The following is a 103,253-nucleotide window of genomic DNA, read 5'->3' as shown; positions in this document are numbered from 1 at the left end:
AATATGAACAGAGCTTAGGGAAAAGAAAGAACATTCTTTTGGGCCAGAGGGGATAATCTATATTTTGAAGATGAAGAAATGAACAGGTTTTTCTCTTAGACTTGAATAATTAAAATTTTCCCTCTAATATGTTAGGCCACTATCATAGACCTTGAAAGTTATCACGATTTATATTAATATATTGCACAAAATGAGAAATAATTTGAACAAGTAGGAGGGGGGAAAAAAAAGTCTTTTTAATCTCAGCCTCTGACTTCAAGTTAGAGTACATATTAATTCCAATTTTGACATTGTGTACGACCTAATACAGTTAAACAAAGAGCTATTTTTTCAGTCCACCTTTCCTCCTTTACAAAAGCTTCATGCTTCAGTGGTTCCAAGTCACTCAAAAACATAACCAAGTTAACGTGAAAAGGGAGTCCAACAAGAACAGGCTCATATCTTGGAGCAGTGTTTTATACTGTGATTAAATTTGCATTCCCCCTAAATTGTGTTTTGTTTGAACTCTCTGGCTTGAGATCCTGTTTGCTCCTGTTTTCTTGATGTCAACTTCTTCAGTGCGGAAGAAGATCCCTCCTAACTGCAGCTGCATTTGTAAATGTTTCATCAAAGGCCCTGAATGTCTGGTAACCAGCAGACCTGTTGGGTGCTACAAATGTGATCTGGGTCTATCTCAGGGGAAGAACAGCATGACCATATTTATTGCTGATGCTATTCTGGGGGCCCTATGACGTTCTTCTCCCCTCTGGCTGAGCAATGCTCACCCGTTCATCTTTCAACACTCACTCCAAGCATGACAGGATGAAATAAAACAAAATTTGCTGGTAGCAAACTTACTTGCATATTGAAGACTTATATTTTAATAGCTTCATTATACACACACATGCATATTTCAATAATATTGTTAAATATTTTGTGCTCTAAGTAGGTTAGACACTTAGGTTAAAATTAAAAAAAAAGAAACACAAATCCTAGTTGTTATAAGATAAAGAAAAGTGGTATTATATAAAATAATTCAGATTAGCGTAAAGGCAGAAGCTATGTGTTGCCACAAATTAGAACTTGGTGGGAACTACAAATTATTGTCATATGACATAAAGCTAGTCAACTGTCACCAGGACCCACTCAAGTATTTTACCAAGGTCTGCTGCAGAGGCACAACACGATAGCTCAAGCTGTGCACAGTGCCTCAAAATGTGGACAATATCTCCCCAAAACCGTGAAAACAGCAAAAAAAAATGCATTCCTGGAAGCAGTCATGCATGTAGGATCACCTCTTCCAACCTGAGGCATGCAGGTTTTACATACACAAAGCCCGTTTGTAACCAGTAGAAAGAGCAAGACACTTCCCATGATTGATCAAACCCAGCCTAGCATAAAATCTACACTACATTTTGTAATAGGTAAAAAAAAAAAAAAAAAAAAAAAAAAAAGGACATACAGAACTTCAAATCAAAATGATACACACACTTTTCACACTTGAAATGTTATCATTATGTCAATGTTAATATATTTAAACAAAAAAGAAAAATAAAAATAAAATCCAGAAACATGCCAGAAAGGATAACAAGATTTTTCTTCTCTTAGGTCTATCCAAACACATTTTCAGCACTGAAACTGTAAAAATCACAAATTTACATAGTGCTTAATTCATTCACTTTCTGGAGACTGAAATTTTCTGTAGGAAGTACCTGATGCCAAGTATTTTCAAAAATACCTAAAATTTTCAAAATATTTCACTAGCCTCAATTCTCCAAATATGCTAACCAACCAGCTGTTAAAAAAAAATCAGCTCTCATTAAAAGTTTCATTAGTTAGTCAAAAAACTGCAGTCTCAATCTTACACAGAAACAAAACCATGTTCCTCTATAAATGAAAAAAAAAAAAAAAAAAAAAAAACACCACAGCCCCTCTGCTTCTAACTTTGGAATGCCTTACTTCAGAACCCCGGTCCTCCAGCTCTGTTACATTTTTGGTTTTCATGGCAGACCCTCATATAAGCAAAACAACATGGTTAAACATGTGTAAATTAAAAAATAAATAAATAAATTTGCAATGATGTCATGGGAAGCAAGTGAATTTCAAAATTAATTTTAGTGCTCAAGTCAACTGAAATAACTGATAGACGGGCCTCTCAGTTGATCATTTGTTTTATCTAAATTTCACCCAGCTTAATGGACACAGACAAATTTGAGAATAAACTACAACATCAATTAAGGCGATCTCTACCATGGACTCTATAATAAAGCTGGTCATACACACACCTACAAGTGAAAGATTTAATTATAAATACATGCCTAACTTAATACAGCTGATTATTCTGTAAATCAAATACATATTTATTATGCATTCAGACTACTTCAAAACATAATAGAACATCATATAATTGCCTCTGAAACATACCGTATTAATAGAAAAATATGTATTCCATGATCAGAGCAAACATCATCAGAGAAAGGACATTTTTCTATTCTGTATGAAACTTAAGATTAAATTTCTCCATTACATGCTGAATACACGTCATTGTTGGGTTACGAAATTTCAAATAATGGTTTCTGTTTCATACAGGAAATCTTCTGCAGCAAGATCATAAACTTTAACATAAAAGGATTTTCTTTCCTGTGACTACTGTAGTTATTAAAGGTTGATGCTTTGATACAGAACATTAGGAAACATGTTTTAGACAAAAAAAAAAAAGTTAATGTAATACAAAATTAAGGTTCAAAACCCTCCCAATCATGCAGTGCATCTTTGGAGAAAGAGTAATGCAAACGGCAATTTGCCCAATGTCCAATTAATGCTTGCAAGAAGCAGATATACGTAACCTATTCGTAAGCAGAGCTGCAAATATGAATTCCTGGGACTTCACCAAAAGAAGAGGCTGATTAGGCTGATTATGATACAGTAGCCACTGCAATATTTTTTGCATGTAAAATTAAACTTCAAATCATGTTTAAGCGTCTAACTTGCATGTTAGCTGTGATGAAAACATTTTTTTCCCCAGGATGAACGTTCCTGGATAAGCAAAAGAAACATATAAGTAAAGTACATGTATAAACTCAGGCATAACCCACATCTGTTTCTCTTTCACTGTTTTATCAAAAATCAGCTAGATTAAGCTATATTATCCTCACCAAAATTTGAGCAGAGTGAGGGAGTGGCTTTCTATTAAAAGTCCTTGCAGTGTGGCTGCTCAGCCATGCGGAACCCTAGGAATGCTCAAGAAAGATTCTTTTATTGAGAACTTTGTTAACAGAAACATAAAAGGGACTACATAGTGCATAAAATATCCTTATTATATAGATCAATCAAAGATCTTTTGCCTTGCTGGCAGCATTTACATTTTGTTCTCCAATATCTTCTCAAAAAAAAAAAGTTTTACCTGTAACTTTTTTTCAGAATGGCAATGATTTTCAATCCATTTCACAGTTGGATTCACTCAAAAGAAAAGGAACACAATTTTACATAGAATTAATCAGCTATCAAATGCATAAGAAGCACAAACACATGTTCATTGGTCAAATGTAACAGCTGATTTCTTCTGCTCCAGCCTGGCATAAACTAGGCTGCATGGCCAGGGCCATAAATCTTCATTTTAACAGTGTTTTAAAGCTAACTTTACATTGTAAAATTAGAGAGATTAGATAATATATTAGATCATATCTAATTGCTATTTTAACATTAAAATCTTACATTTAACAAAAGAAAGATAGAAAAACACATTTTAATTTTAATAATAATAATAATAATAATAATAATAATAATAATAATAATAAAAGAAATTCAAGGACACAACCCATGTTAAGACAGAACTGGGAATGAATGCAGACACACAGCCTCATCTGACCGGTCACTAACTGGGTTACCAGATAGAACCAAGGCATACAAAGTCCAGGGAGCAGACAGAGAACTGCAATCCCTGCACAACTGGGGACAGATGCTTTCTTGAGATGCACTTACCTCTGCACACACGATCAGGAAAGTGTAGGTTCCCTCAACCACGGAGTCACATTGCAGGGACAGAAACTACAGAGCAGGGACTGTCTACCTAATGAAGTTTTGATTTTTTTTTTTTTTGAACCAAAACCTCAGTGAAGGTCTGTAATCACTAGTTATGAAAGTGCTGATTGATGAAGGGGGATTTTTAAGATGGAATGAATAGGTGGCCTAAAAACATGGCAAATGGCCTGGATCTTTGTGAAAACCGAAGAGGCTCTCAATAGAGGTATTCAGGAGAATGACAGCAGTGTGAGTACTGAGCAAGGCTGCCCAACTTCTTTTTTCCCACAGTACTAGAGCAACATGTACGAAAATGATCTGACTCATTTTATGTTCAATTTATGTGAAATTATCAGGGGAATTGAGACATTCCTACAATTTAAAACAAAACAAAACGCATGTCCAGGTAGAGGGATGCTTTGCATATCCCTAAGAAAAAACGAAACAACCCCAGTTCTTATCTGACATGAGAGCTAATACAAATGCTCCAAACAAAAGGAAAAGCTTCAGTCAAGCCTTGGACCTCCTCAGGCACCCAGAAAATCTGTAGGACACAATGCTGTAGGACTCAAAAGCTTTGGGTGCTGCTGCTAATTCTTTAAAGCACAGAACAGTGTGAACATAGGGGACTTCAACAACTGAGGACTCACTGGAAAGGTGCTGCAGCACAATTACAGTAAAATGTTTTGGGGAAAGCTTTTTTACCCACCAGATGAATGAATGCATTAAATCTGGCATCTATCTTCCTTTTAAACATTGGGGTAAACCGACTGAAAAGGCAGCACTAGCGGGCAAATTGGGTGAACAATCACAGAACAAATAATATTTGTAATTCCTAGGAAAAAGAGAATAGAATTAAAAACAAGAGGTAAACTGTAAAACTGCTAGCTCTTCTGTATGCTTTCAATTGCATTAGGGCAACTGTTCGTATAGATGCTCTGCAAACAGTATAATAAAACAATTCAGCTTTAAGAACAAAATAAAAACAAATCTTTTTGCTGGATTATTTTTAAGCTGGATTGGTTCCCTGATCCACATCACAGCTCACTGAAGAAACACTTATGCTGGCATACACAAGCTGAAGGGCTCGGGGGCATGAAAATATATCAAGCCAGTGTCAGCCAAGACTGTTGTGTTAAAATCACAAACTTAGATCTGCTCTGTTCTGGATTTTATTTTTATTATGAACTCCAAAAAAGGGAATCTGTTTTCATAAAGGAATAATGTGAAGGGCATAAACACACATAGTTTATCCCAATGCGAAGGGAAAATAAGATGAGTATCATGAGACAAACTTGACTAAATCGAGAGCTCTTCAATGATCCTGAAACACTAGAAGGAAGTATACGCAAGTAGAAACTAGGTCAAATTACTAAAGGAAGAATATTAGAGAATAGTGCAAGTATGTAGGGACAAAATCAGAAAGGCCAACTCGCGGAAGGAGGTATGGCAAGTAAGGGAGAGTCTAGGAGAAAGAGGAGGCTGACACTGATCTGTAGGACAGAAAGCTTTCAGGTGCAACACTGAGATGAACGAAAGCATTAAGTGTGTTTTCATTTCAGCCTTCGCTAAAAGAGGTGTTATGCATTAACTTCAGCAAAGCTCCCGATGATCATTCAAGGTGATCTGGGCAAAACTGTGGCAGGAGAGTATCAGTTGTTTGCAGTCACTAAGTGGCAGTTACTAATTATTGAGTCCTAGGCCTGTGGGATGTATCGAATGCTAAATCTGTACCAAATCCTTTAACATTCAGTACTTTGATCTTGGAAGAGCTCACTTACTGCATGTGCAAACGTGCCAACTGCTAGAAACCAGGGAAGGACTGCAACATGGGATCAGCATTCAAAATGAACTTAACCTGGAGAAGTAATCCAAAGGAAAAAAGTGTGCAAGTGAATATGTACTGAGTGAAACAACTTCACTAACACAAAATGGGAAGCAACAGATTAAACAATATTCTGTGGGAAAGGATTAGGACAACAGAAAATCACAAACTGAAAACAAGTCTGCACACCATCATCTCCTGGGGGAGGAAGGAATCACCACACTGATTATTAATCCTAGCATCAGTGTAAAGGAATAGGGTCATTTGAGAGTCACACAGAATTATGCTACTTAGTACAAGACAATGTTAGCTAAAATAATGCATTTTGTTTTCAAAATCAGACTTTAAAAATATATACTATAATTGGAGAAAGTCCAAAGAAAAGCAACAATGACAGAGGTATACGAGGAAAAAAAAAATATATATATATATAGACTGCCTAGTCTAAAGAAAATGGCAAAAGCAAGACATGATGAGCAGTCTTCAAACACTCATGCATTTACTGCAAAAAGCAAAGCAATAAACTGTCTCTATCTTCCCCGAGGAAGCAATAGACTTGAACTGCAGCAGTTGCAGGATTCAGATTACCATTTAGAAAAAAACTTGGCTAGTGACAAAACTGATTTTGCAGATCCTTTCCACCTACCTCATTTTCAGGGTAGTAATTTAGGGTAATCATTATGATGTTACACTTTTTATCAAATCAAGCATATACACACACACACGTATATATGAAGGTTTGTGTATTTTTTTTAAAGTGTGGATAAAGGTACAACAATGCACTCTTATTTTTATTCTGTAGACATAAGAAAAAAAAAACAATGTTGACAAGACACAGAAGCAATATTTCACAATTTTTCCATACATTCCTAAGTACTGATAATCATAACACGTGCATACCATATTTATAAGACGACCTAATATCTTCATACATTTAAAAAATCCTTGCAATACACTGTTTTTTTATTTTATGGAGTTCTATCACTGTTAAAGTTACTTCAGAAACAAAGATGATCAACATAAATGCTGCATATTATTTTTTATAAAACAACTCATTTTTATTTCAAATCTACTTCAGTTGTTTAGAACAATGCCGAAAATAGAAGTCTGGGTACAGAACATACTCATCTTGTTTTCAAGTTAGAAAAGGATTGGTATTTTTGTTTTTAGAAGCTTTATCAGCACTTTTGCAAATAAAATAATAACTTTGTATTCACTGAGTAAGCACAGTATCTAAGGAATTAAATATACTATCTTACTGGCTAGGTCCCACCTCACAAGGTAGAACTGACAGTGATGCAGCTAGGAGAGTGGTTTTGTAACACACCCTTTCTCAAGCAGTACAGTAATTCCTCACTTTTTTTTTTGGAAAAAAGAAAAAAACAACACTGTAGAATTACCATGGCAGTATTCACAGTAACTTATTTGAATTTACAGTTTAGTAAGAAAAAGTGGTATGTTCCAGTCCTACAAGTAAAACAACATAATCTCTGTTAAAGTCATGCAGAACTTTATTTATAAATGTTAATTTCAACTCCAGACATTAAAAAAAAATAGACATAAATGTTGTGGCTGTTCATATGGAACCAGGAAAGACCTACTTGCCTTTGAAATTCCTACATTGCAACTTTGGTACTACCTTTACTTATTCCTGCCTCCCACACGACGGTCCTGTGTGAACGCACCCAGTGCAATGTGTGTAGCTCATGCAGCTCATCAGTTAAGCATCCTGCCTCTCTTCTGCAAAGCACTTTATAACATTCTTCAGAGCTTTGCTTTATTTGAGCACAGATATCTTACAGATGTTTAATTTAAAGCTCATGTGCAGTCCCACTGAAGTAAATGGGATTACTGAAGTACTTAAAGTAATTCCCTGCTGAATCAGGCTTTTAAGGGTAAGAATAAATATGCCTAATTTTTATTCATGCATCAGATAGCTATCAGACTAATAGTTTAAGCTCTGCAGTTTTGTATCTAGTTAATATTAAATCACTAGAGTTTAATATCTTCACCTGCTGCATCTACTATTCCTGCATCAAGGACAATTTTAAATACAGCCCTGCAGGAGTTTTTGCACACACGTGGTGTCATCAAGCACTGATGTTGTTTTGCATACATACATGTCAACAGAGTTAACGCTGTGAGGACTTAGCAACAGAACTACACGAGGTAAACTTTTTCTGTTTGGCCAATACACTACAAAAATCTTCATAAATGACAAATAAACTGTACCATGACCTTGTATTTTCTGAACATTACATATATCAAAGGCTTCAGAAAAGAACTCTTGCAAGGCAGATAAAAAATAGAAGTACTTTTTTTGTTTTTTTTTGGACACAAGAAGTAAACTCATTCATCTACCTAAAACTGCTTACTTCTTGCAGACTATGGAGTTTCAGAACTGTTTTCAACTTGATACTGGGTGGAAGCATCCAAGGAAACAAAAGAGGTGGATCTAAGGTACGTAATACATACATGCTACACATTGCATAGTATCATTACCTACACCCTAGCCAGAAGCAAAGCAAAAATGACATGAACTGAAGTTGATGAAAAGTTGGGGGGGGGGGGGGAAGAAAAAAAACCCTAAAGTTGATGCAAAGTCCATCAGAAAATAAACCAACAAATCTTACAATGTTATGAACAATGAGACACTCAGACTTCTTACGTCATCAAGACCTTGTTGAGTGATGCTAAAAGTTCCATGCAAAGCAATTTTGTCCTCAAAACTATCAAAATGTATCCCCTGTTGAAAATATAATAAGTGAAGGCTGACAGTAACAAATGCATCTTGTCATCAAACAACTCCAAGATGATTTCATTTAAATGAAAACACCTGGAAACATAAACCAAGAGCAAAATTACCATTCATTTTAACATCATCTGCAGATCACTTAGAGACCCACTGATGCATTTGTGGTAACAGAAAAACATATCATTCTTAAAATCATATCATCCTTAAAATTTTCATTGGTTACCGCTGCCCATTCAATCTTGATGGTTCCTATGATCTGATCCTAAACCTATATAATTTAAATCAAGGAAGGAAACCAAAGCACTAATGGACTTATTACATTAGTGCAATTGTCCAGCATCTTCTTAGTATACGGATGTAACAAGGTGGCCGCGAGGAATGACAGGTATGGGATAAAGAAGCAGACAACAAACCAACAGCTTTAGGGATAAACAATTTATCTCTAAGTAGTAGTACAGTAACAAATGTAGATTAGCAGTGCAATTATCCAGCTCATTGCAACGACAAATCCAGTTATTCAGTAGTACAATTATTCAGGTTGAAAGGACAGAAATCCAGTAATTCACCAGTTCTGAGCTAAATGTTAATACCTGGGCATGCAAAGCCTTGCACAAGCATGTTATCAGCCAGGCCAGCAGGAAGCAGGGCACAACTTCTTCTGCAGGGGAATGGCTCAGACTTGCCAATGGTTGGGGGAATGCCACGATCCCTTTCCAGTCTGTCCTCTTTTATTGCTGAATTGGGGAAGTACTACCTGGGCTTGTGAACAAGTCATCACATCCCTCTCTGCGCCAATTCTGTCTTTGGTGTGCATAGGGCCCAGGAATATACTAAAAGGCAAATATAAACCATTTGGGGCTTCTGAGATTCTACACTAACACAACAGGGCTTTATCTTGTGCCAGAGGAAAGAAAATAGGAAAGAGATTGATACAGGCAGAGAGAAAGTAGTAAAGTCCTTGGAGCACAGGTGCCATGACCACTACTGTTTCCCTTTTTTTTTTTTTCTTCACTAAGAAATGCATGATAGGGCATAAAACCTGGAGCTCAACAGCTAGGGGACATTGAATTGCATCTTCTTCAGCACTACCACCTCCTGTAGCCTTCCCGGACTTTTCCTCCAGCCTCAGTAACAGCTTTCTACCTTGCAGCAACTCCCTTTGCAGTAAAGGTCTAAGCCCTCAACCCCAGCTAGCTACATAGCCTTGCCCAATGCCACAGAAAGGACTGCCCAGTGTCTGTGCTACAGGTATGACGGTCTTGTCTGATTTTCCACATACTGAAACTATGGAACAAAAAACCCAAGGCACAAAGGGGCATCAAATCTTCCCTGTTCTCATAGACAAGGCACATTTTTTTGGTCTGGTCTTTCTCTCTGTGTGTGTATACGTTCAAATGCATGCACGGAGTCTTCTCCCCACGCATTTGTGAGCAGAACAAGAAATCCCGGAGCCCCCTTTTGGAACAGAAACAAGACTTTGTAGCACACACTTCCTCTGATGAGAGAGGAGACAACATGGGACACGGATCGGCTGTAGCGCTCTGCTCACTGCTGGGAAGAGCAGATACTTCAACACGACTGCATGAGCACAGCATAAAAACGTACACAGAACAGTGTGGTGTGGAGCACAAAGCTTGAAAACGTACTCAGGTTAAACGGTATGTTTAAAAAGTGTGATATTTTCATTTCATTTATGTTTAAGTCAAAACCACTTATTATCAGGGATTAATTTCTGAAGTTTATCTTCCAGCTCTTGATGGCTCACGTTCAAATCTTTCATTTGCAGTTCAGTTTCCGCCCTTACCAGTAGCTCCTGTCAACTGCTACTAACACAGCTGTTTTTTTCCCCATGTTTCTAAATCATCTGTGTCCAGGTAGCACCACTCCCTTCGATCTGTAAGTATGATTCATGCTTTCCACAAAATCCCCACCGAAGAGGAACATTTGCTTTCAGATTTTCTCCCAGTCCTGCTGTAAATGCTGAGACTTCAGAAGCGATGCCCTGGGACAACGCCTTTCGATTCCTTCCCCCCTCTTTCCTCTGCTAGCTCCGTGCTTCCTTGTTTCTCCTGTTATTTGCCCTCATGTTTTTATCTGGTTATCAAACACCTGGCAAAGGAGATCTCGGCAGTGTTTAAAGCCACGGAGCGGGAGGCGTAAGGTGAGGTTCCTCGCCGAGTTCCCAGCAGTGCTGTTCTTGAAAAGCCTCGATGAAAGTCGCGGTCCCCGTGTTTCGCACCCCAGATTTCCACAACTTGCGTCCCCCTTAGGGCAGGTGGGGTTTGCATGGGGGCACAGCACAGCGGCCGTCCCCTAGGCCCCCACCGCCACCCCCACGCTACCCTCCCAGCTCACAGCCCGGCAGAGCCCAAGCCTCGGGCGCCACCTGTAAGCCACCTGCGGCGGGGGTGACACCCGGAGGATGTCCGGGGGGGGACACCGGGGGCGGGGAGGGGCGGTCGGGCAGGGAGGAGCGGGGGGCGGGCGCCGCTCGCCGCCGCCGCGGGGCTGCGGCGGGGCTGGGCCGGGCCGGGCCGGGCTGGGCGGCGGAGCGCCGGCAGTCGCGGGGAGCGGGCGGGCAGGGAAGGGCCAGGGCCGGGGACAGGGACAGAGATAGGGACAGGCGGAGGGGAGGCGGAGGGGAGGCGGCGGCGCCGCGCTCGCCCCGCTGCCCTGGATGACGGGCGGCCGGTTCGACTTCGACGATGGCGGCACCTACTGCGGCGGCTGGGAGGACGGCAAAGCCCACGGGCACGGCATCTGCACCGGGCCCAAGGGGCAGGGCGAGTACGCCGGCTCCTGGTCGCACGGCTTCGAGGTGGCGGGCGGCTACACCTGGCCCAGCGGCAACACCTACCTGGGCTACTGGGCGCAGGGCAAGCGGCACGGGCTGGGCGTGGAGACCAAGGGCAGGTGGATGTACCGCGGAGAGTGGTCGCACGGCTTCAAGGGGCGCTACGGAGTGCGGCAGAGCCTCAGCACGCCGGCCCGCTACGAGGGCACCTGGAGCAACGGGCTGCAGGACGGCTACGGCGTCGAGACCTACGGGGACGGAGGTGGGCGCCGGCGGGGGGCGCCCGGGGAGCGGTGGGGGGCGAGGCGGGGGCGCGCTCACGGCGGGGCCCTTCCCTTCCCTTCCCTTCCCTTCCCTCGTCTCCTCCCGTCCCCCCTTAGCGGCCGGGGGGCGCCACAGGTGCCTGCTGCCCCCCCGCGGGCGGCCCCGGCTTATCGCCGTCCCCCAGCCAGCCGGCGGCAGCGCCCGCGACGGGGCTTGGAGGGAGGCAGCCCGCAGGCACCTCGCCTCCGGGCCCCGGGAGCGATAACCGGGCTCCTTCCCCGCCGGGAAGTTGGTGGGAGAGCCCTCGGGCCGCCTCGCGTGGTGCCCCGAACAGGGAGCTGAAATAGCGATGTGGATGCTCAACTTGCATAATATCACCAGAAGTTAGCTCCACCTCCGTGTAATAACGCTCATTTTAATAAAACGAGACACAGTTCAAAACACATCGGTCAGGCGGCGCCGTGAGATTCGGCGGGCCTGTCCCTCACACCCCTCACCACTGGCAAACAGGCTGTGGGATCATAGGTTAAGGTTGGAAAAGACCTCCCAGATCATCTGGTCCAGCCGTCCCCTCCCACCAATATCACCCACAGGTGCACACCTGCAGAGCTGAGCTCCCTGCAGGTGCATTTCATTTGGGGGTGCTCGTGAAGACCCTGCTCATTAGGGTCACTTGGCACTCCAGCTCACCTGAGCGGTTAGGTCTGGTTAATCTCACCCTACCTGTGTCATTTCACATGCTGTGTGAAACGTAAGCCCAGTATTTCTAAACTTGCCTTCTGCTGTAATGCCCCTGGCATCAGTGGAAGCACGTGGAGTTGCTCTTTGACTGGATTTGTTCCATTGTAACACGAAGAGCTGGGATCAGGTTTAGGTTTAGAGGGTTGGGCTGGGTCTTGCTTTGTTTTGTTTTATTTTACGGGAAAGCCGCTTGCTTCAGTGTTGAGCAAACCACGTAGGTAACGTGCAAATAGAACTTACCAAAATTGGGGGTAACTTGTAATTTTTATACAGTTGGACTAAAGGACCAGCCCATGTATCAGATCTCATGAGTGATGCTGTTGATGGCTTATTTGAGGATTTTTGATAAGAGATTTGTGGCAAAACTTTAAGAATAGTATCAGAGAATAGATAGTTTTCTGTTAAGCAGAGAAAGAGACGTTTACATATGGATTCTTCTGTCTTTTCACCCTTTTTGAAATACAAAATGTAACTAATTAGGTAAGATTTCTTTCCTTGATAAAATGAAATATGTCATGTGTTTTGTACCTTGAACTCTTCCAATCCCCTTTCTTGTACATAACTATTTGAAAATTGTTTTCTGATGCAGAAAGTTCTGATACTCACACTCAGCTTAGATATGGTTTGGGGGGTTTAAAAAGCAAAACAAAATCCACCTGGATCAGAATTTTAGTTTCACTTTCACTACATGATATACTTTTAGATTGTTATTAAATTTATTTTGTCTTGTAAGTTGGAAGCTGAAGAATAGCTGAACTTGTAGTGGCTTTTTTATTATTATTATTTCCAGAAAAGTAGGCTGCCATTCCAGTAAATTTTATAGGAGTGAGTTTCTTAAACTAAAGTTTCTTGTATCCTTCTCTTTAGGCTTCTTGTGTTTTGTTTTGTCTTTTAAACTCAACACAATACTGATAATTCTGTGGTAAATTCTGTAAGCTTTTAGACTTAAACCCAACAGGAAATGCTTTGTCTGAAACAGTATATGTGGTGTGCAGTTTACACTGTAACATTTTTATTAACTGAAATATGTTAGCAAGCTCTTAGTCTTTTGAGATATTTCAGTTCACATTAACAGAAGATGTGCAATCCCATTGATTTTAATGGAAGTATTCATGAATGAAGTTAGGCTATACATCGGAGATGTTTGCAGAAGCGTTTTTGTTTTCATGCTCTGGATACAATAGCTATATTTGCACACCAGAAGAATGTCTGAAATACTTTTACAAGGAAAACAGATTTACATATGTCTTTATGTAGTGTGAGCTATTTACAGGAGAAATCCTTTACTATGACCTGAGAATACGAAAAATTGACCTGAGAATACGAAATTGTTACAAAATAACAGTGTTTAGACTATGAAAATTGCCACTTTGCTTTCAAACTCACTAAAATACAGGCCTTTTTGCTTGTGTTTTTTTTTTTTTTTAATAATATGATGTTTTTAAATGCACTGGTGGTATTAGATGTAGTTGAGGGAGAAGGGACCATAAGCATTGATGGCAATCCTCAGTGTTTCTGCACACGCTGCTTTGTGCAATGTCAGTAGTACAGATCATCCCTTGTTTACCTGCTTTAAAATTGTCACTCAGTTGAATCTCTGAGGAAAACACTATGAATTATAAGTCATGATCCTCTGTCCGTTGCATATGCTTACACGGGGCCTTCAAGTGACTCATCAGATTGCTCCCTACAGTGATCGGGACTTCGGTGCCTCCTTCGGACTGCCTAGATTTTGTTGGATCTGTGTGAAGCAACAGGTCCACCTGAGAATTGTTTACAGAGGAATTACAGCCTAATTTGCAGCTTCAGTATGTGTAAATTAGCTAGCAGTTTACGATCCTGACAACAGTAGTGGTAACAGGAGTCTTGTGATACAACGTGCATCATCATTCTGTAGAGATCAGTGACAAACATCTGAAGAAAAGTAGTGCCTATGTTCATTGATTTTTAAGCAGTCGTCTTCCTAGATGCTTACTTATCTAACATTTGAGTCTGTAGAGCAAGTGAAAACCTTGATGTGACACTTAAATCGTTAAACCACTGCAGATGCAAGTAAAGGGTAAGAGTAGGTCAAGTCGTTCCTGGTTCCTTGGCCTTCCAGCTTTTTCATGCGGCGTAGTTTCAGATTTTAGCCACAAATAGGCAATGACATTTACAGCTGTAAGATACAGCTGGGGCATTGGGGAGGGATGGTACAATGTAACTCTAAGGAGACAGGTTATGAAATTCTACCTTACAGCAACTTGCCAACAATACTGAAAAATACACTTGCTGTTAGTTCTCAGGCTCAAAATACTAACACATTTCCAGGGACACCATGGTCAGTAGAAGCTGTGGCTGAATGTTGTGGGTTGTTTTTTTTTTTGGTTCCAAGCCTCTTTTTTTTTTTTTTTTTTTTTTAGAAAATAAAGCTGAACAATGTTATTGTTTTATGGTCAAATACAGTTTAAAATTAGCGTGGTAGTTACATCAATAGTTGAAATTTTTAAAATTGACCCTCTATGGTACTGCTTAAGGCAGTGAATTGTAGTATCAGATGAAACAAGAAGAGACGTGTTCGTTGGTATTATCATTCATATTTGTATGTCTGTGTAGAGATAGATATCACATGTTTGTATCTTCATATATGGGAAGAGGTTTTTTTATTGTCTTATGACAATGCTGTAGCATTTCATTATATGAGAGTATTAATAAACCTTATCTCGATCATTTAAAGCTTTCTAAAATTTCTGCTGTTGATGGAGATGATGCAGCTACTATCTGATATGGTAAATCAAATTACTCAAGTCAGCATTGTACAAGTCTGTTGCATCTGCCTTCTGTAAACTGCCATCCATATCCCATTAAAATATCTTTCCCTTAACATTCAAGTTAAAAAATCAGGGTAAATGTCAGCTTTCTAGCGCTAGTACCAGAAGCTTTTGCCTTAATGGATTTGTAATGATAAAGAAATTGTTGTTACCTGCAAGACTGTACAAAATTCCAACTAAATATCTTTGATACTTTCTCAGGATCAATTCAGTATGAATCTTCGTTTCCTCATTAGCTGTTTTCTTTTTAGAAGAAACTGGCATTGATTTTATTGCACTAGTAGAAAGAAAAATCTGACAAGTAAACAGCAGCATGTCAATTGTCCTCATTTTAATGCCCTTCTGGGCAACAGTAATCGCTTCCACTTCTGTCTGCACAGTAGTGAAAAATCTCGGTTATAAATTAATTAATTATTTTTGAGCTTTCCATGTTTATTAAGACAAAATATTAGTAAGAAAAAGTGCAGCATAGGCAGGCCACTTGTACGTGTATAAAATTCTGTACCAAAAAAGGTTGATTCTACTTCTGAGTCTAACACTCAAATAGCAATGTGGAGAGCCACAATTATGCTGCTGAAATGTAATTCTGGGGTATAATCAAAATTAGAATTAGATTTATTATTTTTAAATGAAATTAAAAAAAAAAAAAGATGCAGAACATGAGTCAGATTGTTAGAAGTAGCAGTGAAGTGTACCTTGCCAGCTTCCAAGCTCCAGCGTGTCATTACAACACTAGGGCTATCCCAGATATAATTAGGGATAAAATGTAGTCATTTATGTTCATAAAATATTAATATATATCTGTGCAATGTCTGTTTAATAAAGAAAAAGGTTACAGTATGGCTGTATTTTTGCAGTATTTACAGAATATGTCATATCAGTGTTTTTGTGCTCATGTTTCTATTTGTTCTTCTCCATATGCTGAGTTTTTTAAAATTATCATGTTTCTAGATTCAGCACCCTTACAAGCAGTGCAGCAGTAGGTATCCAGGATACAGAGAATGAGAAAGAAACTAAGAAAGTTGTTGGTTTGTGTCAGCAGCCATCTGTTAAAACAAAACCCTTCCACTTGGTAGAATTTTCTACCAACACAAAATAGTGATGTTGTCAAACCTATTTAGTATTATATAATAAAGAAATCACACTTGGCAAGTGCAATTGCATGTTAACATTGAAACACAACTCAGCTGAGGAGGTGATACGGTGAAACAGTAATCGATAGATAATTGACATAAACATAACCAAAATACTATGCATACACAAAGGAGATTGAATATCAAAGCAAATTAAGCTTTGAACTACACCTAAAACTTTAGGTATTTCACAGATATGTTCTCAAAAATACATCATGGAATTTGATACTTGATATTTAGTTCTCTGGAGAATCTCTGAAGAATTTAATCCATGCTCCTGTTAAAGCAGGGTAAAATCAGATATTTTACATGCAGATTATTCATACTTCTGTACGAATATTCAGAGTCAAAATAGCTTAAAAAAAAAAAAAGGCAAGTACTGGGTGGGTGAGAGATTTCATTTTTTTGTCCCTTTTAAAGAAATTTAATAGGGATTAGAATGAAATGATTTTAGAAAGCAAGCTGTCTTGTATTTTCTAGGCGTGGGGTGCCACACACCTTTCTTTGCTTTTCAGATACCAGGCACTGGAGTACGTATCTTGTCAAATTGAAAATGTCTTTTGAGAATACAAGAAAAAAAATGGTTTGCAATAGTAATTTGATTATTGGCTCAGATGAAGCTTTACATATACACAAATATACGTGACTTCTCATATCAAATACCATGTTGGTGCTCTTTATAGATATATATTTTTTTAAATACAAAAATAATTATGACTGCTATAAGAATGTAGTTGGATAAGGTGGTGTGTAATATTCTGTTTATTACTACCTCAACTTTCTTACATACTGCAGCACAAATGAAAGGCAAAAAAAAGTGGGAAAGGCTTCGCGTTTCTGATTTGTATCATAATACTGCAGAATGTAAATAGAAAAATAGTATTACTTACTGTATTTTCCTATGTCACATCAGCCTTCCAAATTTTGATGGCTGTCAAATAGCTTGAATATTGTATTCTCTTTCTTTAAATTTGTGTTCAGCTGTTTCTCAAGCAAAGGGCCTACTCCCCAGGGAGCTTTTCAATGGATAAGGTGGCAGTGAAGATAGCGTTCTATTTTCCTGTGACTCTTACTTCAGAAATGACAGCTAGAATAAACTGTAGCTGGTTTTGTACTGCCAATATTTTTGGTAGCTAGAGCACTATGTTTATGATACCGGGTATACCAAGAAGAGTTCATAAAAAGTGTTATATACCAGGTGTTTGTTGTTAGTGTTTTGTAATTTTCCTCCATTCAAATGCATTGAAAAACTTTATAGACAACATTCAGTTGTACAACAAAGCTTTGTAATGGTGATCTTCGGGTGGGTCTTTGTATCAGGACAATTTAGTAGATTGTCAAGTATGTCCTGACAAGGAGAGCTCTGCAGTTGAGTGAAGCGCAGGGTAACAGGATGTTTACCAGTCCCACTTGCTCCTGTGAGCAGCTGGAGGCAAGAGCCCTGGGCATCCTGCTCCCTCCTTGCCACCACCCTTCTTTCCCTACCTTGTTGATCACCATAAAACAATGTTGAGGGAGTCCTGCTTTTGAGATTTCTTTTGACATTTCTTCTGTGGACAGAACCATTTTAAAAAAGCTTATGATGATAGGTATTGTGTTTTAGCTGTCAAAAGAAACTACTGCAGCTTGGAAAGTGAAAGCTTTGGTAAGGGGAAAAATGGTTTATAAGAAAAACAAGTAACAAAAAGTATTTTATATACTGTGTCATGTACTGTCATATTTTTTTCCTTCCATTCCAAGTTTCCAAGAACAGAATTGACAACGTACTGTTGTAGCATATTGAATGTAGACTGGTAGGTCTTCTACAACTTCCTAAAATTAATTTCTGCTTCTTACTTTAAAAGGTACATACCAGGGACAATGGACAGGAGGGATGCGACATGGGTATGGTGTACGTCAGAGCGTACCCTATGGCATGGCAACTGTGATCCGTTCACCTCTCCGAACATCTCTAGCTTCACTTCGAAGTGAGCAGAGCAATGGCACCGTTCTGCATGACATCACTGCAGACAGCCCGGCTGGAACAAGAGGCGGTTTTGTGCTCAATTTTCACAGCGATGTAGAAGCCATGGGCATTAAGAAAAAAGGAGGCTTATTCAGAAGAGGATCCCTTCTTGGTAGTATAAAACTTAGAAAATCTGAATCTAGATCATCAATATCTAGCAAACGGAGCTCCGTCAGGAGTGATGCTGCTATGAGCAGAATTAGTTCTAGTGATGCCAACTCTACAATTAGTTTTGGAGATGGTGACTGTGATTATTGCCCTATGGAAGACCATGTTGATGCCACCACGACAGAAACGTATATGGGTGAATGGAAGAATGACAAGCGCAGTGGTTTTGGTGTTAGTGAGCGTTCAAATGGTATGAAATATGAAGGAGAATGGCTAAATAACAGGAGGCACGGATATGGATGTACCATGTTTCCAGATGGCACCAAAGAAGAGGGAAAATACAAAAATAATGTTTTGGTTCGTGGAATAAGAAAGCAACTTATACCAATACGAAACACAAAAACTAGAGAAAAGGTGGATAGAGCAATAGAGGGTGCACAGCGAGCAGCTGCCATGGCAAGAACCAAAGTGGAAATTGCAACTTCAAGGTATGTTATTACAAAATATATTTGCTCATCACTGAATTTTCAGGAAAAAAAATGTTATAATACGCGAGCTCTTACTGTTGACAAAATGCTCAAAAGTGCAAGGGATTTAAATGTTGTCTTTCAATTTCATATGGGTAACTATTGACTTCAGTTAAACTGTATATATAAAACTCAGAACTTCAACTCATTTGAGTAAAGATTTTCATATATGTTCCATAATATACCATGAAAGTAAATTTCCACAGCTCATACATTCCTGTCTTAAGAGCTGCTACAGTATGTCTTTAAACCTGCATGAAAAATAAAAATGGTGAGGAAATGCAAAGAATTATTTGGGGGATGTGAGGTGGTGATAGAGTATTTTCCCATAAGCATGCTCCAGTTACTCTTATTGTGTTGACAATTTTTGGGGTATCATCTGAGATTCAGAAATTTTTCATTTGACTGGGCATTTTAAAATGCGTGTGAGAGGCTGTGATATGAACAGTGTAAGAATAATGGTTGAGGCTCTTGTGCTTAGAGACTGTTGATTCAGTTGCCAGAACAATATCTGCTAAGAAAGGTTTGTGTAAGGATTCTTTAATTTTGCAATGTAGTTTTCCTGCAGCCTGAATTCATCTGGGTCTTGTGACCACTACTTCACATAGCAGTGGTCTTCTCCCCCTGTCAAGTGTTTGAGATGGAAGGGAGGAATGTAAGGGTATTAGTAGTAGGGGAAAAAAAAAAGTCATTTCCTCTTTGAACTCCTAACCAACAATCAAGCAGAGTTGTCTGAAATGGAATTGTTACAAATTAAATCAGTGTAGACAATTTTAATAGGTTTTACTATAAAGTCTGAGAGCTCTTTAAAAGGCTATTTAATTTTTGATGTCTTCAAACAAGTTTCTGTGGCAGTTTCTCTGTTGTTGGTTTTAGTCTGTTTCCTCGGGCAGGCTTTTCTTGAAATATGCTGTGAACCAAAAAAAGAAACCAGAAATGTGCATGAAAGAAAATCTTCCTGCTATTTTAGAAGGAGGCTGTCACATTACACTTACAGCTGAACAACTGATTCCTGATTTAGTGTGGTCAGTAGTGTATGTTCAGTGACTATCCTTTTTCTGGCAGTCATGAAGAGTACAGAAAGACTGAGAACTACGTACGTGGGAAAGCTGGAATATGTGGATGGCTCATAGCAAAAAGTAGTTGAGACATAAACATGAAGAGTTTAGTGTACTATTAAAGAAGTTTTACAAGCACTGGCCACCTAAGTAACTAGAGGGTAGCATATACTCTATTGCTTCTATAAATATATGTAAGGCATTACATGACAGCGTACCACATTAGTGAAGCAGAGCAATAGCGGCTAACTTTAAGAAGTTCCTGGATCCCATTCATGTTTTGTCAGTATGTAAGCCCTAGTTCTGAAAAATGGGTGATGGAACATGTGAATAGGGTTAGTTACCAATTTGAGGTCTCAGACTTTTTTTTTTTAAATAGCTTTAAGTAACAAGGTACAGTATATACACTTCCGTTTTAAGAAGGGCTATGTCTCTGATGTATTTTGTTTGCTGTTCCTTATTCTCTTAAATTTTGAGTGAAGGGTAGAGTTCAGACTGCTTCTTTTGGAACAGTTTATGAAAATAGTGTTTATTTCTTGAAAAGATGTTCCTGAAATTGGAACAACAGAAGGCATCTGCGGTAGTGCACCTGACTATGGGCTGCTCTTTGGTTTTTCTCTTGAGAATTTCTCAGGCACAGTCCTGTGACTACCAGGTATCAAGATTGCAGACAAAGGTTTCCTTTCTCGTAGCAGCCTTTGCACTAACTGTATTGGCATCGAGTCAAAAGCAAAGTGACCTGACACCTCATCAGGCAACATCAGGCATAAAGATAACATTAACTTCACTTGTGAGTGCATGTGGGACTCATCTAGTAGGGATGATGTGACACTTCCCATCTCACAAGTTTTCAGAATTCCCTTTAGGATCAACCAGTGGGAGCAAGTCCATGGCATTATGTGAATTAGGGGACTGGCATACTGGCAGAGTCAATAGCACTGACTGTCCAAGAGTCGGATAATCTAAAAGAGATGCTGAAAGAGCATTGAGGAAGAAACTTCAAACGGTTGCCAAATTCTAGACTGATCATATTGGTACTGTTTCAGGATGAGAGAGCTTGCTGCTGTTATATGGAAACTTGAGGCCCAGTATTGGTTTGTGACTGTGTTAGTTTAACAGACCAATAAAAATGAAGTACTTTTGTTTTATGGTGAAATTACCTGATTACAGGTGCAGGATATTGCCCCTGGGAACTTACTGCGAACATAACTTCTGCAAAATCTCACTATGCTGAAAGCCTGGTGATGGGAATAGAGCAGTCATACTTACACATATTAATGTGACTACTGATTAGGAAAAGTCTCATAAACTTCAGCTATACCCATTCTCTTAGCTGTCCTTAGAGCTAAAGAAGCAATATATTAATCCCTCAGACAGTAACTTTCCTGCAGTGTCTTGGATGAATGTGAGTATGGTGGTCTTATCTGTTTCCTAATGACCAGTATTATAGGCAAAAAAAATCCAGAAGTGTCTTTTTTTTTTTCCATTTCTCTGTCGTATAATAAAGGTATAAAGGTGGTTTTGCCCATATGACCTGTAAAACCTTTCGTTTCTGACCTCACCAGCAATGCATGTTGCTGTAGACTTCCATTCCGTTACTGTAACGACACACACGCAGTCCAGATTTCTATTCCAAACAGCCAGAAACCCAGACTCTCAGTAGTCAGATACTTTCCTTTTCAATGCAATTTCAAGTTGTGTGCTGTTCCTCCTGTACTGTTCATTCCCTAAATGTTTGCTGAGCCAAATGAAACCAGACTCCATACTCCTCTTCATAGCTCCCTGCTGGTCATGACGGGTTTGGCTGATAGTTTGACCTGTGACAGATGTCCACACAGTCATCAACAAGACCAACCACTGTTTTTCTTTATATTCTTGATGTCCTTTTATGTCTAAAAGTCCTCAATAATCTGTGCAGTCAACCTTTATCTGTCATGATAGTTTGGTTTACAAAGGAAAATCTAAGAGTTGGTTAAACGTAGCTTCTCTGAGCCTGAATTTACAGTGGTACAGAAAACTTTAGTTATCAGGGAATTAGTTACCAGCCTCTTTTACGCAGATCTATATCCAAAACAGGTTATACATTAGCAATGAATAAAAATGCTTCTAAGTTGGTAGCGCATTTTAGGAGTCTTGATTTTGTTATAGTTTTACTAGCTATGATTAAGCCTATGATTAAGGCATAAATACAAAAATCCCAGAGTTTGAAGAATTATAGAAGCCTGTTAGATATTTGTCACTTTCAAGATATTAAAAGGCTTTTCTCTCTCTGTGTGTGTGTGTATGTGTGTAATTATAGGCAGTGATTAGGTCAAATTCATCTTTAATCCATTTGTGCTAAAAGCAGTCAGGTTTACTCTAGCTGTCTTTTGGGGGCTTGTTCTCTAAAAGGAAAAGCTACCTTCCAGAAACTTTTAATGAATTCTTTTCTGTGTTTATTTCAAGCACAAGTGAAATGCTTCAAAAGCTAGAAGATATACGTTGCCTTCTGGAAGATGTTAAAAATCCCCAAAAGTCCACTGAAACGAGAGTCAAACAGAAATTTGTTTCAAGGATACCAAATACGTCTCTGAGTAGGAATTTTGAACTTCTTTTTATGGCTGCGATGTGCCTTATTTAAAGGAGATAGGCCTCTGCAGTTCAATATGAAAGATTGGATTTTCTTTAAGCTTTATTTTTGCTTACTGGAATGATATTAGAGCATTTCTTTCCTGGTATTAGCATCCCTTAAGTTCTCATTAAAAGAGTAAATTTAGTATATTATATTAACTTTGCCTTCATCATTACTTACGATGGTATAAATGATGACATTTTTGGAATTCAGTTTGGGAATTTGATTATAAACTTACCTTCTAATACTCAGTATCGCTGGGTGGTTTTAAATGTGCAAGTCGTGAGTATGTAGTGCTGGAAGCAGAAGGAATCATGTTTGTTTACTTACAACCCTTCGTATACCAGATTCTTTCTAGGAAAGTTAGTATTATGGGTTTAGAACTGAGAGTTGAACCAATTTTTTTCTCCTTTCTGATTTTTACTAGATAATGCTCACCTATAAATTCTCATTTTAGTGTTGGTTCTCTGAGGAAAAAGAGACTTTGCAAGGACACAGAGGGACAAGATGAAATGACAATAAAAGAAATAGTGTGATGATAGTGTGTGGAGGGAAAGAGAGAAAGAAGTCAAAAGAAATAAAATGTTTCCTTCTTGATCTTTTCCTTATACTCCATTGATCTTTCAGCTCATAAAACAAGCAGGCCAATTAATTGTATCTTTTTTATAATTCTGTTTTCCACAGAAACTAAACACTTCTAAAACTCTTTCAAAATTTTGGAATACTTTACTAATTTGTACTGTCACAAGATGCTGTGAGAACTTTTGCCCACGTGAAAAGTTACATTGTCATGGTTTTTCATTGCATAAGCACCTGAGGTTTCAGTCAGGGAGAATGGTGCCTTTGTGTTAGGCACTGTACAAATAAATTACCCTGTGCAGAGACCTTGCAGTCTGGGAAAATGGCAGTGCCCAACAAATGGAAAGAAACTGGCAGGATTGTGAAAGGTCCTGAGATCAAGATAACAGTAAAATTAATATCTTACAGCTGATAATATAGGGCAAAATCTCCTTGTCAGTTAGCTGTCTGTGCTTAGATAGCCATGTCTTGCAAGCATCCTGTAAAGGTTAGCTTTTAAGGGGAGTGCTGAAGGGGGATTAAGCGGTGTCTTCTGCAGCGATTTCTTTTTCAGAGCAGCTCTTTTAGTCAGCTCAATTTTATTTTTAACATGTTTGTGTCCAAGTCTACAGATGCCATGGCTTAGTTACAGCCTTTATTTTCCTGAATAAACCAATGAAATTCTAGATCCAATCCGGTGCCGTGGGCAGCGGCAGCCACCTCCGCTTTGTGGGGCTGCTGCTAAGCAGCCTCAAGATGGTAGAAAGGCCGCAGGAGGACAGTGCAGGAGGGCTGGCTCGCGAGCAGAGACCTGGCACAACGATTTGGGGTTCCATTATGTGTGGGGTCATAGCGGCTTCCTGGAGCCAGTAGCTGGCTTGTGTAATTTTCAGTCTTGAAGATAGCTGAGAGAGCCTGGCCTGGCACTGCACCAGCCAGGCCTGGGCTCTTAGTGTTGGCTTGAAGATGCTGGGCCGTACCAGCTCCAAACTGCGCCTCTCACTGGTCTGCCCTACAGCACAGCACTTGTATAAGAAATCCACAGTTATATTTCTCAGATCCTTAATTCTGAGTAAGTTTCAGTATGCTGTGCTGCATGTGGAGTCGTCAGGAGTAGTTCAGTATATGGTTCCTTCATTGTGTTTGCTGCCTTGCATGACCCGTACTCTCTGCTTGACCTGAACAGATCATGATTTCCAGGGAGAGCTGGAATTAAGTGCATGGGTCCTATAGTTTGTGTCTATGCTAGATGGCAGCTGCCAGTCCTTCCAGCTGGCACTGAACGATGTGCACCGTGCACAGCTTTCTGTTCTGGGTTTAGCTGACTCTACCATAAAGCTTTGTTTACCCAAGAAACTGAACGGGACACTTGCAAGACTAGTCCCTTGCACATCGTTGAGATGCTTTCCTTATTATATCTGAAATACGAACATCGTGTTTAGGCATAGGATCCAAGAAATACCAAATGTATTTATATGACTTCTTGCTTTAGTGCAAAGTTGACTCAGGTTCAAAACAAATTCGATTTTAATCATTTTACTACATAATCTATTTGAAGATAAAATACTGTGGTAAAACTTAAAATAAGTCTTCAGCTACTATGGATAGTAATTTTAATGTTAATTCTGCATCCTTTAGAGGAAACCATATGTTCCTGTGGGAGTTATACCCATAACTTCAGTGGGGCATATTTTCACTCAGATTTCAAAAACAACTCACCGGTAAAAGAATATGGTCTCGGACCATTCCTCTGTTATTTGTTGGAGTATGAATAATACATCTGTTTGAAATAACAAATTGTATAAATATCACTACACAGATTTGCTTTCTTAATATTTAATGCATTAAGATTACATGGCTGAAAATATACAAAATTACTCCTGTACTATCACTCAGCTTGAAATTTAAGAGAGCCTCAGGTATTTAAATTTTTGATCAAAGTACTTATATTAGAATACACCTACTTATAGCTGTAAGTCTGAATAAGGATATTAAAAGAAAAAGTAAAAGGCCTGCTTTGATTCCAGTGTGAAAGCAAACAAGCATTCCTTAATACCTTCAGGAATACTTTTAAAACAGCAATTGAAGTGCAATCACTTCTGGAGTATGGCCAATCTTACTTTGTGTTTGTATTAGACATAGACTTTGTTACCCCAGAGTTGCTTTTCTAACTTGCTTAAAATCTGGAGGTTGATAGTTTAAGATTGAAAGTATTCTCTGCTTTCAAAACATAAACAAACCAACACTCTGTGCACCACTGCTTTTAAAATAAGCATGAAAGGAAGGCTTTTTTTTCTTTTTCTTTTTCTTTTTTTTTTTTTAATATACAAACCTTTTTGAAACGCTTCTTTGTGTAGAGGGTTAAGGATTTTTTTCCCTGGTGTCCAGAATACCTTATTTAGGAGCTGAAAGAATCTTTACAGCGGCAATCCAGCAGATATATGTGAAAACACTGCTTTTTTTGATGATACTGAGACATACTAGTAAAAGATCAATATTTTTCCTGTAAACAAAGAATTAGATGAGCTATTATGCTGACTCTTGCCTTAGTTGTTACATAGCATTTCAGTTTTGATCTGTATTACGACAGTTGTTCAAAAGCTAAGCTGCAAACAGCATCTGTCTCTGCTGACTTGCAGGGGAGTTTCTGTGATGGAAATAAATCTCCATTTAAAAAACAAAATCTGTAGGGTTTGTAGTGGTCAGTCACATGTGAACCAGAGTGTAAAGCCATTAGACTCGTTATTAATTGCTATAAAAATATTCTCATAAACAAAGATATTTCATATTTTTGCTAGTACCACTGCATACATATGGCTAGTAGTACTAGTGTGAGCTTCAGAAGTGTATTTGATGTTTTAATCAAAGACTAAACCAATTAATATAGAAACTTCCCAGCTTCTTCAAAGAAATAAGAAAATGTGCTTTTAACTGTAACGTTGTTGATCGGTCTTTTCAGTGAAGAACTACAGTAGAAAGAGTCATTTAAATGATTTAGTTATTGCTTCCTATGTTGATCTTATAGTATATCTTCCAAATAATAATTGATTAATTTCATGAAAACTGGTGTAATTCATTGAGTGATGCTGTTTGTTTGAATAGTAACTTATCAGTGATACATACTATGATTTCTGTTCTTTTTTCGCTGGCAGTTAATACCTTTTCTGTATTCTACATCTAATAGACATTGGTATATATTTTCATATACTAACTTGCCTTCTTTTTCCTTCCCCGTTGGTACATTGTTACACGTTCTTCATTATTCTGCAGTTCTCTGCTCTCATTGTCAAAGTCCAAGGTGGCAGAGAAAATCTTTGTAGCTAGTATCCAGGAGCAAATTTGTCCTGTATGAGCTTGTCTCCCCTCAAAACCATTTAAACTTCTAACATCTGCAACAAAACATTGATTATTCTTGTTGCCCTCCTTAGATGTTTCTTCAGTTCTATATAGATGTAGTATGCCAAGAGCTCGTTCCTGAGCTCACCACAGTACCCAATGCTTTACAGAATCACAGACTCACTGAGTGGTTTGGGTTGGAAGGGACCTTAAGGATCACCTACTTCCAGCTCCCCTGCCCTGGACAGGGACACCTCCCACTAGACCAGGTTTCTCAAAGCCCCATCCAATCTGGCCTTGAACACCTCCAGGGATCGTGCAGTTATGTATGAGGTTAGACTTGTTCTGCCTTGCACATCACTCTTACATTGAAATTGAACTTCATTTACCGTTTAAGAGTGATTAACAAGCTTTGTGTAGCCCTTTGCAGTTCTCCCCTGTACTTCTGTAACAGTGTTGTTCAGATTCTGTCATTTAGCTTTTCACACCTTTTCCCAGACTTTCTATGAATGTAATGGGTTCTCAGCTCAGGGCCCTATGGATATCCAGTGATCAACCTTCCCATTGAGAAAACAGTTGTTTAATCTGATATTTATTGTATTCTATCGAATACAATATTTATTGTAGTTCTGTTGAACTAATTTTTTATTTACTCAAGTATTTCCCCTTGTTTTCTCCTGTATTCCTCCATTTAGGCTCCAGAGAGTTTCTGGTGAGGAAAGTGTTATATTTTGGTCCTGCTACATTAAAAGCAGAGGTTGATGGGAAGTGATGGTATTACCACATTGTATTTGAAAGCCAGGAATTTTCTTATTAGCATCTGGCTAATATGAAATCAGTTAAATGTGAATTTCCTGTTCTCGTCTTCTAGGAGTTTAAAAAGAAAAGCATGTATTTCTGTTTTCTCTTATCACTCTGAATCTTGTAGGCTGCTATTTAGGCTTTAGTTACCTTCCTACTACAGTATGGCACCCACACTTTACACTCATATCAGTTTATTGGCATGTGTAAGATGAAAGGACATTTTGCTGCTGCTTCTGCTTTACTTTCTGATTTGGGGGTAGATCATTCCAGACATCTTCTCTCTCTGAGTTTTTAGACCATTTCAGAAAAAAAAAAATGTATGTTGGAAAAATATAAATATACAAAGTATATTAAAGCTATGCAACAGGACTTAAAATGCAGATGTGGAAAGAGACAAGACTCAAAGATGTTCACTGCTGAGGTGGTCTCCTGGCTCATGTGGACATGCATGATGGCTGCTTATTGGAAATTATTTGCTTATTGGGAGCTAAGGTTTTATGACTGTCACAGTTAGAAACTTGACTGTCACAAGGAGAGAAATAAAACTAATACATCGTAGTTATGACAAACTCAAATAGCTTCGTAGGAACTGGCTCTGTGTATATTCAATGCAAGTTCACTTTTTACGCTCTCTCACTTACAGGTATTGGTGATGTCAATTGTATAAACATTTTAGGAATATATTGGCACTTATCAGTTCTACAAATATCAACAGAACAGATAAGCTACTGACCTATTCTGATATTCAAAAATGTTTGATTTTTATAGATATGTTGAAGCAATTGGTGATGGTTTCTGTTGAAGAGGCTTTTCCTTTCTTCTCATGGTGGCTATAGGCCTTGTGCAAAAGTGATTCCTGTTGGGCGTGTCTGATGTTTACAGGCATGTAGAGTGTCTTAATGGTGTGGTTTACAATTAAGGTTTGATCGTTTTGTATTCACAATTGATACTGAATTACCAGAAAAATTTATACTGGGTGTCTCACTATTTTAGGCAATATTTATATTGTGCCGTATCAGTGAAGAATCTTTTTTTTTTTTTTCCTAATGCAGAAATTATACCTTTTTCAGAAAAAGGCTTTATTTAAAGACTGAAATGGGACAAAAGAAAATTAGTCTATACACAGAATTCAGATCACTCCACCTGCAGAAAATATAGTCGTATTACTTGGTCACAGCTCACCTCTATAAAAACTATAATGTGCTATGCTCTTGTTATGAAGATACTGAGCATTTTCTTCTCAAAGTCTGTATCTGTGATATGCATAGACATGATGTGTTTCTGATGGACAAACTGCTTAGTGGAGCTTCTGCTAGCCTTTGTTAGCAGGTTTAAAAAAGTAGATAGCATTTAGCTTTTAGCCCTGCTGGGTCTCTGGATAATAATTGCAGGTTGCGATCAGACAAAATGATGGCTCTAGTAAATTCATGAAGGAGCTGGTCCTAAATTTGATGTGATGTTTTCTTCGTATTTTAGTTGATCAGAATAAATGGTTTTTAGCAGTTCACTGTAAGTTCCAGCTTTCAGACATAAGATACTCAATTTCAGTTTGTTTGCTCTTTGAATTTATGATGATTGAAAAGCTATAAAAGTGGTCTTGAGGACTGTGTAATTGTTGAGTTGTGAGTTAATAACTGCTGACAGATACAGTATTTGCATAACAAGATGAACTTTGGCTCTGGACCTGTGGTGAGTGGACAGTACAAAGATGTCTCTTTCAAGAAATTCAGAATATATAGATAGGTAAGCTTTCTGAAATCTCTGACACTTTTTTACACCTCGATTTTCGGTTTCTAGCAAAGATAAGATTAGACTGGAATCCTTTCTGTATGGAGCACTGTTAAATTTTGCACAAATAAAAAAAGAAAAAAAATGTGCTTTGGTGTTTGAGTAGGCATTGTGCAAGTGTTGGTCTGGCAAAACCTGAAAGCTGGCTTCCTCACAGAGGCAGCCCTTCTGTTTATTTGGTATTGCACAACAGATTTAATCAGCTGTTTGTAATAATACAGGCATTTTTGGTCAGCAGTTCAAAGAATATCCTTACTGATGTTCTCAGAGGCCAGTCTCAGAAAAGTCAGCTACAACTGTCCTCGGGAGCCTTGCTTGCTTCTTCAAGGCCTTTAACAATTCAGGGAATTCTGTTCTGCTTTCAATAAATCTCAACATGAAAAAGATACTTTTCTCTGGAAAAGAAAATGAATTTGTCTTGAAAATATCCATCCTGGTACATGAAAATGCATACCCAAGTCAATGTATGACTTCATACTGCTTAATTCAATAGATAGTTCTGGTTTTGCACAGAAATACGCTTTGCCAGAAATAAGGTGGCGGTATCCTCTTGGATTATCTGCTTTTCAACGCTCACTGTTAAACTTTAAACCACTTGATATCATCTGTCTGACCCTGAAGTGGTTTATTGTCTCTTCCTCAATAAAACTAGCATGTTCGAGGTGTTCTGATCTTCTTTCCCTCTGTTCTTTGGCACTAAATTATCTCATTTTGCAAGTGGAAGTTTCAAGGGAGATGGAAATTGAATTTCCTTAGGTGTAAGGCGGCTGAGGAAGCAAGCCTTTTCTAGGCAACTTTGATGTTCCTATCTATTAATAAATTAAACTTTGGAACAGATTAAATATAACCTTTAGCAGTTAAGTCCACTGTATTTTCTTTCAGATAACACTTGAGGAGTGTGGTGACTCAGGCCGGTACTTTCAAGAATATTTACTGTTTAGAAAAAAATAGTTTTGGTGTGCTTTGCCCCTCCTGTTATCATGCTTTGAGATCAAGTATATTTGGTTCCTACCAAGATGACAATAAACTGAAACTTAAGGGAGAATTAATTCTGGAAAGGAAGAGTAAGATTCTGTTAATATCCCCACTATTAAGCATTGTAAGTCTACCTTTTCTTGGTTTTCATAGTGATATTGTTCTGTGGCAGATTTAAAGCGTGATATAAAGCGCTTATTATGTAATATAATAATAATTTCACAGTGTGACGACAGTGTAGTAAAAAGGAACTGAGGGGAAAAAGATGGAACTCTTGGATTTTAGGTGTATTTTTAAAATATCTTTGGATCTTTCTGTAGCTGCTTTACTGACAGTTCTCCAAGAAGTACTCTTTTTTTTGTTTGTTTTCCAGAAATAGAAACTGGTTGAGGATTCCCATGTACGGTGAATTCCAGATGCTGCTCTGAAATTGTCTATAATTTCCTATTTGATTGATTATCTTGAGGTGTTATTGTTTTGATTTACGTTATGAGATTGCTGGTGTGGGGAAGTTTTATGAGAGCTTTTCTTCTTTGTTTTAGCTCTTCTATTCACTTTTTATGTATAAAAGTCACCCATTTCCCAATCACTAAGAATGGATCACTAGGCCTTACTTAGGAATGGATGCTGTTAATAAGAATATCAAACTTTTTTTATTATTATTTTCTATACCAACTAAATTCCTTGTTAATATCCCTGTGTTTTGACCCTGTTATTGCTATCAGTGTAATGCATTTTCTTCTCTTGGAAAGAAATGCATTAGATGGATTAGCAAATACTAAAAATATCTTTGCTTAACCACCAAATTATATAACCATCCGATTTCTGTTGGCTGCTGGTCTCATGCTGTGGTGCATTTTAGAAATCTGTATTTTACATCACACCAGGTGAAAGAAAGTTACTGATTTTCATCAGTTCTTCTTTTAGAGTTTTAAATGTCTTATTTCTTTTTTTTAATGTTATTTTTCATTCAAATAGTTAAAAGTAGAATTTACTGAAGGCTTCTGATACCTACTATCAGTTCAAAATTTGAAAATCCTGCTGCTTTCATATGCTATGTTCCTTCTTATTTTGGTCACGTTAGTGCACAGTGTTTGGTACTTTCTTTTGGATTTGTGGTTTATTTTTGCTTGGGGATATTTTTTAATGGAACAAGAATTTAGATCAGACCTACTGTCGAGGGCCATGGAAATAAGCTGAGTCACTTTCTAGAAAGATCTTTACAAATACAAGAGAAGATTTGGTCAACATGACCAGCTGTAGTGGTCGTGTCTTCTTTCTTCTGCACTTTCTATATCATACGAGTGAAAGGATTTTATGGAGTTAATCTGTTCCAGAGGCCTATATAAGGAGAGAACATGAAGACAATCATTAATTTTCCATAAGAGTAAATATTTTTTTTAATTTCATGATTTTCCTCTAAATTTCCCGTAAAGATCTGAAGTGACTTATCTCTTAGTAATAATCTATTCCAATACTTGACAGCATAAAGTAGTAGATAGGTACTTGCTTATAACTCAAATTTCTTTGCATTGGTGAATAAAGAGAAAGAAGGCTCAATTTAAAAGGGTAGATAATTGACTGATGTTCATCAAAAATGTTTGTAATGAGATAACTTTATAGACTGCTATTTCCTCTTTATTTTTTTTCCTTTGCTGCAAAAAGCTTGTGTTGTCTTACAGTGGAAGTGCTGCCTATGATCACATTGCCTAAGGTAGAGCAGCAAGATTTTGTTCTTTGTGAATGTGACAAGACAAGTCAGCTTGTATCCTAAGGTCAACAAAGTGTCACCTTCGTCTGCAGCTACATCCGTTCCTGCTGTTTGTTTTTCTATTGTGTGGCTCTAATGAAGAAGAAAAAAAACCAAATGCATGAGAAAAGGAAATGATGTCATTAGAGCGATCCCTTTGCATGTTAGGGAAAAGACTACACACAGCCTGCTTCATGAAGGGCATGAGAACATCCTGAAAGGTATTTGGCACCTTTTGTTGAAATATTCTAATAGATCCCATTAACTTTCTCAGCGTTGCTCTGAAACAATGCCTACGGATGGAGGCTGAGCACCAGACCTATTTTTCCTTTATTTGGTGCCAAAAAATTGAGTTACCATACTGTACAACATCACCTTAAAGCTAATATTGTTTATGTGTTGCTTCTGGAGTGGTATGTACACAAAGCATTCAAACTTTCCTCAGCAAGCTTTTTTGTGCTTTCATCCATGATATTCTTCACAAGTGAGTGGGAGAAGCCTGGATTTCTCAAGACCTTCTTAGGAGACCCTTCGTAGAGACCATCTCTGCAGCCATGTGTCCAGTAGAGTAAGAGTAGAGAGCTGAAGTTACTACTATTTGTTTCTGATTGAACAACTTTCTATCGCTTTACTGCTCTCACTCCATTCTCTTTGGAGTATTTGTCCCACTTGTTAATGCTAATCTTTTCAGCTGTATGGTCTCAGGGGCCTGTCCACTGTATCCATTTGAAAGAGCTGAAATGATGGAGCCTTGGAGTCTACTTGTCACCTTGCAAATGCCATATTTATAATAAGGATAATATACATGCTGATAATAACAAGAGCAATGAGAAGATGATTTTCTGCATGTTTTTAGAACCCAGTGGTTTTGTTTAAATCCAAAAATATGGTATTCAAATGCAGTGTTCTGGTAAGTGATTTACCTCTGCAGTGTGATATACCAGGGAAAAAATCACAGGCTTCTAGCCTTCCAGTCTCTAATTTCCTCTCAAAAGGAAATAACTTGTCTGTCCATGGGTGTTGGGAGTGTGTGCAGTTGTTGCTAGCCACTAGAGAGAATGTTATTGAGGCATTATGGGTGTTTCTTCTGCCTCTCTACTGATGCAACATGGCTTAATATTTATACTGAAAAAATATTCACGGATTTTTATAAGTCAATGGAAACCTTAATTGAGAGGTGAACCTAGTGAATTCAGATAGTGAAGTAGTGAGTTCAAGCACCAGCATTTTAAAGTGGAAGACATGTTTCTTCAACAGAAAAAAAAAAAAAAAAAAAAAAAAAAAAAAAACGAGAAGATGGGAATGAATCAAATAATAGTATTTCTAAGTGAAAGCAGGAGAGATTCAATAGGGGGGATCCTTGTCATGCAGAGGAGCGTATTAATATTCTTAATGCAAGAATTTTTTTTTCTTATTAAATTGATGTAAAAAATACAATCAGAATTGAAAATAACTTTGTGGAATTTTAAAATGAAAAGACTCAAATGTTTCCATATAATAATGCAAAATAACTACGTTTTCATAACCCCTCAGGACACTTTAAAATGTACTTGCAGTCTGTTATGCAAAAAATGGTGAGACTGGTAGTAACATAGGCTGTTTCTTTTGCTGCTTTTTATTTTACCTTTCAGTCTGTAGGAGTGTGCTGACTTCACATACATGATCAGCAGCTCGTTGCTGTTACTCAGCCAGTTCTGAGGAGGGGAGCCTACAGCTTGCTGTTCAGTGGGTGCAGGGGAAAGAGTTGGTCAAGAGGTTTCAAAAAATTCACCTTATTTTTAAAATGGTGCTTGTGATGTCTGTGACTCTCCTTAGGAGCAGACACGGCTTTCTAAAGTGTTAATGAAAGAACAGATAAATGGCTTAGAGTCCATTTACACGGTAGGTTTAGAGGATGTAAGCATGAGCTGAGCCTGTCAGGCTTTTAGTTTGCTCTTCACATAATCCATTGGTGCAACTATTAAATGTTGTCCCTGCTGACATCAACAGCAAAACTCACAGTGATTCCACTGACACCAGGTTATCCCTGACAAAACAGTGCTCTTTGTGAGTTGCATGTACAGAGACAGTCCAGTTAACACAAAAAAACTTCAGGTTCTCAGCTTGCTCTTAGGTGCCCACTCTTCACAATTCCCAGCAAGACTAAAATTCGGGGCTTATTTTGTGAATTGCAAAGGAACTAATAGAGCTTTCTGAGGTTTAGTCCTCTCTCTTCCCAAACAATGAAGCTTCTGTAACAAATCAGTATGTCACGTTCTGCCTCCTGTTAGTCCTGCTGAATGCTGTGCTGCTCTGCACGCTGTCCCAAATAATTCTGTGATTTCAGTATGGTGCAGTTCAATACAAGTAAGGGGGACAGAATTTATTGTGGAAAGTCAGCTCAGTTGCTGAAGATAGCCGTATTTCTGGAAATTAGGGGGCTTTGCTTTGAAAAAATTAACTGAGGATATAGTTTAGTTTTTTACTGCTTTTCTAGAGAGTCTGATTTCTGGATTTGCATATTTGAGAAAAATGATTAATAGATTACATCGGTTTGCATTGGAAATAGCTAATTATACAGGTTGCTGCTGCTGCTTTTTGGAATGCAGCCATTTTTCTGTTGCAAAAGTCTTCAGCATACTAGTTAATCAGGAAAAAAAAAAAATCTTAAGCCTGGTTTGTTTTCCTCAGCTTTGCTCATCCAGCAGATGTTTCTAGAAGGTCACCGAGGTCATGGTGCCCAGTTTCCCTGGCTAGGTGCGTGTACCGTGCCAGGTGGCTTATCGTATGTGCAATAGGACGGAGGCTCCTGAGGAAGGGGAGGGTGCTGGAGCCACTCAGACAGCTGGCTCCCAGCTGGGTTTTTTTTCCCAAAGGGTCTTCAGCGGCGGGCCTGGAATGTGCTGTGAAATCCTGGTAGCGGCAGGCAGACAGCCATGTGATAGAGGAGGCAGCAGCAATGGGGAAGATTGTAATCAGGAGTGGGCTGCTGTTACTTCCCAAACAGTTCAGCCCGCAGCAGCCTGCCTGCGCGCTGCTCTTCCTCTGGTGTTTGTCTGGCCAGAAGCTGCTCGTGGCTTAGGATTGTTGGCCTGGCAAGCACCGTATGCACTCAAGCAGGACATCAGTCCCGTGGATCTGGTTCACAGCAGATCGTGGTTACGTGAGTTTACTCTCCAAGCACGCCACAAACTTGAGCGTGACCTTTCAGCGCATTAGTTACGGGGAGGCACCATGTTGGAGATATGTGACCTGACCACAAGGACTCCGGCATGCCTGTGCGCTGCAGAGCAGGGGCATGCAGCGAGCCAGCGAGCTCGGCTCTCTCAGGGGCGGTGAATCTGTCGCGCTTTCACAGCACGGTGGAAAACCAGCCTTGCTTCTCTTGGCTGCGGCCAGCCAGGGCAGCCAGCTCAGGGCCAGGACTGTGCTGATAGGGCTGCCCAGCCTCCTCTTCTGCAGCATGCTAGCTCAGTGTCTCATTGTACGTTAGAGTCTTTAGTATGTGTATGTAGCTTGTGTATGTACTTTTCACATGTACAAAGGCAAGTACTGCCTAATCTAGCCCACTTTAAGGATAAAACCTGATGTGTACTGGTGAACTACAGCAGCGAAGGCCATTTAGGCTCTATTAAAAAGGTAGGCTGGGAACTGAGTGCTTTAGCTAGCATGATTAATAGCATTGTGCAGTACAGAGTGAGTTTTAATAGAATATATTATAGCTCCAAAGGAAGCGAAATTTTTGACATTCAATGGATCCCCTGTATTCAGGAGCTGACCTTTTGGCAGTAGCTGTGAAATAATATACAGCAGAATCTTGTTAATTCATGCTAATGACTTAAGAGACCCGTCACGGATTACTTTATTTTACAAGTTAGCGAGTAAGTGAAACATGATGACAACTTCACAGATGCATGCTTTCATAGCATGTTCTCTGCTAATTTATCTTGCTAATAGCAAGATACTTGTAAATATATTCATAATATACAAGTTAAAGAAGAGCAGTATCATCAATAAAAGCAAAAATGATGTCATTAAGTGACACTTTAATACAGCAGCCTGTTATTAAATATCTTCAAAGAAACAGGACAAATCTTCCAGCTGTGAGAGTGTGAGCTGGTGAAGTAATTCTAGAGGTAACAGCTACTGGTTTTTAGGATTAGTAAAAATGTTCTCTTTTTATATATGGCATACCATAGAATAAATATAACCAAAATTACTTGGGAAAAGCGAGTTATCCTAACTAGCACAGAACTAGTGTGCAGGTATATATGTAGGTTAAAAAAAAAAAAAAAACATATGAAGTTTTAACTTCAGGTTGAATTACTTTAGAGAGCTAAACTGCCGATTTATGCTCAATCTGAAAGTAGTAATTCCCAAGCTATAGGCTCATTTGAAAGCCCTCTCATGCATTCCAGTAAGTTCCTTAGTCTTCAAAATACAGAGTACAAATCTCCTATGTAAACATTTTTTTTATGATCACATTTTCTTGTTCTAAATTGTGTTCCCATTTTAAATACTATTAAGAATGGAGTTGCACTACCGACAATGTGTTTTCAAATAAGACTTTTTTTCAGCACACCTCAGAAAATGACACCGAGCCGTGTAACGTTTGTTATGATCTTACTAGAAGAAGGAGCAGAAGCCTCTCTGGCCTGGAAACGTCACACGTGCTTGTTACTGCACATTGGTGTGTCAGCAGAGAAGTCTGCCTAAATAAGGCAATGCATGAGTAGAGCTTATCAGCATTTGACAGGAATATAGTCCACTAACAGCTGATAGAGAAGCCCATCTTTTCTGTGCTATCACCGGCTCTCTATGCTGCACGCAGATGTATGTTTATCGGCTGCTCTGCTGCTGATTGTGCTCAAAAAGTAGCCCTCTGCTTTTTCTTTTTATTGTCATTTTATCCCAGCAGCCGTGAAAGTGAGCTGAAACCCATAAAGCCAAAAGTGCTAATATTATATTTGTATTTAAATGTGTATATTTATTTGTATGTGGAGTCAGCTTTCAATGAGTAGAGGAGAGGTGTACTTATCCTTCTGTTTCTTCTCCCACCAAATAGTCTAGAGTGGGTGAACATTGTTTGCTAATGTAAATGAAAAATAGGAAACTTCATGCATTTGGGTGCCCTTATGGTTCTACTGTGTACTAAAAGACGATTGTAAAAAAAAAAAATAAAAAAAAATTATCCATGACATTACAAAAGTCCTGACTGATTTTTGTCTTCCTCACTCTGAGGGACTGATCTCAATCAAATGAGCGGCTAAGCTCCCAGTAACCGTTCTGGGAATAATATTACACCTTGCATGTTCACAGGGTGCTTAAAAAAGAAAAAAAAATCCATGGTAAAACTCCCTTAACATAGTTCCAGTATCAGTTTTCCTGTTAAATGGAGTGTGGTTGTCAGATTTTGCTCCTGTGTTGTGAAGAGTTTGGCATTTGAAGATTTTATGAATAAAGTCACTAGGACAATAATTAGTCTTTAAGATCTGATGGTACGTGGCCTACTGTGGAATGTCCCAAAGCAGTCAAACTTAGGACCTGCATGTATTTTTTTGATGGAGGGAATGAAAGTAAATGTCTGTGCATGTGTGGCCTTTTTTTTTCTTTTCATTAGGGATTTCAGAAAAATATCAGACACTACTTTCTTATCATTCCTTATTATGCATTCAAATCAATGATTTGGGAATCCTTGTTATTTTTTTGCAAATCATTAAACTGTGAGGCTATACATGCTGAACTGTTGACAGAAATTTCTGTTACCCAAAGTGATCAAGGCACTTTATGCTGTGTAGGTGTTTAAGACAATAGTGAAAAATGCCTTTCTCTTCCCCATAATGTACTGTTCATTTCTTGTTGCTTCTGACTGTCTTCTCCTACCATCTTCTCAAGTCAGGGAGGGAGGAGGGGATGGATGGATGGATAGATGGATGATGTACCTTCCCCGCCCCCCCCCTTTTTTTAATTAATTGAACTGAGTTTATCTTTTCAAATAACACCTTTTACGTCTTGACCTCGGATGTGTGCTCCACATTGTTTTTTACGCTACCAAAAGTAGTCTTGGTAAATTTAGAGTTAATTGAGTTAATTTTGATTTTACTGTAAATAAAAAGTAGGCATAAACTTCTCAGTATAAAATCAGATCCAGTGTACTTCTGCCTTTTTAAGCGCTGCATTGAGTATGATGAAAAAACATTCTGAAAACAACCAACTTTGGAAAAAGCAAATAGTGCCTGCTGGGCAAATACACTGTGTGCTCTTTCTGCTACCCAATACTCTACTTTGTCAGGTCAGTATCTTGCTTATTTATACCTATGTATCTAATTATTAGTGTCTTCCTGTTTTCAAAACAGCATTGTCGGTGTTCTCCTGCCTCTTGTCTCCCTCCATGAAGGATGCTAGCTGGATTGCTTGTCATCCTTCTGAGAGTGTTCGAAAAGTTCAAAGGTTGCTCTATGGGAACCCCACATTTTGCAAAAGTTGTTTGTTGCACTGTGTGCAAAATGACACAGAGAAAAAAGACTAAAGCTTCTAAATTAGTTTAGGGAAGAGACCTCTGATAACTTAAGGTCAATCATAGTCCCAGGAAAGCAGAACAGATTAAAAATAAGTGTTTTTTGGCTGTGTTTTTTTGTTGATTTTTTTCCTCCCTGTTATTTCTTCCCAATACTTGGAAGGAGGGCTCAGGTTTCTTTCCTTCCAAAATGACTTTCATGTCTGTCAGGACAAAGAAAAGACTAAAATCTTTGTTGGAATGCTTACCTGTTTACATTCCAGATGGGTGTTTGCTGGAGGTGATAATTTCTTGTGTGCCACAGCGGGTTGCAGAAGAATAAAATACACCAATGCCTGGTCAGGGGTGATAATCCTATTTGCCCAGCAGGCACTATTTGCTTTTTCCAAAGTTGGTTGTTTTCAGAATGCTTTTTCATCCTACCCAATGCAGTGCTTAAAAAAACAAACCCTGCAGTTTTAATTCAAATCCATCTTCTTCAGTTCAGTAGCCTGGCTTAACTGTCCTGATGGGAATTCACAATTCAGTAGCATTGCTGTACGCAATATAAGCAAGAGATATACCTTTCTGTCTTCTGGATCCGTCTATGATAAAGGTACCAAAAGAATCAGCAGTGGATTGGGATGCTTGCCAGCAGAGCACATGTGAAGGGCTCACAGCAGACCCACAGCGTGGTGCTGTTTTCCATGTGTGTGAAAGCTCTTGCACATGGCTTCATATGTAGGTCCCCTCCAAAATAAGACCACTTCCCCAAAGGAAATAACACTTTCATGCTGCTGGTTTGACATTTCTGTACCATTTCTCTCCCAAGATATTCAGTTACTTTTCTAGAATGTCTGCAAACCCCCACTACTGAGCTGGATGCAGTCTCATACACCTGCATGATCTGCATGGAAAGTGTGATGTGTCCATGGAGATACAGAAGCTGGGTAGGGTTGCTTTTAAGTGCAGTGACTGGGCAGACAAGCATGGTAAAGCCCGTACAATTCTTTAGTAATTCAGGAATGCTTTCTTTCTAGGAATAGTATTAATAGGTTTTATCTTTTCAATTTCTAAAAATAAATTTTGCAAATATTTTAGTTGCTGCTACTGTGTTAATTATGCAGACTTACAAGTTAACACTTTTTTTACTTTTGCTTTATTTTCAAATCTATTTTTACTGTAGTCTTTATCAATATTTCATCATGTTGTTTTTACACGGCTTTGTAATAAAGGTTGTTTCACAAAGTGAAACAACAAAAATAACCCTCCAGGATTCTGCAAAACATGCTTTGAAGCACCTGAGTATCTTTTCATATATAATGGCAATAGTTTGGAAAGCTTTGTAATATTGTGGAATTCAAACCTTACTCAATTGTACTTGAAATTTAAAGAACCTGTTCAATAGCTGTCTTTTTAATTACTAAACGACACAACATGATTGGATTTTGTAAAAGTTTAGTAATCATTTCTACACTGAAGTTTAAAAGAAGAATCACAGGTTAGGGGCTGTGCTTGGTAACAAACTTGTATGCTGTGTCGACTTCCAGTGCATTTCATGGCAGGTGTGTCTGGCACACATTAAGACTGACAGAGGAAAATCTTAACTTCACACTCTGGTGTGTTATAGAGATGCAGTCACTAGTTCTGTATTGAACAGTAACTGAAAAATAAATGATTCTGTGAAGGAAATTTGGTCATCTGAGATGATCTGCCTGGCCTACTCCTTGCCCCCAATGAGACTACCAGCTTTTCTTTTTAATAACTACTTTGGAATTAAATATAAATGTCTTGACTAAAAAGTCAAAGAAGTACATCTGAAAACATCTAAGAATGATTTAATGTTTTAAAACCCACCAACAGCAACAAAAAACCCCACCACCAACAAAAAAACGCTTCAGTTCCTCTGCTAGGAAGAAGATCAGAATTTGAAAATTATTGACAGTGTGATGCTAGTAATAATAAGAAAAAATGACAGCCATTGATCTTGGGAGGACATTTCTATGCTGAGATGAAGCACTTAACTATGCTATGATGAGCTATGTTTTCAGCATCTCATTAACGTTTTTTTCTGTACTTTTATGCAGCCAATTAGTTCTAAATTCAAAAGTTTTTAATTTTGAATGTGATTTTAACATTAATGTCCTTTAAGTAGGATTTATCTTTCGTATCATGTTAATGAAGAGAAGTCCCACATGTCTAGTAGTTAATTTCTTCAAATTTTTCTTCATCTGGGCCCGTTGTAAATGGACTGTCCCATTAATCCTGCAACTCCGGCAACTCCGGAAGCAGACAGTATGTGACATACAGAGGTGATTTCCTTAAAATAACCCAATTTGAAAGCTTTCATACTGAAATATATTTTAAAATATTTTTATTTATTTCTAAAGCCATAGTTCATATTCTTTTATCTCTTTGCAAAGAACAAATAAAAGAAATCTGACAGAAAATAAATCTCTTTCAATACCGCCTGCTCAGGTACACTATTGTCTCTGATGAAACAGGAGCCTGTGTCATACAATACAGGAACACAATTTTAAACTTCTAAGCTTTTGGCAGATGCAGTTTTCAGGTTGTAAACATAAATTCAGCTTTTAGGCAGCAAATTGCTATGTTGTGTAACCAGGCCTGAAACATGTAAGTGGAACATCACATTGCATATATTGCATACTGTGTCTTACAGTAAATGAGAGGGACAGGTCCTGAGATTTTACATTGAGGATATTAAAAAAAATAAATACATAGGTTGCGCAATAAAGAAGCCGAGGTCTGTTTTCCTTGGGTAAATCTCTTCTAAAGATGAAATTGTTCCACCTTTGTAGTGACCTGTCCTCATATAAACTTCCATACTTTAAAATACTTCCTCTCGTTCTGGTGATGCTGAATTTACCAGAAGAGATTCGGTTGCTTTTGTGATAAAAAGCATAAACTTGTACAAATAATTGGACTCCTTGCAGTAGTTTATGTTGAGGGAAACCTCCTGGTATTTTCCATATGGGCTATGGGAGTACCGAAACTTGGGTAGCTGTTTTAAGCGTATCTGGAAGGGACGTGAAGAACCCATTCCTCCTAAGAGAGCAATAGTTTTCTCTCCTTTGCTATGAAAAGTATGTGAGGTTTGTGAAGGTCATCTATAGTTCGCTAGTGCAGGGGGATACTTTTTCTATCCTATGCTCAAGTTACGATATACTAAGCAAATATTTATTAACAGCCCTTTCAGATGCAGTGCGATGCCAGCAGCTGCGCTCAACACAGACTGGGTGGCTAGGGAGCTTAGTCCTTCTGTCCCTCTCACAGGCAGTACCTTGGTTGTCTCCTTGTGTATGAACATAACGTGTTCCCTCCTTGCTTCCATCCCTAGCATTAAGCCAAAAGTAAAGGCAGGGATGTTTCTGCTGGGTAGCAGCATTAGAATTGCAGGCTATTCCGTGGCTCGTTCTTCCCCAGCATCTTTGAGCAATTTTTCTTTTAGCAGTTAAAGCAAACAGCTGCAGCATGGTCTGGTAATTATGCTCATGGCTGCCAGGCTTTGCTAAGTGTACAACAAATTGTTGCAGTTTTTTTATTTCTTTCTCTGTCCTGGCACTTTACACCAGTCCAACCCATTTCTTCGCTATGCTTAATCCAGTGCATTTTCTACAAAATAATGTTTCTGAGGGTCACACTTCCTTTATGGATCCTTATTTCCTCACCTGTCATGGTTCATTCCAGCCTTGCTGGGTGGTGGCCGGCTACTTTGCATGTTCTCTCAACTGAAGGGATTTGAGACAATCAAGGGAAGCAGGGAGATGCTTGCTTACACTGTCCTAAATTGTCATTCTACATTTCTACCACTGTTTCTGTTAGCTTATTTGTAGACCCTGGTAAGATTTGTGCTGCGGTGTGCACCTGTTCCTCTAAATCTTTCTCCTCTTTTGCATCTTGTCCTATCATGAAAATGCAGGGTGAGAAGGGGTGAGGGAAAGAAGATCTGTCGCAGGAATTTCTCTTTCGGAGTTGTATTTCACTTTCAAGTTTTACCTTTGTCACTGTAAGATCATGTGCCGAAGTCTTGGCGATGCAAAAGCTAGATGTTGTTAAGAATATACTCTGGAGTGGGGGTGACAATTCAGCCAGTCTGCAGCTGGCTCCTGAGTGTCCTTGAACAAGAGAGCTTGGGAACAGGCTGGATGAATTGTCTTGATGACAGCAGCCCACTCCCGACTCCCAAGGGTTCTCGAACACAGCTGAGAGTGGGTAGGGATTTACTGGATGGAAATAACACAGAAGGGAAGCATCAGCGTGACTGGGCGTGGCTCACGGTCCGTGGCTGTGTCTCCAGTGGAGTGCTGGAGTCAGGGGCACCGCTCTGAAGCACCGCTGTAGTAGGTTCCCTGCCTTGCCGCACCGCTTCATTTCGATGCCACTACTCCATGGCAGAGACAGTTAACAGCAGTAGGAAAGCTGGAAGAGCAATTTTATCTGCCTTTCCATCTTCCCGAGCATCGAGCATCAGCAGCATCTTGTTGCCAGGCAGGAAAGAGCCATGTCTGCATATTTAGATGAGGCCCAGCAGTGTTTCTTAAGTCAGGCGCAATGCCTCAGTGTGGCTGTGCTGATTGGGCTGGAAAAAAAAAAAACAGGCTTCGAGCATAACAGATGTGGCTGTGTTTATTCTAGAAGATCTCAACTGTTATGCTGCAGCCATATCTACATCTGGAGCGTTCTGGATATCTGAGCACCACAGCAGATAATTACTTATTTGCATGCAGTTTTCATATGACAGCATGAGCACTGTTGATCCCTTTACCCCTGGGGTGCTTTCGTGCAGCCACACTACTGACACCAATAAGTGCTTTATCTTATCATTCTTTTGTAGTGGTTTTTTGTAGTGTTTTGCTTGGCGTTTGAAGGTGATTACATCCTTTGTATGTGAAAATCCTCTTTATGTTTCTGTGATAGTGCTACTAGCTCTCTTTTTTTCTTTTTTACTTCTTTTTCTTGAGGTACTTTGATCACTGGGACTAGTCTGGCACCTCCTTTTAGGATGATTACATCAAGAAGTCTTCCCATTTTCACCGTTCTTGGGTGCATCATTGCTGACTATTCTGAGCTGCCTCCAGAATAATTAACCAGTTCTGCACAGATTTGCAATCTATTGTGACTGAGTTTTCAATTGTTACTCCTTGTATATCATAGGTAACGTTAAGAGATTTTCTTTTTTTCTGATCATTTTTAGGTATCGCTATCATTGATAACTTTGTCATAAGTATTCTACGCAATTCCTCTGAAATCTCTCTTATGCTGGCAATTTACCTAAAGCTATTCCCTCTGTTGCAGCACCATATTTCAAGCATGGTGTTGGGAATGTATCTTTTGCTTTTAGTTTAGTGACAGGTCCTCTATGTAGTATGTGGTGCAGCGAATATTTGCTGAATAAAGCTTAAATGACCCTATATAGTTAGTAGTGCCCCTGCAATACTGCTTTGAGTAAATCCTGCCTATTTCTGTAGCAGCATTGGGGGTCTTTTTTTGTTGTTTTTCTTTTGTTTGTTTGTTTTCCCCCCAGATTATGGACACTAATATAAAATTGAGTCACAACCCTCTCTTTCTTCCTCTCTTTTTGGACCAGCTAGTTTGTGATGCTGGCAGCAGAGTGGCTAGGATTCAGCCAGAAAGCTGCTGTCTGATTTCCTCTAAAGACCTGTTCAGTTTGGCAGTCGTGCTCCTGGTGTGCATGTAATGCAGGTTCAGACTGGGAGCAGGCACCCACAACTCCAGTTTCACACAGCAGTGTCCTCAATAACCAACAGAGACACAAAAGATGTGTGATACTGCAGATTCTGCCTTTGGCAATGTTTTCTGAATACTGACCCTAAACCACTCATCCATATTTAAATGCATGAATGTAGAGGTTAATTTCAAGAAAAAAAAAAATGTAGGTCCTGAAGCTCATTATTACAGACTCACTTAAGTCCAGGTGAGAGAAAGTATTCTGAACGTGTTTCTTAGCATTCCTGCAGGCAAATTTGAGATTCCTGGTGTTTAAGATGCTGGCCAGCACCTTATTTATACATCAAGTCTTCTCCAATTCAATGTGAGAGGATCTAAGCATTAGGAAGTCTGTTCCTCACATCTAAACACGGCTTTGCTGAGCTTCATGATGCCTTGCTCCTGATCGCTGTTCAGTATAAAATGGCAGCGGCTTAAACTTCCCTCTTTTACCAAGGTGCTCTGAGGACAAAGCGTGCATGCTGTGGGGATGTGGTAGAAGTACCCAGCTAAAATACCGAATGAGGGGATGAGGCCTGCCTGAAAGGCCAAACACCCAAAGCAGCTAATGAAGACTTGTTGTCAGTCATTTTATTCAGTGGCTGCTGAACAGTTCCTCGGTTTGCTTTTTCATCTGAATGTATCTGAACAGCATGGACAGAATTGAAGATTACTGAAGTAAACCTCCAGGTGATGAGTTAAAGAAGTTGAGGTATTCTTGCATGCACAGGTGGGGACAGACACAGAAAAATAAAACAGTTAAAGTGTATTTTAATTATACACGTCCTTTCTATGACACAAGACAGATAACTCCAAAGAAAATTAAGACAGCACACTTAAATCATTTTTTTTTTTATTTAGCCAAAGCAATAATAGATAATGTGGTGATGATACATACGTATGTCATCCTTATTTATTTTAACCACAAGATTTATTTTAGCAAAAGTTGATGATACCATTTGTCTTTTAACATATGATTTCGGTTGTAGCAAACAAGCAGTTTATACTTCTGATTTATTACCGCTTCACTGGGATATTTTATTCCTCAGTGAAACAGACTTTTCCATAACAGCTTCTGCTACCAAGGAGGATTTTTAATTAAAATCATCATCATTTTCTTTTTGGCTGGATTTCTTTTCATTACTAATAGGACTAACATACGAGGACGAATGTAATGCCGTAGTACTAATCAGTGCAATTTTTTACTGCATGTCTTACTGAAAGAACACAAAATATAGGTGAACTTAAGAATTTTGAACTAACACTGTTTACATGTGCAAGTAGCAAAAGATACGCCCTTCCCCCTTCATTGTCAAGTGGTAAATTGTTGCTATGGTGATCCCTCTTTCCATCTCATCAGCTATAACCTGGTTTTCCACATCAATTGAATAGCTGCAAGCAAAGCATGATCTTTATTAATTTTTTTATATCACTTAATATTGTTTTGCTACATAGTTATTGTCTTGGGACTTAACGCAAGCACCAAGATTCAGTAAATGTAAGCAAGAGAGATCTAATTTTGTAGTACATAAATCTGTGCACTCATTAAAATAATCATCGTGTAACTGCCAAGGACTTTAAGTGGATTTCTTAAAGCGAGCTTATTTTAGGTGTGTACCATTGATTTTTTTTCTCATTATTCAAAAGACTGTAAGCTCTTATAGTAAATACGTGAAAAACTTGTCGAGTCCCTGGTTAAGTTTTCAGTTAAGTGATTTGTTGTTTTTTAGTGAAGGCGATGAAAACAGGATAGTTGTAGCAAAATTTTCACAGAATAGCTTTATTTTCTTATAGTGTCACTCTGTATGCATAGTGAGAATGCAGAGAGATGCCTCAGCTGTAGTGAGAGTAAGCCAGGTGACCTGTTGTGGAGTCAGCACAGGGCAAAATACAGGAGTACCTGTTCCTGTACATATACATAACACGTTTGTGTCAGAAATTTCAAGTGCAGAATGAGCGTGTGGGCCATCAAAATAATCCCCCAAAGCCAGAGAGACCCCCTCTCAGCCCCACCACAAGGTTTTCCAGGGAATGGGCCGGATGTTATGACAAGCCCCAGAGCCATAGGTGGGAGGGACGCTACGATTTTTTAAATAAGTTATTTGAGTATAAATCAGTGGTTTTAAAAGATGGTATTTGTCTGTACACACTTGTGGTATTGTTCATTACAGTCTCTTTCCTTTTCACATTAGATTTGAAACATTTCAAAATGCAAACGTACTGTGTCTTACAGTGCTAGATAGCATATGAGCAATTCTTTGTTTCTGATTTTACTCATATTCCAGTGCTTTTTATTGGGGGGAGGGGAGGGACAGGACTTTTTCCCCTAAATTTAATCTGCATTACACATGCCTGTTTTAGATTGTGTGTTACGATCAATAAAGCAGTAAGAGCATATCTGTCTCAAATTAATTGTTTCCTATTTATGACCTGCTTTGTCATCCAGAAGAGGACCTGAGCAAGAGAGGAGTAAGGAGTGTTCTCAAAGGCTGTACTCCAGTATATCAATTCTTGTAAAAGCATCCCAGTTATCATGTACAAAAATGTGAACAATAATCTTGGCTTCTTTGTTCGTAGTCTTTTGGGTTCTATGTGTGGAACGGTATTTTTCATGTCTCAAAATACTGTGCTGCCATAGGCACACTTCCCATTTGATGTTCCTGACCTATATTTGCAATGAGGGATGTTTTTCTAAATAATGTCAAAGATCATCGCTCAGTAGAGCAGTCTCTTAAGGACATGTTGAGAGTTGTACAAGTATAAGCATGTTAGCAAGCTAGGAATTGGATTGATATTTCAAATAAGAAGAAAATCATTGCACAATTTAGGTCTAGAGTAAGGTATTTTGAATCAATGAATTGCTTAGATCTTTTGGAACTACTTCTTGGGCAACTACCAAAGGATTACGCTTTGGCCAATACACAGCTCACTAAATAGCCTGACAGAAAGTAATCCATGAAAATGAGGGATGCCATATTTTCTTCCAGCTGCAGAGGATGAGAAATAATTGCGAAAGCATATTGTAAATATGCCCAAGCCCAAACAGCCATTACAGTGTTCTTGCAGTATCTGCTTATTTTGTCTACCTTTATCAGGTGTGGCATTTTAGTTTGTGTCTTTAGTTTTAAGTCTGCTCATCTTAGTTAAATAAGCCATCTTGTTACTTAATTTGCCATCACCAAATCTGTATGATAGTGCAACCTGAGTCCCTGCAAAAGAATATACCAAACCATGTGCAGCGTGAAGTCCTTGCTTGTATTTCACAATCATGTGAGTAGATCACAGAAAGACTTTGTTGTGTCATGGACTGATCCTTTTTTGTTGGGGGAAGTACAAACAATTCCAGCATTTACAGCAAAAACAGTTTGTGAAAGAGGAGCAGCTGTTTCATGTTTTGTTGTCACATTTTCCTGATTCCAGCATTTCCTACGTAGTAACCAGAAATAATTCCTCACAGGACAGGGGAGAGAGTGACCTGAGGCTCAGTAGCCCCAGTGCCAAAAAGATGGTTGAGTAGTCTTTTACGAAGCTCTTCAGATGCTCCTGCTCAGCATTATTTATTTCAAGGAGATTGATATTAGGCAAGTTAATACAGTTTCAAGTATGTTTTAAGCCTGCAGTACCAGGGATCAGCTGCAGACATGGAACAGGGACTGAGCTGAGTGTGAAATCGAGTGGCTAAGAGTGGGGGAAGAGAAGATGGTTCCTTTCAGCTGTGTTCTTCCTCGGGTTTAAATGTACATGAAACTATAGCCTTCCTCTGTCTGGATTTTTTTGTTCTACATGGTCCCTTAAAGGGACCTAGTTGTTCCTTTGTTGTATGAGTGTAATCGGGAATTTGATGACCTGGAAAAAACGTATTTGGGCAAAATGCCAGCCAGAGAAGAGAGTCCTCTGAATAGTCAGACTGTGCACGTGGGATCCAGTGTTTCTGTCTGTCTTATTTCCCTTTCAAGTAATTGTGGGTTTTTCTTTAATGCTTCTGTTGCATTGTTTCTGAAAACATGTCCGCATTTATACATTTATTTATATTGTTTCTGAAAACATGTCCGCATTTATACATTTATTTATATTGTTTCTGAAAACATGTCTGCGTTTGTACAGTACAAAAATGTTTCAATAAAAGACAAACATAAAATCAAAACAAAACCACATTTGCCACATAAAAGGCCATAAGATAACTGTTCCTCTCTCCACTTGAATGTGTGAAAGCTTGCATAGGTGTCTCTATTTAAGTGTGCTAAGTTCTACTTGTTTTCTGTAGCTAACTTATTTTACCATCCATTAATTCCAATAGCTATTTCTAAATTCTCCTGCTTGTAATAGTAAATAGGCTTTATGGCTGCAATATGTAAAAATAGTAATTCTAGCCTATTCCTTATTGATGCTGAAACAGAAAACAGCTACAATGAAAAACAAGTTCCAAATTTTAAGTTTTTATTTTAAAAAGATTTACAGTTTCAATCATCTCAAGTATGAATGTGCTGGCAAGAAGACTTGGTGTTCTCTCATTGCCCCTCAAATAGGGAAGGACAGAGAAGCTATTGGTGCCTGCCAGAGAATAGCTGTTACTATAGATTGAAACGCATAGCATCAAAAATAATTTAAGCTAGAAATAGTGCTTCAAAATAATAATAATAATAATAATAATAATATCTTCCTCAGAATTCCTCAGGATTCCTCTGGACATAGTGAGGAATTGCAGTTCTATCTTCTACCCTAGGTGTCAAGGATGCAGTGTTTTTTCCAAGTGAATGTAGCTCTGCCCCTGAATTCAGGGACCACCTTTGCTGCTTTTCTCGTCTTCACAGTTCACAATAAAAAAGACAAAAATGACCAATGTCAAAGTTCATATGGATCCTGAGGAATTTTCTAAGCTGTATCATTTATTTTGAGATTTATTGGTAAGACTAGTCTGAAGATGATTTTTTCCTATTTGTAAGTTTTTTCTTCATTTTGGTTCAGTGTCACTAAAGATACTCTCAAATACTTTCAATTCTTCTCTCTTTCCATTGTGTAGCTAGCCCCTTTCACAGCATAATTGCTGCTGAACATATTTTATTTCCTTACTAACCTGCTTGGCTTCTTGCCTTTTAGCATTTCTGTTCTCTGACATAAGCCTGCCACTGTTAAGAGGCAATACCATTGTTCAAGGAACTTGCTTAAACAACATGTGCTTTGTTCCTCTTAAGCACTCTAAAGAAATGTCATCTGAAGGATAACAGAGAGAAAAACTGTCAGACCTTTCATAAATTTTTTCATCCAAGATCAGTGACATTGCTTGCTTGTCCCACAGCCTTTCATCCCAGCAAATACAGAAATCAAATTATAAGAGAAAATTTACTCCATCCAAAAAGCATTATAATAAAGGAAAGAAAAAGGAAGTTGTTTGATTTAAAAAAAATCTGATTTGTAGTAAATAGATCGACAGCACTGATGTAGAGATTGTTTTACTTAGCTGAATTACATTTTAGCGAGGATTTTCTATACGTACAATATTTTGGATTAACTATTCTAAACTCTGTCATGCAATTTCAGGTTAATGGTGCCTTTTCCTAGTGTGGTTCAGAGTGGATTGGATCTTGCTAAGTAGGGGAAATTACTTGGTACAGAAGGAAGTAGGATTCATGGATTTACTCCAAACTAACTGATATGTATAAAGCAAACCTACTTTGGGAATCATTTTCTTTCATACAGGGAGAAAAAAAAAAAAGGCTGAAGAGAATAGATGGATAGCTTTAGTGCTGTTGTTATCACAAAGAGCTGTAGAAAGGTTCAGAGATAAACTGTTGATTTACTGATTTACTTGAAAGGACATTAAGAGCAAGTAGGCATAGCCTACAAAGAAATCAGTTGAGTAATTTTACTTGTGACATTGCCAATACTAAGAGAAAAGAGGTATTGAAGTTTGCGTTGATTATTAGACATTATGCTCTATTAGTTGACCCAAATAGTTGTTTTCTTTTTTTTTTTTTTTTAATAGTTATACTTCAAGGACAGATACCAAACATCTCTTTAAAACATATAAAAAAAAAAAGGATATTTAAGTTTTTGAATTCCTAATTTCACATTCTCAGGGCTTTTAAAGTTAGCATTAGATATAATACATGTACTTTAATGCAGAGATATTGTAGGAGGAAAAGTAATTTGCTGGAGGTGGACTCCTCTTTGCTTAATTATCACATCTCCAACAGGGCTAAATTCAGCTCTGACATACGCTGGCAAAAATCTCATTCACACAGAAGCAACATTCAGCTGCGGCTCTGCAGTAGATCAAGCTCCAGTCTCACCAGATGGCATTTCTTCTTCAGGTGTATGTCACTCCGGGTACGTATATGCTTCAGACAAGTTAGACTATGGGGTTATTTTGTTCAGTTTTAACAGAAGCATCTTTCATGGACCTACTCTATACGTAGCTTGGGCATTTCACACTTCCAAGTAGTATCATAAGGATAGCAAAGAAGGGGTTTCCTTATTCTCTTATTTCTCTTATTGTCAGTAAGATGGAATGTGGTGAGTACTTGCTGTTGGCTCAAAGATTTCCAAAATCTTCCAAAATATCCAAAAATCTGTGTCTGGCCTCATCTCCTGTTCTCTGGTTCAGACGCTCCTGCACAGATTTTTAAACTGTGCTGATAAGAATCTGAGTACTTTAAATTTAGTCCATGTTGCAACTAACGTAATCTTCCCTGCACAGGAACAAAAAAAAAAAGTCAAGGATTCTTCTGCTGGGCAAAACACATGTTCAGCTATTTCATATGCCTGCCTTTATCTGCTGGAATGCACAAGATGTGAGATTCATGACTGAAACTCTTATATTCTGAAGTGGCTCATGGCCTCATCAAACCTTGAAGTAAGCTCCAGCATTTTTGTTTTGAGAAATCAGAGTCTGTTAAGTACACCACTGGGTAGACAAATGCCCAGCTGCTGTAGCAAACTGTCACAGAGTAATACATAGTTGGCAACATACTGATGCTTCTGCACCCTGCTGAGATAAAAATTTCAAAGATGACAGAGCCATTGATACTACCAACATGGACATCAGTAACCATAGTTACTCCAGTATTGGTCTCAATATTGATCTCAGTTATAGATAATGAGATAGAGACACCTAAACTCGTCCATCGCTGGGTTGGAGATAGCCCAAATACAAACTGTCGTACTAAGTGCACTTTAAACTTACGCAACATTGCTGAAGAGGTTTGGTTCTCCAGTCTCTGCTCTCCTCACTGAATTCCACCTGTACTTGGTGCTCTACCCATCACCAGCCTATTTGACATCTTATGAGAGTGTCTTGTGGGTGATACTCTAAACTGACTGACAGCTGGCAAGTCAGCTGTCTTTGTATGAACTACCATCACACTTTTTCCAGGCACTTTTAGATTTTGGTCTGCGCCAATGAGAGATGAGAGTCTTCTTGTTGTCATGGGCTGATGCTTGCCAGTGAGGCATGAGTATGTGGAAGAGTTAGGGCCCATGGCACGTTATTAGTGTGTCTGGAGACTCAAAAGACAGGCACATATGGATGGTTCACAGCTGGGAAGTTGTGTCATGTCTGCTTCCAATTCAGGCAGGATTATCCACATTAATGAGTGACTGCTAAATTCAATGAAAACACTGTGGTGGGCACCAGCCAAAGTAAGACATGACTATTCAGAAAGAGGCAAGACAAAGAGCTTGGATATTTTTACAGGGACTCTGATCTAGCCTTCTAAGGTGCATTAGTTGTACAGAGGGATTCTGTCAAGCTAAAGCACACCTAGTGTCAGAGGCCCCAAGTGACTTGACCTTTCTGTGAGGAAACTGTATACCTCAGCTCTGCTACAGCTTCTTGACTAACTGCCAGGTCTTGCCAACAGGAATCATATTTTCATATAGGGCAGGGTGAAACCTTGCTCTCATGACAACACAAAAGAACTTAATTTTAATGAGACAGAAAGGTCCACTCTTAGGCAAGTAGCTTCTCAGGAAGAAGTGAACACATTGGATATCCTAACCACCTGTGGTCTGGAGTGTGTAGCTGTAGGCTTCAGGGTTTCTAGAGGAAGTGGGACCTTTTTAGAGCTTCAGCATGTAGATGCAGTGATGTATGCTCACCAAAAGAACTGGGACCTCTTACACTGCACAGTGGGAGATGGACACATCTGCTCTCTAACATAGGCTGTACAACTCCCAAAAGAGTGTCCAGTGGCCCAGCATCCCAAATGCAGTCTTCTCTCAGAAGCCAACTGCTTCTAAGATACTGCTGTGAGAGTCACCCTTTCTTTTCTTTGACAGTATTCTTGCCTTGAGACAAACCAACAGATTTAACAAGAAAGCAGAGAATTCTTTGTTAAACCCATTCTAGAAAACACAGCTCTTCAGACTCTATCTCACCCTTTTCCTTCAAAATTAATTGTTAGGACCTAAGCTATCTGTCCGTAAAAATCATTTTATAGTACATTCAGTTTCAATCTTATATGTTAGAGACAACTTTTATTTCCTTTCCTTCTGCAAAGATTTTTTTTCTCTGTAGATCCCTTTTCAAACAAAATTGCTTTTTGTTTCTTGTAAGAGCTACAGACGGAGCTTCTCCTTTCTTGCCGCTGTAAACTCCAAATGCATGTACTCAAGGTAGATAAAAAAAGGCTGTTTCTTTCCTGTCCTAAAGAAATTCATAGAATCATTTAGGTTAGAAAAGACCTGTAAGATCATCAAGTCCAACCGTTAACCTAGCGCTGCCAAGTCTACCACTAAACCATGTCCCTAAACACCGCATCTACGCATCTTTTGAACAGCTCCAGGGATGGAGACTCTATTACTTCCCTGGGCAGCCTGTTCCAATGCTTCACAACTCTTTTGGTGAAGAAATATTTCCTAATATCCAACCTAAACCTCCCCTGGCACAACTTGAGGCCATTTCTTCTTGTCCTGTTGCTTGCTTCTTGGGAGAAGTCAGTGACCCCCACCCTACTACAACCTCCTTTCAGGTAGCTGTAGAGAGCGATAAGGTCTTCCATGAGCCTCCTTTTCTGTAAACAACCACAGTTCCCTCAATTTCTCTTCATAGGACTTTTGTTCCAGACCCTTCACCAGCTTGGCTGCTCTTCTTTGGACACGCTCCAGCACCTTGATGTCCTTGTTGTAGTGAGGGGCCCAAAACCGAGCACAGTATTTGAGGTGCAGCCTCACCGGAGCTGAGTACAGGGGAACAGTCACTTCCCTAGTCCTGCTGGCCATGCTGTTTCTGATACAAGCCAGGATGCTGTTGGCCTTGGCCACTTGAGCACACTGCTGTGTTCACAGTTGTCCATAAGTTATCTCACTTATAGGCTGGTAATATTTGATTTTATCATTTCATGTTTAAAGTGTAAGACTGATTCACGGTTATTCTAGCAGGTCTAAGGAGATAACATATGATATACCTGGAATTACCAATCAAGAATGCTGCATCTTGAACTTCTCTAAAAATGTTGGCACTCTTTATAAAATGTATGGTATGTTTAAGATAAGGAACTCCAGTTTTCACCTAGACAGCTAGGTGATGAGAGAGATCTATAGAGCAGTGATTCACGTTGTGACCTGTTTGATTTCTATCCAGGTGGTGTGGAACTGAACAACCTTGCAGTTTGAATTCTTATTCAGGCCTAGAAAACACAAGAAAAGGTATCATTCTTCTCCACAGTGATCAATCTTTTGACAGACCACATGAAAGGTTGTATTTCTGCCTATATGTATCATGGTGAAAGTACATGAAAATGCTGGACTGAAGAACTCCTTAAAACCATGTTTTTTTCTGCCTGTTCTGTGAAATTCCACCTTGATTGCCTGATAGAAATCTAATTTCCTAGATTTTTCTAGTTTCCTAGTTTCTAGTTGACCTGTCATAAAAGAGGTTATTTTGTATCTTGTATTTTCAGCAACTATTTGACTGTGCAAAACAGTTCTTTTCTACCAGATAGACTAGCCTTTAAAGAAAAAGTATAAATTGCAAGACTTTACAGTTGGACTCCCATGCACAAAAGTACGAACAAGAAACTGCCCAAAGCACAAGTGCAATATTTCAAGTTATGGGAAGTACTGTCCACACAATTCCTTGCAAACTAACCCATTACAGTACAATAGCAGCGTTCATTTCAGGGCTATGCTTCATAGCAAAAGTTTTCTTTATCTCAGCAGGCCTTTCACTACACATCTGTCTCACAGAGAGTGAAAATGTTATTTATTTAATAGGATTCAAGAGTAAGTCTCTATTTGCTATCAACTGACTTCTCCTTTCTAATACAAAATCATATTCCGTATACATCCACTTGCTACCAAAGCATGTTCATAACAGAGCAAGCAAGACGGCTATATAGAGCAGACCCTCACATTTTTTAAATATTGTCAGCTAGGCATAAATAAGGTCAAATTCCACATTTAATAAATATACACTTCATGGATAGATATAACAGAAATTCTGACCATTGTTTGAGTGAGAGATTTGTATTATTGCTGTTAGTTTGCTAATTATGTAAAATAGGATAATCTTTGAATTACCTCATACTGATGATCTTGAATTATCAAATTGTGCAAGGAAGCATGTGTTTACTTTCCCTGCTCTTCCAGTGGCTCCTCAGGAATGTCCTCCGTTCCTCCTTTAAGCCCTCAGCAACATAGGCTTCAGTAGAAGAACTGAGGCAACACTGAGGCCTTCCCTTTTACTAACCTTCATGTTTCCCCATGGGATTCATAAAATAAGGCACATGTTCAGGTGATGGTGGATCTGTACTGACTCTTTAGAAGGTTCGTCTTTATCTTGGTACACAGCCCGACAAGATAATTCATCCAGCCTACAAGCTTGTTCCAGGACACTGCCTTTCCCAGGATTTAAAAGCCCTTTCCCTGTCATGAATGCATGCCCTTGACATGAAGAGGCTCCTTTAATGTCCTCAAGAGAAATAGTAGGCAAAAGTATTCTCCTCTCACTCGGAGTTCAAACCAATGCTGTTGCCACTGGCTGCCAGCTACATGAACTGCTGTAGTAGCACTAGTTACTCCTGTGGTATAACTTACTGAAGACATGGAGAGTACAGAATTTAGTTGGTATGTATGTAGTAATGGCCAACACTTGTGGAAAAGACTCCTATGTATGTAGCACCATCATTCTGTGCAGCACAGCAAATCCAGCGCTACTAGCAAGCTCACAAAGCTATAGCAGTCCTGCTATGCAAAAGGGAGAGGATCCAGGATGTGGCACTTCTCCGATACTAATCATGTCTCAGAGATCTGCAGTTCAGGAAGGTAACATATTTAGGATGCCTGGAGTGTAATTTTTGAGGCTCAGGAATTGCCTTACCAGGGCACCAGCTCTCAAGAACAGACCTTGGTACAAATGGCTTTTTGCTGGATGTGGCAGGCAGGGTATTGCCCGATAGTAGATTCTTGTCTTAGCAGCTGTTCCCATGTCAGAGTCATGAGAATCAGTAAAACCTATTAACCTTTAGGTAGATGTCAAGTCTGATAAATAAATCTCTATGTGAAAAACAGAACAAGAAGAAATTGGGATTGGTAATATTGGGATTTACTTCCTGCTTCATTGCACATAGTTGTATTTTTACTAAAATTCTGCTATTAGTGGCTTAGAAAAGAGAATACTTGCTTCCTAAAGAGGTGGGGAGAGAATGTCAGGGCTACAAGGACTATAGTAAGGAAATTAAAAGGAGCAAATAGACCATGACTGTTCAGAGGGACTCAAAACAATAGAGTTTTGAGTCTGAAATAAGTTGTTACTTTACATGCGGTTATTACATTAGAGTACAAAAATGAATCTTTAGCCTCATGGTGCAGATCTGCATGACTTCAGCTGAACAAAGCACTCAGGGACCACTCGGAAGCAGGAATAAATAGCCTGCTGTGAACTTTCAGCAGCCTGTGTACTCCACAGAGTGCTTTCAGGCATCTGGACGAGATCGTCAGCCCTTGTGCAACCAACAGAGAGCAATGTTCCTTTTTTTCTTCTAATTTTCTGGTAGCTGACAGGACATGGTGGTCGTTCATTCAAATTGTGTATTATTGGATAGCACTGTAGGTAGCTACACAGGGCAAATATATACGTACATTTTTACTTATGTGTGTTATGTACATGAGAGAAAATTATTTTAAAGCTGTTAACTGTTGTAAGCCCAGACTTTCTATTTCCTTCATGCTACAGACAACAAAAACTGTGAAACAGCCGTCACCTCCTCTGTGTCTGAAATGATCTGACATTGTTTTCAAATGCCAATCTACTGTGCTCTTCAGTTAAGTGCAATTCCATGTTTACAGACAAAAGGGTCAGCAAAGTCTTTCTTTTGCTTGTTCACACTGTTCAGTCTCTTGATACTTAATGTGTGGTGTGAGCAGCTTGATTCATATCTGCTTGCCTGGGGTAAGGGCAAATCGCATGTGGCCATCCCTATGCTTCAGCACTTGTCTTTCTTGGAGAACTTAGGCCTTTTGCTAATTAACCTGTTCACATATAACATTAGCATTTTCTGTTATTCAGGTATTTCTGTAGTTTTTTATAGAGTTATCTTAAAATGTATCAGTGAATTTGTAACAACTGAAGATAGAAGAACTAACCCCTGAATGGTTTCTTGGACATTTTTCTATCAATACTATTTTTCTAGACATCTTGTACCTGGCTGGGGGACAGAAGTGAACAATGTAAAGAAAAATAAGCCCAATTCAGTTTTGGCTGTCAGACTTCTAAAGACACAAAGATTAACTTTAAACACATACATTTAATGCCTTTAGAAAGATGAAAATTTTGTTTTCCCACTAGATTTAAATGCCCAGAGATGCAAAAAGGACCATTCAAAAACACAAGCATTGCCACACATTATTTGAATTCATGTCAATGTTTGTTATTTAAACATCTTAATTACCACATTCTTTTTCTTTTTAAATATACACAAAAATAAATCACACTATTATATCTCAGAAAGAATTACTTTGTTTGCCATTATGTTCTAGATTTTTTTTCAAGCATCCCCAAAACTCTTATATTTAAAGCTATATTCCACAGTCAATGTATCATTTCTGTTCTCATTTGTTATGAAGATTTCAGTTCCCTCCTAGTACTGTTACGAGATAATGGCAGAAATAAGTGTGTGCTACAGTTTTTGGAAAAAAGAAAGGCAAATAAGCACCAAGCCACTAAATCTCTAATTTTGACTTTTTTCTTAGTATATTTTCCTTTATCAAGCACAGTAATGAAGTCTTTGGATTTAGGTAATACAACCACAAGAAACAAACACCCACATCTATTAGGAAAAAGCATGAATACTCCTGGAAGTATTTATGATTGTTGAGTTTTTGTGATACTATTTGAAGCCAGCAAACACAAAATTGTAAATACATTTTCACAATTAATAGTTTATTTTTCCTGCAATTTACTGTAATCTAATTTTCGTGGAACAAGTGTATTGCAAGTTATCTATATTACATTGAAGTGAAGAGAGGTCAAACAGTGTTTTTGTATTATGTATTTTGATACATAATACTTATGTATTCTTTGCTAAAATATCTGTAACACGGTGGACTTTTTCCCCTAAAATTTAAAAATTATATATCCAAAAAGAAAAGCACATAAGCTCTTTATAGAGGAAGAATTAAGGAATAAAGACATTGTCAATGACAATGTTTGATATGGTTTTCATGTGTTTACTGGTGAATAGAAAGTTTTCTAACTAGAATTATTCTAATTGTAAATGATTTCAAGTGTATTATTTTCTAAAAACTGGCATTTGATTTCATATTTTCTGATTTTCGTTTTCTTGTTTTTACAAGCATTTGAAAGTGGAAAAAATCAGTTGAAAACAGTTTATTTTGATAGAAAGATATTTCCTAGTCTTTTCCTCTTCTGCAAGCTGTTCTTATTTTTCAGTCAGCTGTATTCCTGGGATCCTGATTTGTTGCTTTCTTTTAAGCAGGATCTCAAAGAGCTGCCAGATATTAGTACTGATGATAGCGTTCTTGTCATACCTAATATTTTATTAAATTTGTCCCTAGTAGAGAGCAGTACAGTTAAAAAAAAAAAAAAAAGTGACTGGTGAAAAATGCAGTGCCCTAAATGTACCCTAGAAATTCTTGTAGGAAGTTATCACAGCAGTCCATGTGTTGGCCATGATGATCAGAAACAACAAATTGTTTGCAGATATTCCCTTATCTTTAAAACAAACAAACAAACCAAACAACAATAACAACATCAAAAGCACTCCCATTCCTGTCTGCAGCAATTACCATTATGGAATTAGGAAACTAGAAGAAAGTATTGCTCACTAAGGAGAGTCAGTAATAAAATCAGATAAGATATTGTTTATTCTATGAAATACAATAGACAAAGGCACATTGAGATGTAGATTTCAGATGTTCTTGGAAGTTAGTGACATGAAAAGATTCTGTCAGTGAATCACGTTGGGAAAATACCCTAAGAGCATAGTATACAAAAGTGGTTTTTGCCTGTTGAGTTGTAAGTTGCCCCACAGGAAGACTTGGTTTCTGTCAGAAATGGTGTTGCTCATCTTGCTGAAATTGAAGGCTGGGCCATTGTTAAGATTTCCGTGACAGTGCTAAGATGAAGTACAATCAGTATGAAATAAAAACTTTTCTCAATGAAGTTCCTGACAGAATAATGAATGAAAGTAAACACTTCACACGAAGAGACAATTCCATTATCCATGAGCAGATTATCTGGCATGCACATAAATAATGCCAGGCTAGTGGGACACCTAAGGTTAGTGAGAGTACCATGTAATTGCAGCTTGTCTATTGATGCTTTAACACTAATCTAAAACCTTTTAAATCCCAACATCTGCATGAGAGTCTTTTTCCAAAAAGGTGAACAAAACTGCAGGACTGGAAGAATGATAAGGGAAATTAAACTAACGGCTTAATATGAAAAGTGGATTTTCAGAAATAGCTTATTTTTCGGGATGCTATCCTTCATTCTCCTGAAATCTCTCTGAATTGCCGACCCCACATATGACCAATACAAATTATACAAACATGTACTTCAGCACCCCTGAATTGTTGACCACTTCTGGTTTTATTAATGCAGACTATAGAAGTCTAAAGGAGAATGCAAACAGGTTCAGAATAAACATAAGAAGGTTGATTCCACAATAAAAACAGAGACTGGTGTTCACCATAACATATATATAATATATATGTATATTCGTAGGCATAGCAGAGCTGCTGTCCACTGCAGGAATTTAGCATCCCTGAAGTTCAGAGGACCAAACTGCAAATGTCTCAAGTGTCTTACTTTTCATGGAGTGAGAGGAGTGCCTCCAATGAGGCATTTACGTCAGATGTCTGAAATACCTAATGTAAACAGCCTCTAAATCATCTAATCTCACTTCCTGTAAACAAAAGGCCATGTCATTTTTCTCAGAAAAAAAAGAGGACTTTTAGTACACTGCCTAGTATCATTTGCAAGACTTGGAAATCTTTTTCTGTGTAAAGTACACCCAAAACATTTCAAGGGTTGACTATGCCTAAATTCAGCTTCTAATAGTTGAACCAGTTATGTCTTCATCTGAAACACTAGTCTTCTCCATTTTGTCTTCTGCATTTTCCACTGTTGGATGTATACACCATGATAAGGGGCTTCTTAGTATTTCTTCAATAATGAGTGGATAGGAGACTGAGGGAGCTTAAATCAAAAAGCTCTTCTCAGAACCTTGATTATTCTGCGGTCCTGACATTTCTTTTTCCTTCTTGAGACGTAGATGAGTTGGGCATCCATTAGTGGCTTTATGGATTCTGGATTATGTTGCACAGAAAGAACAAATTCCTGTTTACACCGGATTTTTGTCTCCTGTGCGTTGAAAGACCACATTAACCCTTCTTTTCCTGCAGTGTGGGGCCATCCAGGGTGATCTCATACTCCTGTGCCTCTTTCCATGTCAGTCTCCCATACCGGCTAGGTTTTTTGTTCCCCAGTGTTCTGTTTCAATATGGTCAAATGCAATGTTTTTTGGAGTTGTTATATTGAATTTTAGGTTACAACCCAATACAGTGTCCTCTTGGGTATTTTTTGAATCCAGAAGTCCTATGATCTGCCAGTTCTAACACAGTACGTTTTAGATTGTATTGAGCCATTATAAAAGTAAAATATTAAACACCTCTGGAGCAAAACCCAATTCCTAAGGCAAAATGTGCCTTTCCTTTGATGTCTTCTGGATTAAGTTTTGAAATGTGTCAGTAAGTTAGATTTTAATCCATTTTGATATGCCTTATTTTAGTAGGATGTAATTTATGCTGTTGTTTAATTATGTTGCCAGAGGGTACAAAATCAGAAACCTTGCAAAAAATCCAAGTATGTTAAGGCAATCTTGATAAAGTATTGGACCTGTAGTCATTACATGTGTAGAAGTGTTTAGTAAAGTCTACTCTTTGTGAAGGTATGGCGTCTGGCATTATTTGCTATTAGCCTATAAATCTTTACGGATGTAAACCCAGTTTATTTATGCTGTTATTTATGTCCAGGACTGACTTCTGGCTAACCAGTCACTACCCCCAAGATTATTTTCTCAAGTACTGAAACCAGGTTGGCTGTCTGCCAATTCTATGGAATTTCCTCCGTTTTTCATGAGCTTTTAAGTAAAGGGTAGTGTTTTTTCAGTTTTTCTAACATGTATTAGGACTGAAAAAATATGAAATGAATTTAGTCTGGAAAGGAGGAATTTTAGAAACAAAGTCCAGTAGGTAGCATATACGGACTACAGTATGGGCACTGTGCACGGAGTAACTCTGTTTACGCTTTACTACTTAGGAGTTTGGTAGTAGTGCCTAGGTAGTCCAATTCCTGAGTGAAGTCAGTTCATGGAGAAGGAGCCAGCTGGTTAAAACTAAAATCTAGCAAAGCACAAAGGAGATTGATCGAATAAAGCACTTTGAAGAGTTTTAAGTTCTGTGTCTCTTGATTGAAGGCATGTACTTCATTTGGTCAATTCAATCTGCACTTCAGAAGCACTATAAGTTTCTCACTGACATAAAGCTCTCATGTTGCAGTATCTGTAAATAGTTCTTTTTCCTCTCTGTTTCTCTCTGAAACTTCCATTTCTTGTTGGTATTCAGTGACATAGCCTCAATTCTGAGGTGTATTACAGAAATGAGTTGCTGAGAGTAATGAATATAAAGCCTACAGTTCCTAGGTAGCTCTACATAGTTGTGCACATACGTATTTTTAATGCTATCATAAGAAAATAGTTTTTCACACAGTATTATCACTGAAAGAAGATGAGCAGGATGACTAGTGCACTTGATAAATTCCCACTTGCTTTATTAAAAAATGCATAGATGCTAGATACTTTTCTGGCATCCAATGTCAATATATAATATAAAAATTTGGAAATAGTGACAAAGAGAAAATTAATCTACCAAAGAATCATTCTATGAAGATTTTCTCTTCCTCTTTTCCTGGAAATACTATTGATATCTATAGGAATTTTCACAGTTGAGTTCCAATAGATAGAGGAAAATTTATAAATGTTGGAAAGTTTCATACCTGGAAAGAAAAAGAAGCAAACAATATTCTTTGCTTTCTAGAAAAATCACTGAATTTTAGAATTCAGGAAGATGGGATTTTTTTATTGAATTTCACTTTCAGAAAGGATGATATGGGTAGTAACCTACAATACGTGATGTTACTCAGACAAACCTGATAGTTGCCATAAATTAAATTTCTCTGACAACTTTACGTATGTTTAGTCTTTACTGAAATTTTTGACAATATAGAAATCTGTTAGTAACTACCATTGTTAAGATTATTAGTGTAGGATAATTTGATAATTAGGAACATAATTGTGTTTCATATATTTGACAAACAAAACTGAGAAAAATATTTCTATCATTTTAAGAAATAGTAAGCAAGCTACTGGACAGCTTTATGTTGGAATCCCTGTGTTTAATACAAGCTGGAAAATGAAACAAACGCACATTGCTTACATTTTTGGTTGACACTGAATCAACATGCATTTCAAGTATGTTGAAGGATATCATGGAAATACAAAATAATCTGGAGGGTAATGGACAGTTCTAAATGGGGTTTAAATTTAGATAAACATTACATAATGCATGCAAGACAAATGGCATTATATGTAAGCATTGTTGCTGCAGAGTGCTAGATAATGTTGGTTAAGCTCTTGAGCTCTCAATATTCCTCCAAGTCACTTTTCAGGCATAAGTAGATGAAAATCTGATTGCAGCATTGCCGGAAGGGGACACTGTAAGATCCCCTGACTCTGCGCTTATAATCTCTTGAGTGTAGCTGGGATCCATGTACAGGTTTACCTACCTAGCCAAACTACCTAGCCAAACAGAGAAGAAAAGAGGTATCAGTAGCAATATCAGTGGTCCTGCAGTCTAGAAAGCTTCGGCTTCTTTGAAAATCAGACCCTGATATGAGTCCAAATGAAATTTCTCATAGCAGTTATTCAGTTAACCATTGGTCCTGCAGCACTCATTCACTCATGACAGACTGGTAGATTTAGGGGCTCCACATTCAGTCGCCTACTACCAGCACTGTGTCTGAGCTTGTGGCTGTAGCTGTGGGTTCATTTTCTAATGTAAGTACAGCTTGATTCCTACCACAGGTATGACTTGATTTTATCCCTGTCGTGATTGCATTGAAGACCACTGTGGGCTCATCAGTTAAGTGGCAGACTGTTCCTCTAAATGTAACTTATTTTTAACACATTAATTTTATATTGGTTTGAAAGTTTTCAAGCCCTTTTGAGACATCATAGAGAATATTAATGGTAGGATAATGCTTTCAGGTAGATACACATATAAATACACATGGCAATTCCAAAGTTAGTAATGTGTATTATGTGATACAGCTGATAAGAATTCATTTTCACAAAGTACTCTCTGTTGAATTAAAAGAAATCATTAAAGTTCCTTTGCTGTTTGTTAGAACCCGAATGCAGCATTGCAAAGCAGGTTGCTATTTTCCCATACTGTTCTGCAGTTTGTGGGTTGCTGCGTACTTTCCTGCACAGTTTCTATTTTGCTGCTGAAACTACAGATTAACCCTTCCTGGAGAATGTGTAGAACAGCATGCAAAACCTGCAGAAGTCTTTTTCTTGGCTGTGGGGAGAGGAGAAATTTTTGAGTTTTCTCTTTCAAAAGTTCTCATAAAGATTTCTTATTGCAGCAAGAGATGTGGAGTTCTCTGGGGAAGAAAAAAAAATACAACAATTCTCAAGTAGATAGTGGCTGATTTCAACTTGATATATCAAGTCACAGGCTTAAATGGCCATGATTAATTACTAATAATAAACAAAAGTTCAAGACTTTACAGTGACAAAATTATTCCAGGGCGCAAGTTCAAGAAATAGGCTTTCCTACACTGTGTAGAGCGTGAGTGGAACAAATGAGTTGCATTTCAGTAGGGCTGTCTGGCTTTGGTATCTCTCCCTTATAAAAGTTGTCATTCAAAACCAACATCTCTCTCCACAGTCTCTGCTAATAGTCCCCACTAGTCGGGGAGTGCAGGGCAGAATAGAGCAAGTACAACAAAACATAGTGCCAAGCAGGAGTTATTCTAAGCAGGCAATTTGGAAAACACACAGGCAAATCAAAGAAAGAATGAAAAAGAAAAGAATATTAAATAGCAACAGAAAAATATTTGAGTCTGCAACAAGTAAGCATGCATGAAGTGAAAAAATGTCTGAATATACGATTGCAAATTGAGACCAAAAAGTACACATTGCTAGTTGGCCAGTAAAGCATCCAAATGCCAAGGTGCTAAATAGCAAATAACACAAATAATGACGAGCCCGTGTTCACAGATGGAGTGTGCAGCCCTGTGTTATACAGAGCTAGATGCTGCCCACTTCTCCTCTTCTTTCGGCATTTGCCAAGTGTCGCTCGTGGATGATGCTCGCTGAAGAGGCCAGCAGGGAGATGTCTTGGTACAGCCACGTGCTCACATTTCTGGCTGGCTGCGGCTACAAAGGCAGCAGAACGGCAGGAAGTGAAAGGCAAAAGAAGGAATAAAAGGTGAAAGATAAGGCAGCCAAGCAAAACAGCACTCATTTGCCTTCTGTTCCACTGGCTTCTTCCTGCTGTGACTTGCTTCTGCCCAGCTTCACGTGGCTAAGCTTCACTAGCTCGTTCCTTGAGTAACCATGCCATTCCTTCACTGCTTCAGTACGTGTTAGACAGGATGTTTCTTGGGTGTAATACTACAAAAATTCACAAGCATCAATAAACAACTGGCAGTATGTTTTCCTGGTGCTGGTCATTTAGTATACTAGCTTTTAAAGTGTCTACTGCCGCTGTGACAATAGTGTTAGACTATTTTTATGTGGGAATAGTCTAGTTGTTCTATCATCACAAAAGGGTGATCAGAGTCTAGTTTATCCATGTGCAGACTACATTATTGTCTCATAAAACAATGTCCCAGTGCTATGATTGCTTCATTAGGTTTACGCTACATAGACATAATTATGCAGGAGCTAAGAATAGCTCATCTAATTGAAAATAATGATTATAGAGAAAGAACGGTTTTGATTGCTGTTACTGAACAAGCACATACTGTACAACCCTTCATGAACTGCACAGAACACATATGGGATTATAACGTGTGTTTGTTTTGATTAACAGTTTCTTTCCTGATCCTGACTACAAGTCAAAGGTGTTATCGCTTATTTCCTCATTATAATCTTCTTTTTGGAGACCTAGAGGGACCGATGAGAAAGCAACATAAGCTGATATTTATCCGTTAAGTTATGACAAGTTAAGCTTTGAAATAACATTCAACATTTATCCACACACACATTTTGGGGAGGATGTAACTTAAATAAATCTTCTCTAGGCACCACAGATGAAACTATGTGTTTTTTTATGTCTGTGTTTGTACTACTACCCTATGAGATTAAGCATCTTTTTAGAAATGCAAAGTCTGCAATACTGTTAATCTCTTGGTGCTCATTCAGTTCAATACTAACATTTAATTCTTCCTGTGTCTAAAACACATAGAACTCTTCTTCATTCCTTGCAGATGAAACTATTTTTTTACATAGAAATCACTGAAAGTTTGGGGGTTTCATTTATATGGCTGCTGTTGATGTTATCACCCAGCTTTTGGGATAAAAATTGCAGCTTTTATTGTCCTGCTAATTTATTCTTACTTAAATGTAAGCTTTCTGCTAGAATGCTATGAAAAAATTCCTGAGATCATAAAATTGAATATAACTGTTTTAGAAATGTTATGACTCTCTCTAGAGGCTCTGAAAAACTCTGCTGTTTTGCCATGTTTAGCTTCCCCTCGGTTCTAATGAAGCATTTTATAGCTTTAGGCTATGTGCTAGCATTGCAGAGACACAGAGATCACTGCCATCAGGAATTTTTATACAGATGACCATTTAAAAAATGAAGTGGTAAGGGAAGATGGGACAAACAGCGATGCAGTTGTGCAGTAACACAGCTATCAATTTGCACAGTCAGGAGTGACAGGCACTTGCACAAGCTCTTCTTGAGTCTTTTTTAAAATAACAGAAGAAAAAAGGGGAAGCAGAGTGAAGATTACTTTCTGAAAGCATTCCAAACTCTTGTCTTGACTTCAGAAAAGTTGCCTTTTCAGATTGTTTTGGATTTGAAATTCAGTGAATTACAAGAATTTAGAAGTGTTAAGTCCCCATTTATATAAATGACTATTGAAGCATCAAGCACATATTTTCTATCCGATTCTTTTCCAACATGGTCTGACTGTGGAACACATTTCTCAAATTTTGGGGACAATATACCTCAATTTTGCCCTTCCCCCAGTATTGAACGTTAACTTTGAAATGTTGTAAAGGTGTTTTAAAAGGCATTCCACAGTCCCTTTGAACACCATGTGTCCTGGTCTCACAGACCCCTGTCTGGGAGTCAGTGTAGTGTCCCAGTCTGACCTTCTGTACACTTCTGTGTATTAGCATTTGACCAAATAATCATAATCTCAGTTTCAATTAGATACCTTTTTTTTTTCTATTGAGAAAGTTAAATATTAAGCTGAGTTGTGAATTGTGTACCTACAAGTAAATGTGATACAAGGGTGAGCAGGACTGAAAAACTGACTAACACGTTGATTGTGGAATACTTTGATTTGCAGTGATTCACAGCACGTGGGACTAACTGAGCTATGCAGTACAGTGCACAATAGCTAAGGGCAGCTGGACTTTACTCTTGCATTATTGATGCAACTCATAATAGACTCCTCTGCATATAAACTGTTTTCTACTCTGTACAGAACGGCACATGCCAGAGCTAAAGCTGATGCCGCGGATCAGGCCGCTCAGTCTGCTCGCCAGGAATGTGATATTGCAAGAGCAGTTGCCAGAGAACTTTCACCAAATTTCTACCAACCAGGTAATTATAGATCGGTTTTGTTTTGTGGCTAGTCTTTTTTCTTGCAGTAGAAAGGTTCTGTGTTAAATTAAAAAGTTTATTCCATTTTGAATGTTGTTTATACAGAAGCAGTAGTTATGTGACAGTAATGAAGACTGCATGTTCCTCAGGGTGGTTTTGTTTTCTTTTTTTAATTATTTGTTGACTGTTGCTTTGTATAAAACACTGCCCAAAAGTCAGTATCAAGCATACAGCTTTGTCTGAAGTTAATCACTTCTTCAGAATGATGTCAATGTAAGACTTCAGAGAACATAAATCAACAGAAATTCAGGTTGTTTTTGTGGAGTGTTCATTATGGGAAAGATCCTTTTTACTATCTGAGGGAAATTTTGACAGTCTTGGCTAGCTAAGGCCTGAGCTCTGGAGAATGCTTTGCCATTGCACATCTGTAACTCGTGAGGGACTCTTTCCTCTTATGCCTGTGGTGCTCTGTGGAAGATTAGTCCCAGACTCAGGATATCACGGCATCAATTCTGTCACCTAATTCTGTGTTACACTGCAACACATTTTCACCAGTCACATGGTTTGAAAAGTTGCTGTAAAAGAAGCAATGTGTTTTTTCCCTTGTTTTTCCGGTGTCTTTTCATTAGGTTAATATTTTTGTGTGCTGCTCTTTAGCTTAAGGTTAAATAGGTGAAATGGATCTTCATTTATTCAAGTTAATGTATTTTCAGAATTTTGTCCTTTCTTTCACCTGTCAAATGAGTTTTCATATCATTTATTACTTTTCAAGGACTTGTCTGCATTTTTCTTCTAAAATAGATTATTGTGTACACTTACTGTAATTTTCTGCAGATACAAACCCCTTTGTCCTTATAGGTACTACTATATCGTACAGGCTAGTACTATGACCCCACAATTGAAGAACTATCTTTTCAATTTTTTCTAACAATCCACATTTCCTTCATTTTCAATGTATATCACTACAAATAACTGGTTCATAAGTCATTATTGTCAGTTAGGCTAAACAGCACTTTTTTTTTTTTCTTTATTTCTAAGTATTCTGTTGTAGAGAGCAATCTGTGTGTATTAGGGTTGGGAGGGTTGGGGCTTTATTTTTTTATTTGTTTAGTACATAAGTCAAAGGCTGGTCACCTCACGCAAATTAGAATCTCCATTCCCCTTATCAACCTTTCTTTGTATCCATCCTGGTTTAAATGTGTCTTTCTTTAACATGGGTGACCAGAACTGTAGGCAGTGCTCAACAGGAGTAATTGCAGCAATAAGACTTTACTGGCTTTAACATGGTATCACTATGTACCTTTCACTGTTGGAAATTACCTCAGTACTTCCTCTTCTGTGGACTCATCATATCAGTGGCCCACATTTACTCCTGTGATACCAAAGTCTTTTTTTTTTTTTTCATTATTTCACAAACTGATGAACTCCCAGTTTATAGCAGCAGTTCGTCTTACTGGTCGTAAGTTAAGAAGTCATAGGTTCAGTCATGCAGAGAACTAATAGCAAGGACCCTGTCAAAGGAAAGCTTGACTGAGAATAGAAACGAAGGAGTTAAAGCACTTGGAGTGGAAGTATTTCAAAGCTGCTGAATCCTTGAGATAAGGAAATGGCTAGAATACTCAAGAGAAAATGTAAACGTGTGATGGTGTGAAATGCGACACCAAAAAATCCACCAGATAAAGAATTTGTTAGGTGTCTTTTTTTACTTCCTGCCACTGGATAGGAAGTAAGATTGCTGACAAATTGGCTGAGATCTGGGGAGAGAAGGTGTAGGATTCTTATTTTCCTCTCACTTAAACTTTTATTTCAGTTACCGAAGGCAAGGGTTTGTATTCTTTCCCCCATTCCAGCTCTGTGTGTCTATAGTGAGTTACAAAACATTTCTCAACATCTTCTAACTCTATTCTTTGTATGGAAATGTCTATCAATTAGTTAGCTAGTTGTCAAAAGATAAATATCTCTTTTGGAATCTAAATTTTACATTTCCTTATTATTTTCAGGGTGGCTGGATATTTGTATACATTTGAAAAGATTGTTATTCCCTTTGCTTGGATAACCTCAAGATGCTGAGATTTTGACTAAATTTCACTTATTCCAAATAAGCTGCAGCAAAACACCAGTTTTGTACATCATTGTAATGCTTTCAGGTATTACTGTGTCAGAGAGCCTTTTCATCCTCAGTGTTCATGATGTCTTCTTCAGATACATTCTTCCAGAGCAGTACCAGTTAACCCTGAGACTCACATGTACAAGTGCTTGCTTATTTATATATTTCTCACATGCCATACTATGAGTGATAGGGCAATATTAGCAATAACTTTTGTCATTTAAGATAATAAAATAGATAAATACATTTTAAAAATATTTACATTCCCTCACACAAACGGCAGCAAGTATCTGCTCTTCGAGTAGCATTTTCGTATGTTTGAATGAAAACAAGGTAAGCATTGTTGCCTCCTAATAGCAATTTCTCAGTTTTCTGCTTGAGCTTTTTATTTTTACAATTCCTTTTTAAGCTTCTGTTAGTGCTTCTAAAAGCTAATGACACACGTTGTATCTCAGTTTGTGAAACTATTGTTAAGAGAAAGCTTACCATTGTGCTAAATTGTCTTGAAAATTACTTATGTGTGGGAAAGCGTAATTTTTCTCTCTTTGCTTCAGCTGCTTAGAATGGTAAACAAACATGCTGTCAGCAAGAACTAAATGTATGTAGCAAATCAACAAGAGAGAAGAAACGTGAAATACGTATACCTCTCCGTAAACAAGTTAAGCATTTTTGTCTGTCTTAAGGAGTGATCTCTGCACTACCTGAGACCTAAGTCCATTTAAATATTTGAAAATCTTTGATAAAGCTCTTAAATTTCAGATTCTTAAAATATAGCCTTCTGGGCCATATATCCTAGAATTATACAAAATTTATAATTACAGTGAGCATTCATAACTCATTGTACCATGACAGTTCTCACTTCCCAATTACTTTCTCTTCATTTAAATTTTATGTTCATTAAGACATTCATCAGAAGCTGCCAAGATGTTCTAGCTTTGTAATGTAGTTTAAAAGGAGATTGAAGTGAGAACAAAGCGTTAGGAAGCAAAGCAACATTCAGCAGGTACAAATAATGATGTCAGTCTGAATCATGAATGTTGAGGTGCCATAGGAATCTTCAGATTTAATTTTCCCAGTAATTAATTACCTTAATATTTGCATATTAGGAAAGCAAGCATGAGTAAGTGTGATTGGAAAGGTTGATCTAGGGGTTCATAAGGTTGCAGGGAGCTGTTTTCTCTAAGCTCGTTCATGCTGGACTCAGACAAGATTCTGCTAGTGGTTGATAGCAATGAAGATGGCATATCTTTGTAGAGCCCTATCCTCAAGGTTGTAGGTTTTGTACATTTAGCAAATGTTGTGGATTTTATTGAGGCCAGACTTTACAGGCCTTTTTATTGCTAAATACAACGAATTTTGAGAAATCCCACCTCTGACCTGTTTGTTTCCTCTAGGGATCACTAAACTTGTAGATGTGTCAGAAAAGAGCACGTTAGGACAGGAAACAAATGAAACCTGAGCCATTTTCTCAGTCAAGGGAGTTATCCAAGGACAGTTTGAGTGTTTTTGTTTGTTTGTTTTGTTTTTTCTCAGAGAAAACCAGTAAAAGTGGTTTTGTGTCTCTTGTTAAAGCCTAGAGAAGGGTAAATGACTAATGGAAGTACTGTATCAAAGACGTAACAGACAAGAAAGGCTTTTGGCACCCAGTAAAAAAGGGAGAAGATTGTTCTAGTCCTGCATAAGTTTAATGGATGCTGTGACTTATCCATTCATGCTAAATTCTACAAGCCATCTCTAGCACATACTCCTGTAAACACGCTGTCAGGAGGTAAGCTAAAGTATGAACTTGCACAGACTGGACAGCTAAGCTGTAATTGTCTGTGTACATATATATCCTGCAGCAAATGTATACTCTTCCTTCATTCAGTTCAAATGAATAACATTTGATTAAATGAAAGAGGGGTAAAACTACTTTGCTGCAGGGTAAGAGCAGTCTGGGCACTTTACCATGGACCAATTAAGCTCTAGAAATTCAAATCTGAATTGTTTTATGGCAGATTATTTATCAGGCCAAACAGCTGCCTGAGGAACACATGTGGCTCACAAGAACAAGTCTTCCAGCTTTTGACATCCTGAACAAGGCACAAAAGAAATAGAAAAGCAATTTAGCAGTTAATTCTCACGAAAGAGATGGACAGAATTTTAGATGAAATATATGAGCAGGGAACAAAGGTTTTCTAATAAAAAAAGAATAAGAATTTATAGTTTTTACCAGGATTTTTTCTTACAATGTTTGGATACCGTTACAGCAACCCTATCACTTAACATTCTGACATCACTGGTTTCAAAAACAAAAGCATTTTAAGCAATAGGCAATTTCTGATGGTTTCTAGTGCATTAAAGAGAAACTGCATTTTACATTTTCTTTTGACCAGTGGTTGACGTCTGTAGCCTCGGAAGAAAACACATCCTTCCCATCTTCCTCCTCTCTGCCATCTCCACCTCCTCCAGTTCACAAAATGCAAACTCCATATGGACAGGAAAGAGAGATCTCTTCCTGATGCTAATTAACAGGAATGTGCTGGCTAAATGCATGTGGACCAGGCCAGATATTTTTATTTTAAAAGCCAATTACAAGGAGCATTTCCCCCTGATTACAGTTACCAGCCATGCCATCAGTTTGTGCCTTAAAGCATAAGGAAGCTCACTAGTTATTCTTAGTCATGCAAGAGCCTGTTCGTTTTCTGAAATGATTTGACATACGGCTTCATCATCCTCATGCAACTGTTGTTGGATTCTTCCTGTGGCATCTTTCCTGTACAGTTTATTACTTCCATCCTCTTTCTACATAAGTCTGGAGAACACTATACCGAGGCACTCGTGTTTTATCTGATAATCAAAGAAACAAGGTGGGCTAAAAGAAAAGGTGAGCTTCAAGCTTATTCTTGTTTTCTCCTTTCTTTTTATAACTATTGTCTGACCACTTGACTTCCAAATTTATCACCAGTCTTGCCAAGCCCTAGATACAGAAGCATTATCTATGTATTACCTGTACATTATCTGTGCACCTATCCAGATCTGTTGTCCTGCCCAGTGAGGACCGCCCAACTCACTGGCAGTCTGCATGCATCCTGCCCCACTGTCACACACACGCTGGCTCAGCTCACTCCCCAGCCTTCCTGAATGCATCTGGGACAAGAGAGTGTGGGCTTGGGAGAAGGCAAAGGAAGGAGAGACTGCAAAGGAATGCCCTTCATTCTTCTGGAATGCTTTGTCAATCACTCCAACATACTTTTGAGTGACAATCAAGTGACTTGCTTAGGGAAAAAAAAGTACGTAATTAACTTTAAAAACTAATAACAGAGAACCAGCTTCCTGTAGAGAAATAAAGCTGTTGAAATCACTGTAATTTTCACAGGCTTCCATTAAGTACTGAGCTAGTTAATTTACATCTAGATACAACTGTAAAAGCTACAGAATCTGACTGTGAAGCTAACCGGATAGTCAGGCAACTAGCCTGGGCTAACTTGGGTTTTGTCACTGCTAAGTTGCTATCATGAAGTACCTTCTTAAAGCCTTCTATATCGCTCTGAGCTGCCACCATGGGAGGTATGAGAGAAGGAGGTCAGTGCTACCTTAGCATTTTAATTGACTCCTGTTTCCCACTCAGTATTATTCATTTGCCCTCCAAAAGATCTGTTCCTTCCAGGACACAGAACCTGACCACTGTTGTCCTGCTTCAGTAGACTTCTATATTGGTCCGTCCCAGTGTCCATTAGCCAAGGAGAAGATGAATTAGGGTCTATCACATGGGTACATTATCACAGCATGTCAACATTTCCATTATAAATGCTGTTTATAAGTGTCATAAATATTTGTTCCAAGTTGAAATTCAACTAACAAGGTCTATACTGTGAGAACTTGACTTACAGTGCCACTTTTCACTGGAGTATGGTGATTTATTTTTAAAGGATTTTATTATACTAGTGCAGACTTAAATTATGTTGAAAAAGGGTTTTGTTTTTAAACATGTGATATCAGTTATACTGGGCTGGTAAGAGCATCAAGATCTACTTGACCACGAGCAATTAATACTTGCTGCTGGTCTGTGGGCTTCTTTGCTGTTGTTTTTATAGGAAGTGGGATGACAGAGAGGTATTTCAGAGGAAGGGGTAGAAAAAGAATGATCTTTGCAGCTGTGTTGCACATTTGCCAGGGACAGAGAAATAGATTAATAATATACAGAGCATTTTATTCAAAGAAAGTCTGCAAGACCTAAGGCTAAGCTAGAAGTAGAGAGAGTTTAGAGAGATCTGAAAAAGAAATACAGTGTTTAAATTATAGACCTGAGTAATACAGAGAAATGCCTTTTTCAGAATGGTGTGAAAGATCATGGTGAGAATTTGGAGAGGATGAAGATTTCTGCATTTTATTCATGTAACAGTTATTCTCTCAGATCTTAATCTGAACAGGAGTCAAATCTGGAACTGAAACATAGCCAGCATGGAATTGGTAGTTGATTTTTTTGGATGGTGAGATTAGACAGGATGAAGAGTGTAAGAAGAGAAGGAAGTGGGACCAAGAACAGAGTAATCTGTGATTCTCTTCCTTGAAAGTATGTTTAAAGAGGGTAAGAAAAATGAGGGGAAAATAAGAGGATGAATCATAGAAGTTAACAGAGCAAAAATGTTCCAGAAGAGTATGTGGCCAACTGCGTCAAAGGAGGTTGAGAATAAAGTACTGGTACTGAGATATGACGAAGAAATCAGCAGAGGCTCCTCAAAAAGTATCATTTGAGGTTAAAAAGGTATTTGCTGGGCAGTTGATAAACTGTGAAGTATGGGTTAGATTTGGAGAAGAGGAGCAGTAAGGGGTTATGGCAAACAGAGTTTAGAGGTGAAAACCTAGAGCTTAGCATTGAAGAGTGAGAACTGACACTATGTAAGAATGGTAAGTGACATGGTGATTGGGGTTTTTCTTACAATATGAAGATCAATAATACCTCGGGAAAGAAGCCACAAGAGGATGGATGGCTAAGCACATGCCCTAATTTTACCAGAATTAAACCGATTGTTGAATTTGTATAGTTCTGGCATTTCCAGTGCAGTAGTCAGTTCTGATAGCCCACTTCGTAAGTTTCTTAATCGAGTCCATTGCTACGTGTAAAAAATCAATTTTACCAGGAGTGCGGTGCATCTTAATGAATACTGCCTTGTTTTCATAACATACTGTTTCTTAATATTGAAAAATATTGAATTAACCCTTTACCCTCCAACAAAATTCGTAAAACCTCATATTTTAAAAGCAGTGAATTTTGGATCTCTTTATTTGACTCTTGCTTTTGCATCTTTCAAGTTCATAATTCAGTGTGGTTTTTTTTCTACAAATGCAAGGGGATAAGGGAAACTTTTTAAAAACTGAAGTCTTCCATTACCGTATGATGACATGATGAATCACAGTGGCAAGTAATTCTCCCTTTGAAATATCTAGAGTTTAAGTAAAGGCAGTAATGTATATATAGATTCCTGACTAGAATCAGCAGAGTCTGAAACTTTGTCTAGTTACTTTCCACATATAAATCATTCAAATGTAATTTCAGTTGCTTGATGACATTTCATGTCTTCCCAGTACTGAGTCTAACTGTTACAAAATCCACAGGCATGAGAAATGCTGATGTCTAGAACCCAAGCCCTGGGTGCATATCCTATGCTCTGCTTTTTTATTACTCCTAAAGCAGAAAGATGTTCAGAGAAGAAACAATGCAGGCACTGTTTCTTCGTCAGATAAGAATTTTGAAAGAGCCAAAAGTTAGAATGACTAGTGAAAATTTTACTTGGTTATTAAATTTACTAAATAACAATACTGTTGTATTGAAAAGCATCTGACAGCTATGAATGATATTTTTCTTGTCCTCCAAAAATCTCTAGGTTGTGTCATTTTGTGGTTTCTTAAACTTGCTTAGTGGAAGTGGTTGCTGTTTTAATCTGAAGCTAATTGAGATGTATCAGTAGAGCATCTACTATAAATTAAGTAATTTCAAGTATCTGTGTAACATTGCATATGTGAACAGATGGACCAGGAGCTTGAGGGCTGGTTTGTGTAAGAAATTTTGTGTAAATTTGTTCTTAGTATATGGTATCAAATTCTGTAAAGGCAATAAAATGCAAGACAGAAAGACCTGCTCTTTCTTCCATGTTTGTATGTGGCCCAAGAAGCAACATACATGATACAACTTCAATAGTCTATTATCAAAGACTTACTGGGAACTGGGATGCTTATGTTGAGAGCTTTGATGTTAAATAGAAAGGCAAATCCATATATCCTCTGCAAGAGGAGAGAATAAACTAAGAGAACAATAAATATTAAGAGACGTAAGTATTTTGTTTTTGATTTAAAATATGGTAGCCAAATCAGTTCCAGTTTTGATCCTGAACTAAAACAAACTGTATATTTTAGATTAAAAAAAAAAAAAAAGACATGACAGTTACTAATTCATAATGTTTTCAAAAGGAGAATCAAACTTCTTTAGAGAGTTTTCCTGTCTGATTCCAATAGGAATACTGGAGGTTGTTGATGAAGGGAAAAAAAGTAATAAATGGAAATGTAAAATAGCAAGGAGAGAGAAGCCAGTGAAATGACATGGAAATTGGTAGTCGTCTCATCTGAGTCTTCACTAATGACTAGCTAAATATCATGTGTGATATGTTGTGTGTTTTTATAACATGGTGAACAGCATTATTTAAATCAACAGGCAGTAGTGAAGTGGTATGTTGCAAACACAAGCTGGAACAGAGAAAAACAAAGTTCTCAGTAACGTTTCACAGATAGCAGAAAGTGAGCACTGCCATTCGCACCAACAGCCACTCACCAATTGCAAGCTAGTTTGCAGAATTATCAGACAGTATTTAAATTGAAGACAGTGACTTGCTCCTCAGAAGTGCTATGAGACAGCCTTAAGGCTGTCAGCCAGTTGGAGATGAGATGTGAACCTGCTCCTGTTGAGGTCAGTTGCCAGACTCCCATGGAGCAGGATGATAGCCATGCACCTGAAATGTGATCCAGCAGGAGAAGCGTCTATTCCAGGCTGCATATACAGAAGCACGTCATGGAGAAGAAGGGTAATGGTCCCTTCTCTGCATGATGCCAGTGACATGCACTCTGAAATAGTGTCTATAGCTTTGGGCATCGTCATACAAGGAAAGTGTGAACATGCTGGGAGAAATGTAAAGAAATATGATTTTACTGGGTAAAGGGGCTATTACGCCACATTAACAGACTCTTTATATACATACTTATCTCTTCAGAGAATATGCAGTTGTGCTGAGAGCAAAATTACAGCCTTTCACTTCTGCCCATCCTTTATGATAGACATAAAGGAGCTTAAAAAACACCACTGCTGCAGTTAACATTTGCTAAATTTCCCAGGGATTTTTTTTTCCCAATTTTCAGAAAGCAGGTTCCCATGAACAGAGGTTCATGTCCTGTTCTTAATAACAGTAAAGCACACACTGACCATAGGCTTCAATCTCCCTCATGCCCCATTGCAGCCTTGCTGACGTAAAATAGGCTCTGCTTTTTTCTGTGAAAAAGCTAAAACTTACCTTCTCAGCTATTTCATATTAAGCAGCCTGCAGGGTCAGAAGCATTCAAGTAGATTATAGCACGTGTGTTATTTAGCTGGGAGCATTCACGTTAAGTACAATGTGTGTATATTATCCAGCCTGGAAAAATGAAGCCTGGCCTAAATACAGGAGCCATATGCCAACACCATATAATCTTGTCAAATATTTTTTGAACTTCTGTCAGTATTCATCAGAAGATAGTTAGGGTAAGTAAAGAAAGCCATGCAGTAATTAAGATTGCTGGTCATGAGCAATTTTTGTGCCCATGAGCTGATGTCCCAGTGAGGTGTTAGAGAGCTGCACAGCACTCAAAATGCTGTCTATCAGGTGGGATAAATCTGTTTCTAGTGGTAATGAGTCCAAAAGTGTAAGAGCCTACACACTATAATCTATTATGCAAATACAATTATGAATTTCGTTTCTGTTTCTACAAATGTCACAGCAACTTTAGTCACCATTAAAACAGTTATAGAAATGAAGCAGAGATTGGATAATCAGAATAAGTAGATTGTTTTTACTTAGTGTTGGCTACAGACAGTTTTTTAGATTCATTAGTCTATTTTTTCCTGCTCTCAGATCTTTCAGTGTATATACATTTGCTCTATAATGACACATTTAGAAACCTTTTGTGGAAGGAAATCTAACTTTTGGAGATTCATTTGTTCTTTATTCTTCAATTATTTATTGGAGAGTTGTTGGGAATACAAAATATAAAAATACAGCTTGTGTATTATATTCAGGTATGATAATGATGGGATGACTCAAATTAACTTCAGATTTGCAGGAACTGACAGGGAGGGAAAGAGAAGGCAGTCTGGGTTCCTTACAGATAGACTGTTTCTGTTGTGTCATCCTACCGTTAGACTCACAAGTTTGTGATGTTATATATGATTTCCATTTCCTTTTTTATCTTTGTTGTTGGTAGCAGCTTGTCCTGGTTTCAGGTAGGACAGAGTTAATTTTCCTCCTAGTAGCTGGCAGGGTGCTGTGTTTTGGATTAGAATGAGAAGAGCGCTGATAACATGCTGATGTTTTAATTGTTGTAGAGCAGTGCTTACACCAAGCCAAGGACTTTTCAGCTTCTCGCTCTGTCCTGCTAGCAAGCAGGCTAGGGATGCAGCAGGAGCTGGGAGGGGACAGACCCAGGACAGCTGACCCAAACTGGCCAAAGGGGTATTCCATACCATCTGACGTCATGCTGAACAATATATATAGGGGTGGCTAGCCGGGGTGGGGGGCCGGCTGCTCGGGGATAGGCTGGGCATCGGTCAACGGGTGGTGAGCAATTGCATTGTGCATCACTTATTTCGTACACATTATTACTATTAATACTATTATTATTATTATTATTATTATTGTTATTCTTTTCCCTGTTTTAATAAACTGTCTTTATCTCAACTCACAGACTTCACTTTCCCGTTTCTCTCCCCCATCCCGGAGAGGGAGAGGGGAGGGTGAGCGAACGGCTGTGTGGTGTTTGGCTGCCAGCCGGGCTAAACCACAACACAGCTCAAGTCCAGGTGCTTGAGAAGACAACTTAATACTTTCAAGAGGTTTCTTACAGCATTTTGAGATAACATAATATCATATACTTTTCAACAAATACCTTTGTAATTTTGGAATCTCATTCTCTGTGTGAAATAGATAGACTAGTAACAAAGTCATCAGTTCACTAGCCACACTAACAGTTACCTTGTGTTGTGCAAACATCAGAAGAGTAAATACAGAAGCATAAATACTAGCTGTGGGTTTGGCCAGGTGCATGCATGTCTCTGTATGTGTAGTCAGTAAATAAGTAACTCAGCACTCTTGGTCTTTGTAAAGTCTGTGACAGGAAGTGTTTGATGTAGATTTTTATTGATGTCAAAACCAGGAAAATAAAGTATTGGCAGATATTTTAAACATACTAGACAGATATTCTAGCAAAACTACTTGGAAATTGTTTATGATACTGCACAAAACTGTTTCCTAAGAAGAGTTAAGAAAATAGTTGAGAGGGCATCCTTGACACGCAGAACTTTGAGTGTTTGGGGTTGTTCTACATGAGACACTTAGTAAGCAGTTTCTACCAGTTGTAGCAGTAGCATAGGATCACATTATATACCATCTTTGTGTTACATTTTGAGATCACGTTGGTAGTACATGACTTGAAGGACAGCAGGCTGCCGGATCAAGTCACAACAGTTCCATAAAATAAATACACGTAGGCATCATTCTCCATGACGTTCATGGATCTAGTGAGTGTGTAACTGTTGGCACATGCTAGCATGCTAGTATCCCTGTTGCCTCCAGTGCAGTAGGAGAAGAAAGGCTTCTACTAGGGGTAGTGTTTAAGGAAGCAGTAATGTTAACAATAGACTGAAAAAACACAGAAGTCTAAGCTGGATAAAATTTCAGCAAAGGGAAGGTATTTTCAAGGGGGGGGGGGAGAAGGAAATGAGGATTTAGGAGTGAAAGTCAATCAAGAAAGTTTATAAAGCATTCCAAATAGTTAACACTATATTTCAGGATATGTTTGGATTATGCAAAACATGCAGTCTTCTCCCTCATGTTTACCTTGTAGTTTGCTTTCCTAGGCAACCATGGTATCTCCATCCAGAAAAAGAAAAAAAAATAATAAAAAAAGGTATTGGAAGGAATTTAAAAATTAATCCAGGCGAGATTTTTGATTTGACCCTTGCTAGGGAAGCTGCTTACTAGCATTTAAAATGCTGGTAATACCTCACAGAAATGTAGGTGCCATCAGATGCTAAAAGTTAAAACAGGCACCCAAACTTTGGTTTCTTGTAAATATCAACAGTGTGAACCATGCCTTCCATTTTAATTCTTATTTCTCTTTTGTTATACACTTTATTTTTAAATTTTAGCGAATGTATGATTTTCTGTTTAAAACATTCTCATGTACGCTGAAGGAGAGCCATTATTTGAGATGGCATAACCAGCTAGGTGCAACCAAAAAAAGGTAATGAGGTCTGTATATATCATTTGGAAGTAAGAAATAAAATAACATACATGTGCATCACTGGAATGAGGGTATTTCTTTTTAGGAGAATCCCACCTGTCACTTGACAATCAAGTCAGGTGCCTTCTTGCTGTCTGGGGACCAGATATCTCACATACTTAGCTACATGTTAGCCCAATCATGGAATAGTTGTACCCTTCCCTGTCCTGCTGCAGGGACCCTATATTCATTAGAAGGGTGCTGCAGACATCCTAAACTACAATATCTAAATCAGACAGAACCTGTCTCTCAGAGTCCTATGCCTCTTTGAGCACCTTAGATTATGATCATAGATTTCTCTATGGCTACAATCCCACCCTCTCCAACTCCAGGCCCATTCCATCCCAGTTCAGCCTGCCAAGATGGCTGACAGGGCTGCCAAGCATTGCTAAAGCCATAACCATAGCTACACTCTGCTGTGTTCATCAACACGTTTCACACATGACATTGCACAGCCATCCATTCATTTGGGCTGAATTCAAGCCAGCAGCCTAGCATTTAAAAGCCTTTTTTCCTGTTACACGCATAACCTTCAGAAAAATAAGGATAAAACAGAGGAAGTACTAGTGACGTTAATTATAGTTCTTCCTCCCCTCTATGCATATCCACAATGAAGCAATAATAAAAAACTCTGTCTTTCTAAAACTTACTGAATACAGTTATTTGCACTTTCTTAATGACTCATTGAATCTCTTCTTTTAACAGACTGATAAATGATTATTTTTATTTTCCTCACCTAGTTACCATCCTGAATGCTGAGGAATGATTATAAAATAGATATCCTATTGTGAAGTCTAACATGCTAGCATTTTGGATACTTGCTGAAAAAAAGGTCCTGTATTAACTGATCATCAGATATGTCACCAGACTTCTAAGGTTTTATGAACGTTCATCAGAGTAATAAATAAATCTTATCATGAGATCACAGATATTGTTGCCAACAGTGATACTCTAAAAATCAATTGATCACATCAGAAGATAACAAACCAGGTGAATTTTACTGGCTTATTTCTCAAACAGTATATAGCAATCTGCATTACTAAAAGATTTTTTTCCTTAATTAGAGTTCACTTAGAAGACTTTAGGTTTTGCTTCAATAATATTGTGGCCTGGTTTTGTACTGGTATATAATGAGAAGTTAGAAACTTGAGATAACCTATTCATCATTTACTATTTCATTCTCCCAAACACAAACAAAATGAATGTTTGAATTCCAGTTCAGTAAAGAGTTTCCAATTTCTCCAGGAAGATGACATTTGTGGAGACACGTCACAGACTTAATGCTGAACTCCTATGTTAGCTTTTGGTTACTCAGAAAACTTAAATTCCACCCCTAAATTTGACCAAGACTTCCTGTGCAGCTTCAGGCTATCACTTTACCAAGAACTTTGCAAAACTTTGAGCATAACAGTATTTTTTTGACAACTTACCATTGAATTCAGAGGTATTACTCAGATGAAACGTTTGCTTTGGGCTGTGATTTCCTTTTGTTTCAGCTCCCCCATCCGTAAAATGGGTATAACCCTTTTATTATCTTTTGTGTTGTATTTTTAGATTGTGAACTATTCTGAGGAGAAACTCACTCTTTTTTATTGAATAAGTATTCAGAGGTTTAGTAAAATGGGGCCTCTAAACTTGGCAGATTTGAGGCATTTCTTGGTACCACCAATGATTTGCACTGAAGTTTGCATATAGACTGCAGCATCCTGTTAGAATAATTTTGGTCTTGTCGCCATTACCCCTCAAACAATCAGGTAAATCTTGCAGTGAAGACTGAGGGTATTTCTGCTAACAATGCACATGTGTAAGCAGAATTAGGGATCAAAGTATTCACTTCCAGGATAGAATTTATCTAGAAGTACAACATAAATTTTCTTGAAGCATTTGTTACCTGGGAATTAAATGTGTTAGGTCAAAATACAGGTACAGTTATTAGTTAACTCTTTATATAGTACTAAAGTTAGTCAGGTTCTGTTACATAATGTGCATTCTAGTTTAAAAAACAGAAATAGGTTTCCTAATAAATACTTAATTAATAAATGCTTCAAATGTACTTTGAAATTGAATCACAAAATTTCAGCCTCACTTGTACTTTAAACAGTATTTTCTGGAGCATACATAGATACAGCCATACATAGATATAGATGTTGCCATCTTTTCTCCATCTTCAAAAGACAACTAAAATAATTTCATAATTGAAATACTGTTTTTTCCTGAATTGTAAGAATGGGGAGTAAAGAGTGGAAGAAGTATCATGAAGAAATTGTAAGACATTTATTAATAAAGTTGTGGGGTTTTTTTCTTAGAGAAGCTGTTTCTTTTTTGTTTTGTTTTGTTTGTTTTTGTTTTTGTTTTTTACTTACTATAAAAGAGCATGGAGTAAGAGCCTAAATTCTATTTCCATATACTAAGAAGGTGATTTTGCTCTGTTTTCATTTTCCTCTGAAAAACAAATAGAGAAGACTTGCCTGAAGAACAAAATCAGTCTCTGTAGTTAAGAACACATCAACCTCTAGGTTTTAAATATAGTTATGCAAGTTATGATGACCTAATTAAGTAAAGTCTCTTAGGTAATCCCAGGTAGTTCCCAAATTAGCATTTTTGCAGAGGGTATATAATAACAGCACTTTCCATCCAAATTCCTTTTTAAGTGATTTAAAGGTAGCTTGGCTTTCAGAAATGAGAAGAACAGGAGGAGGAGAAAAAGGAGGAGGGGGGAAGGGAGGAAGCGAAGGAGGAGGATGCACCTCTTGTGCAACAGCCATACAGTTTACAGGTGGAATGCCAATCCACCAAAAGGACCAGAGACACCCAGGTCCTGTAGCCTGCACTTGTCTATAGGGTCTTAGAGGACCCTGCTTCAGTCACATATAGTGCAGGGCTGCAGGACTATCAGCTGTCATAGCATGGTGAGAGGCTCTCATTCATATTGCTTAGTGTCTCAAATTTAACTCAGAAAAACCTACTCTCCCCAAATTTTTGCTGCTCCCAGAATCAGATTTTATGTCCTAGTGAAGTTTCACACAACTTTCCTGGCACCGTGAAAATGTTTCCTGTGGAAATTGTTTGTTGATATCAACACAATTCCCTGTCTTAGATAATTTTGGTTCAGGGAAAAACTTTCAAACTTGAGTGTCTGCTGCGTAGACTCTTTACACATGGACCAAGTAAGGCATGTCCAAGGTCATACTAGAGTAAATGGAAAGTTGCCAGAGATTAGGATGCAATGGATTAACTCTTACAGAAAATAGTGCTGTGTTGAACTAAAATATTCTAGAATATAGTATATTTTAGTTTACATAGTACTATTTTAATTCAATATTCCATTATATTTTAATTCTGTATATTACTAAGAACTACTGTATTACTTTATAGTAATAGGAAACCACAGAAGTGTTCTTGTGTTTTGTTTTGTTTTGTTTTGTTTTGAAAATGTATTGTCTTGCAGTCCTAACACAAAGCATGTTTTTTTTTTTTTGATATGTCACTGTATAGGACTGCTTTTCCAATTAAAAGAAGGATTAGCTTAATAATTTTGAGGATATAGAAATGATTATACTAAAGTAAGGCAAAAGGTCATTAAGTTGTGGAAATGAGATTTATGCCAGGTTATTCAGTTATGCCAGGTTACTCAGTTATGCATATTGACTATGGAATTCAGAATTGTTCCTTGAAGGGTCACTAACCCTACTGGAAGGAGTTCTGGTTCCTTCATCACCTCCAGAACTCATCCTCCTTCAGTCCCACCCTATTCCTATATCCTCATCTCTTCCTCTTCACACAGAGGCCAAAATCAGTGAAACAGGCCAGACTGGATAGGCAAGAGTACAGCTTGAAGCTGGAATATATGAATATATATCCACACCTTTTTTCTCACTATCCAAGCTGCATTCTGTAATCTGTCTTGAGCTTCAGATTTAATTCCGAGCTGATAAGGCACAAAGTGTGTTCTTAGCCTTCTTCAGAAACACTGACTGCATTTACACTATCCTGCAAGATGACATTTTCAGGCACTGCTTGAGCCACAATCCTGAAACAGCGCCATGCTGCTAATATGTATACCTCACTAGGCCATGGGAGAAAGCATGCGGCTGTCACCTCTCTAAAAATGCCGTGGCAGAACCAGGGCACCCTTCTCTTCTCGTTTACAGGGCTGGCCATGCTGTCACATCACTTACTGGAGACCTTCCAGGAGGAAGGACGTGTTACACAAAAACTCCACAAGAAATTCTACATTTAGAAGAACTATGAGTGTGTCTGCAACCAAACCAAAGCATCCCTCACCAACAGCAATAAATGACATTTGTTCAGCCCAGAGCAGAGCAGGCTGAGGGAAGGCCTCATGGCGGCCTGCAGCTCCCTCACGAGGGGAGCGGAGGGGCAGGTGCTGAGCTCTGCTCTCTGGGGACAGCGACAGGACCCGAGGGAACGAGGAAACGGCATAGAGCTGGGACTGTGGAGGGTCAGACTGGGTGTTAGGGCCAGTGTTAGTGTTCTGCACCCAGAGGGTGGTCAGGCACTGGGACAGGCTCCCCAGGGAAGTGGTCACGGCACCGAGCCTGCTGCAGTTCAAGAACCATTTGGAAAATGCTCTCAGACATATGGTTTAATTTTTAGGTAGCCTGTCTGGAGCCAGGAGTTGGACTTGACAATCGTTATGGGTCCCTCCCAATTCAGGATATTCTGTGATTCTATGATTCTATAAAATGTTCTTCAAAGCAGAGCAGTTCACTACAGGATCCAACTCCACATGCATACATTGCACATATCCACACAGTCCTTTCCATTTTCGGAGGCTATTCCCCTCAGCTGCTGGCTAACTCACACTTTAGTGGTGCCATCCAACTGCTGGCTTCACAATTAGCTGTATGAACCAAAACTGCCCCATATCTAAACTTCAGCAGCAAAGGCACATCAATTTTGAACAGGTGGTAGCAGGACGAGCAAGTCAGCATGAGAAAACAGATAGGTTCATCTACAAAGAAACCTGATCTTGGTTAGAAAACATGTCTTGGTTCTGCTTTCCAGATCAGGTTCTTCTTAGGCACACAGAAGTATCATATGGAGTAATATAACTACACATTTCTTGAACTAAAAACAGAACAGAACTCCATGATTATTTCCTAGACAGGTAAGCCAGCCCTACCTTCTTCCCACCTTAAAATCCAATAAAGGATTCCTTATAAAGAACAGGCGGCTAAACCACCTTCTGGGATCAAATGTTAGTGACTCCCTTTCCAAACGCCTATGGCCCTCGTTCCTTCAGAATCATGCTGTCGAGTGCACTTACACAGAAGAAAAAGGAGGAGTCTGTGGCCCATGTCTCTATTGTTAGATAATGCCTTTAACAATGGGGGCATGCTAAGTCCTGACAAATATTTGTAGTCCTTAGAAGAAAGCAGGAACTGTGTTCTTTCTGCTTGGAGTCAGTGGTTCAGACAGGTGCATAAGCTGATTGTACTGAATACAGTGAACAGACGTAAAAAAAGTCCTTGGCGAGCCTCCAAAGCTAACTTCAGAACAGAGCCAAGAATTCAAGTGTCGGAAAGACATGTCTGGCAGGGTTGGATGCAAGGGATGTATCTCTAATAGTCGTATGTGATGTACTGGAGGGCTTGGGGCTGGGAGGGGGTTTGCTCTGTTATGTTGAAGCAATTGCTCTGTGTCTTATCAGACACCTCAGACTTTACTTCGATGCAGAGAGCTACAGCCTTCTCTAGTTGGGCTCAGTGTCACTTAGCATCAAATGCTGCCAAATACCCAGTAAAAATATGACACTTTTAGCCTGTTGACAGTTAACTTCCTTGGAGAGTTCACAGAATCACAGAATTCCAGTCAGAGATAATTTTTTGTTGGTTTGGTTTTTTTTTGTTGTTGTTGTTTTTCACTCTACATGGAGACCTGAGCAGCCAAGACCTGGCTCCCTCCTTGGTTCAGAAATTCCAAAACTGTCTGGAGGTTTTGGGAGGAGACAGTCACTCTGTTCAGTCATGGAAGGCTTTTAGGTGATCACAGGAAACAGTGTAGAAGGCTGACATTTTGTGAGGCCCAGGGGTGTTTCTTACCAAAGTGCCTTCCATCCAAGTGCTCTGATACATTAGTAAATGTCAGGTATTTACACATACTGGGCAGTGGAGAGCTGTTGCAGGATGTGAGTAATCTAACTCAGAAAGAGCTCTAGCAGCTTGCTATAGGGGGTACACGCAAGATCAGTTTGGATGCCACTTGAGCAGCACTGTAAGGCTGAAGAGAGGGTGTTCCAGACTGAGGTGCTCTTACCATAAGGAGCAATCTAGCATGAATGTAGATGTGTCTGTAATAAATAGTCATTGCAAATTGACAGCTCCATGGCTTGGGCTTAAAGGTTAGGCAGAGCTCTTGTAACTATCTTTTTCACTATACCCCTAGTTTTATCCCATGTGACAAAGAGAAGAAAACCAAACTTTATGCGTGTTTGAAACCTCAGTATTAACTTATGCATCTCGGCAAAGATAGAAGGAAACACCCTACATGACAGAATTTTGTGAATTTTGATTGTAACTGTGATTTCATACATGGCAACTTTAACTTGTGTTGTGCTGCCTTTCCCTTTTACCAAGAAGATTAGAAAATTCCCTAAGAACCAAACCTTTAGTCCAGTCCTTTTGTGCAGGCTTACCTCCTCAAAGCTTCCCCCTCAAACATCATTTGAGAACAAATCCTGACTTGTCTAAGTCCAGCTTTCTTTTTCAACAACTCCCTATTTTCACCAGTGGTTTTCAAAGATACCGAAAACCTTGTGATTCTCCTCCTCAAAAGCAATTCCTTGCCGAGTAATTTTCATTCTCAACAATGCTTACTTACCAGATGATTCATAACTTCCGAAAACTTCATGCTGCTCTTTGTTCCTTCCTCTCATCTCAGCGCTGTGTAATGATGCATACGCTCCTGGCATCTGTAAAAACACGGTATCTGCCTAGCACAGCTAGAACCTCCTAGAAACTCAAAGGAGAAAAATGTGTGCAGACATTTTTCTCTGGGCACAGAATTTCTCTGACATGAAACACAAATAAGCCTCACTTACAGAAGATAAAGAAATCAAAGGAAAGTAGCTGTATTAGCAAAGATAGAAGCAGAGAAATAGTTGCACTGTATTTGGCAAGAGCTGTTATTGAACATGCCAAAGATTATTGCAGTTCTCTGTTAACAGAGTTCCCCATTTCTGACTTCTCACAGGCCTGATCCTGGAATCTGGGATGTGGCCCCTAGGAAGAAATGCAGATAATGCTGCCCACAATACAGACAGATTTACAGCAATTTCATTCCATCAACAGAGTGTTTGCTCCTGTCTTTCCACTAAACTGTTAAATCAGACAACCAAAACCTGGAGCAAAACATCTCAGGCAGCTTGTCTTTATGTGAACAAGTGCATAAAAATACACCTTGATCACTGACTCCTCACTAGTGGTGTGTGCGCTCGTGGGTGTTTTGCTAGGATTTTGTGCAAGTATATCCTTCATACTGGCTGCTGTATAAGTATTTCCCTAGTGAATGTGAGAGAATTTGTCTTCCTAACCTCGAAGCAGAACTGTGTTATCCACTAGTGGGGTTAACCTGGGTCTTCATACGGTAAGTGTGATCAGGTTAGGAAGACAAAGCCAGTGTGTGTGAGTTCAAGGCACATATACATCTTTGTAAGATATGCTGATGTGCACGCATACAGAAAATAGGAAAAAAACTGACTCAAGACCTATTTCCTGTGGGTTATACGGGCAGAAAAGATATTTCATTCTGATTGTTAAATACTTCCATGTCAAACAGATGCTATCATCATGAGGGTAGAAGGTAAATAGATTAAGGTAATTAAGCAAAGCATACCTCAAAACATAGCTCTTAGGAAAGGAAATAAAAAGTTAGATAGATAGATAGATTGATAGATAGATAGATATGTAAGGTAAGTTAGTTTTCAGTCCCTCAGACTTTCCTCAGAGATTATTTATATCCTTTTTACCCTTTGCAAAGCTGAAGACATAAAGTGACTGAACCAAATCAGTAAGGAGTCCCAAGAATTATCAAAAACTACAGTAACTTATTAACTTCAACTAATAAGTGAGTTACGGTAAATCTCTACAGAAGTCAGTGAATTTTTGAGTAACACCCCCTTCCCCAGCATTTTAGCAATACCGGCTAGTCTGACATCCCAATGCAATTTTACTGTGAAGTCTTATTTTTGTTTTAATCTTAATGTTTTTATTATACTATTTTTCAGGTCCTGATTATATCAAACAAAAATTTCAAGAAGGAATGGAGGTGAAAGAAAAAACTGAAGAAAAAGTTCAGGAAAAACCAACTACCCCAAAAGAATCACCTCACTTTTATCGAAAAGGTACTACACCCCCTCGAACCCCAGAGGCAAGTCCGAGGCATAGTCCTCCTCTTCCTTCTGAGCCTTCTCCTTCAAAACATCTGAAAAGGCAAAGCTCCACTTCTGGGGCAAGACTCAATCAAGAAAAAAAGCTTTTAGCCACTGAGAATATAACACCCACAGTTAACAAGCCTTTATATTCAAAAGCACCAGTGAAGGAGGAGATAGCTGTAAAACACCAGTCAAAGTTTTCGGCCCATCACAATCCCATCAGCACAGAGAATGGGGAGCTGCATGGTCACTACCATGGCTATTATGTAAAAATGAATCCAACAGTGCTTCCACAGGAGCTCAGGGAAGAAGATGATGAATATGTCAACCCATTACCATCAACACTTGCACGGATACCACCCTCACAGAAACCAAGTCCTGCTAGATCTGGGGGTAAGCCAGATGCCAAAGAAAACAAACCTGATACAAAAGTTAAGAAACCAGAAATTGCTGCACCAAAGAATCCAGCTAATAATGAGTCATCTTCAGCAGTGGAAAAAGAAGTAGCAAACAGCTCGGTAAGTACTATAGGAAAGCTTTTCACCTTCACTGCCCTTTTCCATCTTAGTGCTGAGCTTTTCAACCTAAAGACAGGCAAGGCTCAGACTTCTGTTAAGTCATTATCGGGATACAGTCTGCTACCTAGAACCCTCTACACCCAAATGGAGTGGGGAACACTCGTTCCAGACCTTAATAATATTCTTTTTGAAAATTGGGAAAGGACAGTTGATTGCCAGATAGTGACAGACTTTTGAAATACAAATTTCTATTGCATCCATAAACACAAGAGTATTGTATATTCTTTAAGAGTACGTTAGTGTGTATGTTTATTTATGTGTTTCGTGTGTGTGTGTGCATGCATATTTGCAAATATACATATAAATATCTTTCTGTGTTTTTTCTTCAAAGCAATGTTTGTTGTGCCTCAGTGGATAATTGGGCAGCACTAGAAGTTGCACAGCTAGGCTGTTGCCATGATATAGAAATTACTGCACATTCTGTAGCTTCTTCCACAAATCTTGTTAAAAACAAAATTCAGCAATTTTTCCCCATCAGTTTTTAAAGTGCCTAAGGAACTGATGACCGTCATCAGGAGCTGTATAATTTACAGCTACCCTTACAGTACATTTCAATGTAATTAGTATCAACACAGGGGAAATGTTCACATGCTTAAAGAAAGGTAATTTTGAAAAGCAAGAAAACCTGGTAATGACAAATTATTTGGCATTCAATTAAATTTATGCAGTATATTGTAGTCTAGCCAGCATGTGTTGCATTTTTGGAACTTCAGGTCAAAGAACATCAAAGGCAAAAAAGCAGTCAGAAGTCTGTATGGACTCCAGAGATGACAGACATATTTAAGGAAAAGTCCATTGAGAATTATTAGTACAAGGATACCACCTCAAGGGCTTTGGAATTTCTTGAGCAACAAGTTGTTGGAGACTGGAGGGTATTTGGGAAGAAGTATCCCTGTACACACTTGCTCTGATCTCATTCTCTAAAGGTCTGCTTTTGACTGCTGTTGGGGGAAGAATGCTCCCCTTCAGTCTGACCTAGTCCAGACATTCTCCTATCTTCATTTTCCTCACTGTGTTGATTGTAGTCTCTGAAAAAAGGCAATTGTGCATCTAAATATGTATTGTTTTAAAATGCATACTTCTAACAATGCTTGGGTTTTAGTGTGAAATGAAAAATCTAGCTTTCTCTATCAGGAAATGGAGAAAGAAATTTAAAACTAAAATATTAAAGATATCAAATCAAAAACTAAAATATTCAGATCACTATGAATCTGAATGTTGTTTAGAAATAACAGAATTATTGATAGTTATGCTGAAAAAGAGAAATAACTAATAAGCATTTATATTCTGTGTTCAAAAAAAAAAAAAAAGAGATTTTTGAATTCAGAACCTCTGATGGTAATAAAAGTATTGCTGCCCAAGAGAAACTCGGGAATATGTTAGTTTTAGATCCTGAAGTTAACATCTAGCAAATGAGGAGGTCTAAATAATTGTGATAATTTTCAATAAGCATTATTTGTCTGAATCATTTTTGGTACTCCAGTAGAAAAATAACTGTCATTATTAAAACAGGATAAACAGAATGACCCAATTAATGAGATCCTGCTAGTCTAACACAGAGCTCAGGCAAAACAGTTGAATGACACCAAACTTCATTAATAAATAATTTCAAAAATGAATGGTAAAGGAATTTCCAGCCAACATGCATTGTAAAAGATCTTGTCAGATAAGCTTGTCATCTTCAAGTGGCAGAGGAATGATACCCTCAATCAAGAAGGTCACTTGATTTGCTTTTACACAGTTATTTATTATGACAAGGAAGCCACAGTAATGCAAAGACTAAATGTCACATTAAAATCATTTTTAAAAGACTGACTGAGGATTTTCAAAAAGTAATTGGAAAAAAAACAGGAATTTGGTAATTCGGTATTATGCTGGTGAGGTCATTCTTGGATTAATTCTGCTGCACTGCTTTATTAACATGCTTAATAATGACATGGAAGAGAACATAAATGTTCTCTTAAAAAACATATGTTGCCCATAAAGTTTGCAGAAGACACAGAGACTAGGAAGCTGATAAATAATGTAGACAACAGATAACCAGTACAAATTGATCCAAGTCACCATATAGAGAAGATGCAGGTATAATTATCTATCTGTAGTACAGCAAAATACAAGATTGTGTGTTGAAAGACAGTTGATAAAGCCTGGCTATGCAGCAGGGGAACTGGAAAAGGCTGGTAGATCAGGAGCAAGAGAGGCAACTGAGGATGAGCTCCCAGTCTGCTGTTGATGAGAAGCGTTAGTATAATCCTTAGATTTATCTACAGGAAAGATTAAGCAAGAGTACATGGGAGACTATTTTATCTGTTTTTGGCACTGGTGCAACCACTTCTGGAACAAAATACAGTGTCCATAAATCAGAGATTTAAAATGTAAAAACCTTAAAGGAAAGACCTGTGAAGAGCTTCAAGAGTAATTAAAATGTGTTACAATGAAGGATGCAGATATTCAAGGTAGAAAATCTGTTTGACACATTAAATCGCACTTTGTAAGTCCACTTCATAAAGTAGTTTCCCAAGCTAATATGCAATTGTATAAGAACAAGCAGGTGAAAGTTGAAGCTGGACAGATTTAGATTTAAAGTCTTAATTTAAGTCACTATTAATGAGATTAATTACATGTAACATCAGTTTTCATTAGTGATCACTGAATAGTTCAATAATGAGCATTTTGCCAAGATGACATCCTATAGTTTAGCAGGAAGCTTATATTCTGTTTTATGCAGGTCGAACTAGATGTTCACAGTGGTTTTGTAATCTGCAAATCTGTATTACAGCTGATGTCAGCCCTTTAACCTTTCAAATCTCACAGATATGACTCCTATCTAGGGTAACACAAAGCTGTCAGGCTCGTAAATGTCGAGTGAGCACACACACAATTTCAGCCCAAAATTTTTCGTTCAGCTCTGGTGAAAATAAGTGGCTAGAAATAGTCCTTATTTTTCTTACATTGCATCCAGACCAAATCATGGTTTGGAGCTGAGGGAGTCTTCAAATTAAGAAACCGAGCAAGACACCTAAACTGCTGTTTATTGACCTTATAGAACAATTAGGATAAGGACTGTGAACTTATAGCCTATTACCAGGAAAGGTGGAAGAGTACTCAGATATTGTACATTAGCTACTGTTTGTTTACTGGTATTATAGGCCATCTAGGATCTGTCCCTCTGCTTCATTTGGAGCACACTAAACGCATTACTCTTACTCCCAGCATGTCAATAAGGAGAGAAGGTAGAGCTGAGGAACTCATTTTTAATATAACAACATTTTGGAGGATATGTAGAATGTTTATTTTTCAAAGATATCTTCCACTTGTGTCTATACATTTGCCCCTATAGAATGAATTTCCTAAAAGTGAACAATTGCTGAGGAAAAAGCAGATTAGTGTACTTCTCTTTATCCCAAGCAGTTCTGAATGTTAAGAGACTTTAGAATTCTAGGGCTGCATTAAAGAATTGTTTTATTTGGAATTGCAATTGCTCTACATTCATCCAGACAAATAATTTTGCTGTGATTTGAAAGCACATCTGCATTAGATCCTCCATAAAATTTTAAAAATATCTTTGTTAGGAAATTTAGTAAGAAAACAAACTCCCACTCCCGTGAAAAGACAATGAGAAAACACGGTTTGGGTATAAAATATTAATATATAACATTCATTGAGCACTTTCATTAGATTATCTGAAAGTGTTCAATAAAATTGTGCTGTGCTTTTTCTGGCTTTCCAGTGAGACTGCATTAAAAACATAGATATAGGACATACAATTTTCAGTTCTTCCTTCCATGTCTACAAATAAAAGCCATTTCTCACATCTGAGTGAAACACAGACCTTTAAGATATCCATATGCATTAATTTGGATTAAGAACATTAAACAACTTTATTTACAGAGAAGTTTGTGACACCTATTTTAATAAAATTCATGGATCATATTTTCTGTGAATCTGTTATATCCTTAAGAATGTTATTGGAAATTATCTGTGCAATAAATTTGTTACAGCAACAGTATTGATTCTCTTAGTATCTCCATTTCTGGCATTATACTTGAAAAATATCAGCACATACTTATGCCCACACTGCACTTAAAGTATGTAAATGTATTTCTTTACATTCTTATTTTCTAATGTTCAAAATTAAAGTTTAGAATCATTCCAGAGCTTGTAAGAAAGAGCCATAGGACTCTGTCACAGTTTTGTCAAGGTGAAAACATGCATAAAAACACTGTGCCAAAGTCCCTGTTCATCAACTGCTCCAAAATAGTTGCCTGGTTGTAAACATTTATCCTATTAAATGGGGGGTAAATCACCCTTTTTTCACTGAGCATTAGGAACCTTCGGGTTATGTTATATAAAGAATGCAGTATAAAGAGTGCACAGACATTTAACCACAAACCAGTATTAACTGTTGTTCTAATTGCACATTCGCAGTCTCTAGCCCCAGTATCAACTTGCATGCTGCTGTCGCACTTTGAATGTGAGGTGATTTGAGATTGTCTTGGATTTGGATAAAAAATAGGACTGAATTGCAAAAAATACCATTGTAGCGTATATTTATGAGTACACATTTGATTTGTCTGACGTGTCCCTGTGTTGCCCTAGGAGAGGGAGAAACACAGACACTAGTGTTCTATGATACTGCCAGGGTTTTTTGGTTTTGTTTTGTAGGTCAAGATTTGTGAGCCACATGGACTGTTTAGCCTGCTTTTTACCTCTCTCTAAAATCATTGCATTTATCTGAATGTTACCTACTGTGTTTCTACTTCCATCTCTTTGTTCACTTAGCATCCAGTTAGTAAGGGAAATAGCTAACATGACGTTAGAAAAATAGACCAGTATTTGCCTGATCCTAAAAAAAACTCTGAACAAGAACTTTATGCTAAATTTAATTGACATTCCTAATGCAATGGGATTATAATACTAGTCTTAATACTTCCTGGCTCTACATTTTAGGAAAATAACTTTCTTTGCGCCACATTTTAAAACCTAATGTGTGGATATATTTTCAACTGTGTAAGTGGCTGACGTACTAGAAGCTAGAAAGGCAGTTTTTAAGCAGGTCTGGACTTTTTTTGCTACAGCTTCTTTATTGCACCTGTGCTAGTCACTCTTGGACTCTTCAGACTAATTTTGGCTTTTGCTATTTTAAGCCCTTGCAGGATACCAAAGTCTTATTTATGGTATTTGTCTTAAAGCATTAAATGTTCATTTCATAAGTGTCTATAGAACAGGTAGTGGTTTACTGAATAATAACCACGTACTCTACAAATGTTCTTTGATCATTTTCTAGTGTATCAAGAAACTGCTGTGGGCTCAAAGTCTTAGTTAGGAGAATAGGAAATGAAATGCACAGAGAAGGCTGAAGGAGATGAGATTTCTTTGTCTAAAGCACAGACTCATTAGATTATTATCATAAATAGATTACACATTTTTCTTTGATCTTAATATAAATTCAGCAACCAAGTTCTTAACGTGTCATTTTCTTCTGTCTTTGTAGGTGAGATCTCTTGATTCAGAATGAGAGATCTCTTGATTCAGACCATACCCCTTATTTTTTTAACCTAATTTATCTCATGTTACTGTAATGAGATTATTAAACCTGTCTAACCTGATAGATGCATTTGTAGAGAAGTTCCCTCTTCCTCCTCCAACCTTAATTCTGTAAGACTGTGCACTAATGATACCGAGTTGCTGTTTGAGCTGTAGTTCCAACTTGCCATTCAGCCAAAATCTGTCTTGCAGCTATCAGGATGCTGTTTCAGGATATTTTAGGTAATGAATAAGTTCCTGGCTCCTGTCAACTCCCAGTAGGTCTTCAGTAGGAGTAAGTCAACTTGATTTCCATGGATTTTATTTTAAAATATGTAAAGTGTTAGACACCCAAATTGCAGTAAATTTTAATGGCCTTAGGCATTGATCTCCTTCATGGTTAATTGCAATTCCTATGCAATGTAACTGTAAAATTTTTAGGTGGGAGGCCAAACTACAAAGGATCTATGGACTTGATTTTGGTTACACTTAGTCCCTACAGATGCAGAATCCAAATCTGAGTGCAAATCAATAGTGTAATCACACTCCTTGCCGAGTGATATGTATCATTAGCATGTATGTGTTATTCTAGTTTGTCATATGAGATTCTGGGATTCTTTTTGCAAAAGAAAAAATAATTCACTCTGAGGGTATTGACACCAGCATTCAAGATTGCAAAACTGAGACATTCTCAAATTAGCTGTGGTTTCAAGTTAAGCATATTTTGTTGTTCAAAGTCTTTCGATGTGGCTTTCATGCATAAATCTCACAATTTCCAGACATCACTGGGGACAGTCATCAGTTCTGAATGTATTGGTGGGTACTTGGATTTTCTTCACAGTAGGAAAGTATAGAAGAACCACAGCTATCACAATTGTGACAGTGCCAGAAAGAGAAAGAAGAAATGAAGCTCAAGTTTCACACTACCACAATTAGGCTGCTTACAGTCCTGTGGTAAGAAACATAACCATACCTGGAATCATGCTCTAGTTTTACGCCTGTTCTCTGTCACCAAGCATCTCATATTCTTTGGCGCATAGTGGCTTGCTTCCAGTAGGAAGGAGGGAACACGGTTCCACTTCTGTTCTGTGACCCGATGGTTAAAACGTACCACTGGTAAGTGGGAACTTGGTATTCAAAATCCCCTTGAATAAGATGACCCTAAGCCATAGTCTTTGATTTTCTAGTGAATATTTTTGACATTCTGTCATTAAGCAAAAGGCAAATGTTGCTGCTAATACCATTACCCCATGGTAAAATTTAAAGAGCTTCCTGATGGTCTAAATCACTTCAGCACCTAGTTTCTTGGCATATGTACAGATGTCTCTGAGTAGGTACAAAGGGAACTTCATAACCTGTATGGATAGAAGTGCCGATTGGGGTTAGACTTCCCCAGGATTTAAGCAGTGCTTGACAAAACTTATTTTGTGACTTATTCAAGAACTTAGCAGTCCACATCTGGCCTGCTATCTTTATTACTGTGTAAAAGTGTATTGTGGTAGAAAGTGTTTAATAAGACTATTGCAGGATGAGAGCATGTAGTGACACAAATACTTTTCAGTAGCTTCGCAATTACACTGCTAAAGCAAATTTCTAAGAGCAAGTTACTTGATCATTCCCGAAATTACATAGCTAATGTTACCGCTGCCATGAAGCATAATGAATTTCTACAAAGCAAGCTTCTTGTGAAAAGTCAAAAAAAATACATAATTTCTAATAAAATGGATTCATTCTTATGGGAGCCAGTGATCCTTAGGTAGATCAGTTTTCTGGAGACATTTTCTGATGGGCTTTCTTGTGTTTTAGGAAAGTATTGTCTGAGTGAGGAGTTTTTCTGTTTCTACTTACACTAAATGTGCACCTTAAAATAGAAACATATACAAATCTCTGTGAAAATATTTTGTATTATACCGAATACTACTTAAGAGAAGAGTGGAAGAATTGAGAATTTCCATCTGTTGAATACATTATTTGAAGTTGTTTATCAGAAAGCATCCATGTTAAAAAAAGGTTTCTAAAACTGGTGAAAAGAATTAAAAACTTTGTTCTTTGCCTTCACAGAAAGACTAAAATTATGTAATAATCAAGAGCTAATTTTGTAGCCAAGTTTAGCTCTAGCTAGGAAGGGAAGGAGTATTTTGGCTTTTCATCTATTCACTAAATAGGTATATAAGATAAGGATTTATGACCAAGTGTCAAAGTAGATCAAAACAAATGTTTAATTTTGCAGACGGAAAATCTTTTTTTTTTTTCATCTGTAATGGAAACATAGCTAGGGATTTTTGGTGGAGTAGTAATAACTTTTTTTTTTCATTTGGTTAACAAAAAAATATATATAAGGTATTCTTTTCATACAACACAGCATCATGCAAAAACTCCTTCTGTTTTGAAATGGGTTGGCATCAGAGAAGGAACCCACTGTACGAATGAGGAACAGTGCTCTGGCTTCAAGTTTGCGTTCTTTATTTTGTTTTATTTTAAGCTGATACCATGTTTGTGTTTATGGGTTTGTTTTAATTTGTTTGTACAGTCAGTTGTCAGACCGTTATTCCCAGTGTGATTGAGAACAACGTAATAATATACTTACCTGTGTTTATCCAGTTAATTTTCACAGAGGTGATATTTATCTCACTTGAGAACCAAGGGTAATAGCTAAGTTTCAGGAGCAGAGTCTGTATCTTTGATATTTAAGTAATCTTTCAGACCAAAGTCAAAAATGGTAGAAATGATAATGTCAGATCCTGTTGTTGTGCACTGTGTGGAAGGTTGCATTAATTTTGTTATCTTTATTTTATTTTCAGGGCCCTAACTCAGTCATGATTGCCCTGGTAATGCTGTTGAATATTGGTTTAGCCATTCTTTTTGTCCATTTTCTAACTTGATTGGAATTAGGAAAGGTAAGAAAGGTCTTGTTTTCATATGCAATCACCACATCTACCCCACCTCAAATTATAAAGATTGAATTTGTTTGCATACTTTTAACGTTCCCTACTTTAATTTTAGCTATGCCTGAATGTGATTCAACATAGTTATTTAATTATGTAACTGTTTTGACCCTTCAGTGAAGTCATGACAACTAGTGGTGTTAGCCCACAGTTCTCTGCAGTTGTGTCATCAGCCTGTTAAATGGCACCAGACATACTCAGACACAGGGAAGGAGGCTTGGCGTTAGGATGGGCGCAAGAGAGATGAAACTTGGAAAATTCAGCCAGGGTCCCAGATCAGTTACTCTGCTGATGGTTTGTGGCTTTGGGGTCCTCTGAAAGCTGAAGCAAGCAGCCATGTCGGAAAACAAACAAAATAATCTGCTGAAGCAGCCCTGCCGGTGAAGTGCGTTGGCTTCTCCATCTGTTCCAGCAGAGTGTGACTAAACTGGAAATGTACGGAGCTGCACTTTTTGTTGATGGAAGCTAACAGCTGCCTTACTATTTTACCGTCTGATGTTTTTAGTGGGGAGATGGGAAAACGACTGCCAGAGGAATGTGGTCAGAGGATTCTGTTGCTGTGGAAGTGATTCCAGCGTTCACTCCTATCTCATTAGAAGAAATAGTTAGCAGCATCAGTCACCAGTCTTATTCCATTACCTGCTGCTTTTAACATCTCCTGCAGTGTTCTGGGAGATTGAATTTCATTTGCCTGTGCATGATTCTGTTCATTCGTTGTTTATGAAATTTGATGTATAGCCATAACATAGTGTGTAGTCCAACCTGGAGAGCGCTACCAGTTCTGCCTAGCGGCAGAAGCAGAAAAGGAAACCTCTTTTTCTAATCTGAAGATGCAATTCTTTAATTCATTTTCCTAAACCTGAAGAGTCTTTTTGCTTTAAGGTTTAGGAAGTAATATACCATGACTGCAAAATTTAACGCTGTTGATATCTTCCTACAAGTGCTCAAATGCTTATGCCAATAGCAAGCAAATTCTTCTTAGTAAAAAAATTAAGAATCTGAAGTTGATATCAGTACATTCTAAACAGGAGGTGAAATATCAGAATAATCTGAGAAAGACAAGATATGGGGTTTGCATGTTGACTTTTTTTTTTTTTAATTCTGGTGCTGTGGTAATTGGTGATTTGAATTATTATGTTTCAGCACTGAGGTATTTTGCCAGCAGTTAAAATAAAGTCTTGTCTGAGTGCATATTAATACCAGTGACAGTTAAGCTAGTTAATGCTCACAATAAATTTTCATAATTTTTAAACACTAGATTTGTGTTGAATACATTCAGGTAGAGCATTTAGACATGTTAAGTGATTGTTTATTGATTCGATGCCTTCAGTGTCTTTGAAGTCCATTTATAATTTTACCTCAGCATTTAAAAAACCTCAATTTTTTTCATTTGGAAAGTTTGTCTTAAGTAGTTTCACAGCCCTTTGTTACAATGATGTGATCATGTTTCTTTTATGTGCCATTATACTGTAATTACTGTACCCTATATTAATCAAAAGCATGCTGATTTACTGAAAATATGTGGTGTGATCATTTGGAAAGTAAATATTTTAATTTCAAAATACAAAAAGCAAAGGGCTTGTATTATGGTTTATTTTATCTCTCTTAGACAATATTTCATACAATATAGTTTTTGAACATGTTTGTAAACTTTGTAAGTGTTTTGCATGGTGTAATGGGCAACATTCTTAAAAGTACATTAGCTATCTTTTGATGCAGCATATTAAAGTAATATAGGTGCAGACTGAATATTGTGCAGCAAAGCAGCTCTAAGCAGGGCAGTAACACCGTGGTGTTTTTTACAGAAGTATGTTGAGAATCCTGTGTTTTCACCAGTGTGGATAAAGAAGAAAGCAGAAAGAGAGCAAATGAAAATAAAACTTGTATATTTATTTTTTAAAGAGTCAAAATTGTGTTTTAAATTTAGGGAAGTAATTTTTAAATAAGAACAAAGTTTTAAAAGTTACTGTTTAAGCCTTGACATAATGGACAAAATGTTCAAACAGTGAAATCACCCCGTCTCCTTACATGGGAGGTAATTTTGTAACTGACATATTTAATTCCTATTAAATGTTTATTTAAAATACTATATGCTCTGGAAATAATGGGTAACAAAGCTGAAATATGAAAATGTTTATAAATTTAAGTAAGCATGTTAGTACCATTTATAAATATGTATGATTTATAAGCTTTTTTAAAACAAAGCTCAAACAAATTGTTGGTATTTTTCTAAAATGTGCACAGCTGTATTTTACATGAAAGGCTATTTATAATTGGTTGTTATACTGTACACTACATTTTGGACAGCACAATGAAGCCTGCCAATGTACTTAATAATGTCATTTTGTCTATTTAAAGTTTCTTGCTGTCAAAGAATGAACTCTTTATCTATGAGTTTATTTATAATTCTTGACCCAAAATGTATAATGTACAGTTTTCACAACTGTATTTGCTCTAATAAAAATAAGTTGGTTATTAATAGAGTTTCAGACTAGTTCTTCCTGTTTAAGAATTACTTTTTGCACTCTCCAGAAACAATTTTTCTAACAAATTCAATAAACAAGAAATGAACCTGGAAAATCAGTGAAGTTGTGGCCCCTTTCAAATCGCTGCGAGTTCCTGTTTTCAACAAAACCATTCTAGGAAATGTTTTAAAATGGAAAAAAAAATGGCAAATTTGCCCATGTGTCTTTTATCTTTTGATACAGAATTTTTGTATGTTTGTAAATGTAGTATCTTAAATTATACTCTCACTACAGAGATGGTTTAATCAGTCTGGTTTCAATCAATGACTCGTCCATTAAGAGCTGTTCTTGTAAGTAGATAACTTTAGACTTCCTTCCTTCTCAGGGTCTTCACAGACTCGAAGTGAAGAAATGTGAACCAATATATGACACAGAGCAAAGTCACTGTTACGATTGTCTTAAAGACATCATATTTGCTGAACTAGTAAATCAGCTCAGAACTAGTAAATCAGCTCAGAATTCTATTTTTGGATTCCTGTTCAGATTACTAGTCAATTGTACTGGAATTCTAATGGTTAGTTGTAAAGGAGAGCAAGTGTTCTTAGCAGTTCCTGTTCAATGGAAACTTATTTGTAGTAATATTTGAAGGAATTGTTGCTGTCTTATTTTCTAAATTCTACCAGCATGAAGTTTAATTTTTAGAATTTCTATTTTCTACATAATAACCTATTCCCTAAGGAAAATTTTGGCTCTTCAAGTAGAGAAAAAGGCATTCTCAAAAATCTTAAACAGATGTCATTGAGCTACATTTTGTGATCTATGCTGATCACTGACATTTCGAGATCCATATCGTATTCTTACTTGTTCAAAAAAGTAAAGTTGAAGTATTTCTTCGGTTCTATGAATGTGATAACACATTCAGGCATATGTAAATCTTAAAAACAACAAGCAAAGGATTTGCTGAGAAATAAAAGAAAAAAACATTTCCATAATCAACTGAGAAATATGGTATCTTTCCCTGCTTATCAGTGTTCATAATTCTTAGAAATCAACATGTACAGAGAAATACAACAATTTTTCTATGGTGTCTGAAAGCAGATGGACAGTTCTTCTCTGAAATGTTTTTACCAGTAGCTTATATCAGTTGTAAATGGTCTTACGTGGGAAAGCATCTGCTATGCCTAAGAAAAAAAAAAAAAAAAAAAAAAAAAAGCATGGGCATATAATGCTACTTAATGCACCAGGATTTGTTCTGGCATGGAAAATTTTATCCAACTTCAGTGCAAGGAATTTTTTTTTTCCCAGGCAAAGTAGTTTCTCCAGGCAGAGCCATGTGTTTGCCCACTGATGCCATAGGCAGCAAGATCCTACCTTTTAATTTGAGGTCTGCTTTCTTGGGCAATTCCATTTATTTGACTAAACAATGTGTAGAGCGTACACAGGAAAAAAAAAAAAAAAGGCAAATTAATGATTATGAGATCCCAAAAGCTGGGAAAAAAAAAAAAAGGAAAGAAAGAAAAATCACTGCTTTTCCCCTTACCTAGTCCTTTATTTACTTACAAAATTAAAGCAGCAAGGAGTGCGAATACTGTGGAACTTTTTCCATTTGTGTTCCAAAAGGAGATTCAGTTTGAAAGCAGAAATTTCATGACATATTGCTACAAATTGCCTTTCAGGTATGTACATATGGTGAGAAAAATTCATTAATACAATTGAGTGCTGACTCTAAAAGGAGTAAACATCTCTTTGCAAGTATTTGATTAAAAGGCTTGAAATATTTACATAGCTTTTAATAACATATTGTGTAGCCATAAATATCTCTATTAAGATACAGTTATGCAGTATTAAAGGATACTGACAATAACCTGGATGCAATGATAATAGCCTGCAGAAATTCACTACATAGTGACATACAGTAACAGTCTTAGCTAGTTGTTATAAAACCACGTTGTAAAACATGGTTGTGAATTATATCTAAATGGTTTTACTCAGAGCTCATTTGAACCATTTAGTCAGGGGAGACAATTCTACATACTTTTCTAATATGGAAATGTAATTCAGCAAACAAAGAAAATGAAGAGAGTGGAAATTAAGCATTTCAAATGAAGTAGTCTTCTCACTCTCATTTAATATTCACAGAAAGAAGAAAAAAATAGAAATTATGTTAAGTCTGAGGAAGAACCTGCATATGCCAATGTGCTGTAACTGAGCCATCTACAGAATCCATCTCAATTTTTTTCTACGGAATACAGAATCTGCAAAATAAGAGATATTATGGAAGCATAATTTCCATACACAACATCTTTAAGGAAAATTATCTATAATGTTAATGGTTTTTAAACTAAGAGAAAAAGTAAAACTGTACATGTCTAAACAGTTTATGTTGTGGTCATCACTGTAACAGTTGGGGAAATCTCTCAGCCCCAAAAAAACAAAAGCAAAAAATGAAGCCTGTAACAGAATTTGTTAAAATCTCTCATGTTACTTTGTTTTGTTTTTTAAATTAAAAAAAAAAAAAAGTGGCAGCATTTTATTCAATAATCTAAATTTCTTCATGTCAGTATTTATTTGTTTCATGTAATGCTTTTCACAATCACTCAATACTGGTTATCTGGGAGAGTTTAGATGCAAATTGGCAGTATATTGAGCACCATTTCTCCAAGAGGAAGGTTTTGAATTGTTTTCTCAGAGATGGAAAAGAACAGGATTTTCCTAATCACCCTTGAAATCTTTTCTGTTGGATGCTTTCTGTGCTGCCACTATTTTTTTAAATTATCTTTTATCCTACACTGCCAACCCACCCCCAACTCTAGCAAATTCAGCTTATTCTTCTGTTCCCCACAGACAGCTACTTGCCCCCACACTTCAGCCAATTATTCCAGGAACTCCTGGTTTTTCTATTGAGCACACTTGTTCAAGAACTGAGTTTAGCTCAGTATGCGTTTAGCTGCAGAAGCCATTTCTGTTGCAGCACGTAGTACACTGAATTACATGTGTCATGTCACAATTTTCATTGGGTCCAGTCCTCTGCGTACTGTTGATGCTGGTTTATGTGACTATTCCACTTGCAATGCTACACTCACCATCTCCATTATCAGGGCAGTGATTTAAACACGGTACTTGTGAGCTGAAGAGAAAAGAAAATGCCTGAAAACTGTACACAGAGATTTATAAGGGCTCTTCATAACTCATAGAAACCAATATAAGAGTGTCATCGCTGCGGAAAACATCTGCTGTCATCTGGGTTATGAGCTCCACTACAAATGCCCCCAGTAAGATTCTGATAAAGACTGGACATATGGCTGAAGGTGATTCACAACTCAAGACCAAGGAGTCTTTTTGAGGGTTGTGATTTACTGTAAGTGTGCGGTATGATGCTTTCTGGACTTGCTACAAAAACATGTGGATTGTTAGATGGAATAAAATATATCCTGTGTTGGAAAATTATTTTGGCTCACTTTCCTGAGCTTCCTCCATGTCTTAAACTTACCAGTTAGGCATCTCTGTGGAAGTTGAGGCACATACACCTAGACAAGGGCTAGGTTTTACTTTCTTAAGTGACTTCCACGTTAGTTAGTTAGGGAGCAGTAAATGGCAGAAAAGGAATTACAGTCTTTAAGCCTGTGATTTTGAACTCTGCTTTTTTATGCTGATTTATCCAAATTAGGAGAAAATACAGAGGACAGACAAAGAATAGATTTCCAGGTATTATCTTTCACAATAATAATTTGTATGGTAATCCTGAATTCCTTTGAGATGGATCCTTGAACATGAAAGAAGAGACATGCCTTTCTTAAATTTGCAAATTGCACAGCTAACTGAAAAGCAGCTTGGCAAAGACACTGTATTAGACCACAAAAGACAGATCTCGACTAAGAGTTTTGAAAATGGCTGCCTACATTTGAAGTCCTTAGTCTACACATGATGAACTAAGGTGAAACATTTTCCAGCTTCTGAGCACCTATAGTTACCATCCAAACACATTTGTGGGGAGGGACGGTGGAAAGGAGGGAAGAAATCAGGTATTTCACTGAAAACTACAGCCTGTGAAAATGTTAAAACTGGCCTACAACTATGCTGAAGGTTGAAACCATTTAGATGTGGATTTTGGATCAGACATTAGAGCTACAGGCTCTAAGTGCAGGATACCGGTCAGAACCCAAACCCAGATCTGGTTCCAAGGACAAGCAGCTAAAATGCTTGAGCTGGAAAAGCTTTTAAGGAAGGGGGGAGAAAAGTTTG

General features: G+C 38.0%; 1 protein-coding gene across 4 annotated transcripts; it reads left to right on the top strand.

Annotated features, from left to right (window-relative positions):
• Positions 1-11,136: 11,136 nt before the first annotated feature.
• JPH1 (junctophilin 1) lies at positions 11,137-99,025 on the top strand. Of its 4 annotated transcripts, none has more exons than XM_035563149.2 (6): positions 11,137-11,635; positions 18,166-18,922; positions 66,314-66,432; positions 87,351-88,015; positions 96,403-96,498; positions 98,352-99,025. In XM_035563149.2, exons 1-5 carry the CDS (start codon positions 11,257-11,259, stop codon positions 96,481-96,483), a joined length of 2,001 nt encoding a protein of 666 aa, XP_035419042.1. In that variant the 5' UTR covers positions 11,137-11,256; the 3' UTR covers positions 96,484-96,498; positions 98,352-99,025. The 4 variants fall into 4 exon arrangements, with proteins under 4 accessions (XP_035419042.1, XP_035419044.1, XP_035419043.1 ...); XM_035563151.2 differs by having other exon boundaries at positions 11,193-11,635; positions 97,052-99,025; XM_035563150.2 differs by having other exon boundaries at positions 11,193-11,635; positions 96,664-99,025.
• Positions 99,026-103,253: the final 4,228 nt, after the last annotated feature.

Source organism: Cygnus atratus, chromosome 2 (assembly GCF_013377495.2).
Source record: "Cygnus atratus isolate AKBS03 ecotype Queensland, Australia chromosome 2, CAtr_DNAZoo_HiC_assembly, whole genome shotgun sequence".
NCBI lineage: Eukaryota > Metazoa > Chordata > Aves > Anseriformes > Anatidae > Cygnus > Cygnus atratus.
Note: the sequence above shows the minus strand (reverse complement) of the source record. Positions and strands in the feature narration are given on the sequence as shown.

Bases quoted from the DNA above. Each gene is read 5' to 3' on its own strand.
- JPH1 (XM_035563149.2), top strand. From the start codon at position 11,257: ATGACGGGCGGCCGGTTCGACTTCGACGATGGCGGCACCTACTGCGGC. The intron at 18,923-66,313 runs GTATGTTATTAC...TACTCTGTACAG, and splicing joins GTGGAAATTGCAACTTCAAG to AACGGCACATGCCAGAGCTA. The intron at 88,016-96,402 runs GTAAGTACTATA...TTTTATTTTCAG, and splicing joins AAGAAGTAGCAAACAGCTCG to GGCCCTAACTCAGTCATGAT.